Source organism: Cynocephalus volans, chromosome 13, assembly GCF_027409185.1.
Source record: "Cynocephalus volans isolate mCynVol1 chromosome 13, mCynVol1.pri, whole genome shotgun sequence".
In the NCBI taxonomy this organism is placed as follows: Eukaryota; Metazoa; Chordata; class Mammalia; order Dermoptera; family Cynocephalidae; genus Cynocephalus; species Cynocephalus volans.
The window spans coordinates 22,237,026-22,381,204 of NC_084472.1; the positions used below are offsets into that span (position 1 = coordinate 22,237,026).

Genomic DNA, 144,179 nt, shown 5'->3' on the forward strand with positions numbered 1-144,179 from the left:
GATACTCTTATGTAACACAAGTTCCTCTGATGACTGCAGTCCCCCAGTCTTAGTTCATTAACAAGAGGTTTAATCCCTGATACTTAAATTCTCCAATTACATTTAAAGCTGAGTTTTCCTGCCTTCTGCAGCTAGGCCCAATTCAGGCTGAATATCTACAGTGGCAAAGATGAACGCGATTGATTGACTTCTTGATGTACTCTACCAGAAATATCACTTCCTCCCCCAAACCCCCAACGCAACTCCAGCTGAGGCTTCAGACATCTCAGGGTTGGAGGGAGGGAGAAAAGAGAAGGAGTAAGAGGAGCCACATGGAAACTGCCTTCTGAAAGACATATTTATAGCTGACTCGTTCTCTCATGGACTCTTCCATGGGCTCTTGGGCAATAGGGGATCTCTTACCTACAATTTCCATGTCCTGGAGAAAGTAACATCTTAGACTGGGAGCTCACAGCCTCCTGCCTCAGTCTCTGCAATCTGGCTGTACTCCTCCAGCAACCTCCTGCCAATGTCTCCTCAGCCCTCCAGGTGCACCTTTATGGCAGGGTCTTGGACAATTTCACACCACTTCTTTCTCTTTTGCAGCCCACACTGGGTCTTGAGAAACCCTCAGGTATTTGCTGCAGCACAAATCCTGAGCATGCAGGCTGTTCCCTACCCATTAACAAACATCCCCTCTTCTGTCGAAGTAAGCAACCAGTCTCAGCCCTACTGAAGTATCTTCCTCTACGCATAATATGAGAGTAAGTAACCATTCCTCCTCCCCCTTTGGAATTGTAGAATATTTCCCATATGCTATGGTCTGAGTGTTTGTGTCCTCCAAAATTCATATGTTGAAATCCTAACCCCCTAGGTGATGGTATTAAGAGGTGGGGCCTTTGGGAGGTGATTAGGTCATACAGGCAGAGCCCTAATGGATAGGATCAGTGCTCTTATGAAAGAGGTCCCGCAGAGAACCCTGGTCCTTCCCTCATGTGAGGACAAAGCAAGAAGGTGCCATCTATGAACCAGAAAGTGGGCCCTCACCAGACACTGAATCTGCCAGCATCTTGATCTTGGACTTCTCAGTCTTCAGAACTGTGAGAAATAAATTTCTGTTGCTAATAAGCCACCCAGTTTATGGTATTTTGTTATAGTGGTCTGAACAAAATAAGACACCAAACGTGCTCCAAAATTCTTTTTTTATTTCCAATTCTCTTAAGTCTCCCCCACAGCTCTGATAGGCTTGAGATGGGTGATCAGCTAAAGATTACAAAACCAATTCTCAGACAACCCCTTTACAGTCCCCACCTTGGTGGTCCAGAACTTGGGAGTAGTTGGCACCTGTTGTCCTGTGACCTGAGTGAGAACCAGTCACATTTTTTAACATCCTGTTCTTAATACTTTTGCAATACCTGTTGAGATCATTAAAAACACATTGGAAGGTAGCAAAGCCAGAGGTGGGGAATGTGGTAGTAGGCATTCAGTTTTGCTGTTTTAATACAGTATTTTTAGGTGCATTATTATACATACAAGTAAATCTAAAAGGAGGGAAAAATACATATTACATTGCACACCAATATTAATGTGCCTGAGAGTTCCCATCACAGCACAAAAATCTCATCATACTGTTAAAAGTGGCACATCCAGGCATACGATGTCCATCCTCCATTATTTCAGTGGCCAGATGAATTCATATCCGTCCGTGGAACTCCATGGGACCATTTCAGAAGAATTAATAAGCCCTGAATGAAAATGTCCTTGCCACCAGAGATCTGAGGAATGAGCACAGACCTCTGAAAGCTACTTACTCTTTATGTTTTTTCTCACCTGTCTCCAATTTCTCTAGAAGCAGCTAAATATGGTCTATAAGTAACTGCAAATAAAGTTGGCCCTAAGTTTAATTATAATAACACAGAACAATTTGGTTTTCTATAAAATAAGTTAATATAAAGCTATTTTCTCCCTTCCACAGATATCTTTGTATTTTCAATATCTAATTTCCTTCACTTCTATTTTAAACAAAAGAGAAAACATATAATGCGGTTGGAATCTATTCTACCCGAACTATTGCACAGAAATATTTATCCCTTAATTTCTCACCATCACACAAAACAAATTATATGATTCTAATACTTACAGAACAAAATCAGCCTTAGGAATAATTTGTTCCAAACTGCTTGTGTTAGTTTCCTGTGGCTGCTACAGCAAATTACCACAAGCTAGGTGGCTTAAAACAGGAATTTATTCTCACACTTCTGGGGGTTGTAAATACAACTTAATTATCAGCAGTGAAAATCAAGGTTTTGGCAGGTCTGTGCTCCCTTTAGAGGCTCTAGGGGAGAATCCATTCCTTACCTCTCGCAGCTTCTGGTGGCTGCTGGCATTCCTTGGCTTGTGGCTGCCTCATTCTAATCTCTACATCCATGGTCATCTTATCTTGTCCTCTTCTATGTGAAATCCCCTTCTGCCTTCCTCTTACAAGGACATTCAGAATTACATTTAGTATTATCCAGGATAAACTCCCTATCTCAAGATCCTTAACTTAATCACATCTGCAAAGACCCTTTTTCCATAGAAGGTAACATTTACAGCCTCCACAGTTAGGACTTGATATCTCCCAGCCATTATTTAGCCTACTACAGAGCTCATTTTAAAAATGAGAAAACTGAGACCGAGAGAAGAAATGTTGCCCAAAAGTCATGCAACTAGTTATAAGTAAAGTCAACATAAGAATATAAATGTACTCATTCTCAGCTGAAAGCAAACCCCTTTAATGCAATGACCATGACTTTTTTAAGGTTTTGTAAAATTACAAGATTCAACTAAACACACATAACGGTCCTTCAAAACTGGCATCACATGTATCTAGTGTTTTTGCATGAACTCTTTTCCATATCAGTGGTTAATCTTTCACTTTGTTTTTAGTCACTATGTGGTATTCCATCGTACCAGTTTAGCAAAGTATACATCAACATTCCCATATTATTGAAAATTTAGATGGTTTCCAGTTTGTTGTTTGTTTTGCCAGTGAATATCCCTGCACTGCAATGAATATCCCTGTACATCTTTTCATCTTTGTATACATTTCTGATTGATTTCTAACGATAAAATTTTAGAATTTCACAGTGACGGTGTATGCATATTTTTGAGGTTGTAAGGAAAACCGCCCTCCAGAAAGGGCAAACACCAGTGGTGTTATGAGTGTCCTTTGGTCAACACCTTACAACAGGAATTGACATTCTTCTTAAGCTTTACTTATCTGAAAAACTAAAAATGATATCTTGCTGTTGTTTTTATTTGAGATTGACTAATCTTTAGTCATTTGTATTTATTGTTCAATGTATTGACTACTTATTGTTTGCCTACTTTTCTATTGGGATTTATCTTTTTTTATATTAATACACAAAGGTTCTTGAATAAGTATATTAACCCCTAGTCATATAAACTGCAAGTGTGGGGGGGGGTAGTTTATTCATTTGGTTTTTAATATTTATTGCATTACATTTTCTTGTGACACAAGAAGTTTTAAATTATTCTCGGTCAGATGTATCATTCTTTCCCTAAGGTGCCCACAGTTCTACTTGGTGCCCATATTTCTAAAAAGAGAGCGGCATAATGTATCTTGGGAAACAGAAAAGAGGAGCTGGCTCTGCACAATCATAGTAATCTCACAGTCACAAGATACATCGTCAGGGAACGTTAAAGCTGGCAGTGTCAAAGGTGACTATAAATATTATCAAGGTCAATCCTTTTCAATGTTTGGAAACATGGAATTCCAGAGAAATGCCACTGGCCCCCACCAGGAATAAGGGGTCCAGGGTCTGAGCAGGCAGCCCACAACCCTTCTCTTCAGCTTTAAACAGAACAGCTCAAATTTTATCTGTTTCATTATTGGACCCCCACAAAATGTTTATTTTCTCTTTTTGTGGTTAAAGGGAAAAAAATGCGATTTACCCTGTTACCAAAGTTTTAAGTGTACAGTACAGTGTTGTTAAGCACAATGTGTTAAACACAGTGTTATATGGCAGACTTCTAGAACTTTTCATCTTGCATGACTGAAACTCTACACCCATTGGACAGCAATGCAGGGGAAATGGGAGTTGCTGTTTAAGGATATAATGTTTCATTTTTAATAAAGCGTTCCTTTGGGAAACAAAAATTTGATCAAGAGCAATATATTTATTTACAAAAGCCACTAGATGGCCTTCACTTTCTTATCACCCTCGCCATCTTAGCCTGTAGTAAGAGCTCCATAAATGTTAGTTGAACTAATTAATTAAGTCACTTGCCCAAGATAACACAACTGGCTAGTGGCCAAGCTGGGACTGGAACCTCAGTCTCCAGGTTCTCAGGCCAAAGTTATTGCTGCCATTGCCACACAGCTTACAGTTCTTATAGCCCTAAATCTAATAAATACTTGCTGAATAATTGCTCTAATCTCCCACTCCATGGAAAAATAGATGCATGCTTCCAGGGAAATAAATTCAGTTCATTGGCTGGCCATGATTGGCTGCCCTGGCTTTCCCAAGACTAGCCTAGAGTTGAGACAGGATAAAGGGACGCTTCGGTGGCAGAACTTGGAGAGGAGGAGGTATGGTAACACTTGAGAGGACCCAACTTCTAGAAGTCTCTTTATAGAGATGCCTGTCTATCACAGGCTTTTGTTCCTTTAATACAAAATTGTGCATCACCAGAAGTCCCTTTTTCTAAAGCAGATGCTCCTGGGTAAGCCAACTTGTTCAGTCATTAAAATCCAAAATAGGTCAGAACAGTGTTTTAGAAAATTGACTGTGCATAGCTCTTACCTTGGGCTCTTGTGACAAATCAGCTTCTGATTCCATAGTTCTGGGGTGCGGCCTGAGTTTCGGCATTTCTAACAAGATCTCAGGTGCTGTGATGCTGCTGGGCTGAGGACCACACTTCGAGTGGTCTATCTGAAATTGCAAGCAAGTTTCCAGAAACAACCTAGAGGGAAGAGAACACGAGGCCTAAATATGGTGGCAATGAGGCTTCAGCCTGAGCTCAAGACTCAGAGAAGCCAGACTCTGGGGGGCTCCAATGGTGGGAAGTTCTGAAAATCCTCTAGGACGGGCCTGAATGTGGTCATGAGCCACAGAAAAGGCAGGGCACCAAAAACTATGTTTTGCTGGAAGCTGCATGGGTTCAAAAAATACATAGCTGGGTTCAGCCAAGGGAATGGGTGAGTCTCATAATGAACCATCTATATGTCTAGCACCCACCTGGGCATCAACAAGAGCCTAGATTGTTTAATAAGATCCACTTAGCAGGCTCCCTTGACTCTCAAGTGAACACCTCACTGAGGTGACTAAGCTGTAAGCATGCACCAGGGCCACAGCTAGCTCTGTGGCAGCAGCAACATTATCCGATTGGAGATGATCTTCATAAAGGCTGTGGGACAGGAGCATTTGCTAAGTCGGTTTCAGTGAGACTTTCACAAAGCTCCTTAAGCAGTTTGCCTCGTAGTAGGCAATATTCAGTCTTCCTTCCTCTGTGGCATTATGCTGGGGCTTGGAGCTTCATTAGCCTCAGCTTAATTTTTACCAGATCCCTGATGAGCACACACAGAAGCAATTTTTTTAATTGGCGATTTTTTTTTATATTTTGTACATTTCTTTCTTTTTCTTCTTTTTTTCTCGCTTTCTTTTTTTTTTTTTTTTTAATTTACACAAATACTATTACACAAGGGAAATGAGTCATTGGTAAAGTTTGAAGTTTTGTTCATTAGGATGTTTTAAGGCATCATGATAAAGAATACTCTTCTCTTTTTAAACTCATACAAATTAGAAATATACACATTTTTTTAAATGATGGAGGATATCTTTGTGTAACAAAATTAAGAAAAACCTGACCTAAATATTGTTTCAAAAACTATTGTACATATAAAATTATTATTTGTATTTTGCCACATAAAGTATAATTTCTGAAAATGATAGTTATATATTTTATGCTCACCTTGAAAACATCTTTTATTAAAACGAAAGCAGATTATTTTCATTATTATTTGACATTCACAGGCTTAAGAGAAACCAAAGCCAACTTCATTTTTGACTTTCTGAGTTTGTGGACACTGCTGTGCCATTTCATAATCTTCCTCAAAGACCGAGTACTGAGTAAGAGGAGTTTCAATTAGTCGGCGGTCGACACTGCTCTTCATAGAAAAGCAGAATTTTTGCTGGTGTTCAGTACATCCTGCAGGATTTTCTCTGGTTCTCATCTACACTTCCTACATTGAGAAGTCTTCCTTTTTCTATTCTACCACTGAAAAGTTAATGTTATTTTAAAATGTCCCATGTCATAGTCTAGATTCTCCTGAGGAACATATTCCTTTCCATGGAATGGGCATTTTCACAACTTAATATCTTACATTTGATTACCATTGGTGCATATTTAAGTGTTGTCTTGCTTATCTTGTTTATTACATATATGTATTAAAAACTAATAAAAGCAAAATAATACAAAAAATAAACATTTCATTTTGGCATCCTCTCTCCTATAAAACCCTGCAGATGTTTGGCTGCCTATGATATATTTTGAAGGATGAAATTTGCAACTGTTATAATTAAGCAATACCATTAAGTCACCCGAGAGTAAATTAGAAGCTAAACTGGTGCTGTGAGCTCAGGAACCCAAGATTATGGGCTGAGATCTCTATGCAGTGTATGAAGTCAGCTCCCTTCAAATTGATTCTGAAAGAAAAGGTGTTATTTCTGTTTCCCACCCCCAAAATACATAAGTGTATTAAACATGTCCCTAATATTGATTTGGCATGCCAGTTATAATCTTAAATTGTAAGGGGAAAATGTTTTTGTAAATAGAGCTATTTCTATTTTGCTACCACTGTTTCAGCTGTAACGGGCAAAAGAAATGTGTAGGTCTAGATTATTTCCAGGGATTTGGCTGGGTTCCACTGACTCAGTAGTGGTTTAAAAAAAAAAAAGGAAGAAAAAGAAAAAGAAATCAAGAAAAAGAAAGGGGAAAAAAAGAGTCCTACTACATCTGTTGCAATTAGAATTGGATAAAGGTAATATCACTTCTTGGAGGTTTCCCTGCATAATACTATCTGGAGAGAGACAATCAAATCTCTCAACAGCCAAAAATACAGATTGTCAGTAATCTGAATAGGACATTGATACAATAGTTTTCACTAAAGGCAGCTTAAGCAACCTATAATCCAATATACTCAGAATATTAACAATTAAAAAAACATATTAAATTACCTAACAATATTAAAAGATATAATCTTGAACACACCACCATGCTAAGCTCCTCTTCTCCAAAGACAATTTAAATTGACCAGACTAAGACATAATGGTTATCTATCCCCTTGCTACTCAAAATAATTGCTACTGAAAATATGGCATTAGTCTGGAAGCTTGTTGGAATTGCAAAATCTTAGACCCCACCCAAGGCCTACCTAATCAGAATTTACATTTTAACAAGATCTCCAGGTGATTCGTGTGCATATTTAAGTTTGAAAAGCACTGATCTAGACCCTTTGCTTCCTACCTGCTTTCAAGTACATAGGCTGGCCTGAATTCACAAAGCCTTTTAGTCATCAACAGTAGTCTCTGTATTGCATCCTTTCTCCACTTCCCTACTTGTCAAACACTTCCTTGACTTTGACGATATGACTGATCTCCCAAAGTCGCACTCCATTTTGGCAGCTTTCCAGAATTCTTCACAAACACCACTGTTCCAGAGGATAGAATATCCTGTCTTCTTTTCAGAAGAGCTGCTTTCACTGAGCTTCTTAGAGAAAGATTGACAAGATACTGATGGCATACATTTTCAATTTAGCCCTTAGACTGATCTTTTTGCACCTGAACTGTTAACGAATTGCTTTTCACCCCATACCTGACATATGTCTCCCCTGATCTCCCAATCTGCTGCAATGTGGCAGCCCAGGTTTATAAAGTTTTCTATTCTTTCTCCAGTTTTTCTTCTGCAGTTACTACTCTGCTTTCTTCTTCATTAGTGTGAGTTAAGTCCATTTTGATCTGATAATCTTTACACAAAGGGAAACTCTCTGTAAATTACCATTTGTCCTTTATGTACATGGCCAATCAGGAATGTGTCTTCCCCAGAATGATTCCAAAGGGCTTTTTCCGTGGGCTTCTGGGGCTCCCACTTTTTCACTCTACTTTGTCTACAAGGATGGAACTGTGTTTCCCATTCTCTGTGATTTTGTTGGAAGGTTGCTGAGGATATCATCGATGTGTATATGAGGGCAGGTACCCTCTGACGATCTTTAAGAAAAAAAAAACAAAAACACAGGAGGTCCATTGCATTCTGTTCACAATATAAGGGTGCTGAAGGTTAGCTGTAATGAACTGACAATAGACAGATGAACAGAAGAAAGGGCACATAAATTTATTAATGTGCACATGTGTATGGGAGCCATATGATGTGAGACTCATGGAAGAGCCCGATAGCTGAAGCTTGAATAGCACCGTCTTCAAAGAAGCGAGGGAGATGGGGAAATGTAGGCAATTTTGAGGAGTAGTAAATGATTTTTAGGAGAGCTGAAGAGGCCCAAAGAGCAAACAATAGTTCATAATGATTCTTTTTGGAAATTTAATGGGACCAGAGAATGGACAATAAGTTGTGACAAGGTCTGTCTAGGTATGGTGACATTCCTCGGTCTGTCTTCCAGCAATGAGTTTAATTTTCCCTGGTTAATGAGATTTCAGGGCGAGGACTGAAGGCAATTGTGTTCCTTCTGGAGGAGCTTCAGATAAGGGAACTTCAGAGCAAGAGTTTTATCCTGCACTTGGGAGGAGACGCCAGAAGGCCAAAAAGTCCTCGGTTCTGAGGCTGCTTCTAAGTCCTTTTAATTTCCTTTATTTCAACGTGCTCAGCGTGCCAAATCACCACACTTTGGGGTATTGTTCTCTGAGCTCCAATAACAAAGGTACAAAAAGATTTAATTACAGCCACATCCAATCAAACACTGTGGAAACTAGTATATCAACCAAAAGGTCGAAGTCGGCTTTGAACTGGAGGCAACCTCTATAGATTCTTCTCCTCCCCCAAAATATACTTGCTTGTTAGTTGCCCTCATGATTATATTCAATACAAGATTTTGCTACATATGGTTTGCTTTTATTTCTACTTGGCAATTTCAGTATCGCTATGGCTTCCACAATCTCAAGATCATAAATCACCTGAGCAAATAATAAACCAATATGCTCAAATCCAGGGGAAATTTCTACAAAGCTGTTTTTGACTCTATTTTCACGCAGAGTGAGGTGTTTCGTGTCATGGGATAATAATCTGAGAAACAACATCTGGCCAAATCCAGTACTTGATTTCAATTGCATACTATTTTAATATGTCAGAATAAACCTTCCTCCATTCAATAAATATTTATTGAGTCCCTGCTATATGCAAGGAACAAAAGAACAAAGGAACGACTCTCACAGCTAAATGATTTTTCTCTTATTTCTTCAAGCCTTTTCTTTTCCATGCCATGATGAGGGCCTCCCATCTAATTGAAAGGTCTCTGTGGCTCTCCCCAGTCCTGGAACATTCACATCAGCCCTGAGAACACTATCAATTCAGGAGAGGCCTTGAACATGACTTCTCAACTCCCCATGGAGGCACTCCCAACCATTCCAACCAAGAGAGAGTAGAGCTCTTGATGGCAAATCAAGCATAATTTAGTAAATATGTTTCTTAGTCATCTCATTTTAATTTTTGCCATCCCCCCACATGGGCCATTTTTCATATGACTTCCAGTGATATGAACAATTTCCCAGCCTCTTGAAACTCCATGTGCTTAGCACGGTGGGACATAATCAGGTTTTCTGAGCAGCTCCACACTGTGCTGTCAGCACGCTGGGGCAGTGGAAGACAGCTCTAACAAAAACTGGGGGGAAATATGTTTTCTCTTCCCTATTCCCAAGTCTGTAGTTGGCTCTCAACAAGTTTGCTTTGGATATAGTAGCCAGTCATAAAACCTTATCATCATATTGAGAATCACTGTCCTGAAGATGCATCCAAAGATGCTGGGAGATTTCTGATCCCAGACAAGGACTGCAAGAGACAAAGGAGTGGGCACTCCAGAGAGCAAGTCTCCGTGCTGAACACTGCATTTGTATGTCATTGGCTGAGTAGACAGATGCACACGAGCAAATAAAATCTCATTTTGATGAAAGCCCTAGCAGTTTAAGTTACCTGCTCCAATTTGGACTATTTGTCCAATTGAGATGTTCTTTAACTTGGAAGCACTCTTCATTCCATTTTTCTAAATGTTCCCCAGTAAGTTCTTTCTTTTGCATATGGTAAGTTTTTTGTTTGTTTGTTTGTTTCCAGAGCTTTTCCTTGCAAGCTTGCCTGGAGCTTCACACAACCTCTTTTATAAAGAAGATACCATGAGAGAATATGCAAACAGAATTATTATAAAGTTTAGACAAACACTGCCTGCTTCTAAAACTAAAAACAAATCAGATTCAGCCATAACCAGCTAGAAAAACAAACCTTATTAATAATAATAGGATGCTTCTGACACAGTCCCTACTTTATACTTTGTAAATTAGTCTGCCATTCTCATCAGTTGCCCCTCAGGGTTGGCGAGAAGAGCACTGGTGCCCCAGGTAATATTTTTTTGGCAACCCCTCCCCAAAACAACAAAGCCAGTCCCCCACTGCTCTCTCCTCTCCGTTTCTCAGGCCGCCCCATCTCTCTAATTGGTATTCATCCAACGCTGAACAGTAGCTATCAGTACTTGATGATTAACAGCCTTGTGAGACCTTGTGATAGCAGCAAGAGTTGGCTCTTGTATCCACCATTTAAAAGGGACGCTTGAATGTGAGATTCTTATTTCAAAGAGGTACAGATGGATGGCATTGTGTTTCCACCATCTGAATGGGTTGCTGGAGCAAGGGATGTGTGGCTCAGCAAAGTGGAGGGGGACACCCAAATCTCTCTACAGTGTCCTTCCCAACATTGCATTATGCTGGGGGACTTTTAAAGCTTGATCTGAGTGGACATCACTCAAACATTAATAAAAATCACTTGATTGTTTAGTGTTGAGATACCCCTTTGTATTTCAAAGGGCCTTATGATCTTCATCCACTTTTCTTCCCATGTTCTGATTTCTGTGCAATCATGCCCCTTTTACTCCCACCAATCTCAAATTCAGAGTTCCTGACTCCCTACCTTACACCAGCTTCACTGAATCACAGGACATTGGAAGTTCATTTACACTTACAGACTTACTAGAGGGGAGCCTAGAGTTACATGCAGAAATCTACTTCTCTTCTGAATGGCCCTGAAGGTCTCTAGTTACGAAGAATTTCACATGTCAAGATCATGATCCCACCATATGGGGCTCTTTGCTTTGCACTGGAGTTGGACACAGGATTTCAGAAACATGTTTTGGGTCTCATGGAACTACCAAGTATGTTTGAATTGCACCATATTTTACAAGCCATGAAGCAAATTGTAAATACTTGTGGATACTAGTGCAAATTTTATAAACAATTCTGGCAGAGTTTTAATTCTCTAGGACTTCAGGGGTTTGTTATATTCAGTTTTTCATTATTTGTTCATTTCCATGTGGCCTTATTTCTGCAAACATGATTTCTTGAGAAATGGAATTAGGTCCAGATTTAGCAAATACAAAAGGATGATTTGTAACATTTCTCTCATAAACTTGTCCTTAGCAAAGGCAAAATGAACTCATTTGTACTTAGCGAAACATAATTATAAATTTATAAACAAACACTGAAGGGAAAATTGATATTTTAAATTTCACCCGTCTTTACATTTGCTATCCTAACATCTTCAGGGTGACTAGTCCTCTCACTTTTGCTCAATCTTACACCCAGTACCCCATAAGGCCAGTACACTTGAGTAGAGGAAGTGGTGACTAAGTGGCCTCAGTGACAAGTACTATTCCATAGGCCTGTTACGGGTCAAATATTGTACCAGGCATTTTTAATATATTATCTCATTCAGTCCTCACTATAACCTATCTCAGTCAGAACTTTTGTTTTTATGGCATGGGACAGAAAGCAGTTTATGCATAAAGGAGTCTTACTGATTAATAACAGAAGAGTACAGGGGTAAAACTGGTGTCAGACTTGGCCTACCTGGGGACAACAAAGACTTTGGAATTTGGTTTTCCTATTTCAACTTCTGAGCTCTGTTGCTCAGAGCTATATGCCTATTGGCTCCAAACTACCATAGGCATTTCTGTGGGATTCAAATAGGTCTAGAAGTTCTAGCCCAATGTAGTTCTAGGTTCAAGCCACTCCTGAAAAACACAGAAAAGTCAAAAAAAAAAAAAAACCCAGAATTCAAACAAGGATCTCAAAATTGAGTCTTGCTGGCCCTTATGTGCCCATGCCCAAACCAATTACTGCCGTGGAGAGAACGCAAGGCACTGACTGGCTCAGGCCCAGGACACGTGCCTCCCTGGAAGCTGAGAGTGAACTCTGCCTCATGGGGCTCACTCAAAGATGGGAGATGGGTGGCTTCCCCAAAGCAAAATTAGCATTCAGTGTTAACAAGAAAGGGAGGAGAAATAACAGCTAACAAAAATAACTAACACCTAATACACAATCCAGAATCACAAATAATGTCCCCTTCCCCTCACCGTTTTTGTTTTGTTTGATTTTGTTTTTTACAGTTTGGGCAACTAAAGCTCCCAGAAGTGAAGCCACTTGCCTAGGATCACAGAGGCCAGCTCTCTTTGGTGGCCGCTGCTTCTTAACACCTCTCTGTTCTCTTGACTTAGAACGGTCTTATCCTATCTCCTCAGCCGTCTAACTCCAGACTGTGCTTCGAAACTCAGCTCAAGTGTGACTTTCCTTTGGAAGCCTTTATACATGCACCTGTTCTCCTGCCCAAGCCGATAAACGAATACCCCCCAATCACCCCCCTATTCCGATAGCTTCCTGTATTCTCCTCCATAAGCCTTGACTTCTTGTTTGTCTTCACCAGAAAACTGTAACTTAGGCATCCATAGACCCCAGTGCCCAGTGCAGTGCTCAGTAAGTTTGATGCATAAAATTGAGCTATGTGGTGCTTTAATTTCACAAACCATATGGGATAGATTATTGGCTCCATTATAGATATGAGGAAACTGAGGCTTTGAAAAGTTATGTATAACTCCCATCCTCACAAGGTCTTGGGCAAGCCGGGGTGGGCACTGGGTCACCAAGGGTGGTGCTGGGGCTGGATAACTTAGCTGGATAAGTGAATTTGAACCACAGTGAAGTGAGTTTGAATCTAGGTTCTAAAGAATGTTGGGAGTTAAGAAAGGAGCAAGACAGAAAAATAGGATGCTTGGGAGCAAGTGGGCATAAACTAAGCAAGGAAGGTTCTGGATAATTGCTACAAAGCAACAGAACTGTTCTCATGACCAAGATTTATATTTACTGGCATTTGGGTGGGATTGGGTCTGAAAATGTTGAAGCTAGAACCCAAGCTGAGGTCCTCTCCCTCAAAGTCAAAGGCTGTTTACATCACTTTTTAAAGTATAAAGCTCTTAGTTTCCTCAGTTCACTTTCATCAGTCATAGATGTCCTTCTCATCTAAGAGTTTAATTAATAACTTTTCTGTGCAGCTCAATCTTGGAAGATTAGGCATCAATGTAAAAATAGAATTTTTACTAAAACAGTTTATCTCCATTTTTATGTTCCCAGCAAAAGGGCAGGGGAAGCAGAAGAGATCTAGGGAGTTATTGCTTCACATCACACGGCTAACAGGGTGCCCCTTGAATTCTCTGGCATCCAACAGGGCCATCCCCTGATGCTTAGTCTTGCCAGGGATGGAGTCCCCTAGTGAGTGGGAAAGCAGCTGAAGACCTAGCTGCTCTAGTCAGGCCTGTCATTCTTATCAGCCCTTCCAGGAAGGCACTGACGCTGTCTCCCAGCAAGGGCAAGTTACGCACAGAAAATAATCCTGTGTTTCCTGGGAGAAGGTAAAAATGGTTCATAAGAGGGGGAAACATGAATAAATATAACTCAGTGACAATATTTTGGCCTACTTATAATGTGATTCGGAAGATTTTTTTTTTTTAATTCCTGCTTTGGGAAAACTATTTTAAAATCTTTCACTGGCCAAGGCAGACCTAGTACTGTTAGCTAGACCGATTAATTCTACATCTGTTCTAACACAAATAGCCAACAGGCATATTATTTCCAGATTCCTAAATGTTGGTGAACAGCAGTGGAATTAATTCTTGAGTACATACGAGAACATGCTCTTCCCCTAGTTATATGCCATTCTCTTTTCTTATAGATGACACTCAAGCAGAGCTTCCATTCACAGTCCCTAGCTTCTTACTAAGGCAATCTGATATTTTTGAAAATTGAGTTGAAACTAAAAGGTTGTGGAGTCTGTATTACATGAATTCTACAGAAATTGTGAAATTTTGCCATAACTGTGATTCTGGATTTGGTTAGGATAATCTCCTAATAACATAACTACTCCAACTTTTATTTTTTTCACCATATAAGTATCATTTATTTTAAAGCATAACTACTCCAACTTTAACATCTGATTTTCCTCATGGGATTTACCCCAAAACTAGATTCTCCACCCAAATCTAACCCACCTGGGGAAAGGGCATATATATATTTTAAATATTACATTTTATTAATTACTTCAATATTGAACACTCTTCAAATAGAAAGAAAAGAAGGATACCTCTAGAATCCTAGGTCTTCAGAGAATATAAAGATGAATTAATTTATAGTCCTTACCCCCAAGAAGCTTATAATCTAGCAGGAGGATAAGACAGTAGGCTGCAATAACTTACATAAAAGACCTTCAAACAAAATACAATGTGGATTCAAAAGAAAAAGATGGATTGAGCGATAGAGGCTGTTGCAATTGAGAAGCGCCTTGAAGGGTTTTAATAAAAATCTATCAAGGGGAGGGAGAGAAATAGAAAGTTGTGGAGGACATCCTTGGGGTAGAAATGCCTGGGACACTCATTCCCTTGATCTCTAAGAACTGCATGACTTACCCTTTTTTGCAAAACCAAATTGAGTACTAAAACTGCTCCACAGATTTTTCAAATTTTGTTTTAATCATCACTGATGTTGATCACCAGTCAGCAAGCAAATTCTTATAGCAGTGAGCATAACAATCACGAGACTCCGAATAAAACAAGCTACTTTAATGGCTAATGTGAACACACTGCATCTTCTAGTAATGACTCAATTTATTTACCAACTGACCCCAAAGATGTGGTAAAGGAATAAACAATATGTAAGGAGAGCTCAAAGTCAGAAGTCACCCCCTTAGTCCATGCCAACATGCTATTATATAACATATATTACTTATAAGGCCTCAGCTTTACCAACAGGTTATCCAGCAACCACTCCCCCGAGAAATATTAATAGTAACTATTTATTTGTGAAGTTTTGGCATCCACTGATATACCTTTCCTTCAGAAATGTTGCAGAGGAAAAGCAAGCATAATATAATATACGTGATGATGACCCAACAGAATTACCTGTAACCAAGGAGGAACTTCATCTTGTACACAAAATTTGAGGGCTTTATACTTGGACTCAGACATCCACAAATGACCACCTTCCATATCTCTCTAGGTTGCCCTGCCTGTAAAATGTGGCTAATTCAATTTATCTAGATAACTCAGACACGATGGGAAGATTAATTATTCAGAGTTCATTGAGAGGTTTCAATATGAAAAGCACGATGTATGTCACAAACAGAGGGCTGTTGACTTCGGGGGAGACAATAAACAGTAGGCACAGATGAACTTTTAAAAAACAAAGGCTCTATTCTCATGTAAATACTCAATAATAAAGGCTATGGAAAGGAAGCTGCAGGAAATATAAAATATAAACAGAATATTTTCCATGAGGAGTCAGCAGATTTTATCAAGTTAATAAATTATTACAATAGAGTATGTAAAATCAAACTCATGCAGAATCAGACCAAAGAATATATTGTGTGGCTGCTGGGATTATCCGGTGGGAAAGATCTCATTGATTTTTGTAGTGCACTGGATCTGGGAGATTTTAAAATTAGGCAAGGATGATGCCCCAGTTTAGGTGGGAAAATCTTAGAGAATCCCAAGGAAAAATACAGCCCAAGAAGTCTCTGAAGGTAGAGTTATTTTTAGCTTTTCAGACCTTCATGACATAAAGAGAATTTTGAAAACAGAATTCAAAAAGAAAACACTTTAAGAACTTCAGTATTCCTTTCTCATTGTCATGACCCTAGCATGAATTTACAAGGACAGGAAAAGTTTATTCACAATTAAATAGGGATTTGAGAAAAATAAAATCAAGCTTGCTTTCTTATTTTTACCAATATGTGAGAGAACAAAGTTGGGTAAGTTTTCTCTTGGACTCTGATTAGACTGAAAAATCCTGTACAAAATAAAGACCATAAGCACTGAGTACAAAACATATTAGAAGTAGGTATCCCAAATTTAAAAGTCAGTAGAAAATTTACAGAAGCACTAAGAACTTAAAAAAATGTTTGTGTATCAGTTAGATATTGCCAAAACAATGCTGCATAACAAACAACCCCCAAAACTAGTCGCATACAACAAAAAGCACTTGTTTTCATGGTTTTATGAATTAGTTGGGGTGGTTCTGCTTCACATATGAGACTGGATCTGCTCTGCATGTCTCTCATCCTCCTTGGACCAGTGCACTAGCCAGGGCATGTTCACCTCATGGGTCTAGGATCAAAACCATAACTTCCACCCAATTCTGTTATGGAATATGGCCAAGCCCAAAATCATGAGCAGTCTAGTCAAAACTAGAACTTCCAATTATGTTAAGGCATATGGCCAAGCCCAAAGTCACGAACAGGGAAGTATACTCCATCCATGTCATGAGGATCCAGTAAGGGTATGAATGAAAGAAAAGGTGAAGAATTGAGCCCAGGAATTCAATCAACCACATTTTGTTCTAAAGTTATATATCTAAAAAGCTCTAGGAAAATGGTCCAGAGACAGAGATCAAGACGGACCTGAGATACAGAGACACAAACTTTTCACAAAATATTTGTTATAACAATTTTTTCAATTTCCTTTCCATCTGAGTGTATATTTTCATTTGTGCCTATAATAATTTTAATGGATGACACTAACCTATTCTTTTGTTACTGATTTTAAAAAAAAAATCTAAGACATTTTTCTTTACTTTGCCTTTTTTTTTTTTTTTTCAGCTGGTTGGTATAGGAATTGCTATCAATGGCTCTCAGAAAAGTTAACTCCTGAACCCTCTTTTGAGTTCAGTTACCCAGAGAAATATTCTCCATCTGCAATATCAACTGTCCGGGTGCACATATTCATATTTTATCACCAAGATTATTAAAAATGGCTTCTTAAAATACTCCTTTAACCAACCAGATAGAAATACTGATAATGCTCTGTTTTGGTAAAGAAACAAGCACTCTTCTTCACTTTTTGCTGGGAAGTAAATTTATACAAACTTTTGGAAGGCAGTTAGCAATGTATATCAGTTAGCTATCTGATAGGTGAAAATATCTACCCTTTGACCCAGTTTTTACTTATAAGAATTTATCTAAAAGACTTAGCTAAGTATAAAAAGAAATATATATATATGTATGATGTTCACTATTGTATTGTTTATAATAATAAAAAAAGCAGAATCTACCTGAATTCTCATCAATGGGGAATTTGTTAAATAGTAATGGTATCTGATTATGACTGTACTAAGTCAGGAGAATATAAAACTGCAGAAAACATTATTCCCATACTTCTGTCTACTGAGAGAGACAGATTTGTGGAAAAAATAATTATAATGGTACTTCCATACCATGGAATATTAGGCAGCTGTGAAAAAGCCAAAACTACCCATCTAATCATGTTAAAATACCCAAGATATATTATTGACTTAACAGTTGCAGAGTAAAAACCAGAATACCATATATCATATGTATATATATTTTCATATATACACACAAATTCCATATGTGCATATGTACAAATGAAAAGCTATATCCCAAACTATTAACAACAATAATCTCTTGGAAGAGAGAGTTGTTTTAGTAGTAGGGAGTGATGGTTACTTTTATTTTTTCTTCATACATTCCTACATTATTTGGATTATTTGTAAAGAATATGTACCACTTTTATAAATGTTTTTAACTAAAAAATATCCTTTCAACTATTTTGACTTTCTCTGTCCTCCATACCATCTAAATATGATAAAACCCCACTAAAATCCCACAGATGCAGAAACCAAAATATTCAATTGAGTAAAGGGTGTTATTGTAAAGTTAATAAAAGTCTGTGGGAGCCCACACAGCTAGCCACCACTAGCTCTGGGTCAGGTGCCAGATCCAAATGTGGTTTTGTTGTGGTCTGGTTTGTCTACTAGTGGTGGTGTCTACTCTGATTTAAATATCAACAGGCACAGTTCTGGGCTCTGTGGCTGGCTGGCACTTCAAAGGCAGTGCCAACAATTCCAGTTATCTTCTGGTTAACTGGTATATCTTACAGCTATAGGCATAAGTCTAGAAGACTACAGGAAGGAGGCAACACACTCTTTGCCTTCATGTTTCTATAGATGGTGCTTCCTGCCCCTTACCTGGCCAGGCCTCTACCCCAAATCACTGCCACCCCCACGTACAAGAAACTTAGCCTTTCCCTGTTTGAGAATGGGGCTGAGTGAGGCTGAGAGCCAATGCCAACCACTCTATCTGATTTTACTTACTGTGGGTGCCTTGCTGCAGGGATTACTGTACTTCTAAACCATAGATCCCTAACCAGATTGTTTCCTGCACTTTTCCCATTCCCTTTCATATTACCCCAGAGAGATTTCCCCCTGGCCCTTCAAAAGCCAGTTCAAATGTAGTCTTGTTTACGTGAAGCCATAGAAATTGCCCTCCTCGCCTCTGACGAAATACTTCACTCCCTGGTCTTCCCCACTGTCATTGCACTGTCTTGCCCTGTAGTTTGCTGTTACATGTCTGTCTTCCCAAAAGGTAGTAAGAGACTTCAATAACTCTCTCGATATCATCCTCAGATGCCTTACTCTTTTCTGCTTGCACTATACACTTATCCAGCAAAATCTCAAAACTGGATCAAGCCAACTACCTGCCTTTTGCACTCTTACAATAAGACTGCTGAAGAATGAAAAACAATGCACACTGCTGTTATTACCCACTCCATGGTCTCCAACAGCAACTGGACCCTGCCACTGTGCAGAACAGCCCCTCTCCCATTACCTACATATAACAGCTGCTCCAACCATTCCCAACCTAGTCAATCTCCCTGTCCACACCAGGTTCTTCTCCACCCTCAGCAGTTCATCACTCTTTAAGACAGAGACCACCCATCAGGTACTGTCTCATTGCCTTCTCCCATTTCCACCTCTCCCCCAACTTGTAACTACGTATGTATCCACACTACAGGGGATGCCATTGGTGCCCCACTGAAGTCCCCTTTACTGGCAGATGCTTTTGTCCCTCAGCATTTTCGCATTGCTTAAAATTCACAGCTTCCCCCTTCCCTAGAGAATTACCCTCAGTCAGACAGGACCCACCTTACCTGGAAGGCTACACCTCACTCCCCCGGCACGCAAACCAGCCAGTGGGTGACTGGCACAGTGAAAAGGCCAGTTCCCTGCCTCCGGTGTGAGGGGGTGCCCTTGTGGTGCAGTTTGTGACGCAGCACCTCCCTCCACAATCAGACCGAAGTTGGTTTCCAGTCAAGATCACACCCTTGCTTAGCTCTCTTTGCCTGCCTTATCCTACTTCCTTCATTCCCCTTGTCCTGAGAGCACGTCCCCAAAGTCACTGGAACAGGATTATCTGTTGAAGGCCCTGCTCCTACAGAACCCATCCAAAGACGCACACGGATCCTTATTTCCTTTCTTGCTGTCAGTGCAGAAGGGATGCCTCTTCTCTGTCTAATTTAATCAGTGCACTCTGGCACCTGCCCTCTGCTGCCTCATCAGAGACTTGTTTCTGTCATCTACCCCCCTCTCTCCTGGAGCTTCCAATTTGTCTCTTTCCATAGTCTCTTTCTCATTGACTATATGCAAGACCACCCTTTCTAAAAACTAAACTAAACAAAAAACCCCACAAGTCCTTTAACTGCCTCTCACCTTCTTTCTGGCCTTCACAGACAAGACATATTGAAAAAGAAATCTATAGCTATTGTTTTCACTTTTTTACCTCCTTAAGGTTGTGTAATTCCCCAAGATACAGTACACTACCAGATGAGAAAAATATGTTAGGAGAAAAGTGAATTCAGTTTTTGGCATGCTAAGTCTGCAATGCCTATCATTAAATTTAAAATGTGTAATAAGCAGTTAATAATGAGGTTCTCAAGCAGTGATGTGCTGGTAAATATTTAACTGGCTCTAGGGGGAGGAGGAATGCATGCATATATGTGTACATAAGATTTTATACATTTTACTGATATGAAGTATGAGTAGCACCCAACTTACAATAATAATAAAATATACAATACTCTTTATTATAAATTCCAGTCAATTCCACAGTCAATTCTCACAGAATATTTTTGTTGACTTTTGCCAAGCTCTTGTATCTACAGCCAACCTGTGGTTGCAATTGATGAATGAGTGCAGTTACTACGTGAATGGTGGTTATATTTATATCTATGTTAAGGAGTAAGAGAAAGTAAAACAATGAAGATATGAGTCAGAATTTCTCTTGTTCATCAACGATATGAGCAATTTTTTGCTGAATTGGATAATAGGTTTTGAATATTACAATAATATTTCCTCAATTTTTGTGTAATTCACAATGTCATAGCCATAGATACGACACACTATTCAGCTTAATCTACATTATTAACATTTTCTCAATCACTTTCTTAAGTCTAGACAACCAATAAAATAATAAATTAAGCCCTGATCTGTATCATTTCCTAATTTCCATGGTGTAAATATTCCCACTGTGGCTGTTTTCAAGTTAGCAACTGTAGTGGATTGAATTATGACCCCCCCCAAACTTACTGAGGTTTGAATTATCTTCCAAGTTTTATGTATTAGAAACTTAGCCTTCACTGTGACTGTTAAGAGGGTGGGAAATTTTATCATGGTAATTGAAAGGTGGAGCCTTCAAAAGGTGATTGGATTGTAGGACCAAGCAGTAGTGAATGGATTAAAAATGGTGGTCAGGGGTGTGGTTCTGAGGGCTTTAAAAGAAGAGGAGAGTCTGTCTTGCTCTCTCTCTGCTTTCTCTGCTTCCACCAACTTGCAATGTAAGACCCGAGTCACTGTTGCCACCACCAGATGGACTTTGGACTTCCCAGCCTCAGAAACTGTAAGCAATAATGGTCGTTTTTCTTTATAAAATACCCAGTTCCATGTATTCTGTTATAAGCAATACAAACGGACTAATACAACAATGTAACATCACTGAATGCACAATTGGAAGAGATGCACAGTAGCACACCATTATGTAGAATTTTCATCGTACAGATACAATAGACATACGTATCTCAAGAGCATTAATAATTAAGAAATATAGCAAAATAGAAGGTAATATGCTTAAAGTATTTGTTGCCTTTGTTTTTAATATAATTTACTTAAATTAATATAACACATATTAATATAATATAATTCACTTAATATAATTTTAATAATGGCTGGGTTTAGCAACTCACTTGCAAAATTCCTGAAAATTTAACAATTGACTCTTGTGAGATGGTGCACCACACCATCATTGTTTTTTTTAAAATTAATTAATTAATTAATTTTTCCCTTAATCTCTCCTCAACCCCCCAACATCATTGGTTTAAAGTGAGGTGGAGTGATCTGGGCTGGGACATCAAGTGTATAGATAGTAGTCAAGCCAAGGATATGGATGAAATTCTTCCAGGGAGACTATATTTAGGACGAAAGTAAGAAAAGGTGGCTGAGGATAAAACCCTAGAGAATACCAATATTTAAACGGCAGGCAGTAAAAAGTAAGCCAGGGGAGAAGATGGGAAATAGTGGGTGAAGAGGTAGACATGGAGTCAGGAGAGAGGGCGGCCAGAGGAGCCAGTGGAGAAAGTGACTTGAGAAAGAGGGAGTGGGTCTACAGTATGAAATAACACCAAGAGGTGAGGATAAGCAATGAAAATTATCATTCATTTATGGAATCATTTGCACATTTATTAAACATTTACTGAGAATTTGCTTTTGATGTGTACTCTGGATGGAATACTTGGAAATAAGTGCACTACAGTAGGACCTTTTACTCTTACTTTAGACTAAGGCCCAAAACACATTCCAAATGAGTCTACACCTAGATAGGATTTGCTAAGGCTTTTTCTTTATGCCACCACCCACCTCAAGGGCATAAAAGTAGTAAAGTTAAAGTCACATGAAAATGGAAATTTCTTTGAAAAGTTTTCAGGGGGCTATACATGATGGCCCTATGTGTATTCTGATTATTTCTAGTCCAGGATGCCATTCAGAACTACCTTGGAACGTATCATCTGAAGTTTCTGGAGCTTGAAGAACACAGTAGACTAGTGTCTGACTTATTTCAGAAAAACCTATTCACATGAGAGGCAGACTGAAGTGTTGTACAGACACAGAGTAGAGGGCTATGTTTGAGAAGTTACTGTACTGCCTCTCATAGGAACCTCAGCCCAGGAATTCTGTAATGCATTCTGTGTAAGAGGATTCTGCTAGAGGGCTAGGTGGCCTCTGCAGATAGGTTGGAGGTGTATGTTTGGATGTGGAAATCGAGAGGAGAAAACAGCAAACAGACAGAATTCTCAGGACTAGAACTTGACACAGCTGCCCACTTACTGTATTAAACATTTTCCCCTTAGTTTCTGTGACATAATTTCTCTGAGTTTTTCTCCCTCTTGATTTCTCACATTGTCTGACTACTTCCTCTTTATCTACATTGTCTGACTACTTCCTCTTTATCTACCTACTCCCCCCAGATACTTAGGTCTCCCAGGGTCCAGTCCTCCTTCTATGACTTGAGCTCCTCAGGTGGTCTCATCCACTCCCATGGCTTCGAACATCGCCCTTGCGGTTAATGCTCACAGCTCTCTAGCTCCAGCCCCACCCTGTCTCCTCGGTTCTGTCCTTAGATTTCCAACTACCTATAAGCAGCTCCAAATGAGCTATCTCCTGGGCTTATCAAACATGAACGCTTCGTCTTCCCTCGAAAATCTTTGTGAATGGTTGGAAGTTTCTTAAAAACTTTTACCATAAAACCCAGAAATTCCACTCACTCCTAGATATTTACCCAAGAGAAATGAAGCATATGGACACAAAAAAATTTGTACACAAATGTTCACAGGAGCATTATTCATAATAGGCTAGTACTGGAAACAACTTAAATGTCCATCAACTGGTGAACGGAAAAGTAAATTGTGGTGTCTATACAATGTGATACTACTCAGCAATAAAAAGGGAAAAACCACTACACAGCATGGATGAGTCTCAAAATCATCATGCCAAGTTAAAAATTCCGAAATGAAAGTTCACATACTATACAACGACAGGTAAATAAAATTACTAGAAAAGGCAAAATGATAGCAACAATAAGATTAGTGGTTGCTGGAGCCAGAGATGAGAACAGGCATTGCCTACAAATAGGCATGAGGACATGTTTTAGAGGGATGGAAGTGTTCTAAAACTGGACTGGTGGCGACGGCTACCCAGCTGAATGAATTTACTACAACTCATTGAGCAGTACACTTAAAACGGGTGAATTTTATGGTGTATAAAATATACATCAGTAAAGCTGTTAAAAAAAGAAGATGCAGAGTAATATGTAATGCACATAGTATGACTCAATCATTTAAAAAATAAACACAAATGTAATATTTGTACATCTGTATGAGCCCAGAGAAAACTGTGGAAAGACATGTGCCATCCCATTACCACTGGTTATCTCAGGGGTAAAAGAAGAAGAAAGTAATTATTTTCTTTATACTTGACATCTTTAAGTATATTTAGCAATATAATTAACAGATATATTCTGCTTTGAAATTTATTTTTAAAAACAACAGAAGAAACTAAGGGTTAAAACAAAACAAAAGGGCAGCAAGAGACACAAATATAGCAAGCTGCAGCAGACATTTACACATGATGTAAGAGTATTATTATCAATTGAAAAATTGGACTGAATTTTTAAAATCTCAGCTGGCTTCTCCTTTAAAAATCCGAGAAAAATAACAGAGAGAAATACAGATGAACATGAGTAGAAGTAGAGACTATCTCTTCTAACTGTAAGAAAAAAAGCAGTAGAAAGGAGTATTTCTGCATTTAGTTGCAAAGCTTTATCAAGGACTTGAAAAACCAAAAACTGATAGAATTATATGGCCAACTAGAAATAAATACTTCTGGCCAACCAGAAGTCAAAATAAGAGTAATCTAGGGGAGGGGAATTTTCCTCACTAGATATTCACTCATTCATGTTTTCAGGAAATATTTATTGAGTACTAGAATGTGCCAGGCACTATTCTGGGCACAGAGAGTATAACTGTACATGAAGGAAAATAAAATCCCTGTCCTCGTGGAGCTTACACTCAAGTGGAGAGAAATAGGCAATAAACAAAACTCTGTGTGTGTGTGTGTGTGTGTGTGTGTGTGTGTATATATCACAAGTTTATACGTATAGTATGTAGAGTTGATGATAAAAGCGTGGAAAAAATTAGAGAAGAGTAATAAGGAGCACCCAGGGGGAAGAGGTTGCTATTTTAAAATGAGTGGTCAAGGAAAATCATTCTAATAAGGTGACATTGTGAAGAGACTGAAAGAGATTAAGAGTAAGCATGTGGATATCTAAGGGAAAGGCAAAAGTAAAGGCCTTGACACAGAAGTGTGATTGGCATGTTTGAGGACAGCAGGGAGACACACGTGACCTCCTTACATAAAACATATTTTAAACCTAAAACAGCTAAAGGGGTGATGTTTAGGCAACAAAGAAAAAACAAAACAAGATAAATAGCCCAGAAAAAGATCCTAATGTATGATAAAGAAAACAACAACAAAAACAGGATGACATCATGAAAAGGGGGAAAAAGAAGGGATGAACTCCAAAATGTTAATAATGTTGTTGCTATATAGTGGATACCTTGGGTTGAATGTCCCCCAAAACTTAATTCCCACAGTAACTGTTGAGGGTGGGAAATACTGTTATGGTAATTGAAAAGTGGGGCTTTGAAGAGAAGAGGTGTTTAAGTTGATGGCTTAACAGTAGTCATGGGCATGGTTCTGAGGGCTTTAAAAAGAGAGCCCATGAGGACCTGTCTCTCGCTCTGCTCTGCCATTTTCTGCCATGTGAGACCCCTGCATTGCTGTAAAGCCACCACCAGGGAAAACCTCACCAGATGTGTTCCCTGGACAATAAATTTCTATTTTTTATAAATTACCCAGTTCCAGGTATTTTGTTATAAGCAACGGAAATGTACTAATACAGTGGAGTTATAAAAAATTTTAGGTTTTTTTATTCTTTTCTGCATTTTCTAATTTTTCTAAAATTAGCATGCACTACTTTAAAATTATTTTTGCCTGGCCAGTTAGCTCAATTGGTTAGAACACAGTGTTATAACACCAAGATCAAGTGTTCAGATCCCTACACTAGTCAGCTGCCAAAAAACTAAAGAAAATAAAATAATTTTTAAAAAGAGTGAATTAGTCAATAAATATGTTGAGTAAACTGATAAGTTATTTCATAAAGAATACTTTATTTTAAAAAATTACAGATTAATTAAAGTTATATATTTAGAAAATCTATACATTATAAAACCAAGAAAATATAGGTGAAAGTTAAAGGACTTCGCAAGTTTTCCGGCAACAAAATAGATATATTTGCCTGTATTAAATAATCAAACATATAAATATATAAGGTCAAAATGAAAAAGCAAACTACTTTTTAAGTATAACTTACGACATAATTTCCTTATCCAAATAATTATATTATAAAAGTATCTTATTACCTATTGAGCTTATCCAAATTTATAAGGATCCTTTAAAACCATTAAGCAATAAAGACAGGCATGAATAAATAAGGAAATGCAAATGGCTAACACAAAGGAAATATTCATTTCAACCCATAATGATGGCCAAAGAAATATTAGAATAAACTGCCATTTTAATCTATGAGATAAACAAAGACTTATTTTTTAAAATGCTAAAATAGGCAAGGGTGGTATATAATGAGGGTACTTCAAAAATTTCATGGGAAAACAGAATTAAAAGATAACATGAATTTTTCCATGAACTTTTCGAAGCACCTTCGTATATACTCTATTATAGGAGTGTAAATTTATATAATCTCATTGGAAAGAAATGTGGCAGTATTTATCCAGAGCTTTAGCAAAGGTTTACATCTTTTTGACAAAATAATCCCGCTCTAGGAGTCTATCCTAAAGAAAGAATCTCAAATAGTTAATCTATACAGCACTTACTGCATGCCAGGCACTACTATATCTAATGTATTAAAGTGTAATAACATTAGGAGGTTTGAGTAATAAAGATACGTTAACTCATATAATCTTTACAACAACCCTGAGGGAGGTACGTATATTATTAATCTCTAGCTAGGGATACAGCAACTGTGGCACAGAGAAATTCAGTGTTTGTCCAAGATTTCATAACTAGTAAGCGATGAAACCAAGAAAGCAAGATTAAAAACCAGGCAGTCTGACTCCAAACTCTATGTGCTAACCACTTGAGTGTACTGTCCCCCTGTAGAATAAGCATACACACAAAGACGTTTGTCTCAGCACTACCAATAATAGGAATTTCCATAAGGAAAGCCAGATATTCTACAATAGAGGAAATGATTAAGCAAGAGATAGTATAGATAACAGTATATTTATTTTTTAAAGATATAGTTTTTAAATTATAGACTTTTACTATTTAGTTTATTATAGACTCTAAGAAACTTTGGTCCATTAAGAAAATGAAAACAATGAAAATAATATGTTGTACTCTTTGAAACGTTTATATTGTAATTCACCTAGTCTAAAGCACTATTGATCGCATGAGTTAGGCACATCATTATTTTATGTTATAAAGGCAAAAAAAATCCCAATTTCAGAGATACTAAAATGTAGACTAAATAGGTCTTAGATTAGATGTAATACAGTACATTTAGTTCAAGCTAGGAGTTATTATTTCTTTCTGGAGATAATTTTTGATTCTTTTTAGCCTGAGTTTTCATACGTTTTCCTTTCTCCATTGTGGCAACTGTATTGATGCATTAGCCTAAATATGAGCAAATAGATCCCTCAGATGCTTACCCAGAAGCTTTTGCTATCTGTTTTGCATAGAAGAGGAGAAATTATTACTAATTTTACACAGGCCAGACCAGAAGCCCATCACCTTTAGTGTAAGGAAACTGTCTACTAGAAGAACTTGGAAATTCTTAGAAGCCATAAATGTTGAAAAGGAAACAGGTTTCACAGGCAGCTTGATTGAACATGGTTGAATGAATAATATGCAGTAAGGAAAGCCATTTGGAATGCAACAGAATGTTTGGGGAGGATTATATAGAGGGAGGGAGAATCACTGGGAAATAGAAGGAGTATTGTTAAGGAAGAAATGGAACGTGGCCAAGGCTGTGACAGCGATGTGAAGAGGGGAAGAAGGAAGTTCATGACGGTAAGATCATTACGTGTATCATATATGGCTACACTGGTGAAAGAGCAAAACAACACATGCTTTCCTAGCTTAGCTCTGGGCACAGAGTAGAGGATAACAGAGACCCAAATAAAGGGAGGAGATGTCATCAGTGCCATCATTCTTCCATCTTCATTCCCACAAAAATATACTCCACCAAGGAGACTTTTTTATATTAACAAGGGGAAATAGGAGAATGTTAGCTATGTTTACCATTTTATAACCATAAAATTATTGCAATGCGACGTCATTAATAAATCACTGGTATGACCAGGCAACTACTCCTAGTCTACTCAAAATGAAATGTAACCTTCTATTATACAGTTTAAGTATAGACATTTATACAGCTTCACAATCCCTTATCCAACCCCCTGGGGCCAGATGTGTGCATATACAGTATATTACATGGGACCTCCAGGAAAATCTGAGTCAGATAAAGGCAGACTATAAATAATCATACCATAGGTCAGGCCAGATTTTGCAGCCAAAATCCTCAGGGAATGTCAGGATTTTGGAATTGTGCTAAGGCACAGTGGACCTGGGTTAAAGCCCTGACTTTTACCTCTAACCCATCTATTTTACTACTTCGTTTTCAATATATGAATCTTATATGTCTGTTTAAATCCTAATTAATAATCAACATTCCTGATACTTGTTTTTTAACCAATAATTAGGAAACTCCCATTACATATTAGGCATTATTCTAGGCATTGAGTGACAAGCAGTAGGCAAAAACAAAGTCCCTGTCTTCAGGGAACTAACAATGACCCTTTGGGCAATAAGGAAACTCATGAATGAGCTATAGGTGATTAAAGAATTCAGTGTTTGATTCCTAAATCTAGTCATGGCTTCCAAAAGGGATACCATATCATATATTACAGGTATTTATATTTCATTATATTAATGTCAAATATAAGAAGTTCATAGGCTTGACATACATCTCTTTTATGCTATACTTTTAGCAAATATTTAGAATATATTGCACACATGTAGTCATAGTCCCCTTTTCCTACCTAAAATTGCTTATTAAAACTGCTGCCCTTGGGTCGGCCCTGTGGCTCACTCGGGAGAGTGTGATGCTGGTAGCGCCGAGGCGCGGGTTCCGATCCTATATAGGGATGGCCAGTGCGCTCACTGGCTGGCATTGTGCGGACGACACCAAGCCAAGGGTTGCGATCCCCTTACCGGTCAAAAACACAAACAAACAAACAAACAAAAAACAAAACTGCTGTCCCTGCAACCTCAGGCCAGCAACGCCAAACCGGAGCCATAGGTGTGTGATTCCAGCCTGGGACAACCACAGGCACCCAACTACAGTCCGATGATAACCCCAGAGAGCTGCAGCATCCATGAAGTTTATCTAGACTGCCAGGAACGTCAGGGGCCCAAACCCTGCCCCAGTGTGTCCTGAAAATGGGATTTTAAGTTAAAGATTATTCTGGAACCTTAAGATTTAGTATTCTTTGCCCTGTTGGGTTTTGACCTGTTACCTCTTTCTTCCCAATTTCTCCCTTTTGGAATGGGAATGTCTATCCTATGCCGGTCCCACCATTGTATTTTGGAAATACATACTTGATTTCACAGTTCACATCTAAAGACCAATTTGCCTCAGTATGAATTGTACTTTGAGTCTCACCAATATCTAATTTAGATGACAGTGAGATGAGACTTTAGCCTTAGACTTTGAAGTCCATGCTTTAGAGAACGACTTAAGACTTTGGGGGCTATTGTGAGGGAATGAATATATTTTGCATATAAGGACATGAGTTTGGGGGGCAAGGGATGGAATGCTATGGTCTGAAGGTTTGTGTCACCCCAAAAATTCATATGTTGAATCCTAATCACTAAGGTAATGGTATTAGAAAGTGGGCCTTTGGGAGGTGATTAGGCCATGAGGGCTCCCTCATAAATGGTATTAGTGCCCTTATAAAAGAGACCACAGAGAGCTCCCTCACCCTTTCACCATGTGAGAAAAGTGAGAAGGCCCCATCCATGAACCAGGAAACAAGCCGTCTGCTGACAGCTTGATCTTGGACTTCCCAGCCTCTCCAACTCTGAGAAATAAATTTCTGTTGTTAATAAGCTACCCAGTGTATGGCATTTTGTTTTATCAGCCCAAACAGACTAAGACGCCTCTGCCTTTCCTTTTTTTTTTTTTTAATCAATATATAGGCTTTATTTTTTTCTTTCTTTTTTTTTTGTGTGTGTCTTTTTCGTGACCGGCACTCAGCCAGTGAGCGCACTGGCCAGTCCTATATAGGATCCGAACCCGCGGCGGGACCGCGCTCCCAGCACCGCACTCTCCCAAGTGCGCCACGGGCTCGGCCCCCAAGGCTTTATTTTTCTAAAAACTAGCTCTTGGTTCTTTTTGGTGATCCTCTTTTTATTTTATTAACTTCTGCTCTTTATTATCTCCTTCGAAATTCTTCTTTATACTTTATATTGTTTTATCTGCATTTAATAGTGGCTTCCTCATCTATATTCCTGAGCTGAATTTGTCTCTTTGTTTTAAAGAGGCATTTAAAGCTATCAATTTACTTCTGAGAACTGCTGTATCTGTGCCTCACAAGGTTTTTTTTTTTTTTTCCTCCTCTTAATTTTTAAGTGTGTAATATTATTGTCAAATACAGGTATTTTTTTTAAAAAACAAATTTTGATAAAATAATGTTTATTGATAAACGTTTTCACCACAGAACTTTTGGTTTATGAACAGTTTTATCAATTTATTTAAATAGTTATTTACTTTTTGTAAATGTGCATTTTTAACAGCAAGAACTTCAAATAGATTTTTGACAACACTGTGGACCTTGATGTTTATTCTCCTGACATTGAAAAATTAGGGGAAAGCATCTTTTTTGAAAGGAATTTAAGAGATAAATATATAGAAAGTAATCAAAAGTCTGATGATTCCTGCGTATCACCTGAGAACAAGGAAGAAGTTTTAATAGAGAACTTTTATTGTAGCTCATTTCTAAATTTTCTTCATTCTTTCCGCTGGATGGAAAGATCTGGGTGAGGCTTGCTTACGCATCTGTGGTCAGCTGGCCGGTTGGCTGGGTAGCTCTGCTGATTTTGGTTAGAGGTTGGCTGGTGTAGGCTGTGTCAATCTGGCTTTGCCCTGTATGTCTCTCATATTCCTTCAGCAGGTTAGCCTGAGATTTTCACGGCAAAGACAGAGGTACAAGAGTGGAAGAAGAACTACACAAGAGCTTTTACAAGCTTTCATATGGGTCACATCTGCTAGCATCCCATTGGCCAGATCAAATCACATGACCAAATGCAGAATCAAGAGGCAAGAAAATCAGCTCTGCCATGTCAGTGAGAGGTGCTGCAAAATCACAAGGCAAAGCGGCACGTACTTACAAGGGGTAAAAATCTGAGGTCATTAATACAATCAACCTATCACATTTAATTTACCTTTTCTTCATCCCCCCTATCAATATTTGATACGTTTTAAATAATCTTTTTTTTTTTTTTCTTTTTACATTTTACATCTTCCTTCTGGAATTTTTTTTTTCTTTTTGCTGATGTACATCTACGGATGACAAATTCTCTTGGGTCTTTGTAAACCTGAAAATGTTTTATATTGCCCTCACTTTAGAATTATTTAGCTGGGTGTAACATTTAGGCTATTATTTTCCCCTCAGTGTTTAACTCCCACACCTTTCAATTGTTGCCTAAATTTTATTTCTTTATAGGTAATATGCCTTTTCTTTCGGGTTATTTTTAATTTTTTTTTTTTTTTTCTGGACAATACAATGTTTCTGGGTAAGGATTGGATTCATTTTTATTTGCCCTCATTGGACAATGGTGAATTTACAATCTGTGTATTCATGGACTCAGTTGCGAAAAACTGTCAGCTTTTATTGTTTTCTATCTTGCTTTTCTACCAATCCTTCCATTTTCTTCTTTTGGAGCTCCCATATTAAAACTCCTCCACTTTCATGTCTTAATTATTCCTTCATATGTGTGTGTTTGTGTGTGTATGTGTATTTTAAAACTTGTTTCTCAGTGTTCTGGTATGTGACAATTTCCCATACTATCATCTAATTCACAAATTTCTTCAGCTGTGTCCAGCCTACAGTTTATGCCAATTGAGCTTATTTCAATGATCATAATTTTTACTTACAAGATTTCTAAATGGTTTTTATAGGTACCTGTTATTTCATGTTTTTACTCTGTAATTTCATGTTTGAGCATCTATGTGGATAAATAGATTATCTCCTTTAACATCCTAAATATACATATTTTAAAATGTGTTACTTTTCTGTAAAATTAATTTCACATGGTGTGAATGCACGTTATGCCACGAGTTGTTGACATTTTGAAAATTCGGTTTATAGGCTTAAAGTGGGAGATTTTACTTATCTTTTCTGTCTTTTCCACCCTTCCTCCTTCTTTCTGTGTTTCCATTTATTCCCCTGGATCCCAAATCAAGTCTACAACCATATCTTTGAGAACTTCTTCCTATTCTAATGATTTTAGGAATTATTTTAAACCTAATTCTGAGCTTCAGAATAGCTTGTTCAGTTCTAGATCAAGAAGCTAAATGTGTAGCTTTTAGCATCATTATGTCCAGCTTCCTCAAAACAAGGCCTTAGATGGTGGTCAGCAAGCAGCAAGTTTTTTTCAAAGTTTCCTTTTACAAGAAAGAAAGTGAGAGAGCCACATTTAAGCCTCTATCTCAAAGCAGCAAACTTGGCTACAGTTTCTGCTCTTGTGTAATATTTTTAGTCTTTATTATGCCACAGAAGCCAATTTCTCAAGTACCACTACCAGCTTCTAGACTCAGAACCCAGGAGGCCCATGGTTTCAGCCTTACTCACCATTTACCTTTTTATTCCATTTTTGATCCACAGAGATGCTTAGCTTGAGTCTGGCTATCTCTAGTTTAATTCTCTTTTCGTTTTTTCTATTAGGAGTAACAGTAGTAGCAGCAGCAGTATTATGTGTTTGAAGAGGGTACATCAAAGCATGAAATAAGACCTTCTGGATCAGAAGTCTATATGGAGTATTCAAATAAACAACAAAACCAAAAAACCCATACACGTACTTTCTGGCCATAAGTGACTGACGTGCTTATTCTATTTCTAAAGAAATTAAGTCAAAATACGAAATACACACCAATGATTAAATGTAAATTGTCACTTCCTTCCAATAGACTATTGCAAATTATGGTTCAAAGCCATTTAATCATTGGAACATTTGGGTAGATTTTATTTCACAGAAACAAAAAAGAGTTAAGTGCCACTGATTTGCTGCTTGGAATTCAATTCCTTCTTATGAAAATCCAGTTATAACTTATTAAAACTCAAAATGCTTTTTGGGGGGTATGGAGGATGAATGACTTTCAGAATAGCCTGAGAGTCGTGAATAAAGAAAAACATTGCTGTGTTTATTTAGAGAGTACTACCCCTTGGAGCCAGCGTTTGCACTAATGCATTTTACATTAGCGTGCCGCATCAGGAAATCCTGATTTTTTGGTGCCAAGGGGGTAATTAATATCAGTTCATGTTTTCAAAATGGTTGTGTTTATGTGAGAATGAGGACTGAGCACTAACATGTAGAGCTTGAAGTATGAAAGCTTGCTGTGTGGTGAGATCTTGGGAAAGAATGGAATACTGAAAATAAAGAACAAAAAATAGGATTTCTTTGGACAGAACGATATTAGTACTAAAAAGAAAGCCACAACCACACTTCCTTGCTCTTAATTACTAAGCATGTACAGATATAATTCCCTGGTATAGCCATATTGATAGAAAAAAATGTAAAATCCTCGATAGCTATAAACAATATCTTGGTCCACTGATATCAGGGGCCTTGAAAATTTACAACATGTGTAAAACATATGAAAAACAACACTATAACAAAATATTCTTCCATAGCTAACACAGTTACACCTCCTGTAGACATAAAGCTCTTTACATTTGATTCAAGCTGAATAAAAAGAGTTACTATAGGAGTAAAATCAAAATACTTTTAGTATGTCTTTTTTTTTTTTCCCAGAGAAAGGTGGCAGGGAAACTAGAATCAAGGTACACACATAATATAGTGAAAAGCCAGAAAACTAAGGAAACAGCAAGAAAGCATGAGAGAGAAAAAATACAAAGAACAAACTAAAGCGATATAAGTCAAAATAAAGTTAAAAACCTACGGGATTTTATGAAATCCTACTTACACAATTCTCAAAAAAAGTACATAGAAAACATGCTATTTTATAAAATTTATTATACATATGACAAGAAGATATAAATACTAAGCATATTTTCACCAGTATTTCCAAATTAACTAAATTTACTGTTATTAAATGCAGTATTGCGATTCATTCAAGTGATGGAAAGCACAGGATAATCTTCAAAGAAAATACTACAGAGTTTTGTCCTACTTCATTAGTCAAGAATATGAACTGCACGATTATGAAGTACACTATACAGACCCTAACTTGTCACTCCTTAAAAATATGTCTCCATACAGAATATGTCATAGGGTAATATGAACTCTTTTATTACATGACCTCACATTAGAGCACAAGGCTTTGCTACTATAACAAATCTCTTAATAAGACAGAAGTGTTATTTCTCACATGTCCAAGTCCAAACTGATAGGCAGTAGAGAAGTAGGCTTCATAAGCCCATTTTCGGAGGACTTTTGATTCTATCAACTTGCACTGTCATTCTCTTGAGTGTATTTCTAATCTATAAGGCCAAGTCTCCCCAACAACACGTCATGCTTTAGCCCACAGGAAACAGAAAAGAGAAAATGGAGCACACTTTTTAAAATGTGGTCTAGAAGCTACACACATCACTTCAGCTCACATCATATAACCATACCAAGCTACAAAAAAGGATGTTAAATGTCTCTAAATAGGCAGCAACACACCCACCCAAAATATGGGAGTTATTTTTAAAAGAAGAGAATATTGGGGGATAATCAGTATTCCCTAACAGACACTAAAAATGATGAGAACTTCTCAGAATATTCAGGATTTCTTATTCACCCATTTTAACATTAAATAATTTTTATAATGTACTGTATCATGAAAAACCTCTTAGTATGTTATCACACTTAAAAATTATAACCTACATATAAATGCATCAGCCATACATCTAAGTTCTTAAACTACAGATCAGGAAAAAGATTAAAATACACACACACACACACACACACACATCCATATGTCTATATATATGTAAATACACATACACACGTGTTTGTGTTGATACATATATATGTGTGAATAACACTACCCCTTCCATTCTCAGTAGTTTCCCAGATTTAGCAATTAAGTACAGTCACTTTATTTACAGGCCTTTAGTGAATCAATGAAATTTATATTGCATTATCTACTTCTGAACTTGGATTTGTAAATAATAAAATAAGATTTTTTATTGATTTCTTAACTTTTTTCTTAGTGATCCAATAGAGACATTTTTGGGAAGCCACAGAGATAATTATTAGCAGTATACAAAAAATTAGAGTTTCTAACACTCGACAAGCAAAAATCTCGACGATGTTGTAGTCATTCTATATAAAAACATATTTCAATAATACTCTATTAAGAAGTCACACTGTTTATTGTTGCAGATAACATTTGTCCAATAAAAAAACACCTTGTTAAGGTAAAAACTCATAACTTTATGCCAATTAAGCAGTTAAATGGATTTAACTAGTCATTAAAATGGAATAAATAAAACACACCTTAACTATAATTAATTTTTTTAATAAAAGGAATAAGGTAGCATCTCAAATCACTGGAAGAAAAATGGTTTATTCAATAAATGATGTTTCAACAACTGGTCATCCATATAGGAAAGAAAATTAATGCCCTAAATCATACCATGTACAATATATTTTGAAAAGTGGAAATAAAAATGGGGAATATTTTTATAAATTTGCAAGTTAGGAATCTATAAAATCTTAAAACTAAATAATGAACAGACAAAAGAGGCCTACAACATATAGAAGGGACAAAGGATTAATATGTACATACAAAGAGCCATATATGATTTTATATTATGTGTGTGTTCGTATGTGCATTTCCTTTCTCTTACACAACAAACATCCCAAAGGGAAAATGGACAAAGAACATTAAAAGAGATTTCACAGCAAAAAAAAATTAAAATAGAAATAAAAGTGCCATTAAGCATCTTAAATGATGTTTAACTTACAAATAAATCAAACATAATCAAATTAAATTCAGAGATAACATTTTTAAAAATCTGCTAGAATTGAAAAAAATTAACGAAGTGAATAAACTGGTGTTGGCAAAGATATATTTTGGGGGGTGACACTTTTAGAGGCAACACAGGAATAAGGAGCATCAAGATAGTTCTAAGTTTAAAAGAAAGAAAAAAAAGTTGCAAAATAGTATATAATTCCATTCTTGCTCAAAAATATAAACAACAGTATTTACTGATTGTAAAATATGTGCGTAAAATCAAGTTGCAAGAAGGTTACCAAACCTTTAATAACTGTTACCTTTAAGGAATGAAATTATGAAGAATGTTTACTTTTTGCATAATGTATTTCTGTTAATTTTTTATTCAACATGAAGGACTTTTTAAAATGAAAATGTAGTGATTTATACATACAGATTGTGTGATGGCTTCTAATTTAGTGCTAACATTGAAAACAGAATTTTAGGTGCAGGAAGAGTCCTGAAGGTCTTAGGCATTTTTTTAAAAAGTACTTACCTTTTAGAGATCCTTACTGAAGTATTTAGGGATTAAATAATACAGTGTTTGCCTCAATTTGTGGGTTGGTGTGTAGAAAACAGAAGATTAACCATGAGTTGTTAAGCAGATAAACTGGGTTCCTGGTACACAGGGGCTCATTATCCTGTTCTCTCCACTCTGTTTGAAATTCCATTAAAAATTTGAAAACGTGGCTGGCCAGTTAGCTCACTTGGTTAGAGCATGGTGTTATAACAGCAAGGTCGGGCCGAGCCCGTGGTGCACTTGGTAGAGTGCTGCGCTGGCAGCGCGGCGATGCTCCCGCCGCGGGTTCGGATCCTATATGGGACTGACCAGTGCACTCACTGGCTGAGTGCCGGTCACGAAAAAACGACAAAAAAAACCAAAAAAACAAAATAACAGCAAGGTCAAGGGTTTGGATCTCCACACCAACAGGCCACCAAAAAAAAAAAAAAAAAAGCAAAACCAATGTGCCACCTGAATAATGCTACAGAATAATACTTACATTCTCAAACAACTAAACTAGCATACTTAAAAATATTTTGAAATGTTTACCAATAATAACTCTTTTAGTAATATTTTGTTTCTGGAATTTTATGGATGGCATGATATTTATTCATTACAATACAGTTTGATAAAAGCAGTATTTTAGTCTTTGAATAAATAGTCCGTATGGAAATGTCAAATTTGGTAGAAAGCTACTGGTAAAGTTATTCTTCTTACTAGGTATCAAAGGAGTAAGGTAATTTTTGTCACCACCAATTAAAAACTTTTACGAAATAGGACTGTTATAAAACAATTAAACCTTGCAAATGCACTAGTCTCCAGGAAGAAAGTCCTGGAGGAAATTCTGCTTATTAAAATCGTAATTTTAGTTTCCATTAAAAGGAGAATAAGACAACATAAGATGGGTTGGCAAGACAAATTATTTCTTAATGTCAGTTGAGCTTATTTCAAATGAGATAACATATCTATACCAAGTTGGGTTCAGTACAATTTTGTCTCCTCAACTCATTTATCTAATTCAGTCATCTTGATTACAGCCTCACGGACTTCATTTTCAGAGAAAGAATTCTGTAACAAACAGCCTACACAACATGCTGATTACTGAACAGTTAATTCTAATTAACTTGGGCATGGCAAGAGAATTTTGATAAAGTCCTAGAATACAAATACAGTCTGCTTATACTGGACTAACTTACAGAAAACCCACAGCATAGTCTCCAGACAAAACAAGAGAGTCAAAGAGATCTAATTTAAAGAAACAAATAAGAAAATTAAAATCACAAATAATTTATTCCTCCGTTAGAGTTGATACAGTTTTAAATAGCAACAAAGTACACAGTGGTGGAAAATTGGCACAGAACCTATAAGCATTTCAATCACAATAAGGCTGTCCATGCTTTATCTGTTCAAACTTGATGTCCATTTTCTACTGACCAAAAAAAAAAAAACCCTATTCTGATCTTATAACACATTCTCTCTCTCTCCTCTCTCTCTCTCATACACACACAGAGACACACTGAAATTTTTCCTTTTGATCACAGTATGTTGAGAACAGTATGTTCTGTTTATCCAAATTTATGGCACCGCTTCGGTTTTGTTTCCAGTTAGAGGTGGGAAAAAACAATTCAGTTATAAAGAATACAACTTATTCCCTGGGCCTAGGCAACTGTGATGAAAATAGCAATTTACCTTTGGGCTAGATGTTTTCAGATTATAAAATAATTGTGGATGGAAGTTTCTCAACACATGCTTTCCTGCCAAATGCAGTATCCCTGAATTTAGCTAAAATAATCAGGCACAAGACAGTCTCAAACAGTGATTAAATATGCCATGCTAATAAACAAGGTGATCTAGAATGCAACCTCAGTGCTTTTAATACAGACCAGAATAAACCTCATCAATAAGCATTTTCCTAAACATCTCTGTGTTTTATTAACCAACATAAAAAAGGGAAAAACATAAAAATGCCCTTTTATAAATGGCATTATTTCCAGTTAAGAAAGTTGAAATAAAGGTTTGTAAAGTCTCCTGAACTATTTTACTATATAAACCAATTATCTTTCTAATGTTAAAAAAAAAATTACTGGATCAATGTTGACTCTTCTTTGATATCTCTTATATAAAATGCTTTGATATTACTAAGTTCCCTGATTACTCAAACAAGGTAAAATTAATGCTTTCACTTTCAGTTATTGCTATTTTAGGAGAGGAATCCACTTCATTTACATCAAACGGTAATCCCCTTCATTTACATCAAACTGTTACCAAAGATTCTTCAGATCCAACATAAATAAAGTAATTCTTATTGCCTCACATTTTAAAACAGTACTATAAATGATCTTTATAAAAAGGTTTTACTCCACAAAACTGGAAGGCTTTTTAAAAATGTCTTTTTACTCAAAACTGTATCACAGTGCCCTTGATTATCTAATAGATAAAAGGGATTTGAATTTCCTCTATAAGAAAAGAAGAGTGGACATATGGTGTGCTTTGTCTTCTCCCTCACCCTTATCTTTATAGCACACCATTCTGAGACCAAAACAATCAAGCATCTACCATGCTCGTCCACATTAACATGATTTCCGATTCTGTCCAGTGCGTAGTGTACCGCCTTGCATATTCACATGAAATAAACAATAATATACAAAATATTGCTGCTGTAAAAAGTGTACATTTCCCTCTTCCCCTTACAAAAAAATCTGTGGAAAACTATTAAATTCCCTTAACCTTCATAAACATACAAAGCTGTTCACACCTTTCAGTCTGTAACAGTCCATTTGAAACACAGTTCCAAAATCATTGCAAATTTGTTATGTCATTGTATTTTCTGTCCAATGTTGCCACCTAGAGTAGAAATGTGAAATCAAAAGTATTTCTGAGCTACTAAAGCCTTTTACAACTAAACCACAAAGGCCGCTTACTGATGAAACAGCCACTTATCCACAAGGTTTTTCCAAAAACTAGATGGAATGGAAGGATCTCTTCACAGGAAGGTGTCCACAGTGCTGGGGTGACAATATGGCTGCTAATAGATACTGGCTATTGGAATGCAAGTACTTTTTCACTGCTGGTAATTTCCATACTGTCCCTAAAAGACAAATTTTTAAATATTATCAGATAACAGTTTGAAAATAATAGTTTGGCATAGAAAATTACAAACAAATCATTTTTAATGCTGTCATACTAAAAAAGCAATGGCACCTATAACAGACAAAAATTTTTACAAATTTAAGTACAAAGCATCACTGTAATTTCTTCTGATGATACTATATTCAATAGCAAATGAACTTCATGCTGCAAAATATGCAATGGATTAGCAATGAGCCTAGAATAATATCTGTTATATAGTGAGAATTCAAATGATGGATTTTGTTGAATTGAGCACAAATGAGTTAGAAGTTCTAGTTCTTAATCTTGATGTGGTATATATTGTATATACTGATGTGGTATATATATAAATCATATGCTAGTGCGACAATTTTGTGAGTGTTTAACTTGTAACTACTACTACAAATTAACATGAAGGGTATTTGGGATAAGCGGCTAATGAGGATGAAAAGGTTTCTGGGAGATAAAAGGTAAAGAGAACTTTCTATCCATGCTAAAGAATTTGGGTCTTTCCCTGAGGTCAACCAAGTGTCAGCAGATGTATTCATATAGGCAGCTGGAACATAAAAAATCATGGAAAGCTTGTTTTCTTCTTGTTGTTTTTAATAAGGTAGACATGAGGATCTGTAGGCTGTCAGGATGGGAGAGAAAAACAGAATACAGACGCAAAAGACTTGATAAAGTAGCAAAATTGTATGAGGGAAGTAAGTAATGCCTAATGTACATTTGTTAAGGTTAGCTTTTGGAGAAGAGAAGGAACACATACATTTTCCTCTAAACTAGAAACTACATCTTTTATTAAAAATGTCTTAAATGTGTTTAAAATTGATGTTCATAAAAGCACCTTTTTCCAAAAACAGTACTCATTGGAAGCATGTAGTTAATTGTTTCCTTTGGTTAAATTTCCCCCTCCAAGTCACATTAATGTGAGTCAAGATAATACTCTATTGTTGAAATACTTCTGTACCATAAGAAATAATACCCTAGAAGTTTACATTTTCAGAGAAGTAGATATACTTTATAATCTGTTGAATGTCACCATATACCAGGTTATTTCAAAAGTTCGTGGAAAATGGAATTAAAAGATAATACAAATCTTTCCATCAACTTTTTGAAGCCCCCTCATATATAATGGAATAATTAATTAAATAAAGAATTAAGCTATTTTATACTAATATGCTTTATTTACATAATGATTTCAGCCAAATTTAGGCAATGTTCATCTTGAAGTATTTATGGGCAAAACGATATCACATCTAGAATTTGTTTTAAAATGCTCTAAAAAGAAAAAAAAATAGAAAAAGAATAGTGTAAGGGGGTAGATAAAACAACTGGCAAAAACCATTGATAAACTACTGAAGTTGGATGATGGGTACAAGCGGAATCATTATACACTACTCCTTCTTTTTTCTATTTGTTTAAAGATTTCTATAATAAAAAGTTTAAAATAAGAAATAAAAATTATGCTTATAGGTATACTTAGAGTAAGTTAATAGTTACATTACCTATTATTCCATTAATCTAAAATACTAAAGCTGAGTTTAAGTTCCAGCTCTATAACTGACCTTCTATTTGAGTACTAAAAAGCTCTTTGAGACTCAGTTTCTTCACTCATAAGGTGGGAGAGTAACATCTACATCTCTGGATTGCAATTTCCTTTCTGTTAATGGCTACATTAATTCCTACCTCATTTGTTTGTTATGACACTTAAATAAGAGAGGACATGAGAAAGGGCTTTTTAGAATTATAAATCAGTGAATCTCAGTGCTGAAGGGAAATGCTGCCCTAGTGAATGTATAAAATGAGATGTTAATAATGAAAGTGGGTTTGCAAATATAAAAGATATGAAAGCAGAAGAGAGGTTAAAAACAGCTGTGTGCTACAGAAATATAAGCAATAATTTATCTACATACATTATGAACTGCCTGAGGACAGGGACAGGTCTTATCTAGCCTTATGCTCTAAGTATTAAAGAGTGGATGACATAAGACTTCAACAATGTATGCTACACAAATTGCATCAAAGCAATTTTAAACATTTGTGGAACAAATGCTCATTACCATAAATTTATTTTATTTCAAATACATTTAAAAAACTGAGAAGGTAAGACTTAGAAGTAATTAAAGTATAATTAGAGAACAGGAGAAAAATTCTGTAAGAGTTCAGAAAGGAAAAGGTTAACACTGGCTAAAATAATTAGAAAAATACTTCAGAAAATGAGGGAGCCTTAAGAAAACACTACAATTTGAACAGCAGAGGAAAGAAATTGGGCAATTTACATAGAAGAAATAGTTAAAACAAAGACATGGATGAAAAAATAATTACAGAATGCTCAGTGAAAAGGAATATACAGCGAGATGCTGATAAGACACAGGTCAAGGGATCGGATCCCCTTACTGGCCAGCTGCCTGCCCCCCTCTCCGCCCCAAAAGAAAGAATATACAAAATCAGGAGTGAAAGCCAATAATTATTTTGAAAGACACAGCTTGAAGCAATAGAGAATAGGAAGTCTAGCTAATACTAACATAGTTAACTCTTAATATATCTCAGTAACTAAGACCTTAGCATGTGTCAAACATTGTTGGAAGTGCTCTGTGTCCATCTATAACCTACACAGTAAATATTATCTCTATTTTATAGATGAAGAAATTGAGGCACTGAGAGTTTCAGTAACTTGACCCAGAGCTGATCCCATTGCTAGGACCAAACCAAATCACAATTGAGCCTAAAAAATTATACTGTGCATTTGCAACCATTAGCAAATTCTAGGGTGGAATGAAGGGTTAAAAGTATGGGTTTTAGAGACAGAAACCAATTTCTAGTACTAACCTCATCATTTAATAGTTTTTTGTCCTTGGACAAGTAACTTATCCTGCCCTGAGTCTCAATTTTCTCACCTTACAAGTAAGGGTAATTATAATCCCCACCTCAGAAACTTATTCATGAAGAAAAACAAGAAAATGCTTTGCAAACTACACAAGCACTCATTAATATTACTCATGGCAGTGTATAGTGAACCAAGCATGGGCTCTAGTGACTCAGGACTTGCCATGCAGCTCTATCACTTCTTAACTCTGTCATCTTGAGTAAATCATTCCAACAGTCTATGCCTTAGCTCCTCTCTCTTAGCTTCTTCAATTTTTTTTTTTTTTTAATTACAAAATTCCTCTTACTGGGGTATAAAAAATTAATGGGAAAGAAACAAGAAGACAGTAAGGAAGATCCTGCCATGATGAGAACAGGAGATGATAATTGTCTAAACTAAGAAAAGGCAGTGGGTTAGAGAGAAATGGATGGATTCAAGAGCTTTTCAGGAAGGAGGCCCAAAAAGATTTGTTGGGAAACTTAAATATCAAATATGGCACTTCGCAGTCTAGCTTGGTGATAGTGCTCCTCTCTTTGATAAAGAATACAGAAAGAAAAAATAAGTTTGGGTAGAAAAAAATTATGAATTTGTTTTAGTTATGTTGAATTTGCTTTGGTTATGATACATCTAAGTAGAGATGTCCAGGAGGCATCTGATTTTAGAAGAGAGAGTCAGACTAAAACAGATATTTTGGAGTCAACAGCATGGTATGTTGAAACCACGTGAATAAATGAAATTGGCTAGGGAGAGTGCACTGAATAAGAAGAGTTCCTAAACTAGAAACCTGAGCAATACCAACCATTTTTAAATTTCTTTATTTCATTCCATTTATCTAATCAGTTAAAAGTCTTAACATTATTCTTTCACATTACTTTTTAGGGGTTTCCTTCTCTCTTTATTTTTGTGATCACCATTCAAATCTAGGTAGTAATGGCTTTATTTACTCATTTATTTATACTTTATTTACTCACCAATATTTATGTTCTACCAGGTGAACAGTAATAAAAACAGACAAAGGGATGCCTTTAAACAGCTTACATTCTAAGGGAAGTGGAGTATGGCAATAAATAATGACCAAAAACTCTGTCAAATAGAGATAAATGCTATGCTGAAAAATTAAAGCACACTTCCAGTCAAGATGGATTTACCCTCCAGCCTGATACAACCAAAAAAACTACACAAAACATATGATACAATCGTATTCAGGACACAGGACAGAGGTAACAATGGACACTGATCCCAGAGACATGGAAAACTAATGAGGTGAGTCCTCTGATTACTGCAGCTTACTGCCTTGACAGTTTCCAGGCTGCAGTGCACAGAGGGGAACTGAGGCTAAGTTTTCCAGACACTCTGAATTAAGAAGATAAAATTTAGAGCCTGGAGAGAAAAAGGTAGCTAGAGTTAATAGGACAGAGTACCAGACAAGAAAGATCTGCAAAGAGAGAATTCTGAAGATCTGCAGAGCAACCCCCCTCAAATATTCATTATAGTACTGATATGCAAATGTGTGTGAGGAAAATACCCAAGGTTGCTCTTGCCTTACTAGTGGGGAATATTCAGCCCAGGACTAAACACTGCTCTGACCTGCTTAAAAAATCTTAAAAGCGATCCCCAAAAGATCAGACTATTTCTAACTTATTAAACTGAATCCAAAAACAAAGCAGAATAATATTTCTAGGAATACAAATATATCTATCACCCAACAAAGTAAAATTCACAATGTCTGGAATCCAATCAAAGATTACCACACATACAAAGGAGGAGAAAAATATAACCCATACCAAGAAAAAAAAACTATGTTCAAAACGGACCCAGAAATGACACAGATGTTAGAATTAGCAGAAAAAATAATTAAAACAGTTATACTTTTACTCCATATGTTCTAAATGTTTAAGAGACATGGAAGATATAAAGACCCAAACTGAACCTCTAGAGATGAAATTACAATGTCTAAGATGACAAATACCTTGGAACAGATTAAAAGCAGATTAGACAATGAATAAGGAAAGATTAGAGAACTTCAAGACACATCAACACCCAAAATGAAAGAAAGAAAAACAGAATTAAAAATAAATAAATTAACAGATCAGTGAGCTATGGGACAACTTCAAGCAGCCAGATACACATGTAACTGGAGTTGGACAGGAAAGAAAAGAATATGAGGATAGAGATAAGAAAAGGAGTTTGCCAAAAATTCTCCAAATTTGATAAAAACCATAAAGCCACAACTCCAAGAGGCTCAACAAACCCCAAGCATAAGAAAACAAAGAAATCTACACCAAGGCATGCTCTAATCAAATTGCTCAAAACAATCTGAGCAAGGGAAATTTTTTTTCAATCAAACAATTTGATAAACAGAAAATCTTAAAAGCTGAGAAAAAAGATACATTAACTACCAAAGAACAAAGAAAAGAATGACAGCAGATGCCTCCCTGGAAACAATGTAAAGGAAAAAGACAGTGGAGCAACACCACTGAAGTACTGAAAGAAAAAGTACTGCTAACCTAGAATTCTATCCCAAGAGAAAATATCTTTCAAAAAAAATGAAAGTGAAATAAATTGTTCTTCAGACATAACAACAGAAGATTTTCATTCCAAGAAATGTTAAAGAAGTCCTTCAGGCAAAGGGAAATGATACCAGGTAGAAATATGGACCTACAGGACCGGCCCCATGGGAGGGTGCAGTGCTGGTAGCGCCAAGGCCGTGGGTTCAGATCCTATATAGGGATGGCCAGTGCACTCACTGGCTGAGCGAGGTGCAGACCACACCATTCCGAACCAATCAAAAAGAAAAAAAAAAAAAAAGAAATATGGACCTACATATGGATGAGGAGTACCACAAACAGTAACTACATGAGTAAATATACAGATTTTTTTCCCCTTGTTAAATATCTTTAAAGGATAATTGATTTTTAAACAAAAATAAATCCCATAAACTGTGGTGCTTATAACATATATTGAAGTCAAAGTTGTAACAATAACTTTGTAAGTTCAAGAAAACTAACACTACCTGATTTAAAGACTTACTAAAAACTATAGTAATAAAGATAGTGTGATATTGGCATAAAGACAAATAAACAGATCAATGGAACAGAACAGAGGCCAGAAATAGACACGTTTAGAGACAACTGATTTCCCGCAAAAGTAAAAAGACAGTTCAGTACAGAAAACATAGTGTTTTGAACAAATGATGCTCAGAAAATTAGCTATCCATTCAAAAGAAAAGATCTATATAAACTCTGATTCATACTTCACACCATATACAAAAATTAATTCAAAACACATCACAGACTTTTTTTTTCTTTTGGCGGCTGGCTGGTACATGGATAATAGACTTTAATGTAAAATCTAAAAATATAAAACTTCTAGAAGAAAGTATAGGAGAAAATCTTTGTGACCTTTGGTTAGGTAACCAAAGATCTCTTACACATGATACCAAAAAAGCAAGCTCCATAAGAGAAAAATAAAGTGGACTTCACCAAAATTTAAAATTTCCCCTCTCTGAAAGACCCTGTTAAGACAATGAAAAAAATTGGAGGTAAATATATGTAAATCATATACCTGATAAAGGACTTGTATTTAGAATATGTGAAGACCTCTTAATACTAATAAAAACATAATAAAGAATCCAATTTAAAAATAAGCAAAAGATTGGAATGGACACTTCAGAAAAGAAGATACATAGATGGTAAATAAGCACATGAGAAGGTGGTCAATAGCATCAGTCCCTGGGGATATACAAATTAAAACCATGAGATGTCACACACATCTATAAGAATAGCTAAAATTGAAGACTGACCATACCAAGTGTTGGCAAGGGTACAGGAGAACAGGAACTCTCTTACACTGCTGATGGGGATGTACAATGGTGTAACTACTTTGAAAAACAGTTTAGCAGTTTCTTAAGTTAAACATATACCTACCATATGAGCCAACCATTCCACTGCTGGGTATTGGCCCAAGAAAAATGAAAGTGAACATCCACAGAGACTTGCACATGAATGTTCACAGCACTTTATCTGTAAGAGCCCTAAACTGAAAACCCAAATATCCATCTACACTCCAACAGATAAACAAATTGTGGTATAGCCATATAATAGAATACTACGTAGTAATCAAAAGTAATTAATTATTGGCACACACAACAACATAAATATCAAAACAGTTATGCTTAGTGAAAGAAGCCACATAACACAGTGCGTGCCATTTACATAAAATTTTGGAAAACGTAAACTAATCTATAGTGACAGAAAGCAGATCAGTGGTTGTCTATGGAGGGGATGCAGTAAGTGCAGGGTTTCAAAGGAGCACCAGGAAATTGTGGGGCATGAGGGATGCTTCATGATTTTGATTCTGATGATGGCTTCATGGGGATATACAGATGTCAAAATACATCAAATTGTACATTTCTAATATGTGCAACTTATTGTAGGTACATTATACTTCAAAAAAGCTGTTTAAAAACTATAAAGAAGAGTAGGGAAAAGAGCGATGCAATTTAGATAGGTGGTCAGTGAAAGACTCTCTTATATGATACGGTAACAATTGAGCAGAGATTTGAATAAAGTTGGGTAGAAAGCATTGTAGGTTTCAGGGAGAAGAGGGAGCAGCAAATACAAAAGTTCTGAGGTAAAAACTTGCTTGGTGTATATAAGGAACAGCAAAAAGGCCAACGTGACTGAAGCAGAGTGAAAGAGAGCAGCAAGTGGTTGGGACGTAAATGCACAGAGGCAGGTGGTAGGGTAGGAGGTGGGAACACAAGTCATGTATGGCCTTATAGGCCATTACCAGGAATGGTTTTTACTCTGAGTGAGATTAAATTCACCTTGGGGTTTTAAGCAAAGAGGTGGCATAATCTGATTAATGCCTTTAAATATTACTCAAGGTCCTGTGTGGAGAATATACTGTACAGGAGGCAGGATGAAATCAGGAAAATCAGGAAGGAAGAGATCACGATAGTCCAGATAAGTGACAGTTTTGATTCTGATTTGGGTGAGAGGAAATTGTGGAAAAATGGCTAGAGACTGGATATATTTTGAAAGAAGGGTGATGAGATTTGCAACTGACTGAATGTTTGATTTGCAAAAGAGGAGAGTCAAGGATGCCTCTAGGCTTTTAGGCTGAGAAACTGGAAGAATTGAGCTGCTGTTTACCAAGATGGGGAAGACTGACAGAGAAACATCATAGCAGGCTTTCTCTCTCAATTTTCCCCCTTTTAATTTATCCTGCATATTGCCATAAGATTATCTGCCTAAACTACCACTATAATTATATTACTATTGGTAATATACCAATATTAATATTGGTTTTTCCACTGCCTCAACCATTTTCAAGAAGTAAATGAACTACTTTTCCTAAAATAAAGAGATCAATAGTTGTTTGGGCATGGGGATAAAGATAAGGTAAAACATCAGATCAATGTGGAGAGACTACTGACACTACAGTAGCTAAAATGGTCCCCTCCTCATATTCTTTTCTAGTAGGGAAGATGTGGCTGGCAACCACCCAAACACCATGGAGCTTTATATCCACAGTATAGCCCAATTTCCTGAGAATTTTAGAGAGTAGAATAATTATGATAATAAAAGGAGAAGTAAATCATATATCTATCATGTCTACCAAGTGCCAGCCACTGCTAGATATTTTATATACATTGCTTAAAACTCTTGAAATGCTGTGCACTCATATCAGGATAAAGTCTAAGTCCCCTACTATGGCTTGTAAGAGTCTTCCTAATTTAACCCCAACATATCACTCCAGTCTTGCCTCTTTTTCCCCATGCTTCTGCTTTACTAAACCACACATCCTAACACTAGTCCTTCATGAATGCTCTTCTTTCAGAATAGAACATCCTGTCCTCTTCCACCTCTACCTGGCTAATATCAACCATCCTTAGTGCTTCACACTTACGTAATACTTCTCAAGGAACATTTTCTCTGAATCTGGTTAGAAGTTCCTTCCATATAAATCTTTGCTTTTTTCATCCAAGTACTTATCATACTATACTACATCATCTGTTTACCTGTCTGTATTCCATTTGGACTTAAGTTCACAAAGGCAAAGTCATGTCTATCTTATTTCCCAAAATATCCCCAATCCTAGCATGGTACTTAGCATATAATTGTTGCTTAATAAACATTTGCTTAATGAGTGGTTTGAAGTTTAGGACATTTAGAAATATGTTGACAGAAAGAAAAACAGTCAGCTCAGTCCACAACATGCTAAAGTTAAGGGAATGGCAAGACATCCAAAGAAAAATGTTCTGTACACAATTGGAAAAAAGGAGCTGAAGTTGTGTTTAGAAGTAAGGGCTAAACATAACAAAGTATAAAGTTGGATGACTCAGACTAAAAACAACACAGAGTCTAGTACTGAATTTGGTTTAAAAAAAAAAGAGAGAGAAACAAGTAAAATACAATAAAGAATGAGTCAACTATAAATGCAAGAGAAACACAGTAGTACAGTAACATGGAAGCTAAAGAAGACTGTTTAAGAATGAAAAAGGAATATGTACCAAACACTAAAATGAGGTCAAAGAAGATCAAGATAGTTGCTCTAAAGCCACAGAGACCATGTCTGTTTTCTCTATAGACCTAACAGAGAATCCGATACATACGGAAAATAAATATTTGTTGAATGAGGGAATACTGGATCAGAACCTCACTTTTTAAATAGCTAATTTGTGGATAAGAATGAGCCTAAATTCTGTCAACTCAGAAATCTTGCCCTTAAATACTTACTCACTAGCTAAGACTTTTCTTACTTTGAAAACTTAATAAAACCCAAGGTCCAGGGGTTAGGGTTACAAAACAAAGAAAACTTAATAAAAGCCTCTGCCTTACCCTTTGATTCTGTTCTACAAAATTTTTTTAAAATATTATTCATCTGTCCTTAATCTTTCAGTTTAAGTCTCTCATATCTCCTTTGGCTTTACATAAATAGGAAGTGTCAGTATGATGGGGTTATAGGCTTGAGAGAACTGCTCATGCCTCAAATTACAGTTACCACAGCATCTGGCTTGTTCTTCAAACCAGGTCATCTACATTGGCTATCAAGCCCTAATTTGCACATTCAAGACAGTTCCATGTTAAAACTAACCTATTTTAGGTAGCTCCAGCACTGAACAGACCAGAATACCTTCACTAGGAAGCCATTATACAAACCCGAAACCAATCTCAAAGAATTGCCATAATAATACATCATTTCCATAATAACTCAGAGTGTGTATGAGGACATTCATAAAACAATGACTGTGGCACAGATTACATCTGAGGAGCTTAATGACAAAAAGAACTTAAATGAATACTAAATTCCAAGGAATACAGTCTCTTAGGAAGAGATACACTTCTACATATTTGAAGGTAGAAGAAGATAGCAAGGCAGAAATAATACCTGAGATAATGAATGTGTGTGCGTGGAAAGAAGTGACACAGTAGAAAGTATAAACTTAAAGAGATGGAATATTATGGGAGTGAAGGAAGTGTGGTGGATATTTTGACATGAAGTGGAGAGCTAATAAAAGCATTGACACAGATGGATTCTACATCTCAGTACATCAAGGCAAAGTCGTCAGCAGTAAACATGAGGGACATCAGAGAAATAGCTAAGGAAAGTATTGTTGACGCGAAAGACCAAAAAGAAAGAGAGAGAGAAAAAATATGCTGGGTGTCTTTATCTCAAGACATGTTTCATAATACAGAGTAACTATAATCAACTGTACTAACATTTTATGAAAGTTTTAGAAATAATAAACTTTTTTTGTTAACAAATGTACCATGAATGAGAGATGAGAAAAATGAGCCTTGAAGTGAAAAACATTTAAACTAGTGAAGAGTGAACAAGCAGTGTAGTAATTCCACAGCTGGTAAAATAATATACCTGGTCGTATCCATAAGGCCTCTGCTGGGGTGGCTGTGGTGGTCCAGGCTGTGTTGGTCTATATCCCCCATACTGCTGACCTTGTCCTTGTGGGTAGTTAGAATACTGAGGACCTGGACCACCCTGGGAAGGACCTGCAAAATAATTAACACAATCAAAACCCTAGATAAAACTATAAGTCCCTAGAACTAATTAATCGGTTTAAAACCAGATGTTACTATATTTTTATATCAACACCTTTTGGATAATTTGGTACCTTGATTGTCTCAAACACTTTTTGAAATAAATGTCAATGTTATAATAAGGGTGAAATACTATAATGCTACTTCAATGTAACTATTGTGCTTTGCCCTACCCATAACAAAATATATGTCAAAATGGGTAAGAAAGGGCTGGCCCCATGGCTCATTTGGGAGAATGAGGCGCTGGTAGCGTCGAGGCCGTGGGTTCAGATCCTGTATAGGGATGGCCAGTGGGCTCACTGGCTGAGAATGGTGCGGATGACACCATGCCGAGGGCTGCGATCCCCTTAATGGTCGGGGGGAGAAAAAAAGGGTAAGAAAGACTAAGGGAGTTGTAAAACAGGTTAGGACCAGCCAAGGACAAATTCAAAGAAAAATACTAAAATAATTTCTGAATAAAGTTTGGGAATCAATGATATTTACACTGTATGACTCTGGATTTACATTTGCAATCACGAAGATAATCATATGGATATAATCTACACTGACAAACTTATTATTTAATATTTTAAAATAGAAACTGAACACTTGAAAAGCCACAGGTTGAATGTAAAAAAACTTGACTAAAAAGTTACTCTGGAGGTAGGCTTTGCCGCCACCGCCCAACTCCATCCCTGGCCCGGCCGAGTGCGCATGGAGCACGGAGGCATCCAGCCGGAGAAGCGGAAGATCCGCAGAGACCACGCGCCCTGCGGTGATGGCGCGTGACCCAGAACGTGGGCCATGCCGCCACAGCTGCCCAACACCATCCCCAGCCCAGCCGAGTGCATGCTGACCAGAGAGGTGCCTCCCCGGAGAGGCCCAAGACCCGAGGCGACCACGCACCCAAGGCGCTAGTGGCCAAACGAGCAGACACTGAGGCAGCCATACCAAATTAGCAACCCCAGCAGCATCCTAGCCAGACAATAGTGAAATCCCCTGCCACAATGACTAAACATCAAAGGAAAGATACCAGAAATATGAAAAATCAAGAAACTACATGACTAATGGGTAATAATTCTCAAACTCTAGATCCCATAGAACAAGAAGCCCGTGAAATGTCTGACAAAGAATTTCGAGTGATAATTCTAAGGAAACTAAGTGAGATACAAGAAAATTCAGCTAGACAACACAATGAAACGAGGAAAAGTATACAGGACCTGAAAGAAGAAATGTACAAGGAAATCAATGCCCTGAAAAAGAGTGTAGCAGAACTTGCAGAGCTGAAGAATTCATTCAACGAAATAAAAAACACAACAGACAGTTTAACAGGTAGGCCCGAAGAAGCAGAAGACAGAACTTCTGACCTTGAAGATGGGCTGTTTGAAAAAAAACAGGTGGAGAAAAAAAAAGAAAAAAGAATTTAAAAAATTGAAGAAAATCTAAAGGAGATATCAGACAACCTTAAGCACTCAAATATCCGAGTCATGGGTATTCCAGAAGGGGAGGAAAAAGGAGATTGCATTGAAAAAATTCAACAAAATAGTGGCAGAAAGCTTCCCAGTTATTGGAAAAGACACAGATCTTCAGATTCAGGAAGCTCAAAGATCCACAAATGTACTCAGCCCAAAAAGGTCTTCTCCAAGACATGTTAGAGTCAAATTGGCAAAACTCAAAGACAAAGAAAGAATCTTCAAAGCCGCAAGAGAGAAGCATCAAGTACCCTACAAGGGAGCCCCAATCAGACCAACATCAGACTTTTCATCACAAACCCTAAAAGCCAGAAAGGAATGGGATGATATACTCAAAATACTAAAAGACAGAGATTGCCAGCAAAGAATACTCTACCCTGCAAGGATATCCTTCCGAAATGAAGGGCAAATAGTATATTACTCAGACAAACAAAAACTGCAGGAGTTCACTACCACACGACCAGCCTTACAAGAAATTCTCAAGGGAGTACTGGGTTTGGTACCTGAAAAACAACTAACACTGCCATGAAAACCCAAGAAAAATCAAAACCCACTAGTAAAATAAAAATGCCAACAATGAAGAAAAAACAAAACAAAAAAAAGGCTATCTTCAACCCAAGAAACCAACAAATACAGAAAACAAACAGTAAATCAGAAAGAAAGGAACAAAGGACACTTAAGACATAGAAACAAAAATCAATAAAATGCTAGGATTAAATCAACACTTTTCAATAACAACTCAATGTAAAAGGTTTAAATTCCCCAATCAAAAGACACAGACTGGCTGACTGGATTAAAAAGGAGGACCCAACTATATGCTGCCTACAAGAGACTCACCTCACCCATAAAGACTCACATAGACTAAGAGTGAAAGGATGGAAAAAGAATTACCATGCAAATAGAAATGAAAAACGAGCTGGAGTAGCTATTCTTACATCTGATAAAATAGACTTTAAACTAAAAACCATAAAATGAGATAATGAGGGCCACTACATAATGATAAAAGGATTCATCCATCAAGAAGACATAACAATCATAAATATATATGCACCCAATGTTGGAGCAGCCAGATTTATAAAGCAAACTCATTTAGACCTAAAGAAGGAAACAGACACTAATACGATGATAGCAGGGGACCTGAACACCCCACTCTCAATATTGGACAGATCATCTAGGCAAAGAATCAGCAGAAAAACATAAGATCTAAACAACACTCGAGACCAATAGAACTTGGCAGATATCTACAGAACATTCCATCCAACAACCTCAGAATATTCATTCTTCTCATCAGCACATGGGACATTCTCCAGGATAGATCACATGTTAGGTCACAAATCAAGTCTCAACAAATGCAACAAAATTGGAATTATCCCATGTATTTTTTCAGACCACAATGGATTAAAATTAGAAATCAATAACAAACGAAATTCTGGAAACTATACAAACACATGGAAATTAAACAGCATTCTACTTAATGACATATGGGTCCAAGAAGAAATCAAACAGGAAACCAAAAAATTTATTGAAACTAATGAAAATAATGATACATCATACCAAAACTTGTGGGATACTGCAAAAGCAGTACTAAGGGGGAAATGTATCACATTAAATGCTTACTTCAGAATAATGGAAAGATGGCAAGTGAACAACCTAACACTTCATCCTAAAGAACTAGAAAAACAAGAACAATCCAAACCCAAAGTGAGCAGATGGAAAGAAATCATTAAGATCAGAGCAGAACTTAAATGAAATTGAAACCCCAAAAATGATACAAAAGATCAATGAATCAAAAAGTTGGTTTTTCGAAAACATAAATAAAATTGACAAACCATTAGCATGGCTAACAAAAAAAAGAAGAGAGAAGACTCAAATAACCAAAATTAGAAATGAAAAAGGCAATATTACAACTGATTCATCTGAAATACAAGGAATCATTCGAGACTACTATAAACAACTATACGCCAACAAATTTGAAAATCTGGGGGAAATGGATAAATTTCTGGACACACACAAGCTCCCAAAACTGAACCATGAAGACGCAGAAAATTTGAACAGACCAATAACAATAAAGGAGATTGAAGCTGTTATCAGAAGGCTCCCAACAAAGAAAAGCCCAGGACCAGATGGATTCACAGCAGACTTTTACCAAACATTCAAAGAGGAATTGACACTGATTCTTTACAAACTATTCCAAAAGATTGAAACGGACGCAAATCTCCCAAACTCATTCTATGAAGCAAACATCATCCTGGTACCAAAACCAGATAGAGATATAACCCAAAAGAAAACTACAGGCCAATATCCTTGATGAATATAGATGCAAAAATCCTCACTAAAATACTAGCAAACAGAATACAGCAACACATATGTAAAATTATTCACCACGATCAAGTGGGATTCATCCCAGGGATGCAAGGTTGGTTCAGCATACGCAAAATCAATAAATGTGATACACCATATTAATAACATCAAACACAAGGACCATATGATCATCTCTATAGATGCTGAAAAAGCATTTGATAAAGTTCAGCACTCCTTCATGACAAAGACCCTCTATAAGTTAGGTATAGAGGGAAAGTATCTCAACATAATTAAAGCCATATATGACAAACCCACTGCCAATATCATCCTGAATGGGGAAAAGCTGAAAGCTTTTCCTTTAAGAACAGGAACTAGACAAGGATGCGCACTCTCACCACTCCTATTCAACATAGTGTTGGAAGTACTAGCCAGAGCAATCAGAGAAGAGAAGGAAATAAAGGGCATCCAGATTGGAAAAGATGAAGTCAAACTGTCCCTGTTTGCAGATGACATGATCCTATATATCGAACAGCCTAAAGCCTCTACAAAAAAACTCTTGCAGTTGATAAATGATTTCAGCACAGTAGCAGGATACAAAATCAACGCACAAAAATCAGTAGCATTTCTATTCTCCAATAGTGAACATGCAGAACGAGAAATCAAGAAAGCCTGCCCATTTACAATAGCCACCAAAAAAATAAAATACTTAGGAATTGAGTTAACCAAGGAGGTGAAAAATCTCTATAATGAGAACTACAAACCACTGCTGAGAGAAATTAGAGAGGATACAAGAAGATGGAAAGATATCCCATGCTCTTGGATTGGAAGAATCAACATAGTGAAAATGTCCATACTACCCAAAGTGATATACAAATTCAATGCAATCCCCATCAAAATTCCAAAGACATTTTTCTCAGAAATGGAAAAAACTATCCAGACATTTATATGGAACAATAAAAGACCACGCATAGCCAAAGCAATGCTGAGCAAAAAAAATAAAGCTGGAGGCATAACACTACCTGACTACAAAGCTATAATAACCAAAACAGCATGGTACTGGCATAAAAACAGACACATTGATCAATGGAATAGAATAGAGAATCCAGAAATCAACCCACACACCTACAGCCATCTGCACTTTGACAAAGGCACCAAGCCTATACACTGGGGAAGAGACTGCCTCTTCAGCAAATGGTGCTGGGATAACTGGATATCAATATGCAGGAGAATGAAACTAGATCCATACCTCTCACCATATACTAAAATCAACTCAAAATGGATTAAAGAATTATACACCCTGAAACAATAAAACTTCTTAAAGAAAACATAGGAGAAACACTTCAGGAAGTAGGACTGGACACAGACTTCATGAATACAACCCCAAAAGCACGGGCAATCAAAGGAAAAATAAACAAATGAGATTATATCAAACTAAAGAGCTTCTGCACAGCAAAAGAAATAATTAACAGAGTTAAAAGACAACCAACAGAGTGGGAGAAACTATTTGCAAAATATACATCTGACAAAGGATTAATATCCAGAATATACAAAGAACTGAAACAACTTAACAAGAAAAAAACAAGTAACCCAATTAAAAAATGGGCAAAAGAGCTAAGTAGGCATTTCTCAACGGAAGATATATGAATGGCCAACAGACATATGAAAAAATGCTCAACATCACTCAGCATCCGGGAAATGCAAATCAAAACCACACTGAGATACCATCTAACCCCAGTTAGGATGGCTAATATCCAAAAGACTGTGAATGATAAATGCTGACGAGGTTGTGGAGGAAAAGGAATTCTCATACATTATTGGTGGGACTGCGAAATGGTGCAGCTTCTATGGAAAATGGTATGGAGGTTCCTCAAACAATTGCAGATAGATCTTCATATGACCCAGCTATCCTGCTGCTGGGAATATACCCAGAGGAAGGGAAATCATCAAGTTGAAGGTATACCTGTTCTCCAATGTTCACTGCAGCACTCTTTACAATAGCTAAGATTTGGAACCCTCCCAAATGTCCATCATCTGATGAGTGGATAAGGAAATTGTGGTATATCTACACAATGGAATACTACTCTGCTATAAAAAAGAATGAAATACTGCCATTTGCAACGACATGGATGGACCTAGAGAGAATTAAGTGAAATGAGTCAGGCACAGAAAGAGAAATATCACATGTTCTCACTTATTTGTGGGAGCTAAAAATAAATAAATAAATACACAAAAAACGGGGGAGTGGGAGGAGGGAAGAAGACACAACAGTTACAATTCCTTGAAGTTGATACGACAAGTGAACAGAAACGCCATTGTTGGGAGGGAGGGGGGAGAAGGAGGAGGGAGGGAGGTTTCGGTAATTGGCCACAATAATCAACCACATTGTATATTGACAAAATAAAATAAAATTTTTTAAAAAAAGGTTACTGAGAACCAATCACATTTAATACTTTACCTATAAAAATAATCTCAAATTCCAGGGATGGCAAAGGACTGATTTGGTTTGCTAAACAAATATGTCTGTTTTATAAACTCTCCTACCGTCTACTGTACAGAATGCTTTACAAAGCATAAGCTGAAAAGGTCTGACATTTAAATGTTTTCTACCACAACCATTCAAAACCTGCCATAAAAACATTGATTGCAGAGGAACGTATCAAAAGAGAATAGATTTTCAAGCTTAAATGAATTCCATCAATCTATTATTTACTTAATTTTTATATATTCAATTATCAAAACTCTAAATTTTCTATTAGAATAAAGTTTGACAATTGAGGCCTATGGATAAGCAAAACAGAAATTCATCCTTTAGGATTCCTATGTCTAACAACAGCATTTAACTACTTAGACCGAAGATTAATTAAATTTTCTTTACCCTCTCTTCCCACTGAAAATAATATTTCTCTTAAGTCAATGAATTTACCTGATTAAGCCACATCATATTTGTTTTCATGCAAATGCAATAAAACCAGAATATTGTATTTATTCAAAGTACAAATACTAAACAGTCATGAAACAGAAATGTCAGTTGGGAAGGGCAAGAAAGTCTCTCTGTGAAAAGAAGAAATCCATGGAATATTTCTAAAGTCTTCATCTAGAATTAGGAACCAGAATTTATCTTTATTGTAAAATTATCTGACTCCCAATATCTGATTGAGTTTCAATGTATATGTTGAGGGGGCAAGAGAATTTCAGTCTGACCTCAGTTCTTAGATCTGCTATCACAGGTAGACAGAGATACCCAGAGTAATAGCAGAACTTAAATCAATGAGCAGAAATAATAAGATATTACTGATGTGAAAAAGAGACCATGTCAGCAAGAGATATTGTCAGTATTAGTAAGCAGTTATTTATCTGTCATTAGAACCATATTTTCCTATATCTAAAATGGTTATAAGAACCCTGAGATTTAAGACTGAGATATCAGGTCCTCATCATTCTCCACTCCCTATCTAATAAATAAATAAATAAATAAATAAATTATTTGAAAGTCAGATATCCAGGTAGTAGATATTACAGTGAGTATATAATACAAAAATATGGCTATACTTCCCCCAAACTCTATATGATACACAACTGCAATAAATACACTCCAATGGATGTGTATATTGCTATTTAAACTAGAAAATGACCGAAATATTTTCTTTATGCATTCTGAATAGATGTCTTCATTTGTACTAAAAAAAAAAAAAAAAAAAGTCATTTTTCATAGTAATAGTCATTAACTTTTAAAAACAAACTTACTAAGTGTATTGCATATATTGGTTAATAATTACCAAAACATCAGTTTTCCAAGCACATACAAAGCTACTGGGTGGTCATGAATGCCAAATAGGTCTGAGAATTCATTTTTCATTTCTTTTAAATGACCACATATCTTACCTTTGGTGAACAAACCATCTCTGGTTTGTGGTTCCTTCTAAAGGAATTACTAGGTTTATCTAAGAGCAACATTTTAAAGAAATACACTAATCATAGACGGGACTAAAATTATGAATTTGCAAAAGTGATAATTCTTAGAAAAACAAATATTAAATAACCACTTCCACATCTAAAACAGTAATCATCTCATTTTCTGGAGACAAAAATAAATTGCAATAAGCTATTACCGTAGCCCTGTTGCTGTCCTGGGTAACCCTGCTGCCCCGGGTACTGCTGTTGCTGGGGTGGATATCCCTGTTGTGGAGGTGGTCCTTGGTAAGCATCTTGCTGTTGGCCATACTGTGAATTTCCTACAGGATAATTGGAGAAGAGGAATAAAAACTTGAGAAGTTTACTTAATTAACATTTTCCCTCTAAGATGCATAGCCAACAACACAAGAACAAAATGAAATGCCATATTGATTTTTTAAAGTTAACAAAACAAAGAAAAAAACTCAAACCAAACAGAAGGATTTCGGCCAAACAAACTGCAGTTAAAGCCAATTTTGCAAGGTTGAACTGCAGCATTTTCAGCGCCTCTGCCATACGAGCATTACATTTACTGGAACATCACAGTCATAAGATCATGACTATGCTAAATAAAATAAAAAAGACAAAATTAAAGACAGCTACAAGAGCACACACTAGCTACACAAGATCAGCAAGCTGTTTCCTAAAGGCACTATACTTATATGTAAAATTATACATATGTAAAGACACACAAGAAAAAAAATTGGATCAATGGATTTATGTTCAAATAGAAAATTTCCACTGAAGAAGAAATTATTTTTAAATGTTTTAGTCTTTTTATTGTTGTTAGAAATGGCAAGTCAGGTTATACAATTTAAATATTTGTAAGGAAATTATTTTGATTGTTCTGGGCTCCCTGTAACTTTCAAGACAGCCAGCAACTAGGATTCTACAAGAGCTCTGGATGGGTAGAAGTTGTCTTATGCAAGAATTTTCATTCCTGTAGAAGGGGATATATATGTGTATGTGTGTGAAGGTATATAGATACCTCCTTCGTAGTAATGTTGTGAGGAATCCTCATAAGGCCTATCGTAGCCTTGTTCAGGATACGACGGTTGCTGATAACCGTAATCATTATGACCTACATCAATTCGACAAGAGACAGGAAGAAACGTTAATGGCCACTGAGTGAGAACCCTAAAAATATTTAAACTTTCAGATAAAATTGAAAAAAAGAAAAAGAAATGGAAATACATAAAAAATAATTTCAATTGCATTAGCCAAAGAATTATCAATGTGATTGTTTTCATACTGAGATAACGTGCAAATTTTTTTAAAAGCAAAAAGCAGTAGTTTTAGAAACATTACACTTATCCTCTTAACTCTGATAATCCTCATTGAGGGGAAAAAAACTTTTATCTTCCATTTAAAAAAAAGAGAGAGAATGAAAGCATTTAGGTCTTTCACATGTAAATACTTGAATTAAATTGGAGTGAACAAAGGAAGCAATTATCATATTTTGTCAAACACCTGTTCTGCTGGTCTCCAATTCCACAGCATATGCTAAAAACAATGCAAAATATAAAACAACTCCATAAGTTTTTTCCCGAAAGAAACTGAAACAAATTTTTCACATTCTAACATTTACTTGCATAAAGTATATGTATTTCAAATAACGTTCAGATGCAAAAATATATTCCTTAATGCTGCCATTTTAGAAGTCTTTAGAAAATATTTCTGAGTATCACAAACATACATCATCAGAAAATTCATATTGTGTTGAATGTTAAAGTATACCTTTAGTTAAATTTAAGGCACAATGAATTTTACTTGCAAGATAACTAGACTCTAATGAAAAATAATACTCTCATCCTTTAAACTAAGTTTCACTAAGAAAATTAGGAAACAACCTTTTGGTTAGCTAAAATCTGAACTAAATTTAACAAAAATGCCTAATTAAGAAAGGAGGAATATAGTTAGAAATAAATGTTATACTCAGCACCCTAGTATTCTAGTATGTTCCCAAAATCACCTCATAAATATCTACATCAAGGGTTGGCAAACTATGGCCTGCAGTCTTCATGTGGCCATTGGCCTGTTTTTGCAAATAAAGTTTTATTGGAATAGCGTCATGCCCATTCATTTAAGTACTGTCTATAGCAGCTTTCGGGCTATGACAAGAGCTACAATAAGAGTTCAATTGTTGAGACAAAGACCATATGGCCCACAAAGTCTAAAAGATTTACTATCTGGCCCTTTACAGAGAAATGTTGCCAACTCTTAATCTATATATTTACTGGGATAAATTAATAAGAAAAAAGACACACTGCTGTTTAAGAAAATTAATTGTTGATATAAATGGAATACTGTACATAGAAGTCAGACATAAATTAATATACATCTACGCAAAAATAAAACCATTTAAATAAAAATCCACTAATGTACTGAAACAAATTATTTAAAGTAACCTTAAAAGTTTTGATATTTACAAAACATCATATCTATTCATTTTTAATGAAGCAGTCATATTTGTAACAATACAAATTTCACATTTCAGGGGATATTCAGGACCAAAATAATAATGTCAAGTTCAACTCAATTACTTAAAATGTATTTTAAAAATCAAACAAAACTATCATTTATTTTCAGCAGACTTTTTAGTACACATAATTAAACAAAGTAGATTTCACCTCTAAAATCCCTCTCTAGTCTACTATAAACTTACTAAAGTTTTTAATTTAAAAAAATCTTAATAGCATGTCTACATGTGGAAGAAAAAAAAAATACAACATTCTGAATAATTCAGGGCACGAAAAATCCAATATAAAAAAACAGTTTTCTAACCAGAATTATCCATACATATATCATTTATTGTATGTCAAATTCAGCAGGTCAGTGTTTGCTCTGCCTGTATAGTTACAGCCTCTGCAGTAAAAATCAGTGTCCTTAAGCACACTTGTACCTTTACGCTTTATATACCGACAAAAAATGATGGGCAAAGTGATTTTTCAAATATACTAAATTACATCTTCTTGCTGGCTTACATTAGCATCTAGTCAATAGCTAATAACATTTTAGCTTTAAGTTTCTTAGTTTCTTTGTTAGGTAATTTATATTAAATACACCAATGGATCTTACTATATAAGTGAAGCTTTTGGTAAATCCTTTCATAAGACAAATCATTTTGTAATATGAGTAACTACCTCTTAATTTATCAGTTTTATATGTTTAGATTATTTTTTATACTACATTGTATTATAAAATGTTCAAACATACAGAAAAATTAAAAGAACCGTACAGCAAAATCTACTTGTATGCTTGAATTATTACTATTTAGATTTTCTTAAAGTGTATCATTAGTGACCTCTTTCACAAATTACCTTCCACTAGAAAAACAAAACCAAAAAAACCCACTGAACTAAATAATTAAAAATCTGGTTTCCAAATCCCTTTCCTATTCTACTAAGCTATGTTATGGATATAATTTTGCCTCCAAAATTTTTCTGAAATGCAAGCCCTAACGTATATAAATCATAGTTCTTTGAGAAGTATATAACTGATGAAACTTGGAAAAATACTCGAGAACTGTATTCTCTATGTATTTATACAATGCATAAAAGTAAACCATATGTGAACCTTAAGGCACTTGATATCTCAATAAAGTTGTTATTTTTTAAAAAAGAGTAAATCAATAACATTTGCTTTGGTTCAAATGAACAACCTTAAATATAAAAGGATTCTCTTTTATATAAGAAAGAATTCCAACAATAGAATATTTCTGGTGGTACTAACGGAATAGTTGCACAAAATATACTTTAAATTATATTATAACTAATGCTATCATTGGTACTTTAGAGTATTGAAGTATTTCTAAATTTCGAAGAAACAGATGGTTAGTTTCTTCATCCTCATTAAAACGTTTTGAACAGTTCTCTATATTAATATCGGGCAGGGACAGAAAATGGGAAAGTTAACATTAGGAGAGATTACCATCAGGGTAATATTGCTGGTTCATGCCTTCTGGAGGACCTTGTCCACCATGACTGTATTGGTCCCCATAATAGTCTTCCTGGCCTGAGTACTGCTGTGGTGGGCCTGAAAAACCACAACCAGTCAAGATGTAAATAATTTGTTCGCTACATCATCAAAGGCTTTCTTTCTAGTCTGGTGTTATGAGAGATTATTTCTCAGCTGTAGATTCCCCTCCCATGCTTAGCATTTCAGATACTTTTAACTATTCATACACACACACATATATACACAAAAAGCAGCTCCACATACCACATTTACTAAAATTAATGTTAAGACATAAGAGGGTACTTCAAAAAGTTCACAGAAAGATTCACATTATCATCCAATTCTGTTACAAACTTTCTGAAGTACCCTCATACATGCAATACCAAACACAACCAACTCAGAAAAATGAACACTAACTTCTTAAAAGGAGGTTCAACCTAGTAGAAAATTAATCTCCTCTTTATTTTGATATTAGAGTACTTGGAAATAAAATTGGGTTTGCTCCTGGCCATATATTTAATAACGTTTCAAAAACAAAACAGTATTTTCTGCTATGAATTAGTGACCTTTTGATATAAAATTTTATGATGTAACCTTTTCCCAGAAAATAATAGATAAAAGAAAGCTGTATACCAAGAAGTTCCTATCCACTTCATGGCCTTTGTACCTACTATATCTACTACCTTTTGAGGGGGGACGGGGGGGTAGGCAGAGAGAATTAAGACACAAAAAGTCCTGACTTTGTCTAAAACACAATTTCATTAAAATTTAAAGCCTTTCAATTACTGTTATTTGTATTAAGTAGGAAGTTTTCCAAATGGAATCTTACCCTGTTGAGGTGGTCTATAGGGAGGAATCTGCCTCTGACCCATCATATGATTGCCTTGGTTAACTTGACCCATCATTCCCATAGGTGGCTGCTGTCCTTGGTAATGTTGCCCGCCTCCCTGTGGCATATTGTACTGCTGAGAAGGAGGCTGCTGATGCATCATTGGACCTGAAAGCAAGACACAACATTATACACGTAACTTTTTTGCACATAATTTCAACATCTTAAGAGAAATAAGAAAATCTTTTATTATGATATAATCCCCAAATATATAATTACACAATAAAAATTGACTTCAAATAATAAAAACAAGTCCTTGAATTAAAGCTCACATGCCTAAAACAATCTGCAAATAAGGGAAAACAACCAATTCATGGTAGTTGACCTAAAACCCACTAGAAGAGGAGTCTAGTCATTTTTTAAAAACAAAATGGATATAATACATAAATATCCTGAATGTATATATTTTCCATTATGTACTACATAATATTTACCTATGTAATTGTTCTGAAAAAGATATAATCCTCATGCTACACTAGAAAATACACAGAAAGTAAACTTCGCAAAATCATACAGCAAATCAGTAGTCAAACCAGGGGAAAAAAAACAAATGTCTGGATATCCATTTTGTTCTTTTTTAATACCCACTCATTATATAATGGTTGATAAGGAAACTATACAAATATTTATAAATATACTTACATCAGTAGTATTTCATAACTTTATTTTAGGAAATAATTTTAAAGGGTCTTCTTTCCCTTTTCCAACTACAAGATTAATAAACTAAAAAGTTCCTATTGACATCAAAGGGCTATACTGCTTAATAAGTTAAAATATAAACACACACACACACACACACACACACAAAAAAAAAAAAAAAAAAAAAAAAAACACCTAGACAGAGCACTGCAATAACACTGTAGGCTCAGAAATCAGAACTACACACTTTCCAAAGTGAATAATGCCAGGTAGCCAAACTACCAGTGCTATAGCATCACACTGGCAACAGTAAAAATATATCACATGAAATAATCAACAATGGCCATAAAGTCCCATGCTGCTACCTAACAATGTAAGTAAGCACCTCCTTCAAAGAGCTGAGCCAAGTTATGGTGTGGGGAGCTCATCATTCTGCCATTATAACCATTAATGTCTCAGAAGTATATATGAGTCATCTCTCAGTTTATTGCTTACATAGCTATTTACTCCCCCTTTACTGTCTTGGCAACAATTTAAGAAGAAAGTACAAAAGGCAAAGACTAGAGAATCCAGAAAAGTTTCACAGGCAAAAACTGCCCAGATGACCCAGAAGCTCATTGTTTAGTGATTTAAATTAAACCATTAACAACAAAACAAAACAAGCCCACCTCTTTAAATATACTACTAACCTACAGCAGCAGCAACAATGTGATAAGCAGAAAGACTTCACTTCATTTCCAATCTGAAGAACTGTTTTATCTAAAGGAGTACTTTATCACAGCTAACTTTTTCCCCTTTTGCCTTCTGTTTTTCTACTTCTCTTCAAATTCTTTCTTCTTTCTCTCTGATTTTGTTATCATAAATATATAAACCTCTCAAAAGTTGCACTGGGACCTGTCTTTCAACAAAGAAATAAACTCTTAATAGTAGGGTCAAATTGGCTCAGTAAGAGTGATGGGGAAAGGAACTTAACACTGAATGCACACCTATACTGCTGGTTCCTATGAACACATTCACTTAATGTAAACCCCTAACTACCACCAGAGGAAAGGAGCCTAATTTTCACGTGATTAGCCAAGAAATCCAATGATCAAGATTATACAGCTAATAGATATCAACTGGGAATCAGACAAATCTCAAGTTTGATTTCAAAGACATGTGTGTTCCACTATTTTTCACTGCCTCTACTCAAAAATAAGCTATAACAACTTTCATAGTTCAGAAGTTCTGAAATAAAAAAGTACCAAAATACTAATTTAAGTGATGTTACAATTTTTTTTATTATTATCAGCTCTATTTTATTTTTTTGTTGGTTTTGTCCATAAAACAAGTCTTAATACATTTAAAAGGACTAAGATCATAGAAAATATGTTCTCTGACCCCAATAACAGAAGGAAATTTAGAAAATTCACAAATGTGTGGAAATTAGACAATACTCTCCTAAATAAACAATGATTAAAAAGAAATATCATAGGGAAATTAGAAAGTACTTTGAGATAAAAATCAAAGAGCAACATATAGAAATTTATAGGATGTAGAGCTCATGCATTGCTTAGAGGAAAATTTATACTTGTAAACACCTATATTGAAAAATAAGAAAAATCTCAAATCAATAAACTTTTATCTTAAGAAAACAGAAAAAGAGCAAACTAAACCAAAAGCAAATATAAGTAGGAAATAACAAACATTGTAATAGAAATATGTGAAACAGGGCATTAAAAAACAATAGAAAAATCAACAAAACCAAAACTTAATTCTTTACAAAGATCAACAAAACCTGCAAACCTTTATCTAGATTGACCAAGAAAAAAAGAGAGAAGACCCTAATTACTAAAATCAGAAATAAAGTAGAGGCATTATTACATTGTCATTACAGTTTTTTGTGGTGGTTAAGATTTAGTTTCTTTCTCTTTCTTGTTTGCATTTTTGTTCTACCAGTGGGTTTTGTTCTTTCTTATGCATTCATGGTAGTGATTATCATTTTTCAGATTCCAGATGTAGGACTTCCTTGAGGAATCCTTGTAGGGCTGGTCTTGTGGTGGTGAACTCCCACAGTTTTTGTCTGGAAAATACACTATTTTTCTCTTGTTTCTGAAGGACAGCCTTGCTGGGTATAGTATTCTTGTGTGGCAATTTTTTCTTTTAGTATTTTGAATATATCATCCCATTTTCTTCTGGCCTTTAGAGTTTCTGTTAAGAAGTCTGCTATTAGTCTGATACCAGCTCCCTTAAAGGTGACTTGACACTTTTCTGTTGCTTCTTCTAAGATTCTCTGCCTCTGAGCTTTGCCAGTTTGACTATAACATGTCTTGGAGAGGTTCTTTTGGGGTTGAATCTGTTTGGGAACTTTGAGCCTCCTGGATCTGAAGCTCCGTGTCTCCCTATACCTGGGAAGTTTTCCATTATTATTTTGTTGAATAGGTTTTCCATAACTCTTCCTTTCCCCTCCCCTTCTGGAACACCCATGATTTGGATGTTTGTGTACATAAGGTTGTCTGCTAGCTCTCTCAGATTTCCCTCATTTTTTAAAAATTCTTTTTTCCTTTTTTTGGTCTGCCTGGGTTATTTCAAAAAGACTATCTCCAAGATCAGAAATTCTTTCATCTGCTTCTTCTAGCCTGCTGCTTAAGCTATCAGTTGTGTTCTTCATTCCATTTAGTGAATAAGTTCCCTGAGATACACTACATTGTTTTTTAAGGTATTACTCTCCTTGTAAATTTCCTCCTTCATATCTTGGATTTTTTTTTTTTCTCATTTCATTATGCTGTCTGAGTCTTCTCACATCTCAGCAAGTTTCCTTAAGACTGTTGCTCAGAATTCCTTTTCAGTAATTTCAAGGGTTTCCTGCTCCATAGGGTCCCGTATTTGAGAATTACTGTATGTTTTTGATGGTGTCATATTTTCTGAGGTTTTTGTATTTCTAGTATCTCTATGTTGATGTCTGGTCACGTGGTACAGAAGTTGCTTTTTCCATTACCCTGAAGTCAGCTTTGAGGAGAGACACACTGTCTTCTTTTACCGGTCTCCACTGGTAACTTTTCCTTGCATCAATGCAGTCAAGTGTCCAGCAGACTGCCGGTACAGTGACTACAGCATCAAGCTGCTTTTTCAGCAGCCATGGCTGTGGTAGTGGCTGTGGTGGGCCACCCATGCAGAAGTGGTGTTTCTGGCATACTCCTTGCCTGTTTCCAAGTGGGGGACACTGCCCTTGGCTCCTGCCCAGGACCCCGGTGCTCTGTTTCTTGCCTGCTTCCATGTAGATGGGGCTGCTGACCTTGGCTCCTGACTAGGATCCCTGTTATTATAATATAAAAATATATTTTGTATATAATAAAGAATTAAACACTAACATTCAGAATTTAATAGGCAACCTTACTGGGCATTAATGTAATCCATTTTCAGTAAATGAAGGTTTTGCCTTGTCTTTCCTCTCTAACACTGTCTAAAGACCTCCTGTCTTAACAGAAGGTAACTAAATAAGGATACTTCAAAAAGTTCCTGGAAAAATAGAATTAAAAGATAATACTAATCTTTCCATGAACTTTTTAAAGACCCCTTGTACAACTAAAGCATATAATATGCATTGGAACCAAAATTAAAAAGAAAACAAAACCATAATAGCCAGGGGGACAAAATCCAAAAAGATACGTAACAAAATTCTGAACTTTGCTCTAATGAAGAAAAATAATTCTAGCTTAAGCTCTAAATAGAAAAGATCATGTCCCTTGTGCTTTATCTTTTAGGACTGTCTGCAGTTCCAATCCCAAAGAGCTCAATTACCACCCTAACTTCTTTTCTCTGTTACTTCCCTTCCTCTGAGGATCCTGGCATATTCAGGATCAAGCCTAAAACCACAGGGAGAATGGAGTTGGCTAGCACTACTAAAACAAGGTACTTTTCATTGTTTTCCTTCAAGCCTTATCCATTAAAGAAAAAAATTATGACTTTATGACTTTGATTGTGATTGTTTATCCCTATCATAATGAAACATGTTAGACTGGCAATGTGGGAGCATTATCTCTTGAGACAGTAATGGAAATAGGAGAGCTAAATCACAAAAGGTTACCCCAAAATGAGTTCTAAAAATTATACTACAGAGTGAAATAAGATTACAAAATGAGTCTATTATAAACATTTTCTACAAACAACAGCATCACACACTATTACATGCTTAAAAGTTATTCATCTTTTTTATGTAAATGATTTTGATGTTAAGATGCGCTACAAAATAGATAACACATACACAAAGACTGCTAGTTAGTCTTAATTACCTAGAATATACTTTTGTTAAGTGTTTTGCAAGGACATATAACAAATACTCATCATTACTATATTATTTCTTCCCATTTTGGCTTTTATACCCTAATAGATATTCTATGGAAATAATGTCCTATATCTTAAAGTAAATGTAAAATATTCCCAAATTACCACATTTTCTATTATTGGAATTCTTTGCTATAATAAGATGGTTAATACTTAGTTCTAAGTTAGTGATCAAAAAGGAAAACAAAAAATTAAAAAGTCAAGTATCAAATTTATTGACTATTTATTATGTACCAGACCCCATGCCACATCACAAAGATGTCAATGTCACCATCTACAGTGACTTACAATTAGACCATCAAAAAAGAACTTTTAAAGACTCAACTATAAAGAAAACATTAAATTTACTTAGTCTGTGAAAAATTTTGAATGATGTAATTTAAAAAATATTTTATATACATACACATACAAACATATACACATATATATTCATTCTCAGATACAAAACAATACAGTAAAATGGTATAAATTGTATCACTAATCTAAGAATTATTTTAAATAGTACAGTACAGTAAAAAATGATAGTTAACATTTAATGAGTACTTACTATGACCTGGGCACTAAGCTGAGCTTTAGATGTATTATTTATCCTCCCTAAAACCCTACAAAACAGGCAGTATTATTATCAACTTCATTTTATAGGCAAAAAAATTTCAGGCTTACAAATATTAAGAATCTTACCCAAAGTTGCATAGCTACTAAATGGTGAGAACTCTAAAGCCTACGGTCTTAAACACTATATGTGCACCTCCTCTCCAAAGTTAAAACATATTTCTCCCACGACATTATCTCCCATGAAAAGTTCTGAATATTGTATCTCTATCACTATAATATAAAAATCCTAAAATATAAGAAATGTCTTCACCCTACCTATCTAACATTACATGAATTAGACCATAAAACTGCACAGATAATAATTTCCCCAGGCCTATTTTCATGTTCATACTTCACCACTTACTATTCACATTTTCCTACTCGTTCCTTAACCATTCAATCTCAAACTAAACCATTTATAGCTCTCATTTGAAGGTATATTACTACCAGTTTATTTGGGGGGGGAAAAAAATCCTTGTATTCCAGCAAACTCAATTAGGTAACTTACTGTTTAACTAGCCATTTAAAATGAATAGGATTCTTTGCTTACCTAAACTGTATATCTATCCACATCAAGAATTTTAAATAGTTCATAATAAAATGTTTACATTCAATACTAAGGTTAAAAACACAAGAGCCACATAGCTAAGAAAATGTAGGATTATCCCAGCTTAGTAAAGTCACTGCAACTAAGCACAAGCTTAGCTGAGTTTCCTAACAACCAGTGAAAAAAATGGAACCATGAAAGATTTTAGCTAGTAAAAAGAACAGCTCACTAAGAGACACTAACTTTATTACAAATTTTTTTAAGAAATTCTCATAAAAGTATTAAAACATAATAGTACCAATAACAGTTTGTTACTGTCATTTGTTTCTTTAGTGACACATCTTTTTATGCAGTTATTAATATCGGCCATTTCTTAAAGCTGTGATTCTCAGCTGTGGGTGATTTTGTCCCTAGCGGACTTTTAGTAAAGTCTGGGTAAATTTTTGTTTGTCACACTGGAGTGGGGGGTGCTACTGCCACCTAGTGGGTAAAGGACAGAAATATTGGTAAACATTCCATAAAGCACAGGACGGACAACAAAGAATTATCCACTTCAAAATGTCAATAGTACTGAGTTAAGAAATTCTAGACTTCTAAAGGCCATAATTTTAAATCATAGGCATCTTTACAAATTAGTCTGGAAACTAGATTATGTATTTAGCTTTCTGGTGATTGAGAACCGGAAAGGGGATGTGTTGTGGCTTAATGAGTCCAGCAAAATAAGAGTATAGGCTTTTTCTTAGAGTCAGACAACCCCTCTTAAATGATCCATCTTAAATAGTTTCAATTGTACTACATAATAATAACTCACAAATAAAGTCGCTGGTAAACATCTATTGTGTACTGAAATGAACTCCAAAAGCACTAAATTTATGTGGCACAAGAAACAACAATCTGTAGCTTGCCCAGGTAGAAAGCCATGGAGATGGACTAATTAGAAAGTCTAGCTTTATGTTATTGAGCATGAAAGCTGAAAAGTTATGGACTATCTGGCACAGATTATCCTGCCCAGAAAAATTCTGAGGGAATGGACTATAAATAAGCATGGCTTGGGATATTTGTTAAAATGTAATTTGTAAAACATACACTTATCATATGACCCAGCAATTGTTCTCCTGAGTATTTATATAACTCAGAGAAATGAAATTTTATGTCCAAATAAAAAACAAGGACATGTAAACAGTTGTTCACAGCACCTTTATTTGTAAAAAACAAAAACTGGAATCAACTAAAATGTTCCTGACTAGGTGAATGGCTAAACAAACTGTGGTACCTCCACACCACAACAATAAAAAGGAATAAACTATTGATACTTGCAATAACTCAGATAGAACTCAAAGGTATTAATTATGCTGAATGAAAAAAGTCAATCTCAAAAGGTCACATACTGTATGATTCCATTTATATAATAATATCCTCAAAATGACAAAATTATAAAAATGGAGAAAAGAGTAATAGTGGTTGCCAGGAATTAGAGATGGTCTGGAGGAGGGTACATTACTGTATTATACCTTTGCAACTTCCTATGAACCTATTATTATTTCAAAATTAAAAGTTTTCCATGGGTTCAGATCCCTTTACAGGGATGGCCAGTTAGCTCAATTGGGAGAGTGTGGTGCTGGCAACAGCAAGTCAAGGGTTAAGATCTCCTTACCAGTCATCTTAAAAAAAAAAAAAAAAAGTTTTAAAACAATGAAACAATTTTATAATCTGCTAAATTGAAACTCATCTGGATTTTGTCTCCCAAACCCAAAGGTTTTGGTATACTTAACAATCATCTGTTTTATCTAACAGTAACAAATAATGCCTTCTTTGTTTCATTCCTGGAATGACAGCTGATAGATGACAACACCACACAAAAGGATGTTGGTTTTCTAATTTGTTATGGTAGGAGTAAATATGCCTAGCTAATGAGTCAACTAATAGCATAAAGGTAAACAAAACAAGAGACCATTCCTGACTTCAAAGAACTTCAGTGTCTATAGAAAAATAATTAAACGAATATTTACAATTAATTATGTAATTACAAGAACTCAAACTGCTGCTACAAAGAGCTTAAGCATATGCTAATAAACTGGAATCATTAAAAATTTATATAGCAAGATTGGAGGTGATTTTTATTTTATGCTCCATGTTTTTGTATTTTCCAAATTTTTCATATTAGTTTTTTTATAACTAAAAAAAGTTATTATTAGGGGAAAAATTACAACCTCAAAAAACTCATCCAAAATTAGCAATACTGATCAAAGATATAAACAAAACATCTAGTCTGAACTCTAATAGTAATGGCTGTTACAAATTCTTTGTAACAGAGACTTGCAACACTAGCAATATGTCATAGAATTACCAATTTTAACAGTGAAGAGAGATGAGGGTACACACAATTCTCATTCATTCCAACCCACTACAGGGATCGAACATGACCCTTCCATGGAATATAATATATGAAATAATTTCTTCATTTGTAAATTTTCTATGTCGTACTTGAAATTCAGTATATCATGGTAAGCTTTTTTTAATATTAAAGATTTACTTAATTTACTAATTTTGGGGTTTCCTATAGCTCCTGAGCCTGGATGGGGAACATGGGGTTAAGTGTGAGGGGGAAAGAGAAGTGGGGGGGGTTTCAAGACTAGAGATCAACCACATGCAGAATCAATCAAATCTACATAATGGAGCCCAATAAAAACTCTATAAACACCGAGGCTCCAGTGAACTCCCCTGGTTGGCAATACCGTGTGTGTATTATAATACATCCATGCCAGGAAAGCAATGCATCCTGACTGCTCAAGGAGAGGACGATGGAAACCCTGGCACTTGGTACCTCTTCTGGACACTGCCCTATGTACTTCTTCCCCTGGCTGATGTTAATCTGTACCCCTTCCCTATAATAAATCATACCTGTGAGTATACAGCACTCAGTGAGTTCTGTGAGTCCTTCCACTAAATTATCAAACCTGAGGGTGGTTTTGGGAACCCCCAAACATGCAACTGGTGTCGGAAATGAAGCCAGTCTTGGGACCATCCCCTAGAACTTCACAGTGGCTAAACTCTTGCAGCTGGTTATCAGAACTTAGGGCAATATTGAAGACTGTCCTCTAACTCCTTGCAGCAACTCACATACACTGCCCTTTCCACCCTCTCTCTCATTAAGTTCCCCTCTCTAATGGATCAATATACAAATACAACTTAATATCTTACCATCTTTAAAAAAAATCTTTCTTGACCTTACATCTTTCGCTGGCTATTAACCCATTTTTGTTTTCCTACATCAAAAAATGACTGAAAAGAATTGTCTTTATTTACTGTTGCCACTTCTCTTCCCATTTTCGTATTAACATACTCCAGCAGTCAGGCTTTTGCTCCCTCCCTTCACCAAAACTGCCCATCTCTGTCATAAAATCCAGAGGTTAGTTTTCAATCCTCAACTTATCTGACACATTTAACAATTGTCTCATTTTTAAAACACTTCCTTCACTTAGCTTCTCTTGGCTTCCCTCCCAATTCATTGGATGCTCCTGCTCAGTCTTCTAAGTCTTCCTAGAAGAAATCCCTCACCTTCCCAATGTCAAAACGTTGGAGTGCTCAGGGATTGAATCTTCAGACCTCTTTTGTTCTTTACCTTTATCCATTTATTAAATGATCTCTTCCAATATCATGGCTTTAAATATCCTGACCTTTCCCTTTAACTCTAGACTAACAATATGTAACAGCTTACCTGATATATCTACTTGGATATCAGAAGTCACTCAACTTTAACAGGTGCCAAACCTAACTCCTTAATCTGCTATTCTCCCAGTATCTTAAGCTCAGCCATGGAAACATCACTCATCCAATTACTTTGACTTTGAAGTCATCCTTAACTCTGTTCTCCTTTACTCTACATCATCTATGCTGGCAAATACTAACATAACATGTCAACTGCACCTTCAAAATATATGGTAAATGTCCTAAAACTGACTACTTCTGATTACCTCCACAGCTATCACCCTATTCAAAATCACCATCATCTCTTACCCAAATACAGCAAGAGCCTTTTAAGAGGTCTCCCCTGCTTCATCCCTTGCCTGACTACAGACTATTTTCCATACAGCTGCCAAAGGTATCCTTTCAAGATCATACATTCAGATCATGTTGTTATTGTACTCAAAACTTTTCAGCACTATCCCCTCTTCCTCAGAATAAAATCTAAAATCCTCACGGGTTACAATACAAGGTCTTTCATTGCCTAGCCTTCAACTGCCTCTTGCACCTTATTTTTCATGATTCCCCACATTCACTCACTCAAATCCAGTTTGACTGGTCTCCTTGCTATACTTCAAACACACCAATTATACTCCAGCCACAGGGCTCTTGCTCACTGTTCCTTCTGCCTGTGCAACACGCTTTTCCCAGGTATCTGCTCCCACCCTAAAACACACCTTCATCTTTCTTTTTCCCCTTATTTTGCATATTTTTCTGCACTTATCATTATCTGACATATCTGTATCTCATATGAGTCCTTAAAAAAAAAATAGGAAGCTCTTAAACTGACAACATTTATATAAAGTTATAAACTTACTAGCACTTCCCCAAGTGTGTTCTATAAAACTTTACAGAATGTCCTCTCTTTGCATGGGGCTGAGAAAACGACCATGAAAGCTGAAATCATGCAAAAATGATCTTAATAATCTATGGGAAAAATCACAATTATTCCATGACTGCTAAAAATTTTTTGCAAAAACATTAAAAACTATATTATTGTCAGTTATAAATGCATAGGGAAATTTTAATTAATATTTAGTTCACTGTAATTTAAAACATTAGAAAGACCGAGAATTAAAGCATTTGTCTTTTGTTGTTCAAAATCTTATCAACAATAGTTTGAAAAGTAATAGTGCTTCCTTTCTCCTCACGGTAAAACTGAGTATTTCAAGCAAGCATCTTTTCTACAGCTTAACAAATTATCATATTCCCTTCTAAGTCTGGACCAGCTTCCAACATTTCATCCTTTATATTTTTAATGTTGTGAAATACAATATCTCCAAGAATTTCTTTAATGTGAATTATTTTGCTGCTCTCAGTTCCTCTGGGACATCTTCAGCTTTTTCATCACAGCCACTTTTCTCACTGACATCAATGAATTCACCTTCATGTTAAGTACCTACACTGCATATCTATTCTAGATTCTCTCAAATGGCAGCAGTGTAAACATTCCCATGGTCAGCAGTTTCTCCTATAGCTCCATTTACACTGGATTTGGATTTCATTTCCTGCATTATCACTTTTCATTTCTTTGGTGCACTTTCATGTCTGTTGGCCAAGTCCCTCTTTCAATTATCCAAGTTTGTAAAATGTCATATATAGGTTTATTGCTGGGAGCTAAGGAAGCACACAAGCTATGCTGAATGTTCATGAACTGACTGAGGAAAGCACAGTGACCTATCACTGGCAGAATCTGAAAGAGATACATATGAATGGTCACTGATCAGGACAGGCATCTGTTATTTATGCAGTGATTTGTGTACTGAAGAGACAGCTGCTAAGTTTGTACTTTATACAATTTCCCACAGTTAATATACCATGGTAACTGAAATTTGAACGGTGTTGTTGGCAAACAAGTGTTATTTAACTAAACTGTGGTAACTAAAATTCATTCATATCAAAACTGCACAAAGAGAGGCCTGCCTATATTTCGATAGGATGTCTGTTTCCACATGAATGGACTGAGAATAATAATAGTACATACTATCTCAAAGATGTTGTGAAAATCAAATTAAAGACATGTAAAGCACTTCTATACATTGTCTAGCACTAAAGGGCAATCACTGAATATTAGCTCTTATTTTCGATAATATGCTAAAAATGTAAGTTAAAGAAAAAGAGCTCCATCATAATATACTCACATTAACCAAAATTAAATTGGTTTCTTTACTGTAGGACTTCTCAAACCTTTTAATATGCTAATAAGCATGCTGAATCTTCCAACGTATTTTATCAATAATTACTAAGATCTATCTGGACCATAATTTAGCAAATGTTACATCAAGTTCTGATATAACTAAAAAATAACTAATTTTTTTTCATGAAAGTAATATCACCATTTTCAGAATACTATCTCTGGAACAAACCATTTTAACAAGTTAAATTCCTATCTCTTTAAGCTAACAAAATGTTCTCACATACGGGAAATTCACATAAGGCAAATAGCGCCTTAATCTATAAAGGATTCCTTCAAATTAATAATAAACATACAAAGCACAGATTACAGAACACAAACAGGCAATTCATAGAAAACATGCAAATGGCAAATAAACATACTAAATTATGCATCATTTCACTTAAACTTACTTAGAGAAATTAAGAAATTTAGTCAACTGTCCCACATGAAGTAAGTTACAGGGCCAAGACTTAAATCCAAGTCTGAAGAATTATATACATGGAACTTGGGAAATACGTTCTTAAATACAACTATGATAATTTGTGAAACTCCTTATATTTGAATATGTAATTAGTATAAGTCTGTTCAATGAGGAAAGCTATAATTACTAATGCCCTGAAATAAAAATATGCAAATTCTATCAAATATAACTGTTCGCCATCTTCAGAAAACCTTTCTATTCTAATTTGACTTTTCATACTTTAATGAATACAGTTGTTGCTTTATAATGTTTTTTTTTTTTTTTTGCAGCTGGCTGGTTGGGGATTCAAACCTTGACTTTGATGTAATTAGCACCACACTCTAATCAAGTGAGCTAACCAGCCAGCCCCTCTTGTTGCTTTATTAAATAAATATCTTTAAAGCATTAAGTCTGTCTTCCCAGGTTATCATAGGACATCTGGTTTCAATTCCTGTTCAGTGAAGAAATGGATTTTGTGTGCCCATACTCAGCTACTGTTTCAGGGACCAGGAATATAGCAGTGAACAAAACAGACATACTTCCCACCTTTCTAGAACTTTTTAAATTCTAGTGGAGTTTATGTTCTATATACAAGTAAGTTTATGTAGGAAGACTGTGGTTCACTTTGAACACAGATCTTACTTTTAAGGTTCAAAGTGATAATCAATTAACCCTATCTCGATAACGTGAAAACAGCATGGGGAAGCATATGCTGTACTGACTATTATATTGAAGCAACATTTTGCCAGCAGCTTAAGAAACAAATTAACATTAAAAATTTGCTAAATCATTCCCCTGGAAGCAATAGACGCTCTAAGAAAGCACAGAGAAAAACATTCTGCTCTAGGACTAGTTCAGTTGCTGAATAAAAAAATACTTTTTTCAATTCACAGATACATGTAAAACACTACAAGTGAACTAAAAGGCACCAATCACAATACCACTGACACATAAGCTCATTTTTTTTTAAAGTTCCAAAAAACAGTAAATACGGAAATTCTTTGTAACTATGAACACAGTAATATACAATTAGTAAATTTAATGGGATCAACTTTTTGTTCAGATTCTTTTTTTTTTTCCCTGACTGGTAAGGGGATCACAACCCTCGGCACAGTGTTGTCTGCACCTCCCTCAGCCAGTGAGCGCACCAGCCATCCCTATATAGGATCCAAACCGGCAGCCGCGGCGCTACCAGCGCCACACTCTCCCGAGTGAGCCACGGGGCCGGCCCTTTGTTCAGATTTTTTTAAATGACATTTTGTGTAATACGTCTGCATGTTTTATTATATTAGCCTTTTTACTGATTTTTTTAAACTTTTCAGTAAAAATTAAAAAGCTAAAAGCAGCTTTTATAGAATTAATGAAGTCCAAAGAGATTCCACAATTCTATTACTAGAAATAATGTCTTTACTGTAACACTTGTATACAGTGTGCCTTATTACAGTAGAACTAGTAGTATAAATTAGCAGATTACTTTTTTAAATAATCAAAATGATAAATTGTAAATGCATTAAATATCTACCCTTTAAGTTAATTTCAATCAGACTCTTAAATTAGAATGAGAAGATTTTTTAGATAGTTTACATTTTCTGTTTTTTTGGTGGGATAAAAAACCAAAATACTTCAAAACTACAAAAATGAAAGCATCTAGATGTTGGCCAGAAATATTTTGTTTAGAAGACTACTAACACACAATCAGTTAATGTTTCAATTTTAACTGAAAGAACAGTTAATAATATCTCAAAAAATTTTTAAAGTCAAAATGTTTCCTTTTACAGACTTTTAGTATTTTTCAAGCTCTTCTTTTAAAAAAACTACTTAAAATGCAGTTTCCTTTCATTTCTTCCATCAATTTAGGTCTAAACAGAAAAAAATTTTAAGTAATATATGTAAATACAGAAAATATGTTCTACAATAAAATGAATATTAAAACTTCATTAATAAAACTTTCATCATGCTAAACAATTTTTTCATCCAACAGGTACCACACAATTAAAATAATTTTCTAGGAAATTCATATGATTAAGAAAGTGGGGGGCCGACCGTGTGGCGCACTTGGGAGAGTGCGGCGCTGGGAGCGCAGTGGCGCTCCTGCCGCGCAGGTTCGGATCCTACATAGGGATGACCGGTGCTCTCACTGGTTGAGCGCAGTGCGGACGACACCAAGCCAAGGGTTGCGATCCCCTTACCAGTCACAAAAAGAACCAAAAAAAAAAAAAAAGAAAGTGGGTGCTGTCCATACATTGTGTAGCTTTGTCTTTTTTTTGTAATTGTAATTTTCTTTGGTTTTCTTTGATTTTGAAATATAAAAATTTAAATGCTGTTTATTTCTCCTGAATAGATTTTTTAAAACAATAAAAATTTCCTCAATGATTTTCATACTACTTTCTTTCTCTTTTGAAAAGTGTCTTTTATTTCTTCAAATCAGATCTCTACATAGTCATTTTTTTGTACAGTTTTTATTTCCTATTAAATTCACATAAAATGAAAACAAAGCAAAAAGTAATATTACTATGATAATAAAAAGAAAAAACTATACATTCATACCAAATATGACAATTTTAAAAAGATTAGTTGGTCCCTAAGTTTAGAACAAAATATTCCTGTAAACACCTCAACTCTTTTCTCCAAAGCCAGTAATATTTTCTATATACACATTGCTGACGCATTATCCTTTTTTTCTTCAGATCTTATGATGTCATATCAAAACCATGCTGCAGCAACATCCATTTTTGTGCACACTCTAACTTTTCTTAACTATAGGTTTCTAAGAAGTGTGCCATCATTATTGTAGTTGCTGTCAGAATCACTATCAATGTCCTTGCTCTCCCTCTTGGTAACCAAACTGTATGGAGAAATATCTGAACTCCCTTCTGATCTAGCACTGCTAACTAGATCTTGCTGTCATTCTGAACCTTTAATTGACCTAATAAAAAAAAAAAAGAAAATATTCCATCATGGGCACTTAATAACTTTGGGCGAAAAAATGGAACAAGTGCCAGTTTTGTGAAGCTACACTGATTGACAATTTAGTCTCCCTTTGTTTTCAGTATAACTCATCAAAATTATAAAATATATCTCTACTCATATTTTTAAATTTTAACATATTATTTCATCATAAATAATTATCAAGAGATTAACATTAAATTCCTTTATCTGGGTACATTTTAATGATGTGGTTTTTATAATAAAAATATAAGAAATTTTATTACAAATAACATTTAATTCTGTCTTACACTCTTAATAACCTCACCACATTTTGTAACTGAAATGGCTTTAAGCTGGCAATATGCCAATGTCTTAACAGGCAATTAGCAGAACAGAAAACCACTTACTGGTTTTTTAGTTATTATTCACAGAATACTTAAAAAAGAAACATTAAAAATTTAATCCTCTGATATTGGTAAATAAATTTTAATGAACTCACACCACCCTAAAACAAAAAGTATGGAAGCACCTCCACTGAATATTCTAATAGCATATTATTTTAGAACTACCTTTAATGCTAAAACATAGCATCAGAAAACAACCATATAAACCAATGGAAATTCATTGGTTTATAAATCAATACATCCTTAATAAGTAAAACGAACCACAGAGCAGATGTTTTTTAAGAGGTTGTACCTGTAAAGACAAAATTATATTTTCTCACTTTTCTAGCTCTAAAACCAAACGTTTGATTATTCATTGATCAGCTTTAAAAGATAATTCAACGACATGGAATCCCAAATAAAACGTCTCAAAGACATAAATAGCTTGAAAATCTAAATTGTGCAATTTAATTTCTAACTGTTAAAAAAGATGAGATTTAAACTAGTTTCAAACTTAATGTTCATTCCTTTCTTATGGCATGACTGTCATTCACTTTGATCTTATATATTTACAAATCAGCTAACAACTTGATACAATCTAGTCAAGGACATAAAGCTTAGTTACCTTGGTTTGGCTGCATATTCATATTTGGTCTGGGGCCATAGTTTCCCATTGTTTGCCCTTGACTCATTGTCATCTGATTCTGTACTGGCATGCTCTGCGATGATGGCACGGAATGGTTATAACCTCCCATGGATCCATGGCTACTAGAAGGCATATTCATGGAACTGTTTGTCATATTGAGTTGATTGGGTCCTGGTCCCTGCATAGGCATATGGTTAGGCCCTTTGAAAACAAAATGATCAGAACCAAAATATGAAAGTTAAACAGATACAAAAGTACCCTAAAAGGCTTTTTATTTTTTGCATTATTATAATAATAATACCAAACAATAACTTGAGTATTTAACCAATAGCAAAGTAAATAGTTCACTTGAATAACAGCATTACTGTGAGATGAATGTTGTTATTCCCATTTTACAAGTTAAAAAACTGATGCTTTTGAAAAACCAGGAACATTCTAAAAAAGAAGGTAATGAGGGAGGACTAGCTTTATAAGAGAGCAAAACATATACTAAAGCTGGATTGACTAAAAGAGTAGAGTACTAACACATAAATGAATAGACTAACAGGTTGATGGACCAGAATAGAGTCTAAAAATAGACCCAAACATGTAATTTAGTAAATGATAATAGTGGTGATATTAAGTATCAGTTGGCAATAGAAAACTAATTTGGTAAATGTGACAACTGGATAGCCATACGGAAAACAAGTTAGTTTGCTACCTCATTCCTTCCATTAAAACTAAGTCCATATGGATAAAATATTTAAACATTAAAAAAGAAAAGAAACCATAAAAGAATTTCAAAAAGAAAATTTTCTTAAATAATCCTGGAATGGAAGGGACTTCTTAAGTATGCTATAAAACCTAGAGCCATAAAAGCCATATTTGATAAATCGGTCACATAAAAATAAAAAATTAGAACATGACAAAAAAAACCAAACCCAAAATAAATAATAAAAATGTAAACCAGGAAAAAATTACTTACAAGGCAAATAATAAACCAAACTAATTACTTAACATACAAAGTAAGTAAAACAAGATCATCAGTAAAAGAACAGGCAAAAAGACATGAAAAACCAGTTCACACAAAAATTACAAAAGGATTCATAAACATGAAAATATTGATTGCTTTACTTATATCACAAAAAGCAAATTAAAACTATGAGACTCAACTTTCATCTTTCAGATTTTCAAAAGTCCAAAGTTTTGATCCAACAATATGAAGAAACACTTCCACACATTGTTGAGGGAATATAATTATAAAAAAGTACTATTTTTATATAGCGCAATTTGCAGTAACTATCAAATTTTAAAATGCATATACCTTTAACCCAGAAATTTCAGTTATAGGAAGTCATCCTATAGATATACAAGTTTCTGTGTTCATGAATGCAAAAAAATAGACATTATGTATGCACATTTTTACAGTTTTTACAGACACATTCATGGCAGCATAGCTTGTAATATCAAAAGACTAGAAACAACCTATATTTCCATCTAAAGGAACTGTTTTAATAAATTAGAGTAAAATCATAAAAAAGAAGGTGATACAGTCATCAAAAGGAATGAGACAGCTCATTATATACTGAATGGAATGATGATCTCCAAAATACATCTTCAAGAGGGAAAGATACTTAATACTATTTAATGTGTGCTATCATTTGTGTTTTTAAAAAAATAAGAAGAAAAAAAGAAAATATACATGCATATTTTTTATATACACAGACTATCTCTTGAAGGATAACTAGAAACCAATGCCTCTCGGGAACTAAGTGTCTGGAGAGGCAGGGGCTGTATAACCTTTGGTACCTTTTGATTTTGGTGCCACAGGCATGTATTATCTAGTTTTTTAAAAATCAATTAATTTTTTTAAAAAGGAACCTGAGACTGAGAAGCTATTTGACCAAAGTCAAACAGCATATGGTAGCTCTGCAATTAGATTATAAATTAAAATATTAAAAACAAACTAAAATAGAAAATTAAAAACCTAGGGGGAGCTGGCCAGTTAGCTCAGTTGGTTAGGGCACGGTGCTGGTAACACCAAGGTCAAGAGTTTGGATCCCTGTACCAGCCAGTCACCAAAAAAGAAAAAAAAAAAAAAAAAAAAAGGAAGAGAGAAAATTAAAAGCCTAGATACGAATTTGTGTGCATAAAAAAGGCTGGTTAATATGGATCAAATAAAGAAAATACAAGATACTGGCCTTCCAATTTCTCCTGCACCTAACTGTAACTCTCTAACTGTTGTTAGGAGAATCTCCAAATGTTTTAGAGCTCTACAGTATTCTGGACAACCTAGGTCATAGCTGGTTGATAATCTCTGGCTTAGTAAAAGACTATAACTACTCCAGATGGTCTTACACAAAAACCAAAATGTCGTTAACAATTGTATTGCTGCTCAAGTGCTTCTTTGGTCTTAGGCTTCAATGTTATATGAAGAAGTTAAATCAAAGTCCTAATTAAAGGTATCACCATAAAAAATCACAAAACTCCTAACCAGCTAACCTGCACTAGCATTACCCTTCCAGTTCGAAAAACAATGTGTCCTGATGAGCTAAATGGAGATTCAGCAAGAAGCTTTCTCCTGACTACAACCTGAAAAGTAGTTATGTCTTTATTCCCACCTCCATACTGGGTGTGAGCCATCAACGTTACAAGTCTTAGTGGGAAATAGAACACAGCCACTGAAACATCATTGCCTTCCTACATGATCAGTCACACATCAATCTACAAACCAGGCTACACTGCCTCTTTTGCTCTGTGCTCTTTTGCTTCTTTTACTACACCTGCCATCCTTGGACACCAATGCAAAACCAACACAATCAGCTACAGAAGACACTATCCCAAGGATGCTAATTACTGATTTTAGTAATAAATTGTTCTTTTATTTTAATTACTTCCATTATTGCTAATTGTATAATAGTTTCTTTTTGCTAATGAAAATAACCTTTGCCTTTAGAACATATAAATATTCCCATATTAAATATAAAGAATACTCCACTAAATCTTATAGCTACAGGTTGATGCTGTTTAAACAAAATAGTTTAAAGATACATTTCACATTAAAAATTCAAACCAGCAAAAGGTAACTAAATGAGCATCCAATAGCTTAAAAGATATCATTCTAGTGACTGATTTTAAAATGGATAATTAGAAAAGGGAATGGCCTACAATATATGAGAGCTGACATTATTTTTCAACTTTTAATTTTGCTTTAAATCCAATTTCCATATATGTTATGCTATAAACATATATATTCATAAAAATCTAGATTCGGCTTCAATAACCAATGAAGAAATAACTAAATACCCAAGCCCTTTAGAGACTATATTGTTTCTTTTCCCCATATGTTTTTTCCAATGATACTGTTTCTGAGATCAATAAATTTTTAAGTAAATAAAAACTCAGGGAAATGTTATAACACCTTTTTACAGATTTTAATTCTTAAGCCACAGCGCAATGCCTTTTTTTCCGAAAAGCTTCTAAAGCCAACCGTATTGCACAGCTTCAGACAGACTAAATTTAGCCAGTTCTGTTCATCCGAGGAATGCTGTGTGTCAGCTCCATCAAAGCCCAAGGGCAGCCTGATAAACACTGAATACAGGTCACGTAGCTCTGTAGCTAACAAACTCTAAGAGAGCTTGTACTCGGGGGCATTCAAAGCAGTTTTGTCATCAACAATCTAGTATCCCTTGAGCCCCCATGTCGTTTCAGTTGCTAAGCAACTCTGGTGTTAATGTCTTAGAGGAGAAAAACTTACCAGGCATCTGGCCGTTCATCTGGTTCTGCATGTGTGGTGCAGGAGGACCCCCACCTACCATTCCATCTGAAGGCATGTTGTGAGAGCGTGGAGGTGGGGGAGGACCACTCTGACTCATCCCCCCAGGACCCATAGGCATATTCTGTGTGGGTGGCTGAAAGAAGACAGTTTAGTAAAACAAGGGAAACAGTTAAACTAATATATTAAAGATGCATATGGTATAACAGTTGCCTATATATTAAATTGGATAGAAACAAAAACACAAATGCATTCCAATTTCTTCTAGTGCATTTTAATAATGGACTTATTAACATCATATTTAATACCCCCCAAAACTTCACAAAATGGTTAGCATGAACACAGCATCTGAGCACACCTCAGACCAAAAGTACATCACAATTAAAGTATATCTTACTTGATAAAATCTCAATAGTGAAAATAAAAATTTTAACATTCCATACAAAAAGAATTTTCATTTCTTTATATATTAATGACTTCTACTGTGTCTATTGTTGTTATTTAAATTGTGTTAAAAAAATTAAGTCTCCTTTCAAAGTTATTAACATATTAGGTATACTTAATGATGGATTTTAACTGAAAAGGTACAGTAACAAAAAACTATAAAAGGACCAGAAGTCCCAACGTGATATATTTTAAACCGTTTGGGGGAGAAAAAAGTGGTGGCAATGAACAATGGAAGAATGTTTTCAAACACAGCGACAACAGTTCAGTTCAACATTTTTGTGCCGACTACTGCTATAGATTGGAAACATTACTGATGGCCTCCAAGGGTACAGAGACAGCTGCCTCAAAAGGATGCCTTTGGCAAATTTCCTAATGAAATTTTGAAGAAAACCACTGACTAACCTTGAGAGTTCACAAAAGGGCAAAAGGAAAATATAGACACAAGATGGTCTGCAACACCTGGCTCTCTTATTAGGGATATTTTAGTGGAGAAAGTAAATGGTTATTTTCTTTCCAAACTATGATTTCTACGCCTGCAGGAGAAGAGGGCAGCATTATTCTTTACTGATCTACTCCTGCCTTCTTTCTCTTATTCTCGATGTTCTGAACATAATGCCCATTCCAATACCTTTAGTTGTTCTCTTCCTCCCACATTTTTAGATAGCCAGTAGGTCACTGTGTACCTTTCCAGCTTGTGTGAACACAATTCTGGCATTCTCAACAGATAAGCATTGTTCTTTAGCCATCACATGTAAATACTCAAACCTCCAATCATTTAATAATCTCTAAGATTTACAAAAATAACCAACCACTACTCTAATAGCACCCATTTAAAAATCAGAATTTTAATTTCTTCACTACTCTACCCAGAAAACTACTCTTTCTTACGTATTTTTTCTTCAATCCTCATCTTCAAGTATTTATCCAACTTTTATTCTTTAAACACTTAATAACCTTGTTCAGTTTTCACAAAAAAATACCAAATATCAACTCAGTATGACATCTTTCTTTTAATTATACTTCATCATCCTTCAAACCTAGCTGACCTTGACATTCTTCTGTTTGAAAACAAAAATCCATCCTTATATATTCTTGTCCAAATTATCTGTTGAAAACTTATGTTCTCACTCTCAACAGTCAGGTCACTTTCTTGTAATTCAACTCATAAAACATCATAGTCGCCATTACCATCATGGTAGAGCAGCTTGTATCAAACTAACCTTCCTGCTAATAAAAGTCAAAAAATATAAAAAAACTGTTTGAAGACACTACACAACAACTTGCAGAGAGAAGAATAGAAAGGGCTACAATTCTTGAAAGAAAGGAAGCCTATAAGACCAGCTGCACAATTGCCTTGGCTTTTTCCTTCGGTTTGACTGAGGAACAGGAAAATAAAGCCCAAGCTGAAAGTGGCAGTCCTGTTGGACTGAGGAGAAAACAGAGTTTTTGACTATCAGAGACCTGGAAACTAAAAAAGAAAGTCCCAGAGAGGAAGAACCACAAAGAGGAACAGAATTCAAGAATACTAGAAAATAACAGGAGGCTAAAGAGCTGAGAAGAGCTTCCAGCTGCTACCCACTGCTATGGAGACAAAGATTGGAGTATAGGCCTCACCAAGTTAGAGGGGCCTTCAGAAACAACCCAAGCTCTCTCTGTTGAGACTTCAAAAATGCCTCTCCTTAGACAAAGGTCAAAACTGAAATACACCAGCCCTACCAAGTCTTATCATTAACCCTCAACAGACTCAAGGTGATCTAGTACTTCACTTATCAAAGGAAAACTTAACTCTCTTTGCAGGAAAATAACACAAACCACAGCTTCTATAATTATTCATCCACAATGTCTGGCATTACATTAAAAATTACAAGGTATTCTAAAAACAAAGAATAAATGGTCAACACCTACTAGGGTGGCTATAATAATAACATAAAAATAAAAACTACAGAAAACAACAAGAACAGGCAAGAATGTGAAAAAAATTGGAACTCTCATATATGCTCACCAATGTAAAAAGGTTCAGCCACTGTAGAAAACAGTTTGGCAGATCCTCAAAAAATTAGACATGGAGTTACCATATGACCTAGCAATTCCACTCCTGGTAAATAACTCAAAAGAACTGAAAACATATATTCATGTAAAACATGTACCCAAATGTTCACAGTGGCATTATTCATAATAGGCAAAAAGTAGAGGGAAAAAAAAAAAAGTCTGCCAACTGATGAACAGATAAACAAAATGCAGTATGTGAACACAATGGAATATCACTCAGCTACAAAAATGAATTAAAATATTAGTACATGCTACAACATGGATGAACCTTGAGAACATTATGCCAAGTGAAAGGAACCACATACAAAAGGCCATACATTTTATGATCTATTTATATAAAATGTCCAGAACAGGAAAATCCACACAGTCAGAGAGTAGATTAATTACTGCCAGGGGACGAGCGGAGGGAGAAATTGAGATTGACTGCCAACAGATATGGGATTTCTTTTTGGGGTGATGAAAACATTCTGGAATTAGATAGTGGTGATGGTTGCACAACGATGAAGATACTAAAAACCACTGAATTGTATGCTTTAAAATGGTTAGAAATGTGAATTTTATGTTATGTAAACTTTATCTCAAAAATAAAATTATCTCAATTTAAAAAAAAGAATAGACAACCAAGAAAAATAACAGAAAATTTAAAAAACACACAGTCATTCAGATTTTGAAGTTACCAGAGAGACTTTAAAATAACTGTGATTGGGGCTGGCAGGTTGGCTTAGTAGGTTAGAGCACAGTGTTGTAACACCAAGGTCAAGAGCTCGGATCCCCGTACCAGCCAGCCACCAAAAATAAAAAAGGAAAAAAGAAATAACTGATTGATATGTTCGAGAAAAACTTAAAACGAAACAAAACAAAACAGGAAAGATGGAGAATTTTAGCAAAGTCCTAGAATTCTAAGAGTCAAATGAAAATTCCAAAACTGGGAAATACAATCACTGAAATTTAGAAATCAAAGGTTTAGAAAGAGCAAAACGGGATTGGTGGAATAATGTATACAGAAAATATGATACACAGTGAGATATAAAGGACAGAAAATACAAAAAAAGAGTGTAAAGAAACATACAACATGGGGAAAAAGTACACTAATTGCAGTTACAAACACAGAGGATACAAAATGAAACATAAGCAATATCCAAAGAATGCTGGTTAAGAATTTTCCAAAGCTAACAAAAGTCATGAGTCTCTGGCATAAGAACTATGAAGATCTACAAACCTCAGCAGGATGTAAAGAAAGCCACACATAGACACATCAGTGTTTTTTAAATTTTCTGTTATTTTTCTTGACTATTGTTTTCTTTTGAGACAAAATTTTTTTGAGATAAAATTTATGTAACATAAAATCCACTGTTTGAACCATTTTAAAATATACATTTCAATCCAAGTACTAAAAGCCAAAGTCATAAGTAAACCATTCAACTCAGAATTCTATATTAAGAGAAGATGTCCTTCCAACAAGAAGATGGAAGAAAAATAATTTCAGATAAACAAAAGCTAAGATAACTTGTTACAAAAGAAGGGAATTCATCAAGCTAAAAGAAAAGGACTTCACATGGAAGCACAGAACTGGAGGAGTTAGAGAAGAATGGAAAGGTAAATAAGTGAATAAATATAAATTAATATTGATATTTAAAAAACAGTAACAATGACTTGTGTGGCTTAAACATATATAGATAAATAAAATATATAAGACTAACACAAAAGATGGTAGACTAAATGAAGTTAAACTATATAAGGTTCTTCGATTTTTCAGCAAATGTTACAAGTACAAATTGAGACTAGAATCTAATAAACTAAGGATGAGTATTGCAATCTCTAGGGCAACTACTTAAAAATACATACATATTAAAATTAATAACTAAAAATCTAATAAAGAGGAAAAAACACTGATGGATTAATTCAAAGAAAGACAAGAAAGAGACAAATAAAAAACAAATATCAGAATGAGAAGACTCAAATCCTACAATTATCATGTTCTGCATTAAATGTAAATGATCCCATCAATCCAGTTAAATAACAAATATTAACAGACTGGACTTAAAAAACACAGCTATATTCTCTTTACAATAGACCTACTTTAAACTTAAGGGCATAGATATATTAAAAGAAAAAGGTGGAAAAATACACATCATTCAAATACTAATCAATATCATGATGATGTCACTATGTTAATATTGGACAGTTGACTTAAACCATTAGGGATAAAGAGGGATACTTTATCATAACAAAATGTTTAAGTTCAACAGGAATGTTTAAGAATCTTAAATTTGCATACATCTCACCACACAGCTTCAAAAATTTATGAAGCAGAAGCTGACAGAACTAAAAGAAAAATAAAATAATTCATAACAATGGTTAGAGATTTTAATATACTTCTCTCAGTAATTCACAGAAGACAAAAAAAAATCCTCCAAGAATATAAAAAAATTGACATCACTATTAACCAATTTGTTTAATCTAACTAATATATATAGAACACTATACCCAACAACTGCACAATACAGATTCTTCTTATGTACTGTACTAAAAAAATACTGACTGAACTAAACCATATACTGGGCCATACAGCAAATCAACAAATATCAAAACACTGAAATCAAATGGACTATGTTTTCTGAGTATAGTGGAATTAAACTAGAAATCAATACCAGAAAATTATTAGTCAAAGAAGAAATCACAATGAAAATTTGAAAACATTTTTAATTAAATGATAATAAATACGTAACATCAAAACTTGTGAAATGTCCAGCCCAGCATGACCGAGCTGTCACTGGAAGCCCCTATTTTCCCCCACTGGAATAAGGGAGGTGCCATGAGCCTCAACCATGACCCCCCCTTCTTCCTCTTCCTTCCACCCATTTCCTTCCCCCTTCTCCTCTCACCCTACCCCCAACTGCTCCACAACATCTTAGAACGTAAAAAAAATTATATTAATAAATATTTTTAAAATAATAAAATGTAAAATAAATTTTTGAAAGTAATGAACACAAAATAATTCTAACAAAATACAGTTTTAATAAAAGAATTCAAATAATAAAAAACTGTGAAATGCAGTTTAAGCTATGCTTACAGGACAATTTATAGCCTTAAAATGCATATTTAAGAAAAGGGAAAGTTGAAAAATCAATGATAGAAGCTTTTATCTCCAGAAGCTAAGACAGAAAATTAAACCCAAAGTGGTACAAAGAAGGAAATAACTTAGATAAAAACAAAACTCAATGAGATAAAAAATAGTAAGAGTAAGAGAAAACTAACAGAGAAAATTAAGAAAGTCAAAAGATAGTTCTTTGAGAATGTTAATAACCCTAAACAGGTATAATTGAGGAAAAAAAAGAGAATATTCAAATTTTAGAGAATTAAAAGAGTAGGCATCAATATATATCCTATAGACATTACGAAGATAATAAGAGGGCATTAACAACTACTTCATGACTGCATTTGATAATTTAAATGAAATGAACAAATTCTTTGAAAAACGTAGCTTATGGAAACTAAAAATAGAAAATTTCAGCAATAGGGATCTGTTAAAGAAACTGAATCCATAATTTAAAATCTTCCCTAAGTAAATCCCCTGACCTAAATGGTTTCACTAGGGAATATTTCAAACAGTTAAGAAATAAATGATATCTAATACAATCATTTAAGAAATAAATAATATTTAATATCAATCACACGCAATCTTCCAGAGTGAAAAAAGGGGGAACAATCTCTAAGGAGGCCATCAAAACCCAACAATGACATTACAAGTAGGAAAATTACAAGTAGGCCAATATACCGCTCATGAATATAGTTACAAAATGCTAAGCAAAATTTAGCAAATCAAATCCAAACATATTAAAAAGATACTTTATAATCGATGGAATTTATTCCAGGAACACAAGCTATTTAACTTTTGAAAAATTAATCAATGTAATTCACCAAATTATCAAAGTAAAATCCATATAATCATCAATAGATAAAGCAAAATAATTTTTTTTTTTGGCAGCTGATTGGTATGGGGATCCGAACCGTGACCTTGAGTTTATAAGGCTGCACTCTAACCAGCTGAGCTAGCTAACTGGTTAGCCCAAGAAAAAGAATTTGATAAAATTCAATACCCACTCAGAATAAAAGCTTGCAAAAATTTATAAGGAGCATTCTTAATCTAATAAACCTAATTTACAAAAATTTTACAGCCAACATCACCTTACTAATGAAATATTGGACTTGTTCCCCTTGAGTTCAGGAATAATACAAGAATATCAATTAACAAAATAAGCAAACCAATAAATCAGTTGTTCAACACTGATTTGTTATTTTCAACAATATAAAAAAACCAACAAACGAATCAATGGTATGAAGAATAGAAATAAAGTAAAAAAAAGTGAAAAGAAATAAGGATTGGTAAAGAATTATTCACTGATGACATGATTGAGTACATAGAAAACCCAAGGGAACCTATAACTATTAGAATAATTAATAAGTACATATAGCAAGGTAACTGGATACAAGGTCAATATATAAAAATCAGCTATATTTCTATACATGTCCAACAAACAATCAGAAAATGAAATTTAAAGACCAACAGCATAAAAATCCAAAAAATCAAATTGCTAGGAATAAATATAACATGAGATGTGCAAAATCTCTACACTTGAAACACTGTTGAAAGAAATTAAAGAGTTTACTAAATGGAGGGATATGTTATCTTCATTGACCAAATAATTCACTATTGTAAAGATAATCAGTTTTCCTGATACTGACGTAGAAATTCTAGGCAATCCCAATCAAAATCTCAGCAGGCTTTTTGCAGAAATGCACAAGCTGATTCTAAAATTTATTTGGTCTTAGAATAGCCAAGACAGACTTGAAGAACAATACTACCAGATATGAAGACTTATAAGCTACAATACTTGTGGTCACTGCAAGTATATACAAGTAGACCAACAGAACAGAACAGAGAGTTGAGAAACAATCCACATATATTTGTGCAATCACCTTACTTACAGCAAAGCAACTTACATTCAATAATAAAAGAATGATCTTTCCAATAAACGGTGCTGGATCAATTGAATATCATATGAACAAAAACCAATCTTGACTCCTAGCTCAGACGATACAAAAATTTAATTTGCAATGTATCATGAATAAACAAACTTTTAGAAAAACAAATGGACATATCTTTATAACCTTGACAATGTTTCTTACACAGGATACAGAAAGAATCCATTAAAAAAATAGATAAATTGGATTTCATTTAAATTAGAAAACTCTCTATTCATCAGACACCATTAAGAGAATAAAAAGGCAAACTGGGAGAAAATATTTGCAATATATATATAGCCAATAAAAAACTTGTTTCAAAATATATAAAGAACTCCTACAAATCAATTTTTTAAAATATTTTAAACAGGCAGAAAAGGGACATTAGAAAAATTGGGGGCTGGCCCCGTGGCACACTCGGGAGAGTGCCACGCTTGGGAGCGCAGCAGTGCTCCCGCCGTGGGTTCAGATCCTATATAGGACTGGCCGGTGCGCTGTGCAGGTGACACCATGCCAAGGGTTGCGTTCCCCTTACCGGTCACAAAAAGACAAAAAAGAAAAGAAAAATTGGGGGGATGACAGCATTGATCTATATCTTGAATGCAGTGCTGGTCAAACTCATCTATATAACTAAAACGGATGAATTATGAATTTTATTGCATATAAATTATACCTCAGATGTCACTTCCTTCTGTGAGCACCAGGATAATCAGGCCCCCACTATCTGCTCCCAGAGTCTCAGATGCCTTTCCTTCATGGCACCTAGTACAGATGTAATTTCAAATGTTTGTGTAATTACTTAATGTCTCTCTCCCCTGTTATATATTAAGTTCTGTAAGGATTCAGTCCATGATTGTATGTGCTTATTACTGAAGCCCCCAAATTATCTAGTATCAAATAGAGATAGTCAATTAATATTTGTTACATGAAAAATAATGTTTTAATTTTAAAATAACATTTTAAAATTAAATCAGTGGTCAGTATCTTTTCGGCAACTCTTATAATGTTTTCTAATTGTCAAAATTGCCTACTCCACCTTCACATCTCCATTTGGAAATCTATCGGACATGAATCCCTGACACTCCCCCCATTACCCACAGTCTCAGTGACAGCAGTACATCCTTCTAGTTGCTCTGCCGAAAACTATGGTGTCATCTCTAACACCTCTCTCTATCTCTCATTACCAACATTCCCCACATTCTCTCATTCCCCACATTCAATTTTCAGCATATCCTTTGGGCTCTACCTTTTAAACATACATAAAATTTGACCACTTCTAGCATTTTCTCCTCTGCTAGCACCCTGATGCAAGTCACCATCATGTCTCTCAAGCTGATTATGACAATAGCCTCTTAACTGGATTGCCTGCTTCCATTCATGCTCCTCTGTATTATGTTCTCCATATAGAAGTTAGAATGAGCTTATTAAAAATATTATCAATTCACTCTTCTGCTCAAAATCCTCCAACAGCTCCCAATTTCAGAGTAAAAATCCAAAGTCTTTACAACAGCCTACAAGGCCCCATATGATCTGCCCACACCACTTCCTTACGTTATTTATTCTGATCCGGACACAATGACCTTCATGCTGTTCCTTGAACAAGATGGGGATAGTTTCACCTCAGGGCCTTTCCACTACTTGTTTCTTGTGCCTAACACACTTTCTTCAAGTCTTTGCTCAAACGTCACCTTCTCAGTGAAATCAACCCTGACCACTCTACTTAATATGGCATCCTTCATCCCCTACCCATAGCATTCCAATACACAACTTTCATGCTCTGTTTTCCCTTTCCCAAGCTCTTATCATCTTCAAACATGCTATATGATTTACTTCTGTTATGCCTACTTTGCTTGATAGAATAAAAAACCCAAGAGAGTAAAAATATTTGTGTTTTGTTCACTGACATTTCAAAAGTACCTAACTACTACTGCCTAATACGTAGTACACAACTAATAAATATTCAAAAAATTAATTAATAAACTCTCAAATGATTTAGCATAAAACTACAAATAATTCTGACTATGATCTTCAATGTTTCTTTAGAATATAAATATATCACTGCAAAATATAATTTTTAGTTTAATAAATCTTCATCTGTGTAACTATTCGTATAAATGTCATTAATATCATTCCCCACAAGGAGGCACTAAAATGACACACAGAAATAAAAAGGAAATTCAAAAATAAATTTAAAATAGGATATATATATAGATAGATAGATAGATATAGATATAGATATATATAACTTCCTAAAGCGGATAAAGAGACAAGGCAAGATCCAAAAACCCCATCAGTATCATACCTGCCTTACTTCCTAGTCCTAAGCCAGTCTCCCAAAAACGAGTTCTACACATATCTGAAACAGTTTAGGAAAGTCCCTTCTACTGTTCATTAATTCCCACAAGAAATTTCAGAATGCCATCCTTGGTAGCTTTGAATTTATGCAGCTACAGACCTTTACCAACTGATTTCTACAATTTAATAATGTCACCAATTGTCATCATGTCATCTTGTTCCCCCAAAAATGATAGCTAATAGAGAACTCAGACCTACCATAAAACCTGATCAGTTCAACTTCCATAACTAGTAATATTTCCCACTTACTTTCAGTACAATGATACTCTAAATTTCTTAAGGGCTTGGGCCCCAGAATGACTCACCTACAAACTACATTCTCTCCAGTTCAAAGTACCAGGTTTCTCATTAAATTCAATCTTTCTCTACATTCCCACCATAACAAATCCAACATTACACTTTATCTCAGCTCTGAAAAAACTAAGTATACCCAACCCTAATGGTATTACTAAACAGTCATTCCAAATCCATATAATAGCAAATAACAAAAAGTAAATGCCTTCCTCTTCCCAGAACAGGGTAATTCTCTGGAATATACTTTAAAAAAAACTAAATAATCCACTTCCAAAATATGTCAAGATAGATCTCTAAGTCTTTCTTAACACCACTCATTAAGAAATGGGAAGATATATATATATATATATATATATTTTGTGTGTGTGTGTGTGACCGGCCACACCGAGCGCACCAGCCATCCCTATATAGGATCCGAACTCGCGGCGGGAGCGCTGCAGCGCTCCCAGCGCCACACTCTCCCGAGTACGCCACGGGGTCAGCCCGGAAGATATATTTTTTTAATCTTGATTTTTTTATATTATTTTTACGTCTATAACAATTTCATTAAATTAAAAAAGTAATATGTGATTGTTATAAAAAATAGAAATACAAATGGGAACCTTTGCTTTTTAAAAGCTTAGTATATATATATTTCCAGAAACTTCTTAAAAATTTATACATAAACATTTTTTTTTTTAAAAGTAGGATCACATTGTTCTGTGATTTTTTTTTTGTAATGTAAACATTATTCTTTACCAGTATATAACCTGATTCAAAAGGTGTAGAATTCAACTGAATAGCTATAACAGTTTTTAACCTATCCTCAATACTGACACTTGTTCCTAGTTTGTTTGATTTTTATATTTTTTGCTGATATAAACAATGCTTCAATAAGTTTCCTTGTACAAATACTTTTATGTACTGTGCAAATAGTGAGTTACTTAATTTCCAATATCTCGATTCTTTTCTTTCTTAGCTATACAGCAAAGACATTCTGTTCCGTGTAGGGGTGAGCTAGACATTATTTTATTTTCAATTAGAGTCAAAGAGACAATCGTTAGGTTCCCTAGTACTTTTGGAAGCTACTTTTGCTGATTTTAATAGTTCTGCAAAAAAAAAAAGTTCATACACACACTCTAACATTTCTATTCTTCATAGTAAGACATGCAATCTTTTTATGTATGTGGACTCAATTAGATAGTTTTCTAAATTTTACTTATACTGTCGAGGAAAAAGTTAACATGATTTTTTTTCTAAGATATCTGAAAGACAAGATAGGCAACAATGTTGGTAAAATGCTCCCTTATAATTTTAACTCAGAGAAACCTGTCCCCATAGGTCAATTCCCTACGAAATAGTTACCTCCTTTGTGGAACTTTCCTTAATCCTCAATAGCAGAACTAATCACTTTTATTATGTTTCAAATGTACTTTAAATAAACAGTATTTCTAAAATGGCATGTATTACACTATTCATTGAGTTGTCCTTCAATCATAGAATTTTTGGCATATGAAAGGTTTTGTTTTACATTTTTAAAGGAACCAAATCAATCTTTCTTTGTAGTGTCCTCCCTTGCTTTTTATTCTCAACAAAACCTTCCTCACATCAAGATCAGATAAATATCAGATGCCTTAAGTTTGAACTGAATCGCATAAACACTTCAAGGACGTTTTATCTATAGTTTTGTTTCCTGTTTTTGATGACAAAACATTTTAATTAAAACACCTTTTATTGCATAGTATAAGAGAAAGAAAAAGACTTCGAAACCAAGCTGTGGCAGGTGAAAGAAAGGGGAAAACTGAGATCACCACCATGTTTCTGACTAAAAGAACTAAGTGTTTATACTACTCATCTGAGATATAAAATATAAATATAAAATACTGACTGTGGACTTTTTTCTTTCCCTTTAACAGAAGGGAACAACAGAGGGGAGGCCAAGAAGAAATGAGTTTTGTCCATAATGTATAGAGAAGCCTGTGGAATATCCAAATTATATGTCTACTGAAAGTTGGATTCATGTCTCACTCATGGAAGAAGATCCATATTTGGGAACCATCAAGGTATAGGTATAATCTGAAGTCAAGAATGCAGGAAGCCAGGAGCATGGATAAAATCTCCCAGGAAGAGTGTGTACTGTGAGAAAATGTTCAAGAATGGAACATCAACATTTGATGGGCATGTTAAAGATGATGAGCTAAACAGCCAGAGAAGTAAAAAGAAAACTATCATGGAAGCCAAAGAACAAAAGTTCCAAATGAGAAAACAGTCATCATTATCATACTTACTAAATAGACAACATCATGTTTACCAAACACTTAAAACATTCTTAAAATGGTGCTAATATTTAAGAAAAGTTCTTTCTATAACTTGAAATGAGAATGTAAATGACTCCATTTTTTTTTTCTGAAGATAACTGTTAAGGGGATCTTAACCCTTAACTTGATGTTGTCAGCACCAAGCTCTCCCAAGTGAGCTAACCGGCCATCCCTATATAGGGATCCGAACCAGTGGCCTCGGTGTTATCAGCACCACACTATCCCAAGTGAGCCACGGGCCAGCCCTTAAACAACTTCATTTTTTAAAATTACGATTAAAAAACAAGATACAAAATTGTGCATGGCAAGGTTCTACTTAAAGAAAGGGAAAGTATATATTTATATTGGCTTTTATTTGAATAAAAAGCAATGGAAGATAGAGGTGAGAGTAGGCTTTTGTATGACTTGTAGTTTCTGATCTTCTAGCCATATCAAAGCATTACATAGGATAAAAATTAAATTACATTTATAAATGTAATATACCCTGGTAATCTTTAAAATGTTCCACAGCTCTAAGCATGTGTTCCTTCACTTCACTTGGATCACATCCATTAAAGGTAAATTCCATAATATCAAATTTCAGTCAGTGAAGTGCCAGTACAGTCGATGAACCTGAAGTCTAATATATTATCATTTTTACTAAAGCTTGTGAAAGACACAACTAATCAAGTGTTGCCCAGGGGCTGCTCAGAACATCAAGCATAACATTATCCAAAAAATGCAACATGGTAAAAGAAAAATATATAAAATGTAAGATTACATACTCTAAATCAATTTTTATTAATAGGCCAGACTTTTATTCTTTGTACAACAATAAAAAACAAAAATTATGAATACCTTTGACAAATTTAAAATTCAAGAAGTATACTTGGTTGAACTGGGGATTTTTTAAACTTAGTACTCATAATGAATAAATGAAAAGCAAGATAAGCAATTCCAATCATTTTTCAACTTTAATGAATGGCATTTCTCAGCGAGCCTCCAAACTCTCTCCGGACTACCTTCATGTCTATTCAGTAACTGAATCCTGCTAGTCCTATTTCAAATACTCCTGAATCTGATGCTTCTTTCCATTTATACCTTCCAAATGAGCATGTAGGATACTTCAGTAAATATTGACGATGATGATAATGAAGTATCCTATACGCTGAACACCATGGATTGTTTTATTTAATCCCCATAACGAAATCATATAATAAATATATCTTTCTCATATTATAAAAATGATGCATATTTTTCTGAAGGAATATGAATCATATTTTTCTGAAGTTCTGGATACAGTCAGAACATCACTGGATACTCCATTTGAAAAGCATGGAAATATAAGGTTTGCCATCACTAACTGCACGTCAGAATCATCTGAGAAGCATTTAAAACACTGCGACAGAGCCTCCACTCCAGATCAATTTAGTTACTGGTAGATTTTTTGTTTTCCAAATGATTCTAATGTGCAACCAGGGTTGAGAAATATGTGATTATCCAGACTGTGTGCCTTAAAATAAAGTACTATAATAAAAAGACTATTTTCTCCCCAAGTTTTTTCTCGAAGAAAAGTTAAATTAATGAATAAAAGCTTTTCTTAATTTAAATTTTTCTCTCACAATTCTTTCCTAAACAAATAGTGCCTACCACTTTGTATATACTAATACTAGCAGATGACAAAAATAAAGGAACAATAATTCAGGGCTAAAACTCAGAAATGCAATTTCATCAAAGTATGTTTGAGAAGGAAAGACCTGGACACACTTAAAATAATATCTCTACTGGTAAAATTGTTCCTAGTTCTAATGATGAAAATAAATATGTCAACAGTTTGTTGTTTCATAAAGTTAAATACCAACTCTGAGAACCAATATTCAAATGATGCCTGTATGGTTTATCGAGATAGACAGGGCCCTATATACCTACACTAAATGGAGTCAGAGTAGTATATATTTTGAATTGTATCAGCTTTCTATAATTTATCTCTTTCTACACCACCTTAGCTATCAGTAACACTGCTCGTATGTATGCCTGCCTACAGAACACCTCTCCCATTTCTGGTTTGCTGTTTCTTGGCTTAAAATTGAAGAAACAAGCTTGTTAAAATATGTACAAAGAATAGTTTCTAAGGTTATAATGCTTTTATAATAAGAAAAAAAGCCACAAGACCCAAACTTAGAAGTAAAATGCCTACGTATTAGTACACTTTTTTTTCTTTTAGTCTTTTTCCATTTATTTCTGGTTTGGGGATTCTTGACTTTCAACTAGGAGGAGCTGCTAGACCTAGCCCAAGTTCCAGATACAAGAAATAGTACTATAAATAAATAATTCCTCTTTTGGGAGGACATGGAAAAAAACTGAAAGTTGAACTTATATATAATTATGAGCACATTCCCAATTCCCACAACCATTTAGCTGAAATGAAGTGAAAAACCTCATTCTGGAAAACTCTAGTAAAATCACCCCAAAATATACAGTTCTTTTTCAGACTCAAATATTTTGGACTACAGTTAATATTATATTCTCCCTATTGGCAGATTGCTTGTGTTCATTATGGATTCTGTTACTGTAGTTTTCTCAAATTCACCTTTCCTCCTATTTCACCTCCAACCCAGTTGCTTACCTTCTAGATGATTTTTTTTTTCCCTCTCTAGCCCTACTTATCTTTATTGGCTACCCTCTGCTATTCCTTCTACTAAGAGAATATATTTATTTCTATTCTTTCTAAAACCCCTTCTCCTTTGTTAACTCAACTCCCTCATATTTTAAATGAAATTTTGACCATGTATTTTAAATTAAACTTTGACCAATATTAAGTGGCAAAAATTTTATTTTGAAATATACCAAATGGCAATAATTATATTTATTAGTAAAATATGATGTAAAATGGTGAATCTATGTTAAATGAATCTGAAATAATGGTAGAAGGTTTGTAATGAAATGTGTCTCCTTTGTGATGGTTCTTAACCATGTGGTGGTAAAATAATACAGTATTTTCCATGCATATAGATGGTAATAATTTTTATCTATTAAAAAAATGTAAATTCTATAAAAAACAAACACAAAAAAATGAATAAGGGCTTATAACTTAGTAACAGGTGAGAATATGTAAATTAGAGACTCGCTTACCATTTCCATGGTAAGCTCAACTTTACCACATTGGCTTCTCAAGAATTACCACCTTCCTGAAGAAGGGCAAGAGAAATGAGTCATTAAATCTCAAGATACATGACCTGACCAAAAATGTTTGTGTTTTTTGTAAAAGCTACATGGAATATGGAACATATGTGAGAAGCCATAATGCTTGAGTTTAAGACACTTTCACATTTTATAGGGACAATACTTCAAATCAAGACAAGTTGACAAAATCTAGAATTGCCCAAAATCATAAGTTACACAGAGAATCTCAATTGGTTGGCAGTAGAAAGGATATGAAGGTAACATACCAGAATCACCTGAGGACATCTGAAAAACTATGTCCCTTCTCCAACCATCCACGAGATTCTGATAAGTGTACCTAGAGGGAAATGTTCCCCTCTCCACTCTTAATGCCCAGACTTAAGAATCTCTGCCATAATGAGTTACTGGTATTGATGAGAACTTGTTGAGAATGTGACATTTTTCAGACATGTTAGAACAAGAAAAAAAGGTTAAAAATCACTGGGTTACATGTCACCAGGGCAATAACAAGATAAGTTCTTAACCTGGCAGTTAAACCAATAGGTTAGTCCCCAAACTATAAGCAGACCTGTTCGTTTTTCTTTTAACTTAATACATAAGTACAGGAATAATACTAGACAACAAAGAAACAAAAATGGGTACAGCATTCATTTCCATAACAATACAACAACCAAGACACTACAGACTGTAAAACTGAGCTCCAAGTTCTGTGACGTCCTCGTCAAGTCCTAGACTGATACACAAAATTAAGAGCAAATGGCTCAGGTTTTTATTTCCATTTCATCCTAGTAGCAACACAACATGATAGCAAAAAGCACAAACTTTGGCTTCAGTAAGGCCTGGGTTCAAATCTCAGTGCTACCACTTACAAATTATGAGTCTCTAGGCAAGCTGATTAACCTATTTGAGACTCAGTGTCCCCAGTCACAGAATAGGGCTGATATCTTAAAGGGATCTGTGGATGAAGTAAAGCATTTAAATGACCCAACATAGTAGTCATTCTCCAAGACTTAGTTCTCTCTCCAAAGAAACAGCTGTATTTGAGAAGTCACAAAAGAAACTAATATTCTATGGCTAACAAAACAGAATTCTAATACTTAAAGAATCACCAAGGGTAATAGCAGACCAGGTCATTCAAATAACCCTCTATTGAAGAAAACAAAAGCTGGACAAAATATTTTAAAAATATGCTTACAGATATGGAAGAACAGATAAAGCAGTAAAAATGATTAAGCCAAGATCCAAGAGAAGGAAAAAAAAAAAATCTACAAATGTGGGTCCAAACTTAGGGGGTACATTTGCTGTGGATGTGTTAGCCAATCCAGAAAGCCAGGTAAGAAGCTGAGAAGGTGCTATCCACAGGCCAGAAGGACAAAAGTCTAGGGCCCATCAAGGGTATGAGCGCTGTCAAATCACAGACATAAGGACAAACCAGATGTATAACCAACCTTGCATCACCTGAACACAGAATTCACTTCATCTATAGACACCAAGAAAAATCTCAATCGCTGAAATGCAGTTAAAGTGATCCCAGACTATTACCCCAACATTGGCAGAAGGAAATGACAATGCTGGAGGAAAACAGTGTCATACTAGGCAGCAAATTATTTCTATAACAATTACCCAAAATAATTTCTGACTCACAGTCAAGATAACCAGACACATGAGAAAGCAACACAACATATATGATAATGAGCAGAGACAGGAGAAAACTGAAACAGACCCACAAGAACTCCAAACATTAGAATTCTTAGACACAGGGCTGGTTGGTTAGCTCAGCTCGTTGGAGCACAGTGTTGGTAACACCAAGGTTAAGAGTTCAGATCCCCCATATTGGCCAGCTGTCAGAAAAACAAAAAAAAAGAATTCTTACACACAGACTTTAAAATAGCAATGCCTTCCCAAAAAATGAAAAACAGATCAATGGATGAACAAACATAAATATGATTAAGCAAATATACTAAAATTTTAATTGTAGAATCCAGGTGATAGGTATGTGACTATTCTCTGTAAAATTCTTAGAATTTTTTGATATATTTTTTTAATTTTTCCTAATAAAACACTGGGAAAAAATATTTAATACAGTCAAACTTTAGGCAAAGAGCAAAAAATATTTTTTAAATGGCATAGATTTTAAAAATTACTAAAATAGAAATTCTAGAACTAAAAAAAACTTAACATAATGAACTAAATGGATAGGTATGAACATCAGATAAGGCCCAGTGAAGAGTAAACTCGAAAACTGGTCAGAAAAAAATACACCTAGAATGATAAAAGGCTGGAAACATCTGGAGGAATTAAGAGACATAAAGATACAGTTACAAGGTCTAACTTAAGTTTAATTGGAGTCTTATAAAAAAGATAAAGAGATAAAACTGAACACTCTTCTGAAGAGATAAAACTGAAAATTTCCCCAAACTGATGAAAGAGATCAACCTACAGATTTCAGAAATGTCAACAGACATCAAGCAGGATAAATAAAAAGAAATCCACACCTAGACATATCATAGAAAACTGCAGAAAGCCCTATACAAAGCAAAACATCTTAAATGCAGTCAAAGAAAATAAGCAAATTATCTTCAAAATAGCAACAATTATGTTGACAGTTGAATTTTTAAGACATGAGCCAAAAAACAGTGGAAAGACAAATTTGATGTGCTGATAGAAAAACAACTACCAAGCTAGAATCTGTTCTTGGCAAAAACATCTTTTAAGAATTATGATGAAATGAAGTCATTTTCAGGACCCCCTGCCCCCAAAAATACCCTAAAGGTATGTGTCACCAGCGAACTAGTGCTGAAGGAAATACTAAGAAATGTTCTTCAGGAGGCAAGAGAAAAAGAAAAAATAAATAAAACTAATCTAAGCTAGAAGGTTGTAAATGAAGGGAGGAATGAAAAGCATCAAAATGGAGTAACTAAGCAGATGAGTCTAATGAATTCTGACTTCAAAAAAAAAGAAGGTAGTAACAATCACTTGTGAGTAAACATATACTCTTCGAAAAGTCTCCCTTCCAGAAATATTTCAAGACCAAATTTACAAAAAAAGAAAAGAATAAGAATTGACTAGGCTACTTCAGCAAACGTTTCTGCCACATTCTTAAGTGGCAAAAAAGGAAAACTGCTTTCCTACTCTGTGGGATGTAAGGCTTATCAGCCATTAAAACTTAAGACTCCTCTAGCTTTTCACTAGCTGTGTACCAGCCTTCCTGTCCAAGGACATGAAACTGCATAGTAGTGAGACTGTGCACACTGATGTTTTCAAAACTGAAAGAGTCTTTCATCAGGAATCATGGTAAAAATATTCAGACAATGAAACAACAATATGTCCTTCCTGTAGAGCTGTACCTTCTATGATTTGCTTGTACATCAATAATTTCTGCTGAAGTGCTATCATAACGAAGAGATTTCCAAGACATTTTTTTCCTGATTAGAACTGGTAGCCAGTATATTAAATATTAATATAAAAATAAATGAAAAAGAACCAGAAAAAAATTAAAAACATGACAAAAACAACAGATAAGTCACTGAGGGAACAAATGGAAATAAAGTATCTGATGGTCCTTGCATTGTCTGCAATGCATATTACAAACCATACAGTAACCACTAAAAGAAAAGTAAGTGTATAAAAATTCCAAACTAGCAAAAAATAATTTAAAAAAGTAATTATAAAGAAGGCAAAAAAGAACAGAAAAAATGAACATACAACAGATGAGACAAACAGTACATTGTATAATGACAGGGTTTTTTTTTTAATTTTATTTTATTTTGTCAATATATAATGTGGTTGATTATTGTGGCCCATTACCGAAACCTCCCTCCTGCCTCCCTCTCCCCCTCCCTCCCAACAAGTATAATGATAGGTTTAAACTCAGATATGTAATTATATTCAATATAAATGGTTTTAATGTTCCAACTAAAAGACAAAAAATAACTACCCTGGTTTTTTTTTTCAAAATCTACATGCTGTTCATAATATACAGCTCTAGCACAAGGAAATGGAAAATGGATATATCATCAAACACTAAAGAAAGCTGATTTAGCTACACTAATATGAGACAAAGTAGACTTTAAAACCAAAAGCGTTATTAGAGGTAAGAAAGGATACTTCATAATGATAAATGGTACAAAGAAACAGAGCTGCAAAACTTCCAAATTGAAAGAGTTACAAGGAAAATCATTCAATGCATAATTATACTTGTACATTTTAAACACACATCTCTTGGTAACTGATAGAACAAATAAACAAAACGTCAGAAAGGGTAAAAAAAAAAAAAGGTAAGGGTATAGAAGATTCAAACAAGATTAACACACTTGACCTATAGACATATAAGGAACAGACACATGAGGAACTCTACACTCAGTGGCTAAAAAATACACATTATTTTCAAATATAGACAGAACATTTATAAAAAGTGGCCATATGCTGGACCCTAAAACAAATCTCAAAGAATTCCAAAGAAATGAAGCATTACAGAATATTATCTAACTACAATGCAAGGAAATCAGAAATCAAGAAAAGAAAATCTCCACATGCATGGAAATTAAGAAATATATTTAACAGCCAAATACATAAAAAAGAAACAATAATGGAAACTAGAAAATATTTTGAACTGAATAAACATGAATATACTCCATATAAGAACTAAGTTTAGAGGGAAATTTATGCCCTTAAATGTGTATGTTAGAATGAAAGGCTGAAAATTGATGAAGCAGGCACTCATCTCAAAACTCAGAAAAAGAATACAAAATACACCAAAAGAAAGTAAAAGGAAGGAAATAATAAAGATCAGAAATTAACCATAAACAAAAACATACAATAGAGCAACGATGTACAAAATGTGGTCCTCAAGGCCCTTTCAGCGGGTCCCCAAGGTCAAAACTATTTCCATAATAATATTAACATGTTTGTCTTTCATGCTATGATGATATTTACAATGACAGTGCAAAAGCAATAATAGTGGATGTAACTGCTGGAACCTTAATACGAATCAAGGCAATGGGCACCAAACTCCATCACTAATTATTGTATTATTGACTACACATACTAGCAGTTACTAAAAGAAAGAAAAAGCTAGTTTCACTTGAAAATGTATTTGATGAGGCAGAAAAAATTATTAATTTATTAAATTCTTCATGTCTTTTAAATATTCTGTAAATGAATGGGAAAATAATAAACATCTGCTGCAAACCAAAGTAAGATACTCAAGAAAAAGCACTTTGTGACTGAGTTGCTAGCTGAACTACGCACTGTTTTTACAGAACACCATTTTTACATTTTACAAAAAGAACAACTGCTAACTATACTTATATAGGTTTGGGTACATGGCAGACATTTTCTCAAAAATGAACACAGTGAGCCAGGAAAACAACTGACAGCATTTGTTGCCAAGATCAAATTTGAGTTTTCAAGCAAAAATTGGGATCATGGCAAACATATTTACTACCTTGAGATTACCCCAATACTTAGAGACTTGTCGATAAAATCAGTAGTAATTTTAACAAATATGGTCTTTGGTATCACATAACAAAATATGTCAATATTTGGAAGATCTGCCTAACTCAGTGAACTTATACTTACTCAATGACCAAAGCATGATATTACAAAATCATGCATGAGTAAAAGATTTATTCGAAGTGTAATACAGACCAATGGACTTTAATGTACCAGGGTAAGAAAAACATATTGATGTAATTTCAGATTACACACTGTAACTAATTTAAAAAAAAAAAAAAAAAAAAAACACTTGTTGAGATCTACTGTAACACCAAACAAGATTATCAACAACAATCTGAAAGGCTACTACTAAAATATTCTACCCCCTTCCAACTATATAGCTGTCTGAGACTAAACTTACTCCTTCTACTTCAACCAAAACAACATATTACAATAGACTGAATTCGGAAGTACATATGAAAATAGTTGTCTTCCAATAAACCAAATATTTAAAAGAAATTTGTGAAAATGTAAAATTCCATTCATCTCACTAAATTTGTGCTCAAAGATATAGTTATTTTTCCTTTAAAGAATGTTATTTACATTAGCATGCAATAGGTTTATTATTGTTCTTAAATGAACTAGTAATTTTTTTAATTTCTCAGTTTTTTAAATTTTAAGTTTTTTAACTTAAAAACTGAAAAAAGTTTATAATAACCCACATAAAGCTCTTTGAAATCCTCAATAATTTTTAAGAATGTAATGGGATTCTGAGACCAAAAAGTTTGAAAAATGTTGCAATAGAAAAAACCAAAACCAGGGCCAACCCCATGGCTCACTCGGGAGAGTGCGGCGCTGGGAGCGCAGCGGGGCTCCCACCGCGGGTTTGGATCCTATATAGGGTTGGCCTGTGCGCTCACTGGCTGAGCGCGGTCACAAAAAAGGACCAAAAAAAAAGAAAAAACCAAAACGAAAAACTGATTCTTTAAAGACTAAAAAATATATAATAAACACCTGGCAAGAGCAATCAGAAATATTTTAAAGGAGAAGGAACATTTATTAAAAATAACCACATTAAAAAAAAAAATCACTACATATTCTGTTGACATTAGAAAGATAAGATTATTCCATAAACTTTTATTTTATTTCATGCCAATAAATTTGAAAACTTATTAAAATGCTAAAAACCCTAACTTACCAAAATAGGTAATTCATAAAATTTAGGAATATGTAAATTGTTCTATAACCATTAAAGAAATAAAAACTTTCTCACAATGAAAACTCCAGATCCAGATGGCTTTTCTAAGAATCATACCATTCACTTAAGAAATAGGAGCTATATGATGCAAATTCTTCCACATAAAAGTAGGAAGATTCTGCAGCTCATTTTACGAAGCCAGCATAACATCAAAATAAAAACTAGACAAAGGCATCATAAGAAAGGAAAATTACAGGTCAATTACACTCATGAACAAAGATATAAAAATCCCAATAAAAATTTTAACAAACTGAATACAGCAATTTTTTTAAAAAGACCATGCCCAAGTGGGTCGTGAACAAGGGTTAATTACAAGAATGCAAGCTCAACTGAGCATTAAAAAGTAAATCACTGTAATTTACTACATTAACAGATTAAAGAAAAAACTTATGATCATCTCACTAGATGAAATCAAAGTATTTGATAAAATTTAACATCCACTCAAGATATTTTAAATTCTTACTTAGCACAACAGAAAAAAACGGGAACTTCCTTAATCTGATAAAAGGTATCTACGGAACACTACAGCAAACATCATACTTAATGGTCAAACAGTGAAAGCTTTCCCTTTGAGATCAGGAACAAGACAAGGATGTCCTCTATCACCACTTCTATTCAGGAATGTACTGGAGGTCCTAGCCAGAGAAGTAAGGCAAGAGAAAGAAATAAAAGTTGTAAGAATTGGCAAGAAAGAAACAAAACTCATTAATCACAAATGATATGATTGTGAATATAGAAAACTCAAAGTATCTACAGATAAATAGTTAGATGTAAGAGTTGAGCAAGATCATGAGATTCAAAATCAACTGCATTTCCATGTAAACATGGAAAACTGCTGTTAGAAAATAAAACTTAAAAAACAAAGACTCAATTTAAAATGGCCTCAAAATATGAAGTATCTAGCAATAAGTTCAATAAGAGATGTGCAAATCCTTTACAGGGAAAATCATAAAATTCCATTGACAGACATTAAAGGACTAAACAAATGAAAATATGTGCAATGCTTCATGATCTGGAAGATTCAATTTTGTAAAGATATTGATTCTCCCCAAATCAATTTAGAGTCAAGGTAATCTCAATGAAAATCCCAACAGGATTATGTATGTGTGCATATAACTTGACATGCTGATGTTTAAGTACATATGGAAATGCAAAGAACCAATAGCCAAGATATTCTTGAAAAAAATAAGGAATAAGAACTTCTCTAATAAATATCAACTGTGACAAGATAGTGGAATTTAATAAAACAGACCAATGGAACACAATAGAGAGATCAGACATGGACCCACACATATATGGACACTTGATGTACGACAGGTGATGACAAAATAGAGAAAGGATGTTTTGTTTTGTTTTTCTAATAAATAATGCTGAGACAGAAAACTCTACACATGAAAACAAATGAAATTGAATCTATTCCTCAAATTATTCAGAAAAATAAATTTTACCTAGCTGGTAATCAAGTTCATGGCAAAAGCCACATGAAGAACTATTTCAAGTTCAAAACAAAATTTATTGAATATGCCCAACAGGATGTATTTTAAGGACAAACATCTTATTATTAGTGGTACTCTTGGTATTGTTACATTGAAAGTATTTTTTATATATTGTAGTATAACACAAACAAGCAACCATAGTAATATCATTAAGGAACCAAGATTTTTAGAGTAAGAGAGGAGATATTAATATATAAAATCAAAACGAAGTAAAATCCTTAAGTGGAAATGTCAGTAAGAACTCAATACTTTATTTCTCTTTTTGAAAAAAATGTGTTTATTTGTTCTGCCCACTACAAAGGCATGAAAACAATGAAAACACAGTAATAATAGAGGCCTTAAGCATTCAAACTGTGGTTTCTAAATACCAATTCCCACCTAAAAAAAAGACTCCTTGAAAACATAGCTGATTCCAGTTTGGGGACAGAAAATATACTTAGTCTGATATCTCTCTCAAATCCTGAAATAAAGAAGCTATAAAAGAATACTAGAGTCACGTCAGAAGGACACAGGAGCCAAGTAAAGAGGCTTCCACTGATCAAAGAAAGATAATCTGAACATCATAAAAAATGACTACAGCAGATTAAAAATACAAAAATCTGTAAATTCAGATAATAAGAACAAAAACAAAAACAAACACACTGGTCAATTTCACACATTGCTAGAGACCAACTCATTATTCTGAAAACTGATAAAGGGATAGAATCATGCCTTCATCATAAGTCCTCTAATTTCAGGATAAGCAAATATTTGATGAAAGGAAGTTTTTCTTTTTAAAAGAATTACAGCTAATAAATGCAAGAAGAATTATAAAATTAGAAATTCACCATTCTGTGATTCCCAAAATGAAATAAAAGATCTGGTCAATAAGCCTCAATGACTACTAAAGCCATTAAGTGAAAGGTAGATAGGGAACTTTATAATGGATTGGTAGGACTGGTATCAACTATAGTGACTGACCAATCTTAGTCTTAAGTAAATGTGGAACAACCAAACATGTTCCTCTTGATGTAGTACAATAGGAAATACACAGTACCATCAAGAAAATTACTCTTGGCAAAAAAACTAAACCCAGTTCTAATGAAGCCTTATTATCAGTTCACATGAAATAAAAGAGATAGAGGAACATGTTAAAGGACCATGAGGTTACAATCAGCAAAATCCAGAATGTGAAAAATTCTACACAACACACGACCCAGTTTCTTCAACAAATAAATGGAGAATAAAAAGGATAAACTGATATGGATTAAAAAGATAAGACATGTCAATCAATGAGATATGTGGACCTTGTTTGGATTCTGAAGCAAATAATCAATCATTAAAACATTGAGGTTTTTCTTAGATAACTGGTAAAAATTGAAAACAGACTGGGTATAATAAGACATTAAGAAATTATGGTAATTTTGGGGGGTGGGATAATAGTCCTATCTGCTAGAGAGGCATATTGAAGTATTTCCTGGGGACATCACATGATGTCTGGGATTTGCTATGAAATTCTCCTGATTTATTAACAATTAAAAATTAAAATAAATAAATAGGTAGCTAGGTGGGTGGATGGGTAAATGAATATACATGACATCCTCAAGGAGGGAGTCAATTCTAGGTGAATTAGCCCAAATTAAATATAAAAGCAAAACAGTAAAGCATTTAAATAATATAGAATACTTTCATGTTTTCAGATTAAAGCAGGATTTACCAAACAAAACTCAAAAATCACCCAACAAAAACGTGTTACACCACACATAACTAAAAAGATTTTCCACTTCACACTATTTTAAAAGTACTTACTGCTGGTAAAAGAGACTGCATATTTTGATTAGAATCTGCTATTGTTGCAAGGTATACCAAGTTTGTATGCAACATCTGCTGATACCTATTAAAACAAAACAAATATGAAATTAAAAAATAATTTTCTTCCTATCTGCTTAAATATAAACAGCATTCTAATCATTTCTAGAGTTTTAATAAAATATTTATCGAAACATCAATAGCACTTCAATTTTCCTACTTCCTCTGCAAAATAATTCTAAATAATAAATAATACATTTAAAGATAATAATGAACAGATATCTTACCGTGTGCTAGATATTGTTACAATTGTTTTTTATGCATATATATCTCCTTTAATCCTCAAACCAACACTATGAGGTAGGAGCTCTTATATTCTCCATTTACACATAAGGAAACTAACATTTAAAAGGTTGACAACTTGTACTAGACCGCACAGCTAGTAAATGGGATACCTGACGTATATGCTAGCTCCATACATTAGTACATTTGGTTTTTTAAAAGAGAACTAAAATAAAGGAATTCAATGAAAATATACCTATCCCCTGCCTTCTGCCATTTTCATTTTACCAAAAACCTCAAACTCAAATACAGTCAACATGCTCTGCTAAAATATCTGAAAGGAGGTAGGAACCATGAACTTTTCTCCTTCTCACTCCAGCAATAACCAACAATTTATGTCTGCTGTGGTTACACTACCCATTTATCAGGACTCAGCATATAGAGGGGGAAAAAAAAAAGATAGGCTAAAACACAGAGATGGAAGAAATGATAGGCCACTCCCACCACTAAAGATCAACTTTAAAAAAAACTCAAGCAGATTCTCATTACTGTCATTATGTGGTTAAATGTGCTTATTGTAATCGAACTTGTGAATTAGTTTAGCTAAGACCCTCTTCATAATTTTAAAAATTAACTCAGACAAACCAGAGTATAATGAGCGGTGATCCAATTGCTAGTGTTTGGTCTCAGTGCATGCATTCAGCAAGCACCATAAATACAAACTTAAAGCCTGTTTTAGGCTTTAACTTAAGCGGTCTTAAAATTTCACTTATTAAAATGCTAATGAAAATAAGACAGAACTTTATTCAGCTACATAGTTTTCCAATTCAGATCTCAAATGAAGTAATTTTCTAAAATAAACACCATAAAGGAATCCTAGTAAATGCTACATATTTTTTTCCCTGTTATAAACAACTGGTTTCACAACTTTTTTCTTATTAGGGAAAAAAAAAATTCTCACTGACCTTAAAATAAAGTTTCCTCACTAAGAAATCTATGCCTTTAACGCTCCTCCTCACATGAACACACTATGTTGCCCAATGAAACATGAAACATTTTTGATAGCGATCCTTATATAAACAAGGACCAAGAAATTATTATACTATCCCAAATTATTTACAACAGTTAATTACATTGTTGAAATTCTTCAAACAGCACTAACAGAGACCACTAGCTAGAACTATTTCATTATTCTGTAGAGATCTTGAGTGGAACTTACAATATAGGGTTCCATATCTTGCCATTTTTAAAAAACCAACCAGCCATTTTTAATGAAAACATCTAATCCATCTCAAAGCCTACTCCTTCAAGTTTTCCTTTTCTTCTCTCGTTATCAGTACAGTTGCGTTATACTCAGATATTAGATCTGCAGATGACCACTGACCACCCCATCAAAAATAAAAATACTAAACCTTACTAAGAGACATGGTTTATTCATGACCCTTTAAGAAAAAAAAATTAGTATCATGCTGATTAGTACTTAATAAGCCTGTGTTGAACTACTACTAAATCTAATTTGCCACACTTAGTTTTCATTTATAAAATAAGAGTTAAAGTAAATCTCTAAAAGTCCCTTTCAGGGCCGGCCCATGGCTCAGTTGAAAGAGTGTGGTGCTGACAACACCAAGGTCACAGGTTTGGATCCCTATACAGGGATGGCCAGTTAGCTCACTTAGTAGAGCATGGTGCTGACAACACCAAGTCAAGGGTTAAGATCCCCTTACCAGTCATCTTTAATTAATTAATTAATTAATTAGAATTAATTAACTTAAAATTGATTTAATTAATTAATTAATTTAAAGTCCCTTGCAGTTTTAAATATCTATAATACTGCATCTTTTAAAAAGTAGATTAATTTTAAGACATTTGCAAAACCCTCCCCCCAACCACCAAATCTTTTTAACTTTTAATTGTGAAATAATTTCAGTTACAGAAAAGTTGCAAGAATAGTATAAAAGTCCCATATATGTTTCTTCCAGATTCCCTAATTATTAGCATTTTACACATTTGTCCTATCATTCCCTCTAAATATACACACCAACACACACACACACAGGCACACACCCACTTTTTTCCAAAACCATTCCACAGTCAGCGGCAGGCATAATACCCTGTTACTCCTAATACTTCAGTGTCAATTTCCCCAAAATAAGGATATTCCCTTATATAACAACCACTATAATGAGGAAATTAACACTGACACAATATTATCATCTAATCCACAGAACCCATTTAAATTTCTCCAATTGTCTCAATAGCCTCAAGTCATTTTCAGTAATATTAGACGGTAGGTAAAAATGAAAATTTTTAATTGGCCTTTTCTCACTTCTATAGGTTTTCTTTTCTGTAAAACTGCATCATTGTTACAGCATTCATCAAATAAGCTTATTCTAAGATAATTCAAGGCTCAAAGATGAACATTACCAAAAATGGAGTAAATAATCATATTCTTTTATAAGTCTGTATAGGTCACCTAAAAAGCAATCAGCAAATAAATTCTAGAAGAATATGGACTCACCTGAGACAAGTGAAACAATAATAAAAATGATATTAAGTAAACATTTTCCTGAGAAACTTTTAATTTTTTAATTCTATAAATACTGCCACATTTGTCACTGAAACAGTTTATTTTCTTAATATATAGCTATTATTTCTAAAATAGGATATGTTAATAAAAGATCAAGTATATAAGCCAAGGAATATAAAATATATTTAACATCTTATGATATTGATGATGGTAACTGTTTTATTTGATAGCAGCAGATATAAAACATATTCAAGATTTTATGTTTGATGATGGTACTGTCCTAATAGATACTGACAGATATTCTCAGATACCCATGATTGTTAACCTATGAAATAAGAGACAGTTCACCTCCCAAAGAGTCCACTAACAGCCACAACATTAAATTTATTGACATAATTACAAAATTAATCTGGAAAAGGTTAGATTTCACTTTTAAAAAGAAACATTTATGTAGAAGCTATGAAGAGTATATTTTATTAGACAACAGGGATACATTTTATAGAATAAAATTTATCTTCCCAGAGATTTAAAACTAAATCCCCTTAAATTATGAATTCTAATTTTTTGCTTAAGAATTGTTTATAAAATTCTCTAAAATAGTTGGACCCACCCTAAAACACAAAAAATAAGGGCTGATTTAAGCAAACACAGGTTGATTTAGAAAATGCTCAAACCTGGGCCTAGCCCATGGCGCACTCAGGAGAGTGCAGCGCTGGGAGCGCGGCAACGCTCCAGCCGCGGGTTCGGATCCTATGTGGGAATGGCCGGTGCACTCACTGGCTGAGTGCCGGTCACGAAAAAGACCAAAAAAAAAAAAAGAAAGAAAGAAAATGCTCAAACCAAACACCACAGTAGAGCAATAATACATTCTCACATATACATTATCAGATTTTAAAGGGAAGAAGATATGGGTATGGGGGCTCCACAAGTGATTCAGACCACTGACGTGTGTGTGTGTGTGTGTGTGTGTGTGTGTGTGTGTGTGTGTGTGTGTGTGTGTGTGTGTGTGTGTGTGTGTGTGTGTGTGTGTGCAGATAAAAGTAGAGCAATATACACAAAGGTACAGTGAAAAATCTTTGAGTGGTAGGAATATGATGTTATTTCTCTTATTTTTACATATTTATGTTTTCTAATTTTCTACAATGCATATACTGCTTTCATAAAATAAAGTTATTTTTAATTTAAAAAAAACACTTTCAGTTACCACATCTTAAGTTACCACATCTTAAGGAATTATTTAACTGAATTGAACTATCAATTCCTAGATGGCTGTCATTTATTAATGTTTCCATTTATTTCCCTTTTGTTTCTCCTACTATGAGAAACAAGAGTATTTATTAAGTTTGAGAGGAGGAATTTTTTTCTCTAAACTCACAAACCTGACAACTTGAGAAAGAAAGAATATGTGAAGAACAGTAAGAGTGAAATTAAATCCATCAGAAAGGGCAGAATTTAAGATTCTACCTAAATTAATGTAAGCCCCATTTGCACCAAATATACGTGAGAAAATAAGATCTACTTCAATATTTAGGGAATGAGGAAAAAATATATACCAATGAAAAAGTCAAGACTATAAAGAATAAAACAGCATAAATTTTTGCTGACTCAAGTTGGAAAAGTTGGTTCCAGATCTGAACATCTACTATCCCTGACACGTACTGCTGGGTCCTGTAAGAAAATGAATTTTTCTGGGGTCGGCCCATGGCTCAATTGGTAGAGTGTGGTGCCAATAACACCAAGGCCACGGGTTCGGATCCCTACATAGGGATGGCCGGTTAGCTCAGTTGGGAGAGCATGGTACTGACAACACCAAGTCAAGGGTTAAGATCCCCTTACCAGTCATCTTTAAAAAAAAAAAAAAAGAAGAAGAAAAAAGAAAATTTTTCCTAAAAAAAAAAAAAAAGAAAGAAAATGAATTTATCCTATGCCAGAAAACCCCTTGGCTCTGTCTGCGGTTTTTAGAAGCCAAGGTGACAATAATTACTCTAATCAGCGCCTCTCAAGTTTTATCATTCCATGGCTGACTTGAGGTAGTAATCTCTTTATTACTGATGACTACCCATAGTTAAGCTAAAGTCAGTTAAGTTTTTAAAGAACATTTTTAAATATAAACAGACAAGATTCATCAAAGAAACAATATGCATAAATGGAAATGGTCATATAAAATGCAAAATGTGCAAGTGATTAGAAAATAAAATAACCTAGTTCTCAGATGTTAGTTTCTAAATATCATTCTCCAAAAAAAGAACCAGATCTTGGAGAAATGAGTGATTCTAGACTTATGCAGGAAAAAGTACAAGATGAGACTGGAACATTTTGTGGCACAAGAAAATAAGAAAATGCTCAAAATACAATAGAGACATGTCAAGAAGCCAGCTTGAGGGGCTCCCAGTAGTCAAATCTAGGACAATTAGAGAAAAAAAATAAGTAATAGTGTAAGAGATTATAACCTAGAGAATACAATAAGAATGTGTAAGTCCATTCAAATATAAATAAATGAATGAAAGAATGAATCAGAAGAGGGAATGGAAAAGTTCTTCCTTATAGTAGAATTCCAAATAAATGTAGAAGAAACAATGAATTTAGTCACCACCTGGCAACAACTAAAAGCAACAACTATCTCAGGCAAAAATCATTGGTGAGTGCTAAATTAATATGTTGAAGAATGATGAGAAACAGCATATATGTCTCGATGTATCTCTCTAACAAGACAAATATGAATTACAAAGGAAAAAATGGTAACTTTAAGGTGAAGAAACTGGCAGGCAGCACCTTAACTAAGTGATCAAAGTTATCACCAATATTGGGACAAACCACCATCATATGGCTACTGAAGATGCACTGAGATGGACAAAACATCACATCTGTGGTACTCCTGCCAAAAGGGCAAAACGTAAATTCTTGGGGAAGCAGCAGTCAAACCCTAAATGAGGAACATTTCACAAAACAACTGGTCTGTACTCTTCAACAACGTCAATAACATGAAAGACGAAAAGAAAGACTGAGGAACAGATACAGACTAAAGCACACTAAAGAGACATGACGACTAAATGCAACATCTAATCTTGCACTGGACCCTGAACCAGAAAAAATACGCTAAAGGGACAACTGGCAAAATTCAAAAACGCTCTAAAAATAAGAGAAGAGTACTACATTCTTGATTTCAACAATTATACTCTGGCAATTTAAGAATATGTGCTTGCTTTTAGGAAATTCACACTGAGATCACTAAAAGTAAGAGAGAATCATATATGCAATCATTCTCAATGCTTCTGAAAAAAATATGAGAGAGAAATGAATAATAAAGCAAGAGGGCTAATATGTTATTATTTGAGAAATTTCAGTGAAGGGAAAACAGGAATTTCTTGTACTACCTTTGAAACTTTTAAGTGTGAAATTATTTCAAAACAAAAAGTTTTTTAAAAGATACCACTTTTCACCAATAAGATGTGCAAAAATTTTTAAAAGATGGCTAATATCCATTAATGGCAGGGGTGGTTAAAAACCAGGACTCTAAAAACCTGGCTGGGGATAGCCAACCAATACAATCTTTTTGCAGGGTGATGTGATAACTTAGCATGGTCTCTGACTCAGTAACTCCAATTGTAAAACTGTAACCTACATAAATATGAAAAATTGGGCTGGCCAGTTAGCTCAGTTGGTTAGAGCACGGTGCTGATAAATATGAAAAACAATATCTATATACATGTGTTTACATAGATGAATACATCTATGTAAATGCACAGAAAAATGTTTGGAAGAATATGTACTAAAGCATTAAAAGTAATTACCCCTGTGAAGGGGAGGGAGATAAGATGGTGGGAAATAAAAGGTGACTTACCTCTACTAACTTCTATACTTTACAATTTTTTTTTTACAATGACTATACATGGCTTTTTTAATTTAAAAATAATTTTAAACAAGGAGGAAAAGAAAAAATAATGGTAATTAGATAAAAGGTGAATCAAATGATAGGAAGAGACAAGCACAACATGAAAACCAAGCAAAGCAAGAGACAGGGGTGCTGGGGAATATCTGCCTGACAACAGATTGGTGCGATCCCTAGAAAAAACAGATGTGTCTGAAAACAACAGTGAGAATAAAATATTCTAGACCTGCGTTGTCCAATATGGCAGCCACTAGACACAATGAAATGTGGCTAATCCAAAATGAGATGTGTTAGTAGAGTAAGATAAACAATGGATTTCAAAGACTTAGTATGGAAAAAAAGGAATGTAAAATATCTCAATAGTTTTATGTTGATTACATATTCAATTCAATGACAGTATTTTGGAAATGAGTTAAATAAAATATATAATTAATATTAATTTCACCTGTTTCTTTTTACTTATTTACTGTGTCTACTAGAAAATTTAAAATTACATATGCAGCTCACATTCATATTTCTTTTTTTTTTTTTTTTAAAGATGACCGGTAAGGGGATCTCAACCCTTGGCTTGGTGTTGTCAGCACCACGCTCAGCCAGTGAGCCAACCAGCCATCCCTATATAGGATCCGAACCCGTGGCCTTGGTGTTATCAGCACCGCACTCTCCCAAGTGAGCCATGGGCCGGCCCTTCACATTCATATTTCTACTGAACAGTGCTTTTCTAGAGATGTTTGATAAAATATTCAACTTAATCTACCACATCAGATCCTATTAGGGTATACCATTTACTTCAGACACATCAGCTCAAGATAAGAAACTTTGGTCCTTACCAATGATAATCAATTCTCTACTTACTAGATATAAGCTTTGCTTTCTCAATCACAAATATGGATGTAATTTAATATCCTACCTATGAGAAGATTTAACTTTTCCATAGATCTGATTATACACAAATGTGAATTATTTTACAGTACAAGGTTAAGAAGTATAAGAAACAGACACCCACCCCTTTTGCAAAAGAAATTTTCCTTTTGTAAAAATCAAGAAAAGTCATCCAACAACTTGTGCACAAATATTCATGGAAGTATTATTCATAACAGCCAATAAGTGCAAATGATCCAAATGTCCATCACTGACAGATAAATAAAATGTGGTACAGCTGTACAATGAAACATTATTTGGCAATAAAAACAAATGAGTACTGATAACATGCTTCAACATGGATAAGCCTTGAAAACATTATGCTAAGTGAAAAAAGTCAGTTAAAAAAGACCATTTGTAATATGACTCCATTTATATGAAACGTCACAATAGGCAAATCTACACGGACAGAAGGTAAATTATTGGTTGTCAGAGTGTAAGGGATTGGAAGTTGAAGGGTGGCGAGTGATTTTTAATGGGTATGAAGTTTCTTTTGGGGATGATGAAAAATATTCTAAAATTGATTGAGGTGACAGTAGTACAACTCTATAAATATAAAAAAAATACTGAATTGTATACTTTAAAATGGGTAAATTGTATGGTATGTGAATACTATATATCCATAAAGCTGTTATCAAAAAGAAAAGTAAAAAATTAACCAACACAGAAAAATGAATACAAAAAAAAGTTTCATATCAATCTTACTGAGAACACTCTGTGGTCTTTCCTTTATTCTGATAGTCCATTATACACTGAATAAGATGGTTATTTTCATCCAACATCTGAAATAAAATTAGAAAAAGTTTATTGTAAATCTAATGCATCAAGTAAAATCAAAAACTAGAAAATTCGGGGAGGGAGGGCATTAATAAATACTGCTTGTAAAAGAACTCTAAAGTAAATCACCTAACAAAATACTGTTAGCCCCAATCATTACATAATATAAAATCATTAAGCTAACATGGAAACATTCAAAATAAAACTCCCTTAAAATTACTTTTTTGTTAATGTTGCTGCCTGCTGCTACAAAATATTTTTAAATTTATTTTAAAAACAAACATTTTAAAGAGATTAGTGAATTAACTCTTTCTCACATAAATTTCATTTAAATCTCCTGTGAAATGCGCCTCGTTAGCGCAGTAGGATAAATCTCCTGTGAAAATATACAATACACAGTTCATATGAACAAACCTTTCAATAACTGATTTTTTATTTCCTTCAGATTTCTAGAAATGTTTTATTTACACAGAAACTTAATGCACTTGGGTCTTTCTTATGCTACAAAATATCTTATTTTACATCTTTGGAATGATATGTTTAATCAACAATTTTTTAATATCTCTATGCCAATTATTTTCCTTCTGAATTATTAACTGAAACCAAGAATAGAAATTTTGGATTTCTTTTATACTGAAACAAGTAATTACCTCTGGTATCTGTAACAGAAGCTTTAGCAGTAAAGACTAAAAGTGAAGAGTCCAAGTTGGGTCTGTATCAATGTAACGCTTTTTAGTAGTAAAAAAAAAAAAAAAAATTGTCCTTATCCAGAATAAAGTAAATACGTGAAAACTTCATCCCAGGAGGCTTGATGAGGTAGCTTGCTAGTTTCCAAGTTTTATAACCGTATGGTTTTGTGATTCTCCAAATATGGCATAATAATCAAACATAATAATTTCTATACATGTATTCTAAAATGTATTACAAACTTTAAAGTTCATCTTAAAATTGTTGTCTTGAAAGTTTAAAAACAAAAAACTTATCTATTTATCATTCTATCACCATAACAATTTAAAGCAATCTTGGCTTTGTGGGTCAAATAATTCACCGAAGTAAAGCGGAATTGAGGAAAGAGTACTGACTGTAGCCATTAAAAGGTCAGTTAGTTTTAGTGCCAGCTTTGCTATCCTGAGCAAACCACTTAAATTTTCAGGAGCTCAGATTTACCTGTAACATCGAGGGACAGAAGATGTTCCTCGTGAACCTACTCCACTCTTCCAGGATTCAATGAAAAAAGCTTGCAGTACGATACCATAATCACTCTATCTTAACCATTAAGTTAATGTAACTCTTTTCATTAAAAACGAAGATCTACTTAACACTGTGATTTTTTTTTCTGCACGTGAATCATAATCCTAACTTAAGAGAAAAAAAAAATTAACATGTCCTTCCAATAAGTGCAGTTATTTCTTAACAGAATCATTGGATGCCAAAAAAAATTGTCCTTAAATTGCATTAATCCAATAACCAAACTAACGATTTCACAAACTATCTTCTCCAGTATCTCTCTCGACCTAACTTCACCATTAGCATACCTGCCTCATATCTAATATCAATCTCTCACACTGCAGAATGAAGCACTTAATTTGGAATGTATTTTCCTCTTCTCATCTGAGAATGTAAAATAATTGATCAGCATCCTCTGAATTAATCACCCATGATAAATATCTTAAGACTTATATAAGGATAACTCGTTATAGAAAAAGATACAACTCAAGACTTTTTCTAGAGTCCGAAAATAAAAAGGCTGAACACCCCCCCCCCCCAACATGTTTTGCACGCGCGTTTACTCGGAACTGCTGGCCGGGCTGCAGACTCAGCTCAGCGCCCTATATGAAAGCACTGCACTTCCAGGCACTGCCAAGCCAGTTTGTTCATAAAATAAAGCAACAGTTGGGCAAATGTCAAATGCCCCTACAAAGAACCTGACAGTAAAAAGAACCCGATTAACATAACCTATGAACATACAACGGTGCTCTGAGTGGTACTAAAAGTTGACTTTTCTTCTATTTTCATCCTTGCTCCAGTGCATAGAAGAAAACAGAAATATTTAAAGCAAACTGCGAACTTAGCAAGTAACTTTTGAAAGTCTACCTCACTAAAATTTAGAATGCTGCCTTGCTCATAGTCAATAAGTGGTAGAGGACAATAAAGAACCTTTGTGTCCCCAACTGGCAGTAACAGCAGAGACCGCGGCAGCACTATCCTAGAAAAAGGACGCAGCTCCCTGTGTATTTAGTGCGATTTATATACAGTAATTAGTCACGACTGTCTTCACTAGACTGTAAGCTCCAAGAAGGCAGGAACCATGGCTCACCACGGCAGCCTCAGCGTCTAGAATAAGCGCTCAATAAACATCTGCTGCAGATATAATGACGGATGACCCAGAAGGAAGGCGGCGGCACCGGGGGTAACCCCACAATTCATGGGGGTCTTCCTCACCCTCCCTAGACTCCACTAAGGTCCCCTGCAGACTCCCCCAAGTTCTCCTCAAAGCTCCCCAACTCGGCGGCAGTTCGCAGGGTGGCGACCAGCGCTCCGACTTTCCCTCCGCTTGCCGCGACCTGAGGTTGGATCTGCGCGAAGAAGCCGCGGCGCGCGGGGCGGAGCGACGCCAAAGTAACTCCGGCCCCGACACAGCGCTTCTCCGCGCGGCCGCTACAACCGGGCGCACGCGCCCCGCCGCGCGAACGCCGCCCCATCTCTAGAGAAATCGGGCGGCGGTTGCTGGTGCTTTTGTGCCTGAGGAAAGAGCCTGAATACGCAAAGGACGCGGTGAAAAAACCGGTTGGCCCCCTTCCGCCACCCACTCAGGCACAGCTCGGGTTCCCACACGTTGCTGCTTCCCAGCAGGCCCGCCTCCGCCTCCGCCCCCAGCCCGGCCGACTCCGGCCCGGCCCTGCCCCCGGTGTCTCTCCTAGAGGCGGGATGGGCCTGGCATCCCTACCGCGCGAGGTTTCACCTTCTGAATCGCGGCGGGAGTGATCTCCCCCTTGCCTCGCTGCCTTGGGGCTGCGAACGCCACAGACATGTTGCCGCCGTCACCCCTATCGGCAAGTCCCGGGCGCTCCGGCTGAACGGCAAACAGGGGGGAAAGACGCCGGCCTCTCGGCCGGAACCACTTCGAGAACGCGGCGAGGGGGGATGCTCCAGTATCGAGCCAACAGCCGGCCGGCGTGGCCTAAAGGAGGAGCTCTGACCCATGGAAGAATTGTTTCTGCGCGATTTGGGAGAGCCACAGCCCCGGTAGAACTTCGTCGTTCTTGACCGTGTTCGCCTCCCTCAACCTTTCCTTCTCCGCACCCCCGTCCCTTTGCACAAATGGTAGGGCCGCGCCCTAGTCCTCCCTCCCCTTCAGCGATTCAGGAAATGGTCCCGCCGTCGCGGGAGAGGGAGAGGCCGGGGCGGCCTCTGTCACAGGAAATGCGAGCGGCCCGAGCTGGCCCGCCCCTTGCGCGCGGGTGCAACTTGCCTCCCCCTCCGGCGCTCGGAAGCGTCCGTCGAACTGCGTTTTGATTCTCTGCTGTAGACCTAGTTCGGTTTTTCCAACTTCACCTTCACCCCTCCTGGGAGGAGTGGCCGCCCGAGTTGTCTGGGCAGTCGGGAGAAGGGAAAAGGAAGGTCAGCACTCGGGAGTTCGTGCAAACCTGTGGAGCATCTGCCAGATAAAGCAGAGGTGGAAGGACTAGTGAACGCGGATTCATTGGTTTAAATGGCTCGGCGACACCCCAAATGCGCACCTCCTGGTCGTGTCTAACGATTGCAAAGTAACCCTGACCCAAAATCGGGACACGAAGCCTGTGTCCGGTACTCAGGGGCAGTCGGCCAACTTGGCAAGAGTGGCCAGAGGAGAAGAGCTCGTCTCTTGGGACAAACCCTTAGCAGAAATGTGGGTCGATTCCGTCTGACTTAGATCTTCGGAATTAAGCTTTGAAATAGGGCACTCGCACTCTTTTCTTTTCCAGTTATATACTTAGTGGCTTGTAAATTAGGCCTAAGCTGCCAGGGTTTAAGTCAGTGTAAAGGAAAAGAAATCAAAGTTTTCAAACTATGCAAGGAATATGGGTAAATGTGGGTAATGTGTTGCTGTGGGTTTTTTAATTATTCTGTAAATTCAAACTTCCGTATGAAACACAAAGGGAAAGTTTATGTTACCCAACATTAATGGGGCTCAAAAATCAGTATCTCAGTTTATATATAACACAAATTGGAAAAATAAAGAGAAAATACTTATTTTTAAGATTTATGTTTCAAATAAGTGCTTCTCACAAAAAGGTCATGAGTTTCATTCATTCAGCAAATTTGAATGCATTCCTTATACTGGACGCCTGGTATACAACTGTAAACAAGCTGCATATGAAACCTGCTCTCAAGTTTATATTCTAGTAGGGCTAACATCAGAAACAAGTGAATATGTATATATGTAAAACCCTAAGAAAGACTAGCAAACAAAGGACTAAGAATGACAAGTGCACTGTGAGATTATGAAATACGTGTTTGATCTTAGTCCCCATCCCTTTCCTGGTTTACAACTCCAAAAATCCTTAGAATCTCCAAAGTGATGTTTTTTGTATGCTAGCAAGTTGACTCAAGGCTGGCAGCCCCTAGGCTTCAGGATGGGGGCTGGTCACCAGAAAGACTGAGGCCACATGAGAAGGTTGGGCCTTTCAGCCAACCCCCAGTCTCCGGGGAGGAGAATGGGAATGAAGTTTAAATTGATCATCAACGGTCAGTGATGCAGTCAATGTTGCCTATGTAATGAAGCCTCCATCCATAAAAACCCAAAGAAAGGACTGGGTTTGGAGAGTTTCAATTTGGAGATAGACAAACGCGTGGAAGTTGAAGGGTGGCACACCAGGGAGGGCATGGAAGCTCTGCGCCCATTACCTCATACCTCCCCCTACACATCTCTTTATCTATATCCTTTGTTATAAAATCTGGTAAACATGTTTCCCTAAGTTCTGTGAGCTGCTCTAGCAAGATAATCAAACCCAAGGAGCATGTTGTGGGAACCCAGATTTATAGCCAGTCAGTCAGAAGCGCAGGCTTCTATAACCTGGGGCTTTCCAATGGCATCTGAAATTGGGAGAAAGGGGCAGTCTTGGGGACTGAGCCCTTAATCTGTGGGATCTGACACTATCAGTAGTGTAGATAGTGCCGAAACTAAACTGGAGGGCACCCAGCTGGTGTCTGCTACAGAACTGATTGCTTGCCTGCTGGAGGGGAGATCCCTACACATTTGGTCATGGAAGTCTTCTGTGTTGATTGTTGCTGAACAAAAGTAACACTTTGTGTTTTTTCTCTCAAAGTGTTTTTCCTCTCAGGCACTCACATGAGTTAGTATGGGAGTCTTCTCCATTCTATTTAAATTGAGGACCGGCAAAGCCTGAGGCTCACTTGGGAGAGTTTGGTGCTGATAACACAAAAGGCCAGCAGTTCAGATCCCTATATATGGCTGGTTAGCTAACCTCGGAGAGTGTGGTCCTGACAATACCAAGTCAAGGGTTAAGATTCCCTTACCGGTCATCTTTTTTAAAAAATAAATAAAAGACTCAAGCTAACCTAAAGATAAAGAAAGTTATACTCCTACTAGTAATTATTCTTAGGAATTTAATTATTGTCTTTCACTCTCCTAAGCCTTGAAGAAAACACTGGTATATTTGGACTTAATGTAATCACATAAAATTGGAAAAACTTGAATTCAGAACAGAAACTAATTCTTGTCCACCACTAACACTGTGTCCAACACCTCGCATGCAAGGTCACGTCTTGATGTTTACACAAAAGTACCTTAGGGTACTTAGGGAAAAAATGGATCTTAAGGGCCAGTCCCGTGGTTCACTCGGAGAGTGCAGCGCTCATAGCACCGAGGCCACGGTTTCGGATCCTCTATAGGGATGGCCGGTGCGCTTGCTGGCTGAGCGTGGGGCAGACCACATCGTGCCGAGGGTTGTGATCCCCTTATGGTCAAAAAAAAAAAAAATGGATCTTAAATAGTCCTACTGCTCCAGCTCTGTTAGGTCCCTAGAACTGAGAACCTGACTTTTAGCAAGCTCCCGCCCTTCGGTTTTGTTTCTCTTAAGTTTCGTTCCTGTAAGTTTCTATCTCCCTAAGTCTCTATTCCCACTAGCAGGCTGAACAAGCTGTACCCAGAGTGTAACATTGTAACTGCTTTCCCCAACTAGCCCAAGGTCTCTGTCTCCCTAAGTCTCTGTTCCCATGAGCAAGCTGTACCAGGAATGGAACAAGTGTAACCGTCTTCCTAGGCTAGGCCAGATGCCAATCTTAACCCTATAAAAGAAGACACCCAACTGCCTCTCCGTGCTGACACCATTTTTCAGCTCAGCCCGGAATTTCTGCTTGCTACTTGCTAATAAAATCTTTTCTTCTTTTACCTGGCTAGTGTCTCCTTCCTCAGCGACCCTACACTGTCCACTTGGCATATAGCACTGGGGAAAGAAAGCGCAACATTAACTAATAGTTGTCTGAATTTCTATATCCCAGTAAAATAAAAATGTTCCAAGGGAATTCCCATTCCAGTGAGGCACCTAGAAATAGGTACCTTTCTTTGCTTTAATTACAGCTTTCCAACAGAGGGAAAGAGAAATCCACTGAGAATAGGTTACAGATCTGCCTGAGGTGTTTATTTCTTCAGAATTTCAGGATAAGCCCTAAGGCACCCATAGCCTGCAGGCATGGAGAGCCACAGCCTTTTCTGTGATACCATGTATGCCATAAAAGTACAGTACTATTATTTTCTATGTGGCCCATTCTGGGGGAAATAGAATAATTTGGTCAGGCTCCCTCCACATTTCTTTGTAAACAAATTGTGTGTGGGTGGAGTTAGTGCGCATGTGCACCCATGTATCTTTCTAGTTTGTTGCTTGTATGTGTTCTTCAGTTTGTGAAGCAGGCTGGCCTGCAGAACTCGCTCTAAAAATAGAGCATGTTTACTCTGCTGGCAGCTGCTCAGTTTCAGTTTTTCAGTGGACTTTGCCAGTAGCAGTTGAGTTTCGGAGTTTCTCTTTGTACTGCCTAGCTCATAGTGTTGTGTGTGCTAAATAAAGACTATTCCTTCTTCAACCAAGGCTCCAAGGACCGTTTTGTCCAGTTACCTAGCTCGTAGACCTGCATGTGAAGCATTTGTGAATGGGCTTGAGGGGTCTGTGAGCACCAGAGACCCAGCCCTAGCTCTACACCCATTGAGACAGGAGGTACTCAGTTTCCTGGGGTTGGGTTTGAGGCCGCTCCTCTGGGTCTCAAACCACTCCCTTAGGACTCAGGCCCCTCCCAGAGGAACTGAGCTACTGTTGCTTATTGCACCTATTTTTGGCACCAACACACTGAGACTGAGAGGGCAGGAGGCAGATTTAGTAATTCCAGTGGTTGAGCATGCTCAGGAGAAAGGAGTTTATCCCATGAATGACCTTCCACTGGTGGCACTAGAGAGCACCTAGCATATTTTAAGTGTATTCAGTGGAATTTGACAGATGAGCATGTTCCAAGAGAGACCAATTAAGCATGTACAAGGCTACGTTACATAATCTGTTACATAACTGGGTACAACCCCCATAGTTGAATATTCATTAAATAGCATGAATATGTATAGAGAGCCAAACCATAAAAGTAGAATCCAAGAAGAAGGCGGTTGTTGCTCATTGTCTCTGGAGCCAGCTCACACTTCACCTATGAGGTGTGTATATTTTACTTTTTGTGTTAAACTTGCGTTTAGCAGGCTGCTGTTCACTCTGGAACCAGCCTGCACTTTGGCTATAAAGTGTGTATTTCTCACTGTGCATTAAATTTGCTGCAGCCACTGCTCAATATCTGGAGCTAGACCACACTTTCCCTGTGAAGTGTGTATTTCTTATTCTTTACATTAAACCTGTTTTTGCTTTCTACTCCAATTCTGCTCTTGAATTCTTTCTTGTGGAAGAGTCAAGAAACTGGTAGAGGATAGGGTAGGTTGAGGTTGGCCATTGGACCTCTCCAGACCCTTTCCTCCAGTAACACCATCACATGAAATTGGTTGGGAAGCATTGGTTTAAAGGTCCAATCAGGGCTGACTGGTTACTCAGTTGTTAAGAGCATGGTGTTATAACACCAAGGTCAAAGGTCTGGATCCCTGTACAGGCCAGCCACCAAAAGAATTTTTAAAAAGAAAAATTAAAAATAAAGGCCCAGTAAGAAATACAAATAATCTCCCTGAGAGAAGACACTGAAAAAGAACCCTACCTCACCCTCAACCTTCTTGGTAAAATCCAATCAGTTAGTCTGACCTGGAAAAGTAGAAAATTCAGAGGGAAGATTGTAGCCTTTGTAACTTTAAGAGGCCTCAGCGAGGATATACTCAGGGCCACATAGTAAATCCTGTCTCACTTCACCATTAGTTTTGAGAGGAATCCTGAAGTACACTGAGTGGTAGCCGAGTTGGGAAGAAAAGGAAATTAAAGAGCTCCCAGCATTTAGTTGAGGAAGGAATAGAATGAATATGGGAAATTGGCCTAGTCTGGGAAATGACTGTGAGAACTTAAAAATAAGCTATCCAGGCAACCTTCTCCCCCAACCAGAAAATACAGTCTTACTATTTAGACTGCTCTTGGATTGAGACATCTGAAGAAGGAATTGAGGTCACATAACCAAGAGGTAATAAATAAAGAACATAAATAATAAATGAAGAACATATGCAGCAGCTCAGAATAAGTAAAATAATTTGGGTGAACACTTAATTAATTCTTGATTATTCACACTAATGAATGTAAAGTAGACACTTTTAAAAAAAATAAAAGGTAAAATTGTCCATGTTTGATTTTTCAAATGTTTTTCAATTTTTAATTTGTTTTCTACAAATTTGTTTGTATTTCTTAAATATACTTCAATGAACTGATAAAGTGAAGTACTCCTGAAATATGTTCAATATTTAGTGAAACTATATAATCACAGAATTTAAAATGATCTTAATCCACAAAAAATATATCAGACATGTGCAGATAACTGAGATAACTTTGCTTTCATACAACCATTTCTTTAATACTTATTGTTTTATAATTAGTAGAGTATCATTTGTAATACTAAATTTGCTGGTATTTTAAATTCCTGTGCTGCCATAAATTCTTAGGGTACAGTGGAAAAGCATAAACCAAGACTGTCTGCTCATAATTAGGCTCAGAGCAAAACCCCTCATGTAATATCTTTCAAAATTTTGCTGCTCACACTCTCTATGGCATCTGAAGAGTCAATCTGAGTTGTGGCTTCCACAGATTTCAAGACTATAAGGGAAGCAGCATACATCTATCTATCTATCTATCTATCTATCTATCTATCTATCTATCTATCTATCTATCTATTTATTTATTTATTCTAGGCAAGAACAAATCACGTTTCCCAGTTCTCTATAAATGACTTTTATTTTTGATACTCCAGAATATTTCATTCAAAGTAGACTATAACAAAGCCTATCTGGGGCATTTTCATCTCTTATTACAGTTTCAAATATCGAATGAACTAAGGATAAACTCAGTCAACTATATTTTGGGGTTTAGTGATATAGAAAAGCATTGCTTTAAAAAAAAATGGTTTCTATTTGCTAGTATTTTAGTGAGGATTTTTGCATTTATATTCATCAAGGATATCGGCCTGTAGTTTTCTTTTTTGGTTATATCTTTACTTGGTTTTGGTATCAGGATGATGTTTGCTTCATAGAATGAGTTTGGGAGATTTGCGTCCGTTTCAATCTTTTGGAATAGTTTGTAAAGAATCGGTGTCAATTCCTGTTTGAATGTTTGGTAAAATTCTGCTGTGAATCCATCTGGTCCTGGGCTTTTCTTTGTTGGGAGGCTTCTGATAACAGCTTCAATCTCCTTTATTGTTATTGGTCTGTTCAAATTTTCTACGTCTTCACGGTTCAGTTTTGGGAGCTTGTGTGTGTCCAGAAATTTATCCATTTCCTCCAGATTTTCAAATTTGTTGGCGTATAGTTGTTTATCGTAGTCTCGAATGATTCCTTGTATTTCAGATGAATCAGTTGTAATATCGCCTGTTTCATTTCTAATTTTTGTTATTTGAGTCTTCTCTCTTCTTTTTTCAACACATACGTAAAATTATTCATCACGATCAAGTGGGATTCATCCCAGGGATGCAAGGTTGGTTCAACATACGCAAATCAATAAATGTGATACACCATATTAATAAACTCAAACACAAGGACCATATGATCATATCTATAGATGCTGAAAAAGCATTTGATAAAGTTCAGTACTCATTCATGACAAAGACCCTCTATAAGTTAGGTACAGAGGGAAAGTATCTCAACATAATTAAAGCCATATATGCCAAACCCACAGCCAATATCATCCTGAATGGGGAAAAGCTGAAAGCTTTTCCTTTAAGAACAGGAACTAGACAAGGATGCCCACTCTCACCACTCCTATTCAACATAGTGTTGGAAGTACTAGCCAGAGCAATCAGAGAAGAGAAGGAAATAAAGGGCATCCAGATTGGAAAAGAGGAAGTCAAACTGTCCCTCTTTGCAGATGACATGATCCTATATATCGAACAGCCTAAAACCTCTACAAAAAAACTCTTGGAATTGATAAATGATTTCAGCACAGTAGCAGGATACAAAATCAACATGCAAAAATCAGTAGCATTTCTTTTCTCCAATAGTGAACATGCAGAAAGAGAAATCAAGAAAGCCTGCCCATTTACAATAGCCACCAAAAAAATAAAATACTTAGGAATTGAGTTAACCAAGGAGGTGAAAAATCTCTATAATGAGAACTACAAACCACTGCTGAGAGAAATTAGAGAGGATACAAGAAGATGGAAAGATATCCCATGCTCTTGGATTGGAAGAATCAACATAGTGAAAATGTCCATACTACCCAAAGTGATATACAAATTCAATGCAATCCCCATCAAAATTCCAAAGACATTTTTCTCAGAAATGGAAAAAACTATCCAGTCATTTATATGGAACAATAAAAGACGACGCATAGCCAAAGCAATGCTGAGCAAAAAAAATAAAGCTGGAGGCATAACACTACCTGACTTTAAGCTATACTACAAAGCTATAATAACCAAAACAGTATGGTACTGGCATAAAAACAGACACACTGACCAATGGAATAGAATAGAGAATCCAGAAATCAACCCACACACTTACTGTCAGCTGATCTTTGACAAAGGCACTAAGCCTATTCACTGGGGAAGGGACTGCCTCTTCAGCAAATGGTGCTGGGATAACTGGATATCCATATGCAGGAGAATGAAACTAGATCCATACCTCTCACCATATACTAAAATCAACTCAAAATGGATTAAGGATTTAAATATACACCCTGAAACAATAAAACTTCTTAAAGAAAACATAGGAGAAACACTTCAGGAAATAGGACTGGGCACAGACTTCATGAATACGACCCCAAAAGCACGGGCAACCAAAGGAAAAATAAACAAATGGGATTATATCAAACTAAAAAGCTTCTGCACAGCAAAAGAAACAATTAAAAGAGTTAAAAGACAACCAACAGAGTGGGAGAAAATATTTGCAAAATATACATCTGACAAAGGATTAATATCCAGAATATATAAGGAACTCAAACAACTTTACAAGAAGAAAACAAGCAACCCAATTAAAAAATGGGCAAAAGAGCTAAGTAGGCATTTCTCTAAGGAAGATATACAAATGGCCAACAGACATATGAAAAAATGCTCAACATCACTCAGCATCCGGGAAATGCAAATCAAAACCACATTGAGATACCATCTAACCCCAGTTAGGATGGCTAAAATCCAAAAGACTATGAACGATAAATGCTGGCGAGGCTGCGGAGAAAAAGGAACTCTCATACATTGTTGGTGGGACTGCAAAATGGTGAAGCCTCTATAAAATGTTATGGAGGTTCCTCAAACAATTGCAGATAGATCTACCATACGACCCAGCTATCCCACTGTTGGGAATATACCCAGAGGAATGGAAATCATCAAGTCGAAGGTATGTATACCTGTTTCCCAATGTTCATCGCAGCACTCTTTACAATAGCCAAGAGTTGGAACCAGCCCAAATGCCCATCATCAGATGAGTGGATACGGAAAATGTGGTACATCTACACAATGGAATACTACTCAGCTATAAAAACGAATGAAATACTGCCATTTGCAACAACATGGATGGACCTTGAGAGAATTATATTAAGTGAAACAAGTCAGGCACAGAAAGAGAAATACCACATGTTCTCACTTATTGGTGGGAGCTAAAAATTAATATATAAATTCACACACACACACACACACACAAAAAAAAAAAAACCGGGGGGGGGGGGTGAAGATATAACAACCACAATTATTTGAAGTTGATACAACAAGCAAACAGAAAGGACATTGTTGGGGGGGAGGGAGGGAGGGAGAAGGGAGGGAGGTTTTGGTGATGGGGAGCAATAATCAGCCACAATGTATATCGACAAAATAAAATTTAAAAAATATAAATAAAAATATAAATAAATAAATAAATAAATAAATAAATAAAATTTAAAAAAATAAAACATAAAAAAAAATATTCAAAAAAAAAAAAATTAGTTTCTATGGAAAGCTCTATCCAAACTTAACTCACTGTGAAAAATGCACAGGTTTGGTTTCCTAGTTCATCCACCTATCGCATAATGCTTAACAGGTCATTTCTGTATCTCACTTGCCTTCATAAAAAATAGCTGCCCTATCTAAAAAGCTACTAGAAATAATAAGATGTTTAAATATTTACTTAGCATTTATTATGCGCTAACCACTGTGCTAGTGATTATGTTACATTATATTCTTTAATTAAAATTATCTCAGTTTTAACAGATGAAATTTGTATAAAAAACACATGGGATATTGTAAATTACTAAACAAGGATAAGATCTGCACATAATAATGTAATAAGGAGAAAAATGTACATCTCAAGACAAGAAATGATCCAAGTACTTGATAGCACAGTCTGCCCCTGGGAAATTTTCTGGCCGTAATTGAGAAATAAAGTATTCTTTTTTCTCATTTACCATGTACTCTGCCCTTAGGAAAAGAATGCAACTGGTTTTTTTAAACTATGTCACAATGTACAAAGACGATTATAATATACTACCTGTTAACTAATTTCCCTATCAATGGGTATGATAGGCTGAATAATTTCATCCCCACAGGATGATCACATCCTAATCCCCAGAACCTCTGATTATATTAGGTTACACGGCAAAGTGGAATTAAGGTTCCATGTGGAATTAAGGTGGTTAACTAACTGACTTTAAGATTCAGAGATTAACCTGGATCATCCAGGTGGGCCAAATAAGATCACAAGTGTCCTTAAGTGGGAAAAAATAAGACTGAAGAGTCAGGATCAGAGAGTTGTCATCTTGAGAAAGACTCAAACTGCCACTGCTGACACCTTGATTTCAGCCCAGTGAGACCTATTTGAAACATATGACCTGCAAAACTATAACATAATAAATATGTGTTGTTTTAAGGCACTAAATCTGTGGAAATGTTAGAAGAGCAATAGAAAATCAATATAATATTCTCCAATATAACATTTATGCTTGACTTAGATAATATATTTATAAATTATTAAATATATTACAAACAACTATGTTCTAAAACATATTAAACTAACCCAACAATCACATTTATTATATATTTTCTTTTAAAGAAAAATAACAGCATAATATTGTAGGGATCATAATATAAAGAGATAAAATCCATGATAGAACCAGCCCCAAAGAATGACCAAAAATAAAATTACACTGTTGTCAGGTTCTTATATTTTACATGAAATGATAGCATTTTATTTGTAAATATACTGTGATAAGTTAAATATACATACTGCAAACTGAAGAGTAGTGGTTCTCAAACTCTTTGGTCTCAGAAACCCTTTACACTAAAAAATTATTGTGTTTCAAAGACCCTTTGTTGTAAGTGGGTTACAGCTCTCAATGTTTACCTAATTAAAAATTAAAACTTGAAAACTTTTCACCAAAAGCAGACACCCGATTAGCTGTCAGGGCTTTGAGATCCCCGCACATTATGTAGCCTGTGGAAAACTCCCTGTATACTCATAAAAGAAAATGAATTTTAAAAAATAAAAGGAAAAAAAAAACACCCTAGGATAATTACAAAAGTATTTTTAGCCTCCTGGACCTCTAAAAGGGTACAAGGAACCTCCAGGGACCCCAGGATGACACTCCCTACCATCAATAAAATAAAACAAACAAAAACATATTTTAAAACAAAACTGATATAGCTATTAAGTCAACCAGGAAGATAAAACAGAATACTAAAATGTATTTGCATAAATCAAGAGAAGGTAGGAAAATAAGAAAAAAGAAAAAATTTTTATGAATAAATAAGACAAATACAAAAATATAATAAGATAATAGATTTCAACCCAAGCATATTGATAATTACATTAAATATAAATGGTCTAAACAATTCAATTAAAAGGCAGAAATTGAAAGAAGCACTTCCACTATAAAAAATATTTTTTTGGTAGCTGTCTGGTATGGAGATGTGAACCCTAGAAAAAAAAAGTTTCTAATAAACTTTTTCAGATAGCCAAAATAACCAAAGGTTTGCAATGGCTAGTGAACATTTAAGAAAATGGCTGAATTTCAGTCAGAATAGTGAGCTTTGTGGCTTTTTAACTTGCCCTGTACCCATCCACTTCTTCCCAGCTCCATGGTATGCTTGAAACAAGCAGACTACAACCATAGTAGTTGTAAAAATCAACAGCACACCAGTCACTGGAAGAGACAAAACAGGTTTGGAATTAACAACAACAAAAGCCACATCCCCAGAGATTTGTCACTATTTGACGTGTCAGGTAGCTCCCTAGAAAAGTTAGATTCATAGAGAATGTCTTTATTTGACCTAAGAGTATACTCAGTGGAAAATTCCTATCCCAAAGGATTTTGTTGAAAACAATCAGTGGCAATTGTTTAATATCACAGCACAGTTGCCTGAAACAAGAATACCACTTGGGGTAAACAAAAGGCAGCTCCAAAAACTTAATAATTGGGGAAATGAGATGTATATAGGGAAAATGCTTTGAAAAACTCAGTCATATTCTTGGAGATCCAGAAGGCCACATGCATATTCAAAGATGGGCACATGCCCAGGTAAGAACTGCAAAGGCCCTAATCTCTCATTTTTGTTTGACTCTGTGGATCTGAGAAAGCAAGAAGTTAAAACAAAGGCAGAGTTTTAACCTGATGGAGGACTGATACTATGGCCCAGCACATACATAAAATCCTCAGCAAATGGAGAGAAATTTATTGGTTCAAGACACCTAAAAAAAAGTCTCAACCCATTAATCAGCCAACCACTAAGCTAACCAAGCAGAGACTTTAGCAGCTACACATAAATGGTAGACTTTAGACAATTACCCCAAGAAAGTCATAAACCTTGAGCAACAACAACAAATCCTGGGGAGGAAAGAATCTGATTTCCAGAGTTACCATATTATAGCATTTAAAATGTACAACTGTCAACAAAAAATTGTCAGACATGCAAAGAAACAGAAAAGTGTGTCTCATATGAGGGGGAGAAAAGCAATCATACAAACTGTTCCTGAGGAAGCCTCAATAGTAGATTAACTATACAAAGGTGTTAAAGCATCTATTTTAAATATGTTTTAAAAACTAAAAAAAAATCATGTTTCAATAATTAAAATATGAAAATAATGTCTTACCAAAAAGAGAAAATTAATGAAAAGAAATTTTGAAAACCACACAAAAAAGAACTTATTAAAAAACACAAAATCTGGAATGAAAAATTCATGAGAAGGGCTCAAAAGCAGATAGGAGCTAGTGGAAAAAGAATCAATTAGTTGCAGATGTGTCAGATGAGATTATATAGTGTGAGAAACAGAAATAAAAAAGAATGAAGAAAAATGAACCTCATTTAGAGCCTTAGAGACCTGTGGACACCCAACATACACATAATGGGAGTTCCAGAGGAAGAAAGAGGGTGAAGAAATATTATTTGAATAAATAATGTTCATAAACATCAGAATTTGATTTTTAAAAAGAAGCTACATATTCAAGAAGCTCAACAAACTCCAAGTATGACAAACTCAAAGAGATCCATACCTAAACATAACATAGTTGAACTGATGAAAAACAAAGAAATAATCTTGAAAGCAGCAAGAGAAGACAGCTTAGTGTGTAAAAGGGATCCTCAATAAGATTAACATCTGACTTCTCTGATCAGACACCACAGAGGAAAGAAGGCAGTGAAATTACATATACAAAACCATAGTTCCAAAAAGCTATCAGATATTCAGGTTAATGCTGAACGATCACACAAGTCGTTATTGCAAAACTTTAATTTTTAAATGTCTGCTGTTCCATGTTTATAGAAGTGTGTAGTTGCAGACAGACATATAGCTAAGGCACATTTTAAGAACCTAGAATGTTTTTTCTACAGCTAGCAAAAGAGGGAATTACATATATGTCTTCCTTGAATTTCACTGAGCACATTCTTCTTGCCTCAGTAGAAAGATAGAGTCTGCTGCCAGGGTCCATTTAGAGTATTTTCTGCAATGACGATGACATTAGCAGGGATATCATCACATTCAGGACTAATAATACCCACAAACCAAAGAGCAGGACCATCTATAACTAAGTCCCTCTCAATGATTCCAATAGAACCCTCAAGGGAGATCAGGAAATGATGGGCTGAGATACAAGCTTCCATAAATTATATAGACACGTACAGCTTCCCAATATCTCCCTCCTTCTCCCCATGTGGGGGGAGCAAAGATGGAAATTTAAGTAAGACAACCTCCTTCAAATGATACAATGCCCCCTCCCCCTAACTCTTTACTCAGCCACATGTCTCCAGACAGAGTAGAAGCATGATATTCTAATTACTCATCCCTTTTATAAACTCAAAAGCAGTGACAATAAGAGCAGAAGCAAATTCCTCATACTTTACCATCATGTAAAAGATGGCTGGGAAAAACTGCAAAAAAACTCAGGCCTCCCTCCAGAGACTTTAAGTTCCTTTTATTTATCTCATAATAAATTGTTTTTAAGGGGAAGAAGATATCAAATAAACTACATTTTTAAAATGCTGTTTTAATGTTTTTTAATACCCTTTATTCTCTTTACTGGTGCTATCTTGTAGATTAAGGAACAACTTTAACAAGTTTAGTGTGTGGTGGGAAGGGGTATATACATTTTTTAAAATCTCAGACATCTATTATTATGTTTAACACTTTCATAAACATTTTTTTTAAGTGGAGTCAGATAACAAGTATGGGGAAAAACAGTGCTATATGTCAACACTTTTGCTAATTTTAGGCTGAAAGATAGTGGATGCTTACAGTTTACATTATTATGTTTAAAATTAACCTTTCTCAAAAAAAAGAAAAGACAGAAAGCAGAAAGTATGTCAACAAAGAATTCTTTTTCATTCTTTTTTTTAAAGATGACCAGTAAGCGGATCTTAACCCTTGACTTGGTGTTGTCAGCACCATGCTCTCCCAAGTGAGCTAACTGGCCGTCCCTATATAGGGATCCGAACCTGTGGCCTTGGTGTTATCAGCACCACACTCTCCCAACTGAGCCATGGGCCGGCCCTTCTTTTTCATTATTTTAACATTTACTTTACATATTTGTGGGGGTACAGTATGTTGTTTCAATACATGCATATACTGCACAATTATTCACTTAGGGCAGATAGCATAGTTTTGTATACATTAGTTTACCACAAAGAACTCTATTTCAGCTAAACTATCCTTCAAAAATGAAAGAGAAATCAAGATACTCCAACATAAACAAAAACTGTAAGAATTCATCACTAGCAGACCTGTCCTACAAGAAATACTAAAGGGAAGACTTCACACTAAAGTGAAAGGACACTAGAAAGTAACTTGAATCCATACAAACAAATGAAGAACAATGGTAAAATTCTCTAGTTATACACAGGTAAATATTAGAGGCAGCATAAATTATTTTTGTTTATAACTCTTTTCTTCTCCTATAAAAGACAACTGCCTAAAGCAAGAATTATGAAACTGTGTTGATGGGCTAATGATCTATAATCATGTAATTTGTATGACAAAAATATGACAAAGGAGGAATGGAAAGGAGCTATATGCTTTGAAATTAAGTTGGTTATAAGCTAAACCAGATTGATGTAAGTTAAAATGTTATTTGTACTTCTCAGGGCAAACATGAAGAAACTGGTTTTTAAAATATAAAGAAACAACAAAGGATTAAAATGGCACAGTAGAAATTTCTGTCTTAGTTTAGGTAGCTATATCAGAATACCATAGACTGCATGGCTTAAACATGAGAAATTTCTCACCATCTGCAGTCTGGAAGGTTCAAGATCAGTGTGCTAGCACAGTTGGGTTTTGATGAGGGACCTTTTCCTTGCTCACAGATGGCCATCGTCTTGCTGTGTCCTCATACAGCAAAGAGCAAAGACAGAGATGAAGCAAGCTTTCTTGTGTCTCTACTTATAAGGGTGCTAATGTCATTATGAAGGCTCCACCTTCATGACCTAAGTATCTCCCAAAGGCCCTATCTCCTAATACCATCTCATTAGGGGTCAGGGTTTCAGTGTATGAATTTCGGTGGGACACAAGCATACAGTCCAAAACAATATCTATTTCACACAAAAGTAGACAGTAATGGGGGAAAACAGGAATGAAAAAATACAATATATATATATATATATATAAAACAAATTCCCTATCTTCAGACATACCCACTACTTTATCAGCAATTAATTAAACACGAACAAATTAAACAGTTCAAAGAAAGGTAGAGATTGGCAGATTGGATTTTAAAAACATTATCCTACTGTAAGTTGTCTACAAGAGACACACTTTACATTCAAAGACAAATAGGTTGAAAGTAAAAGGATGGAAAATTATATATTATTCAAATTATAACCAAAAGAGATCTAAAGAGTTATATTAATGTCAGACAAAATAGACTTTAAGACAAAGCACACTACTAGAGACAAAAGAAGGACATTTTACAATAACAAAAGTGTGAACCTATCAGCAATGTATAACAGCTATAAAGCTATAAGCACCTAACAACAGGGTCCTAAATTACATGAAATACAAACTGACAGGATGGAACAGAGAAATAGATGGTTCAACAGTTAAGAGCTGGAGACTTCAATAAAGGATAGAACAACTAGGTAGAATGTCAATAAGGAAATAGAAGACTTAAGCAACACTCTAAACCAACTAGATCTAGCAGACATTTATAGAACACACCATCCAATAACAATAGAATACATATTCTTCTCAAGTGCACGTGAAATATTCACTAAGAGGCACAGTATATCTGGTCATAAAATAAACCTCAATAAATTTAAAAGGATGAAATTATACAAAGTGTGTTCTCCAACCACAATAAAATAAAATGAGAAATCAATAACAGAAGGAAATTTGGGATATTCACAAATAAGTGGATATTAAACAACACACTCCTAAATAACCAATGGATCAAAGAAGAAATCACAAGGGAAATTAGAAACTATTTTGAGATGAATTAAAAGTAAATACCAAAACACATGGGATATAGCTAAAGCAGTATTTACAGGAAAATTTATAGCTTTATTTTTAAAAAAATTTTTTTAGCACATTCATTGATAAAAATCATACTCATTTTTTATGCCCCTTATCCAATCTTCCTCCTCCACCTCCACCTCCCCATTCTTCTCTCTCTTCCTCCGTTCACTCCTTGGAAAATTTATAGCTTTAAATACCTATACTGAAAAAGAAGAAATATCTCAAATCAATAACCTTATTTTCTATCTTAAAAAAATGGGGGTAGGGATAACAAACAAAACCCAAAGCAATCCAAAGAAGAAATAATTAAGACTAGAGCAGAAATAAATAAAATAGAGAGTAGGAAAACAATAGAGAAAATCAACTCTTTGAAAACAAACCTGATCTGGTTCTTCAAAAAGATAAACAAAATTCATAAAGCTTTAGCTTGAGCAACAGAGAGAGAGAGAAGATAAATTACTAACATCAGAAATGAAAGAGGTGAAATTACTACTAACCTTACATAAATTAAAAGCATTAGTCAGGAATATTATAATGGCTTTGTGTCAATGAATTGAATAACCTAGATGAAATGAAAAAAATTCCTAGAAAGACACAAAGTATGGGCGGCCCCGTGGCACACTCGGGAGAGTGCAGCGCTTGGGAGCGCAGCGGCGCTCCCACCGCGGGTTCGGATCCTATATAGGAATGGCCCGGTGCGCTCACTGGCTGAGCGCGGTGCGGGCGAAACCACACCAAGGGTTGCGATCCCCTTACCGGTCACAAAAAGACAAAAAAAAAAAAAAAAAAGACACAAGGTATGAAAACAATCAAGAAGAAAAAGAATGTTTGAAGAGACAAGAAGAGAGATTTCGTTAGTAACTTAAAAACTTTCCATAAAGAAAAACTGAGGTCCAGAAGGCTTGACTGGTGAATTCTACCAAGCATTTAAAGAAGAATTAATGTGAATTCTTCACAAGTTGTTCCAAAATATAGAAAAGGAATGATTTATTCCAAAATATAGAAAAGTTAACACTGGCCTCATAGAATATTCATTCTATGAGCTCGGTGTTAACCTCTTACCAAACCAGAAAGAGACATCACGAGAAAATAAAACTGTAGACCAATATTCCTTATTAACATAACCACAAAAATTCTCAACAAAATACTAACAAACTGAATCTTGCAACATAGGAAAAGGATCATACACCATTACCAAGTGGGATTTATCCCAAGAATGCAATGGAATTTTAACACCCTAAAATCAATCTAACGTGGCATATCAATAGATAGAAAACAAAACCACATGATCACCTCATTAGATGCAGAAAAAATCCTTTAACAAAATTCAACACCCTTCCATGATAAAAAAAACACTCAACAAATTAAAAATACAAGGGAACTTCTTCAACCTGATAAAAATCATCTATGAGAAATCCACTATCATATTTAATGGTGAAAGACTGAGTGCTTTCCCCCTAAGATCAGGAATGAGATAAAAATGTCTGCTCTTGCCATTTCTATTTGACACTGTGTTAGAAGTTATAGCCACAGCAGTTAAACAAAAAATGAATAAATAAAAGGCATCCAGATTGGAAAGGAAAAAGTAAAACTGACTCTATCCACAGAAAACATGATATTGTGTATAGAAAGTACCCATAAAGTATATTCCAACTACATATCTTTATGAAGGATATTCTTCCCATACTTTAACCAAAATAGCATATTGCAACAGACTGATGCAGAAGCAGATGACTGAACTCAGTTGTCTTCTATTAAGCCAGACATTAAAAAGAGTTGCGAAAATGTAGAACATTGTCATTCTTATCACTAAATTCTTTTTGGTTTTTGAAAAAGTAAGCTATTTTCCATAACCATATACTATTTATATTAACATGTAATGTCTTATTAATTTGAAATAAATTTAAACATAACTATTGATATGGTTTGAATGTTTGTCCACTCCAAAGCTCATGTTGAAGCTTAACCCCCCAATATGTTATTTGAAAGGTGGGGGCTTTAAAAGGTGATTAGACCATGAGGACTATGTCCTCATCAATGGCCTAATCTAGTCATGGATTAACAGGTTAATTGAAGCAGACTTGTGACTTTATAAAGAGAAGAAGAGAGTGCTTTAGGATGCTCTTGACCTTTCACCATGTGATACCCTGAGTTATTATGGGAATCCACAGAGAGTTTCCACCAGAAGGAAGGCCCTTGCCAGATGCACGTCTAAACCTTGAACTTCCCAGCCTCCAAAACTGTAAGAAATAAATTTGTTTCTTTACAAATTATTCAGTTTTGGGTATACTAAGTGACAGAAAACAGAGTAAGACAATACTTTCTTTTTTAAAGATGACCTATAAGGGGACCTTAATCCTTGACTTGTCAGCACCACACTCTTCCAAGTGAGCCACCGGCTTGCCCAGACAACTATGTTTTAAATTTATTAGTTTTAATTTATAATATTTAATGTATTAACAGATATAATTCATATAAATAAAAGTTCTTTGTGAACCTCAATTTTGAGGGTTATTTAGATCAACCAAGTGCAGGGCTGCTAATATATATGCATTAATGCAATCCAATCAACATACTAGTAAGGTTTTTTGAAAAAATGGACAAACTGGTTATAAAAATTTTATGGGAATCGTTAAAGGACCTAAAATACCCAAAACAGTTTCAAGAAATAATAACAAAGGTGGAAGACTTACACAGCTCTATTTCAAGTACAAGATAGACCAATAAACTTTAACATAACGAAATACCAGTAATCATTGATAAATTTTCAGATTATGTACTGGAATGAACCTCTAAAAAAAATCTATCCCACTTGTAGATAATACCATAGGGAAAGAACAGTCTTTTCAAGAAATGGTTCTGGGACAACTGGACATCCACATACAAGAGAATAAAGTTGACCCTTACCTGTTACAATATAAAAAAAATTAATGAAATCAAAGATCTAAATTTAAGAGCCAAAAGAAGAAAATATAGGCATAAGTTTTGAGGACCTTGGATTAGCAAATGATTCTTTAGACGCGACACCAAAAGCACAAGAAACAAAAGAAAACTGGATAAATTGGACTCCACCAAAATTAAAAACTTTTCTGCTTCAAAGTACACCATTAAAAAAGTGAAAAGACAACTTATAGAATGAAAGAAAATATTTCCAAGTCATACAGCTGATAAAGAATGCTTAAACTCGATAGCACAAGAACAATTATAAAAATGGAGGAATATACATTCCTCAAAAAAAAAAAAAAGTTGTGCAAATGGCCAAACAGCATGTGAAAAGATGCTAAGCAGAATTACTCATCAGGGCAATGCAAACAAAAACCACAATAAGATACCATTTCACACCTACCAGGATGACTATAATCGAAAAGATAACAAGTGGTGGAAAACACGTACAGAAATTGGAACCCCTACACACTACTGATTGAAATCTAAAGTATGACAGCCACTTTAGAAATGAGTCTGACAGTTCCTAATAAGGTTAAACACAGAGTGATCATATGACTAGCAACTCCACTCCTAGGTATACACCAAAAAAAAAAAAAGAAAGAAAGAAAGAAAAGAAAGAAAGAAGAAAATATATGTCTATCCAAAAAGGTGCACATGAATGTTCATAACAGCATTAATAATAACTGCCAAAAAGTGGGGGAGGGGGAAAGTCCATCTATTGAATAAATGAAAGGTATAGCCATACAATGGAATGTTACTCAGCCCCCCAAAAACGGAATGAAGTACTGATACATGCTACATGGAAGATCTCAAAAACATTATGCTAAGAAAGCCAGACACACACAAAAGACCACAAATAGAAGAATTCTACTTATAAGTAATGACCGCAGTAGGCAAGTCTATAGAGACAGAAAGTGGATTAGTGGTTGCCTAGAGCTGGTGGAGTTGGGGGAAGGGGGTAGTGACATCTAACAGGTAAGGCATTTTGGGGGGAGGTAATAAAAATGTTCTAAAATTGATTTTGGTGACAACTGCCCAACCATGTAAATATACTAAAAACCATTGAATTGTACACTTTAAATGGGTGAATTTTATGGTATGTAAATAATATTTTAATAAAGCTGTTTTTTAAAATGACCTCTTTTTAAATCCTCTTTTAGTATCAAAGAACAATATCCACAATTACCTAAAAAGGTTATTAAAATATTTTTCCTTTTACAACTACATATCTGTGAGAGACCAAATTTATAAATCTATAGTAATGAAGGCAAATGTTATCATAATAAAGATAGATATATAACTCAAGAGAGCAGAATAGAGAGCACAGAAATGACACATGTATTCTATCGGTTTTTGAGAAAGATGCCAGTAATGGCCATCCAAAGACATCAAGTCCTAGTCTCTTGAAATTATAAATGTTACTTTATTTGGAGAAAAGGTCTTTGCAGATGTAATTAGGTTAAGGATCTTGAGATGAGAACATAATCCTGTATTATCCTAGTAGGCTCTAAACTCCATCACAAGTGTCCTTATAAGAAAGAGGTAAGGGCTGGCCCATGGCTCACTTGGGAAAGTGCGGTGCTGATAACACCAAGGTCACGGGTTCGGATCCCTATATAGGGGTGGCCAGTTAGCTCAGTTGGAAGAGTGTGGTGCTGACAACACCAAGTCAAGGGTTAAGATCCTGTTAGCGGTCATCTTGGAAGGATGGAAGGAAGGGAAAGAAAGAGAAAGAAAGAAAGAAAGGAAGGAAGGAAGAGAGGGAGGGAGGGAGGGAGGGAGGGAGGGAGGGAGGGAGGGAGAGAGAGAGAGAGAGAGAGAGAGAGAGAGAAAGAAAGAAAGAAAGAAAGAAAGAAAGAAAGAAAGAAAGAAACAAAGAAAGAAAGAAACAAAGAAAGAAAGAAACAAAGAAAGAAACAAAGAAAGAGGTAAGGCGAGATAACACAAACATAAAGGAGAAAGCCATGTAATGACAGAGGCAGAGAATGAAGAGCTGCAGCCACAAGTCAAGAAATGCTGAAAGCCACCAGAAGTTGGAAGAGTCAAGGAATGAAATTTCCTCTAGAGCTTCTGGAGGCAATTAATGCAGTCCTGTTGAACTCATGATTTTAGACTTTTAGCCTCCAGAACTGTGAGAGAATACATTTATGTTATTTTAAGCCATGAGGTTTGTGGTAATTTATTACAGCAGCCATAGGAAACTAATACAGATGCCAAGATAATTTAATAGAGAAAGGATTGTTTTGTAACAAGTAGATATCCAGGTTTTCAAAAATGAACTTAGACCTTTTCCTCACCTGTGCACAAAAGTCAACTTGAAAAAGATTGTACACCCAAATGTAAAAAGTAAAACTATAAAACTTCTGTTTAAAAAAAAAAGGAAGAAAAAATTTTCAGGACCTTGAGGTAAGCAATTGTTTCTTAGATATGACACAAAAAGCAAGAAGTATAAAAGAAAAACTGATGAATTGGAGTTCATTAAAATTAAAAACTATGCTGTTCAAAGACACTGTAAGAAAATGAAAAGGCAAGCCACAGTCTGGGAGAAAACATGGCAAAGAACTTGGCTCCAAAATATATAAAGAACCTCACAACTCAATAAGACAAACAATCTTATTAATAAAAATAGGCAAAAGATTTAAAGGCACTTCACAATGATGTGAGCAACCAATAAATAGTTTAATTTTTATTCTTTTTTAATAATTTATTTTATTTATTGAATCAAAATCGATTATACATATTTGTGGGGTTGAACATTAAGATATGTTGATTAAATCAGTATTACTAGCATACATATTGTTATAAATTGTAATTATTCTTTATGCCCCTTGTCCAACCTCTCCCCTTCCCCCATTCCCGCCCCCTCTCCCCTCTAATTACCCTAGATTTCTTCTCTCCTTCTGAAAGAATAATGGTTACTCTGTTAACTTGTTGCCTAGATGATCTGTCCAACGCTGAGAGATGTGATCAGGTCCCCCAATATTATCACAGAGTAGAGATGCTTCTTCTGTCACTCTGAAATGGGTTTTGTGTAAAGAAACATCCTCTTCTTTTCTTTGTCTCTGCTGGTGACTCTTCTTGTGTGAATGCACTCCAGAGGTTGGCAAACCATCTCCATGGTGGCTGCGGTGTCTAGCCACTTTTGCAGCAGCCATGGTTATTGTGGTGGCTGTGGTGGGCCACCCACGTGGGGTTGCTGTTTTTGGCATGCTCCTTGGCACGGGTGGTATGCCTGGTTGTGAGGTTTGTTTGGTCCCCTTCTCCATGCCTTTGGTCCCTGGGCAGAGCCCAAGGCACTGGCACCATGTGCCTGGTTGTGGGAGAGGGGTCCAGTCCCCTTCTCCTTGCCTCGGGTCCCCGAGCAGGACCCAAGGTGCTGGCGTGGTGTGCCTGGTTGTGGGAGGGTGGTCTGTTCCCCTTCTCCATGCCCCTGGACCATGGGTAGGCCCCGAGGCGCTGATGCAGTGTGCCTGGTTGTGGGAGAGAGTTCCAGTCCCCAACTCCATAACCCGGGTTCCTGGCTGGGCCCTGAGGTGCTGGCTCAGTGTGCCTGGATGTGGGAGAGAGGTCCAGTCCCCTTCTCAATGCCCCGGGTCCCCCGGTGGGCTCCAAGGTGCTGGCGTGGTGTGCCACAACAGGAGGGGGGGTCCAGTCCTCTTCTCCATGCTTCAGGTCCCCAGGCTGGCCCTGACGCACTGGTGCAGTTTGCCTGGAAGTGGGAGTGGGGCCCAGTTCCCAAATCCAAGCCTCCAGTTTCTAGGCAGGCCCCAAGGTGTTGGTGGTGTGCCTGGGCCAGAACTAATCTTTTGTCCTTTGCTTCTAACATGGGGGAACTTCCTGTGGGAACCAGTACTTGAGCCTGTGTGGTTGTTTAAATTGCTATTTTGCTGCTGTTTCCCCAGGGAAGGCTTTTTGTGCAGCTCAGGGTTTAATGGTTGACCTTATAGGTACTTCCAGCTCTCCAGAGACCCAGTGGATCTGTGTTCTGTAGAATCTCTAATCTGGGCCTGAGTTTTTTCATAAAACTGCACCCCATGCAATTCTGTATTCTCGACCAGTCTCCTCTGAGTGGTCCTGTGCTGATTGGGGGGCAGATCAGCTGTCCTTGCTGTGTCCCAGTGTTCCCCTGGTGGGCCTGTCTCCCCCACCGCCCGTGCTGCAAACACTTCCCATGGGACGGGCCCTGCGCCAGTCCCTTGCAGTGACTCACTGGCTTCTGAATGGCTCCCTTTTTTCCATTGTTCTGGCTCCTCGCTCTTGCGTGGGTCCACATGAACCCTATTAGTGGTCTTGCTGTCCTGGGGGCCACCAAGGCTCTCTTCTCTCCTGCCGCCTCCAAGTAACTCCATCTGAAGGACACAGCTGCAGCTTCTGCTGGCTCCTGCTCCATGTGCTCATCACCTCGAGCCTTAAAGCAACCGCAGCCCGAAATGCTCAGAGCAGCTTTTTCTTTCTCTCATCGTAGTTTCTCCTGCCTTCATGAACTCCGTAGGTCTCTCCTCCCCTTCCCCTGAGCTCCAGCATCCCCTGCTTGGCTGATGCTACATTTTTAGAGCTGTAAATTGGTTGATTTGTGGGAGAGAGTGACACTGGGGACTCTCTA

At 35.5% G+C, this 144,179-nt stretch overlaps 1 protein-coding gene across 5 annotated transcripts; it reads right to left on the minus strand.

Annotated features, from left to right (window-relative positions):
- Positions 1 to 37,554: 37,554 nt before the first annotated feature.
- Positions 37,555 to 120,124, minus strand: SS18 (SS18 subunit of BAF chromatin remodeling complex). Of its 5 annotated transcripts, none has more exons than XM_063076742.1 (11): positions 120,029 to 120,124; positions 116,995 to 117,071; positions 108,671 to 108,755; positions 83,046 to 83,199; positions 79,289 to 79,510; positions 62,810 to 62,977; positions 61,954 to 62,058; positions 59,012 to 59,104; positions 58,182 to 58,304; positions 50,139 to 50,272; positions 37,555 to 39,371 (listed from the first exon to the last, which is right to left on the minus strand). In XM_063076742.1, exons 1-11 carry the CDS (start codon positions 120,095 to 120,097, stop codon positions 39,345 to 39,347), a joined length of 1,257 nt encoding a protein of 418 aa, XP_062932812.1. In that variant the 5' UTR covers positions 120,098 to 120,124; the 3' UTR covers positions 37,555 to 39,344. The 5 variants fall into 5 exon arrangements, with proteins under 5 accessions (XP_062932812.1, XP_062932811.1, XP_062932814.1 ...); XM_063076741.1 differs by having other exon boundaries at positions 120,014 to 120,124; XM_063076744.1 differs by lacking the exon at positions 59,012 to 59,104.
- Positions 120,125 to 144,179: the final 24,055 nt, after the last annotated feature.

Coding starts and splice junctions, on each gene's coding strand:
- SS18 (XM_063076741.1), bottom strand. CDS start 120,097: ATGTCTGTGGCGTTCGCAGCCCCAAGGCAGCGAGGCAAGGGGGAGATC. Junction 59,105..61,953: donor CCAGCAATATTACCCTGATG/GTAATCTCTCCT, acceptor GAATTGATGTAG/GTCATAATGATTACGGTTAT. Junction 39,372..50,138: donor GGCCTTATGGATACGACCAG/GTATATTATTTT, acceptor TTTGTCTTTTAG/GGACAGTATGGAAATTACCA.